Source organism: Rhinoderma darwinii, chromosome 12, assembly GCF_050947455.1.
Source record: "Rhinoderma darwinii isolate aRhiDar2 chromosome 12, aRhiDar2.hap1, whole genome shotgun sequence".
Lineage (NCBI taxonomy): Eukaryota > Metazoa > Chordata > Amphibia > Anura > Rhinodermatidae > Rhinoderma > Rhinoderma darwinii.
The window spans coordinates 57,425,996-57,570,174 of record NC_134698.1 but is presented as its reverse complement, the minus strand read 5'-3'; the positions used below and the strand labels follow the sequence as shown (position 1 = coordinate 57,570,174).

General features: G+C 43.2%; 4 protein-coding genes across 4 annotated transcripts; 3 read left to right on the top strand and 1 right to left on the bottom strand.

The window, feature by feature from the left end:
• Positions 1–3,209: 3,209 nt before the first annotated feature.
• SRSF5 (serine and arginine rich splicing factor 5) lies at positions 3,210–8,719 on the bottom strand. The gene is made up of 8 exons (XM_075844697.1): positions 8,622–8,719; positions 7,337–7,489; positions 5,650–5,720; positions 5,407–5,562; positions 5,244–5,310; positions 4,182–4,255; positions 3,970–4,080; positions 3,210–3,852 (listed from the first exon to the last, which is right to left on the bottom strand). The coding sequence occupies exons 2-8, from the start codon at positions 7,460–7,462 to the stop codon at positions 3,579–3,581; spliced, it is 879 nt and encodes a 292-aa protein (XP_075700812.1). The 5' UTR covers positions 7,463–7,489; positions 8,622–8,719; the 3' UTR covers positions 3,210–3,578.
• Positions 8,720–35,084: 26,365 nt separating this feature from the next.
• GPX2 (glutathione peroxidase 2) lies at positions 35,085–39,900 on the top strand. The gene is made up of 2 exons (XM_075844923.1): positions 35,085–35,461; positions 38,036–39,900. The coding sequence occupies exons 1-2, from the start codon at positions 35,240–35,242 to the stop codon at positions 38,384–38,386; spliced, it is 573 nt and encodes a 190-aa protein (XP_075701038.1). The 5' UTR covers positions 35,085–35,239; the 3' UTR covers positions 38,387–39,900.
• An 8,005-nt stretch (positions 39,901–47,905) lies between these two features.
• On the top strand, positions 47,906–53,767 carry CHURC1 (churchill domain containing 1). Its single transcript, XM_075843288.1, has 4 exons — positions 47,906–48,080; positions 48,907–49,042; positions 51,854–51,924; positions 53,571–53,767. The coding sequence occupies exons 1-4, from the start codon at positions 48,042–48,044 to the stop codon at positions 53,661–53,663; spliced, it is 339 nt and encodes a 112-aa protein (XP_075699403.1). The 5' UTR covers positions 47,906–48,041; the 3' UTR covers positions 53,664–53,767.
• A 6,078-nt stretch (positions 53,768–59,845) lies between these two features.
• LOC142664805 (spectrin beta chain, erythrocytic-like) lies at positions 59,846–137,526 on the top strand. The gene is made up of 36 exons (XM_075844142.1): positions 59,846–59,928; positions 81,950–82,138; positions 83,311–83,462; positions 84,819–84,992; positions 85,200–85,288; positions 87,159–87,239; positions 87,882–87,997; positions 89,728–89,840; positions 91,381–91,568; positions 92,313–92,430; positions 93,536–93,694; positions 95,691–95,993; positions 96,326–96,476; positions 97,776–98,646; positions 99,849–99,986; positions 101,075–101,831; positions 102,295–102,497; positions 103,135–103,225; positions 103,605–103,751; positions 104,055–104,318; positions 106,770–106,982; positions 108,399–108,488; positions 109,912–110,190; positions 115,086–115,216; positions 115,921–116,125; positions 117,675–118,049; positions 118,266–118,510; positions 121,792–121,930; positions 124,435–124,519; positions 125,047–125,243; positions 126,668–126,756; positions 128,293–128,362; positions 130,087–130,349; positions 132,323–132,496; positions 133,914–133,956; positions 134,726–137,526. Exons 2-36 carry the CDS (start codon positions 81,997–81,999, stop codon positions 134,885–134,887), a joined length of 7,017 nt encoding a protein of 2,338 aa, XP_075700257.1. The 5' UTR covers positions 59,846–59,928; positions 81,950–81,996; the 3' UTR covers positions 134,888–137,526.
• Positions 137,527–144,179: the final 6,653 nt, after the last annotated feature.

Here is a 144,179-nt window from a genome sequence, read left to right as displayed (position 1 = left end):
ATTAACATCTAGAATGCCAAAAGGTCTGCAATGCTGTAATTGCTGCAAATGGAGCATTCTTTGACGAAAGCAAAGTTTGAAGGAGAAAATTATTATTTGAAATAAAAATCATTATTTCTAGTCTTGGCTATATTTTCTACTCATTTTGCAACTCATTTGAAAAATATAAGTGTGAGTTTTCATGCAAAACACAAAATTGTCTGGGTGACCCCAAACTTTTGAACGGTAGTGTAATTGGAGCCGTTTTTCATTGACTCCATTGAAAAACAGCTCCAATTACGTCCGTAATTAACACCACAAAAAACGCGTGCACTTGCAAAACCGCCTGAAAACAGCTCCGTAATTAGACGTGTTTTACGTTTGCGTGTGAACGTACCCTTAGGGTTTGTGTCATCTTTATTCCTCCCCACCTGATAATGCTAACTACATTTCCCATGATGATTTTTGCCTTTGCAGTGGGGGTGGAGTCTCATAAACAGGACTCCGAGCAAGTTCAGTGAAGTGCATTAAGTGATACATCAGCGACAAAACTTCCTCACACTGCAGTCAGTGTATCTTTATCCCATCTCCTCTGCATTCTCGTAATCGATTTCTCAATGTCAGTCCTTATGCTCATGTGAATGTAGCCCATCAGATTCACGCGTGTGAAAAACACGTGTTAATCTGGTCTGTGTGCGTTGCATTATGCATCAGTATCCATTGCAAGTGGCATACGTTATTCAAGCTTTCGCAATGCATTTTTTTATTTATGCACAAATCACGCACCCATTGACTTCAATGGGCACATAACACACCAATATAGGACATGCAGCGAGTTTCGCGCAAGGAACTCTTGCTGCGTTAAAAACTCCTTCATGTGTGCATGGCCCCATTGAAATCAATGGGTCCGTGTGCTGCGCGTGCTTTCCATGCGCAGCAGACATTCACGCTCATCTGAATGAGCACTTACGAGCAGGAGACAGTGCTCAGCATTGAAATAAACTGGACTTCTGCAGACACAACTCAGATAGTAGACAGTGAGTCAGTGGAAGTTTAAAGGAACAGTGTTACCACAAAAAAAATTTAATGTTAAAGATGTTAGTGCTTTATTAAAAACGTTTGGATTAATTTGTGTGTTACTTTCTTATTTTTACACTTTTTCTTCCCTATGGGGGCTGCCATTTTTTTTTCCATTTCTGTATGTCGATTAACGACACATACAGACATGGAATACGGCAGCTCCAGTCCCATAGGGACTGCGAACGGGGCCCGTTCCATCCACTTCAATGTACGCCATCTGTGTGGGAACGGCGCATGCGCCGCTCCCACAGTCCAATCTGAAATGCGCGCCGTCCGGCGCCATTTTCCTGTGGACCGGAAGTCGCGGCCGGACAGTAAGATTACTACTTCCGGTCGCGGCTTCCGGACTTGTGCACTTGGACCAGCGGCAGCAGACGGAGCGGACAGGCCGGAGGGAGCCGCGGCGGCTGGAGCAGGTAAGGGAGGGGTGTGTGTGTGTGTTTACTACTGTATGTAAGCCTACTACACTGTGTGTTAGCTCAAAAAATGGCGACAGTGTAGGTTAGACCGTTCAATCCCCTCATTTATCCTGGCACTAGCCAGGATAAAGGAGGGGTGGATGCTGAGAGCTCACTAGAGAGAGGGCTTTTTACCCAATTTTGCAGCATAAAGCAATGTGGTTGCTTTACCACATGCAATGCTGCAATTTTGGGAATGGCTCCATCTAGTGACCAGCAATGGGAAATATTATAAATTAGAATCCAATTGATAATATTTCCTGACTCATGAAAAAAAAATTAGAACAATGTTTAATCACCTACACACTAAAAGTTTAACTAAAAAAAAAAAAAAACATGTTTTGCTGGCAACACATTCCCTTTAACTCTGCAGCTAATCATTGTATGGACTCACCTAACATTGCAGGTGCCTTTTATACCTGCCAAGTCAGCCAATGCAGCGTGTGCTGATCGAGACATCTTTGCTCCAGTCACAGAGCTATGGATGGGGACGAATGGTATGACTCTCATAACTCATCCACCTGCATCACATCTCAGTTTATACAGGGAGATGGCTGCCGAGAACTAAATTTTACTTTAAACCATACGACCAGCAGATGATCGAGTGTTTGCTCATTAGTCCGCTGATAAGCTGCCCTTTTTACACCGGGCAACGAGAGTTATATGAATGCTCTTCTGCATGATAACCACCCAGTGCAAGACCCCCTTCAGGGCCGAAATCTTTAGCAGCACTATATGCATGGAGACACAAACAATGAGGGGGGGGGGGGGGGGGTGTCCTCAGAGCTGCCAGGAGGGATTTGATTGGTGAGGATGCAATCCTGTAATCCACAGGAAGTCAACCATTAGAAACTGACCAGTCTACACAGAGCATGGTCTATTTTGGTGGTCAAGTTTAGATCACACGACATAGCTACCCATAATGAACAGGTAGCGCTTTTGATAGACCAATTTAAACATGGCAGCCTGTACCAATGATGTGACTGGTTGTCTCAGCCTAAATCATAGCTCTGCCCTTATGGAGATTAGCAAGCATTGAGAAAGGGGAGGGATGTAAGCAGCACCCCTCTGTATTCACTTACATATTATCATCACTACTGGACAGTCTATGCATCATATAAATAGTTGTGACTGGTCACAATTTTGACTTTTCATAGCGTACACAAGTCAGCTGCCTCAAACTAAGGGCTTATTCAGACAACTGTGTAATACGTCCGTGATTTTCACACGCGTCACACAGCCCTATGTTAGTCTATGGGGCCGTTCAGACTGTCAGCGATTTTCACACGTGTCCGCTGCGTAAAACTCACAACATGTCCTATCTTTGACCATTTTCCGCGCATCACGCACCCATTCAAGTCAAAACTATGAATGAAACCAGAAAAGCACCATGTGCTTTGGTTTACAAACAGTCATAGTGACGGCGGCTGTGCAAAAATCACGCAGCCACGCATGCTGACACACAGCTGTTATGGACCTTTTTTGCGCGCAAAACGCACACGCTCGTGTGAATCCAGCCTAAAACACATTTCTATGCAGCCTGAAATCAGAACAAACTTAAATCCATTTCATCCAGTCCTTCTAAGGTTGTGTTCAGATGTTGAGGTGCAGTCCTTGCTGTGTGGCAGTTTATGTACAAACTCCTTAGAACTTGATTTGCGAGCCATGATGCTTTTCATTGACACAAGGAAAGTCTTTAATAAAGTTTATTTCGACAGCATATTTCACAAATGAAACGTTTTAAAGGAAGCTGGTTGATGGGGGGGGGGGGGGGTAGGCAGGGCAGCTATATACAGCAATAAGCATGAGCCTTTCATGTCATGCCTAAATATATAGGAAAAAGATACATTTACACAAACTGTACAGTTTAGACAAGCAGGTCATGTTTATCAAAAAACAGGTTGAGAATCTACTGTGCAGTGGTCCACATTAGTAAAAAGTCAGCATTTCTATTGTCCTGCTTTTTCTCATTCAATACTTACCAAGAATTAGCAAGTATATACAATTCACAAAAATCATGGGGAGGGAATATATATATATAAAAAAAAAATAATTAAGTGTTCAGTTTCTGCTATCAACAGACCGAGATCTCGACCGAGACCTCTGACGATCAGCAGACGCTGGGGATTTAGATGGGCTTCTAGATGCGGCCATGGCTTTTTGGGATTTGTCTTGAACAGGAGATCTACTCACAGATCTGGATTTGCTACGGTTACTGCGGGGAGTGCGGCTACGGCTACGAGAGCGGCTGTAGGACTTCCTGCTCCTGGAGCGGGAACGGCTGCGAGATCGGGATGAACTTCTGCTGCGGGAACGGGACCTGCTTCTTGACCTGCTGATAAAGCAATTCAGGGTAAACCACTGACCGTGTAACCAGAACAATTTGTGCCTACATTTACTGTCAAGTTAAACTCCTTTTCTAACCATTATATAATAAAGATGGTCCACAAACCTGTGCCTTTTGTTTCCTTCAATCAGCTTTATTTTCCTTCCATTGATCTCTTTGCCAGACAGCTTCTCAATAGCATTTTTTAGGTCACTGTATGATGCAAACTCAACCACCCTGGAGAAAAGAATAGTTATTAACTAAATAGTCCACCACGCACCCCTGGCAATTCATATAAGCAGCCTCCACTCGAGGGCAGACAAAAAAAGCAAACTTACCCTTCATTTAGTTTTGGTCTATGTGCATCAGCAAATGTTACTTCACCAGCTTGTCTCATGAAGTCTTTCAAATCCTAATACAAGATTGATATTCATTAGCACAAGTACAGTAGACAATGAAACAAAAAAACACTGAAAAAGAATTTACAGTGTTAGACCAGAAGTAGACATTGTACTTTTACCACTCTTGGAGATTTAGAATAGCAAAAAAACTACAATAGGGCACAAAATAAGGGAAGTCTTCCAAAGTAAGAAAACTTGCTTTAAGTGGAAAAGTTGTTAAATTATAATATAAGGCAAACATTAATATTTAATAAAAGCCATTTATTTGGTGCCCATGATGTCATTAAAAATATAAGTTACTTTACCTTTAATAACATATCCCTAGGCTAGTCAACCAGCAAACTGCATAAAGCGACTGGAGGAACCGTCACGAGACAAGCCCGACTGGCTCTTCACACCCACTTGAGGGCTAACCAATTGATGGAAGCTTTTATATCGTACGACCCTCCCTATAAGAAGACTATGGACGATGGCCATCATTTTCTATTCTTGTGGTGTTACCATGGACTTTATTGCGACCAGGATTCCAACGACCACCTAATTGCGTATCTTTCAACTCTGCGACCACGACCTCCTATTCGGAATCTTTACAGGAAGAACATCTCTCAACTTAAGGACCAGATCACGTTAACTCTCAGGGGGTCGCGGCAACCTGGCACTTTTAAGGAAGTGCTCCGGTATGTCTAGACCAGCAACGGATCTAGGTGGCCAACAGGCACTGTAGGAGCTCACTGGCAAATTCAACCCGGCCCAACCAATAGTGACCAACACAGAGCGATAACCAACAGACGCTCCTCGTCACAAGGCCAACGAGACACAGATAGGCTGGCAAATAAAGGGTTTAATATTTGGTTAAAATTAGGTTTAACAAAAAGCAAACAAAAACACCCATATCCCAATTATAAAAAACAATTAAATGTTCAAGTGCCATAATGTGTACCCAAGAAAAGTACACTGGCAAACAATCTTATGTACCCCATATAAAATAAGTCAACAAACCTGCCAGCTGACGCGAGACGACAAGTTTTCTACAATTAGTCGATTTTCAGTTCTTATTGGTGGAGCACTGAAATGAGAAGCCATGTCTTACTATGTACACACATCTGTATGCAAGTGCATATTTGCTGGTTACCGTTTTGGACTACTAGTGAAAGCAACTTACCTTCTATCATTACGTGGACGCCGACTACTGAAGCGATCAGAGTATCGCCCCCTCCCCATTCCTCCTCCTCTGCCGCCACCACCACCACCTCCTCCACCGCCGCCACCCCCACCACCACCACCCCTGGAACGCAGACGGGCATGCTCAATAGTAACCCTGTTAAAGGATAAAGCAAAAGAACGTTTAGTACAATAATACCAGAGTTTAATCTTTTTTTAAACACAAAAATAAATAAAAGCATACCTCTCACTACACAGTTCCTTCCCATCAAGCTCATAGACGGCGTCATCTGCATCTCTGGGATCTTCAAACTCCTGCAATAAAGGGTATCGTTTAAGGCATATAATTAACAGGGTTATCACACAAATCATTTTCATACCAAAAGTCTAGAAATGAATGTAAATTTTGGCATACTAGCATATAAACACTTTTTTCATTTTTTTCCCTTTACGTGTCACCTCTGGTGCTGCTGCTAATCTGGGCTGCTGGGGTAGGGGCTTTGAGCAGAATCAACCTCCTTCCCACTGTGGCAGCGGACAATACTGGCCATTCTTACTTTAGCTGAGAAGGCTCCTACAGGGATACTGCCAACAACTGCTGAGGATCGGTTATCAAGCAGGGCAGAAAGCCATTTCTATTGGGGGCAATGAAGTGAACAGGATCTGTGCAGCATGACTAGGCATGTGGCCACCAAACCAATGAAAGGCAGTTTTTCTAAAAGTCTTTTTAGATTTAGATAAAATATTTTTTTTTAATGATCTATACAAGGATTATGACTTAATGGTGGGGACAGCCCTTATAGGTTCTAGAGATCCTATGTAAAAGATTTATCCATGATTTTAAAGTTGAAGGCCTACCCTTAGGCCATCAAATTAGATCCATGCTCACACTACTTCTGCAGCCTCTATTACGTGGGTTGCATTAGTATGCGCACACACCGTTGCATTCATAGCAGCTCCGCAAGGTATTGCAGCAGTGTCCCATTTACTTAAGTGGGACAACGCTGCAGTACCTTGCACAGCCGGTACAAATGTAAGGGTTTTCCAGGAGAAAACAGCCCCGTCATTTCAGCCGTAACGGCATGTGCAGGCGCTTGAACGCCGCGTCCATTACGGACGTAACTGGAGCTGGTTTTCCATGGAAAACGGCACCATTTACGTCTGAAGTGACATGACACTTCTTTGGTGCGGGCGTCCATTTACGCGCCGTCTTTTGACAGCGACACGTAAATATACACCTCGTGTGAACAGACAAACGTCAGCCCATTGCTTTCAATGGGCAGATGTTTGTCAACGCTTTCAAGCTGTAATTTCGGACGTAATTCGGGGGGTTAAAACGCCCGAATTACGTCCGTAAATAGGCCGTGTGAACATACCCCAACAGAGTGTGCAAATAAAAACGAAAATAAAACCCAAGTAAGGCTCTGTTCACATCTGCGTTGGGTTCCCGTTCTGACGTTTCCGTTAGGACGGAACCCTGAACAGATACCAGAGGTTTTGGTTTCCATCACCATTGGAATGGCATCGTGAGTAATTAACATGAAATAGACTATGCTATTGCTTCTGGCAAAACGGCTGATCCGGTGCACAACCGAGACAAACGGAAATCATGGGCACCGGATCAGTCACCATTGAAATCAATAGTGATTGAAGCCGAAACCTCTGGTTTCCGTTCGTGTCTGTTCAGGATTCCGTTCTGACGGAAACGTCAGAACGGGAACCCAACGCAGGTGTGAACAGAGCCTAAACAATGAATAGGCTGCAGCACTTACACGAGTATCACAGCTGTTCGGTGGGCCTGCTTAGTCAGATCCTCACCAATCTGATGTCAATGGCCTATCCTAAGAACACTTAAAGGGGTTATGGGAATTTTACAATTTAAGACCAAGAATAGCTTAAATTAAAAGTAAAAATTAATTATTTTTAATTACCACAAAGCCAAAGCCTCGTTTCAGGTCAATGTCTCTGATCCTCCCATATCCTTTGAAGAATCTTTCAACATCTTTCTCTCTGGCCGCTGGGTTCAGTCGCCCAATGAAGACTCTGCATCCACTCATGTTGATGGTAGATTACAAAAAAAAAACCTGGAGAACAGAAGTTTGATTATTAGCATTGTAGACCCCTGCATGTCTCCTTTTCAGCCACTAGATGGCAGTTGAGTAGCTTCAGAGCGGTGTGGAAACCACTCCCCAGCATCCATTTGTGCAAAATAAGCCAAGGCCCCATCCCATGCGTGACCATAGCGTTCATCCAAAATTACAGATTAGATTGCAGACCATTCCTTTTTATTGGCTACCTTTCCGATTATTTACAGATGTGTCCAGGTCTTAGAAATGATCCACAAAGTATAGAATATATCCTATTGGCCGCAACTGCAACTTGGACTCGGTCTATGGGCACTTCCACAATTGCAGATGGCTTCGGGTGTGCGGCCATGTTTGTGAAAAGTAAAACACGATGCCTAAATCTAAATACATTCTATAATTTCTCGGGTCCTATTTAACCAATTGTGATACTTAAATTCATAGAATGAATTTCCTGCACAGCAGGGGGGGGGGGCGCTGTATAAAAAAAAAAATAATAGCACTCCACATGGAAAACCAAAGCTTCCCAACTCATCACAGCCAAGGCTTCAGGTAGGAACCAGCGGTGGCCTCAGATATACAAGAACGCCCTCGTACGTCAAGAAATCCTATTCACATTGAATACAACATGATTCAATAGAATAAGCACTTAAACAATTGCTTGGCAGGAATAAGTGAAGGAATCTCCACAACGCTGAAGAAAAAAAAACGCTACAGAATAATAATAAATCTCAGGAGTCCATAGACGGACACAATACCGCAACTCACAACCATAGAGGACGCCTGTTAACCTTCACTACTAGCCGTCGAGCTTCACAAAAGCTGCAAGCTTTCCAAGATGGCGCCGACAGCCTGGCCAGGAGGCGGGGCCTCCCTACACATGGTTAACTAGCGCTAAATTCACCTTCTAGAAAGCAAGTAGAACAATTATATTACAACCAATAACCCTATGAAGGAAAACAAAGTTAAATGCCTGCGTCCTGCCTACTAGCAAAAACACACGGAGAAAAAAAAAAAAAAATTACTAACACGAAGCCCGTAACAAGAAAATAAAGCCCTAGAGACCAACAGCGTAAACAGAAACCCAACGCTTAATACAAAAGCACGTAAACCGCCGGCTCAATATACTAACCTAGACCTTCAACAGCACGCTCCCCGAATGACGCACCTCCAAATCTGCAGTGGAATAAAATGGAATGTGTGGGGGAGTGGTTATAAAAAGAGGCGTGGTTATAAAAAAGAGGCGTGGTTTACATCACGTGAACACACTTCTACGTGCAGTCCAATACACGGGCGAAAAAGAGCATAACGAAAACCCCCGCCCTGTCCGTTCTACTCTTCACAAAATGGTGGCGTCTGGGGGCGTGGTATACGAATGGAGCGAGCTGATTGGTTTAGAGCATGGGTGATGATTCTAACTACTGCAGTGGTTTATGTTTCGTAAAATGGAGGTCGTGAAAATCCTATGTCATACTGTATATTTCATTAAATCGATTAACGAATGGCCAAACTCACTCATATTTTATAACGTTCTGTATTAACATAAATCCTGTACAACGTATAAAACACACAATGAACAGTTCGGGCTGTCGGTTTGCAGGACGCTGCATGTTACGCTGGATTTACACGAGCGTGTGCGTTTTGCGCGCCCATAAAACGCAGCATTTTGCGCGGTTTGCAGATGCGTGTGTCATGCGTATATGCTGCGTTTCAGCGTTTTTAATGTGCAAACGGCATGCGTTTTTCCTGTGCTTTAAAAAAACGGAGGGAGGCGTTATGGAGAGCGCAGCCTACAAAAAGGCACCCCTGCCACACACCTGCTTGCTGTGTGCACACGTTATGACCCTTTTTTCACCTTGCTGAAAAATTGAGTTTGTTCACACACTTGACTGGCTTTTTGTCTTATAATCCACATTTATGCCGTCTACGGCGCTGGCCCGTGTGCTGCTAGCGTGGCTGATTTCTCGGAGATTTGGCGACCGGCATCCCATGCTACAGGAAGAACCGCGTAGAAGAGGGAGGATTTGGGTTCATCCTCTTGTGGCCCAACGCACCTCCAAAGGCCACTTTCATACCCTCTATGATGACCTCCGGCGTCACCCAGAGAAATTTCGATGCTTTTGCCGCATGTCTGTGGCCACATTTGATATGCTGCTTGCGCAGATTCGTACAGGAATCACCTACCAGGACACAAACATGCGGCGCTGCATTTCCCCAGAGGAGCGACTCCTTGTGAGGCCGGATTCACACGAGCGTGTGCGTTTTGCGTGCGCAAAAAACACGGCGTTTTGCGCGCACAAAAGGCACTTAACAGCTCCGTGTGTCATCACCATATGATGCGCGGCTGCGTGATTTTCGCGCAGCCGCCATCATTATGACACTGTATGTTTGTAAACAGAAAAGCATGTGGTGCTTTTCTGTTTTCAATCATACTTTTTACTGCTGTTGCGCAAATCACGCGCGTCCCACGGAAGTGCTTCTGTGTGCTGCGCATGATTTTCACGCACCCATTGACTTCAATGCGTCAGTGATGCGCGAAAAACGCAGAAATATAGGACCTGTCATGAGTTTTACGCAGCGGACTCACGCTGCGTGAAACTCACGGACTGTCTGCATGGCCCCATTGACTAACATAGGTCAGTGAAAGGCGCGTGAAAATCACGGACGTATATCACGTTCGTCTGAATAAGCCCTGACCTTGAGGTATGTGTGTTTTACAATTTGTGCTTACAGGATGCTTTGTGGGTTTCTTGTCCTACATAACACGTGTTCTTTGTTGTTTGTGCTTTTGCCGTCATGTAGACTTCTTGCCACAAGCAATAGTTACCATTCTTTACATTTTGACCACCATTTCCCGCATTGTGACATCCACCTGTGTCGTGCTGTGGCAGAGATTAAAGGGCACGGTGATGCCTCAGCCCACGCCACAACACTGGCTTAGTATTTCAGAAGACTTTTTTCTTTCCACCCAATTTCCGCATTTTATTGGTGCACTAGACGGGAAGCACATTCTTGTGAAGAAACCCCCCCCCCCCCACACTCTGGCTCCAGATACTACAACTACAAGCAGTATTTTTCTATCGTCTTGTTGGCCTTGGCGGACAGTTTGTTTTACCATAGTAGACATGGGGTCGTATGGAAGCTCGGCTGATGCCCACATATTTCGCTCTTCCAGAATGGGACAACGGCTTATGACTAATCAACTTGCTGTGCCTGAACCAACCATCCTCCCTGGCTCCAGCAACCCACCAATCCCATATGTAAGTAATGCGTTCATTTGCAAGAAGGGGCTTGGATGAGCGTAGGCGAATCTTCAATTACCACCTATGCAGAGCGCGAAGATGTGTCGAATGTGGCTTTGGCATCATGTCAAACAAGTGGAGGGTCTTTATGACAACAATGCAAATGTCGCCGCAGAATGTGACACGTGTCATCCAAGCGTGTGAAGTTCTGCATAACTTTAGCCGCATACATGATGCCAGTTTTGATGCAGAATATATCCAAACAAATGCAACCACCACCAACATTGTACCGCCAATTCCACTAGGGAGGGCACAAACATCTAGACTCCGATACGCAAAAGATTTGCCGAATATTTTGACAGCCCTGCTGGAGCTGTACCATGGCAGCACGATGCCATTTAAAGGGTGGTATAGTTATTAGTATTGTCTACAAAGGTCCTTAGTGACACGTGTTTTTTCTTTTAGGTTCGGAGATTGTAGTGTTAGGGACTCGCAATACATGAGGACCCTTGACGTGGGTTGCAAGTTTATATCTGTTTTGGTTTGGACTTACCATTTATCAGGCAAACAGGTAATTGGATCAGAATTACATTGGCTATACCAATGTTTTCTCACACAATCACAACTGTCCTTTGTGCATCAAATATGAAAGCACTTCACGGCCACATTTAAATCACTTTTGAATAAAGCCAAACCCCAACAGATGAACTAATACCTCAATGATGGCGTGCTACAATGTTTGGCCCTGGTAAACCGTGTGGAAATGTACAATAACAGCCCGATTGGCAAACATTGTGTAAAAGAGGAGTACAAAAGAATGCCCACACTCAATTGCAAATATAAAACCTGAGTTTATGTTCTGGCCACACAAATCCCCAAGTATGAACATATGTAAACAAGAATGGCAAATTTGCACCAACATGATGCTACAACAATAATAAGCAAACACTGAAGTTTAAAAAAGAAAAACACAACTTCCTTCAACACGCACTCCTACCAGTCCTGGTACTCATGAGGCGGGGATGTGTACGCGGACATTTCAGCACCACTATGCTGGCCACGGGCCTGCAGAGGATGTTCCTCAACAGCATAGTGGTGCTGATGCTGCGCCTGGTAGCCGTGACTTTGGAAAGGAGGCGGATATGTTTCGGCTGCTCTGCTGTAGGCCGGAAAATGTCGCTCACGGGCAGCCACAGGACCAGGCGAAAAGCGTGCAGGCAATTGCCTATACGGATGTTGCCGTGCGCTGGGGGTGGCCGGTTGGGATGGCCCAGGTACATTGTACCCCACAGAAGGGTCCGGTAATCCACGCCAATGCACTATTGCGTGGAAGCGCTGGCGTGGATTATTGGGAGGTGTGGCACTGTCGATCAGGGAGATAATTGCGGCCCGGAGGCGCGCCTGCCTATGGTCCAGTACCTTGCGAAGTAAGGGGGACAAGCTGCGGCAAAATAAGTCGTAGCAGTCCTCATCTGCGGCGCGCTGCAAGTATTCCAGGACCCTGCTGTCCACTTGGGCACCTGCGGAAGGCATGTGTCTGCGTCTGGCTGCTGCAGGATGTTGTCGAGGTTCGTCCGTTGTCACATGTGCTGGCTCGGACGCTAGTGGCGCAGATTCCTGAGGTGTCAGCTCCGGGGTTAGGGGCAGCAGGGGAGTGGCGTTAACTGGCGCTTGGGACACCTCATGGGCAGGTACCTCTTCTGAATCGTCTAGATTGTCGCTGGTTCTAGAATATAAATGTATAATGATTAGAAACTTTTCAACAAGGAACAAACAGGCTCTTTTGAGTACATGATATGTGAACACAGACATTTGTTCAAGCGACAGTAGGATTACTGACGCTCGCATCTCCATGAGATGCTGGGTGTACAGGTACCTCCTTTTTTTTTGAAGCACCATCTCCACTTCGGCCTCTGACGCCATACTCCCTGCGGAAATGATCACTGTTGCTCCTCCACTGGGTCTTCACATCATCTACTGTACAATGAACCCAAAAAAATATGGTGATTCATTATGTTACAGCACACACAGCTACACTTCAAACAATTTTAATTTCCTTACACAGAAATATACATTACACAAGGTGATGATGCAGCGACACAAACGAAACATTGGGCATTTTGGGAAATGTTACCACAGGGAAATACTATTGAATCTGGATGACATTACCTCTATAAAGACATGTACTAACCAATTCTACAATGGTCGCGTGTGGTGCTTTTAGCCCATTCGTGGCTGAAGAGCGACTGGGCTACGTGGTCCCATGCCAGTTCTTTGGCAGTTCGGTCGTGGTACGACTCCGCACCCGTGTCCCACAGCTCGGGCCTCTCCTGCACAAGGCAGAACAATTTCTCTACATCCATAGCTCTAGGCATGCCTGCAGTTCTCTGTGTGTAGCTGTGTATGTGCCAAAAAACAAGCGCCAATGCACTTCCTGGTTTGTGCTGGTTTGGACAAGTTTTCAAAGTCATTTACATACACTTAACAAGTGTTGCATGAAAAAGAGGTGCCTCCGTGTGGCATGCGTGATTTTCACGCACCCATTGACTTCAATGGGTGCGTGATGTGCGAAAAACGCACAAATATAAGCTGCGCAAAAATCACGGACAGTCTGCACGGCCCCATAGACTAACATAGGTCCATGCGAGGTGCGTGAAAATCACACGAGTTGCACGGACGTATATCACGTTCGTCTAAATAAGCCCTTAGGGTGATAACAAAGGAGTAGGGCCTCCCTGACGGCTTTCATATTGAAATGTCTGTTCAGTTGCTTGGACGACGCCCATCTGTCTGCACTTTCCTCAGTCTTTGTTCACATAAGGGTGGGGATCAAAACAATATTGCCAGTATCTGCTTCAGTGAATGCTGTGTGGTGAGGTGACTACAGGGTCTGCGATAACAATTACACCATGGAAATGTTCATTCAGAATTTATTGTAAAAAAAATAAAATTGCAGAATTTCATGACTGGCTTAAGTAGAGTCATGCAATATTTTACCTAATGAACCTGTTCACCCCCTTCTCTTTCCCATCTCCCAATAACGACACGTGACAACCGAGGTTGGATATGAAATGGCCACAGCAGCCGTTTATTTATTTACATTATTTAAATGCAATTTAATCCGAAACATTCGGATAACTCCACCTCTAATTCACATGACCCAACATGGGTCAGAATCAGAATTAACCATAAACATATTTTAATACTTTAACAGAGCAGGGGAAGTCCTTGAAGCCATTTTAAAACCGTATTTTTCTTTAAATTAGCCATCTGCAAACCACCACCAACTCTTTACCTCCAGCCGTAAACCAGCTCGGAGGCACCGCTCACCTCTGCAGATGGCTCCAACCACCAGAAGACCACTTCAAAGGGATAACACCCTATGAAGTCTTCAAATGATATACCTTTTTGGGGGACGCATACCCCCGATGCGACCCCCCCACCATTTTGTACTGACCAACCTCAAGGACTCCCCCCGCCAGCTGCCATGACATCCGAACCTGCTCCAAAGAAAATGAGAAACACAAGTTATGGAATTATACATCATAAATCAAATAACAAATTCATAGCCACCCCGATCCCCAAGCTAACCCCTAACTTTAGGGCGGGAGGGTGGGAGCTCAATTCTACCTGTTGTTCCTCCCGCTGCTTCCGGCTCAATGCCGAAAACAGCGGGAGGAACAGATAACTCCCCCCATCCCCTCCCCTATACGTCTCCTCCCTTTCCCCAACTACCTCTTCTCCTATTGGCTCTCTTCCCTCCTATGGCAGTCATGGAGGCTTCCCCTTAAGCCCTCCGCGCTGCCGTCCAGCCTCTTCTTGACTGGCTTAAGTAGAGTCATGCAATATTTTACCTAATGAACCTGTTCACCCCCTTCTCTTTCCCATCTCCCAATAACGACACGTGACAACTGAGGTTGGATATGAAATGGCCACAGCAGCCGTTTATTTATTTACATTATTTAAATGCAATTTAATCCGAAACATTCGGATAACTCCACCTCTAATTCACATAACCCAACATGGGTCAGAATCAGAATTAACCATAAACATATTTTAATACTTTAACAGAGCAGGGGAAGTCCTTGAAGCCATTTTAAAACTAAATTTTTCTTTAAATTAGCCATCTGCAAACCACCACCAACTCTTTACCTCCAGCCGTAAACCAGCTCGGAGGCACTGCTCACCTCTGCAGATGGCTCCAACCACCAGAAGACCACTTCAAAGGGATAACACCCTATGAAGTCTTCAAATGATATACCTTTTTGGGGGACGCATACCCCCGATGCGACCCCCCCACCATTTTATACTGACCAACCTCAAGGACTCCCCCCGCCACAGCGAAACAGGCCTTGACTACCTTAAGCCTGTGAGTTCCTCCAAACCACCACCGCCCTCTCAATTCCTTCTGCTAAGGCAAAGCTCCACAGATCAATTCCAACCTCGGTCAAATGCACCCCATCACTACGCCAATAGTTCCCAACCCCGGACACCAGATCCCTGTGACGAACACAAATGCCCCCATTCTTGGCAACGAATCGTGACACCGCCCGATTCACCTTAATGCGGGCCTTGTTGACCCTTTCTACCGACCTTGCCAGGCGCCAAGCCTTCCTCGGAACTATGTCCGACCAAACAATCATCAAGGACGGATGAGATGCCCACAAACACAGCAAGACATGCTTTATATCCCGCACTAGCTCACGAAAGGGGCGTACCCCTAGATCGTTCCCCCCAACATGTAACACCAAAACCTCCGGGACTCTATCCAGGCGAGCATATGTTTGAAACTCGGCCAATACCCGGCTCCATAACATACCTCGAAATCCCAACCAATGTAACACCGCATCCCGACGCGGAATGTGAAGCTGGCGGCCATCAAGACGCACATCCGCCCGCAGTGCCCCCCAGTGCACAAAAGCATGTCCTAACAGCCAGACTAAACATGGGCGATGATCTGAAAGAAAGGACAAGAAACTCACAGAAAATCATAAGAAACAACGAAACAACTCATAACAAATGAGGGCGCACGTAAGACCTAAACCTATTGGACTCCCAGCGGCCAATGCGACGCACGCCCTCGTCATCCAACCCCCAATGCCCAGCTTCCGTAGCCGCGCCAATTCTGAACGAGTGAGACGAGTAGCACACGTCCACCACACCAACCACAGCCAAGCATTTTTTGAATATTGCATCAAATTGATACTTAGACAAAAACGCGCCATTCTCATGACGGAGCAATGGCGCCTCCGGCACCTCGCCCAGCGGCCTGAACGCACCCATGCAAGCGACCGGACACATCGTCGATCCCGGGAGAGCAAACAACACTATCTGCTTACCTCGGCCCAACTGATCGGTCTTGGACCGCCGCACCAACAACTCGAGTCTATCCCGGTAAAGACCCACATCCGCCTGTCGCAACCCCCCAGCCTTAGCCTTACTAGGGGAGACCAACTCCCCAATTCGGAGCGCCCCAAAAAACGCAAGGGAAAAAGCCAACCTAAACAGCTCTACCTAAAAAGGTGACTTACAAACAGCCCCCAGCGCTGCGCCCAGTGAACCAAGGAGGGCAAAAGACACAGGTCGTCTCTGATCTGCTTCGGCCCTGCCTCTACGCAACCCTTTCAAAGCTGGCTTTACTAGGAAATGCTTGGATACATCCTGGAAACCCCATAATTTGAAACCGAACGACAAACCAAAAACGAAACAATTTACCTTAGCCAGCGAAAACGCCACCTCCCACGCATCACCCAGCCAATACAACAATGCTACCAACCTCTCTTGCTCCGTGCAGACGTTGCCCAATACTCTTACCCAATCCTCCCATTGCTGCCAACAAGCCGAATAAGCGTTCCAAGTCGCCCTAGCCAGCGACCGTTCAATCAACCCTTCCACGGGACCGAAACCAGCTCCCAGAGATGTTCCGGGCAAGCCAAGCCGGACGCATCCGCTCCCAGTGCCAATTGACGAAAACGATCCCACTGTGAGCGAGAAAGAGCATCAGCAATACAGTTGGACACCCCTGGCACATGCACCGCCACCACCCATGCGTTTAGCGACAAGCACAATAACACTAGATGACGCAGCAACTGAACCACCGGTGGAGATGATGCCGATAAGTTGTTAATTGCTAACACCACTCCCATGTTATCACAGTGGAAATGAACCTTTTTATCCCTGAGCCTGTCCCCCCAAACGGTTACTGCAACCACGATGGGAAACAGCTCGAACAGGGCCAGATTTCGCGTAAGCCCACTGATCACCCAGCTGTCCGGCCAGCTCCCCACACACCATTGACCCCCCGCATATGCGCCAAAACCCCGGACCCCGCCGTGTCAGTAAACAACTCCACGTCACTCATTTCTTGCACCGGGAACATCCACAACGATTTACCATTATACTGCCCGAGGAACTCGTCCCATACCTGCAGATCTGCCTTGTGTTCCACACCAAGCCTCACAAAATGATGGGAAGCCCTGATACCCGCCGTCGCTGCCGCCAAACGCCTACTAAAAATTCTACCCATTGGCATAAGCCTACAGGCAAAATTCAACTTCCCCAGCAGCGACTGGAGTTCGCGCAAAGTGATCTTTTTTAGTCGTCATGCCCGGCTCACCTCCTGCCTCAATGGTCGTAATTTATCCTCCGGCAGCCTGCACTCCATAGCGACCGAATCAATTGCGATCCCTAAAAAACAGATGGTGGAAACTGGGCCCTCAGTTTTACCCGGTGCCAACGGAATTCCGAAATCCGACGCAACCTTCTGCAAGCAATACAATAGGTTACCACAAACCGGAGAACAGCTAGGGCCGACACACAAAAAGTCATCCATATAATGTATCAATGAGTCCACCCCCGCTACACCCTTCGTCACCCATTCCACGAAGCTACTAAAAGCCTCAAAGTATGCGCACGAAAGGGAGCACCCCATTGGAAGACACCTATCGACGTAGAACCCCCCGTTCCAGAAGCAACCCAACAGCCGTTGGCTTTCCGGATGTACAGGCAGCAAACGAAAAGCCGCCTCAATGTCTGTCTTTGCCAACAACGCCCCTTGTCCCGCCCCTCGCACCAACGCCACCGCTTTATCAAATGACGTGTAGACCACCGAGCATAAATCGTGATCTATCCCCTCATTTACCGACGCTCCCCTGGGAAAGGACAAATGGTGAATCAAACGGAATTTATGGGGCTCCCGCTTCGGCACGATTCCCAAGGGGGATACAACCAAATTCACAACAGGCGGCTCGACAAAAGGACCGGCCATGCGCCCCAGCGAAACTTCCTTTAACAGTTTTTCAGAAACAACCGCCGAGTGCAAATAAGCCGACTTAAGGTTACGCCGCGTAACCGGGACCTCATACGGAGGAGGGGGAATAACAAAACCAAACGAAAACCCCTCAAAAATTAACTTGGCTGCAACCCTATCCGGATATTCAGTTAGATACGGTGCCATTCTTTCCACCCTCACCGGAGACCGACCCTTGGCCAGCGGAGGAGGACTGAGGACCTGACCGCTTCCCTTTCCGCATACATTTTGCAGCCCCATGAGAGGAGCCGTTACACTCCGAACAGACATGTTTAAATTTGCATGCGGCCCCGAACTTACACTGGCCATCATTGAACTGCCAGCAGAACCCAAGTTTTGAACCGGAACCCTGTCCGGACTGACCCGACTGACCTCCTTGGCCAACGCTCCCGGGAAAGGACTGCTTAATATCTTTTTGATCCCACCGAATCGCCGGTCGTACCGCTTTCCGCTGGCGAAATTGCTCATCATACCTCAACCACGCCTGCCCACCGTACGCTCTATACGCCTCCCCGATGGCATCGAAATAACAGAACAACGCCGAGCAGTTTTCCGGCGCCTTCTCTCCGATCACGCTCGCCAAAATAGCGAAAGCTTGCGACCAGTTCACGAACGTCTGCGGAATAAGCTTATACCGCCGGCGTTCCTCCTCTTTTTTACTCTCATCCCGCTTGCCTTTATCCAGATTGAACTTAGCAAGCGGCAGAAGAGAAAATATCTTCACGTATTCATCTTTCCAATTACGATCCCTCACCTCCTGCTTCAGATGAGCACCTAACGGACCTTCAAAACAGACATACACCTCCCCCCGCGCGCGATCATCCAGCCTAATTCTATCCCCATCCTTCTGCGCCTCAGTTTGAACCGACACTGCTACTGCTTCTCTTGACACCCCCGAAACATTACTACCCACGGATCGCGGAAGTACATCACAATGACCTTCCCATACCACCGCCGGGGACACCACAGGAACTACAGGGGCCGCTGCCCTATCTAAACGCCCAACTAACTCGCGCAAACAACCCACCAAATCCGATCAGCCATCGCGCCCGACAACGCCACTATCGACAGCCGCCACCTCCGCGCTTGCTAACCCACCCTCACAACCCGACATGAAAATTGCTGGATACGGTAACGTTGGAGTTACACACTCACCGGGCTGCCCAGGCGCTGTATTCCCGCCAGCCGGAAAATCCTGACCGCGCTGCGTCTCATCCAGCTCTCCATCTTCCAAATCCTCTCTTGGTGCCGCCTGGCGCTCACACCGATATCTACGACATGGGGACCATACCGAAGGGCTGGCCACCTGCCGCCCGACCGTAGGGATACAAACCTCCGACCGGACTTGTTGCCTCGACGTCGGCGTTGATCTTGTAGTCCTCCCCGCCGATCTCGAGGAAGCCTGCCCCCTGGCTGGCACATCCCCATGCGGAGCGGCCGTGCATTGGACACTGCATACAGCGGCTGAAGGCGGGGGTGTGATCGGGAGCCCGGCCTGCAACTCCCTGTTAGCCGCCAAGCCCCGTCGCGGCTGGGGATTCCTGCCAGGACGCAGGCCCTGGGAGGAGGCGCCCGTCCCAGCAACCTGGCCTGCAGCGTCCTTGGAAGGGCTCCCCCTGCGACGCCGGGCCCGCGGGGCCATGTCTGGGCTCAGACGCTCTGGTGGACGGGACCGCCGGGAGCGGCGGGGTGACCTGGCCTGAGCCACCGCTCCCAACGACGCCACCTGCTTTATTGTAGCAGGGGCCGCAGGGATCATCTCTCCCCCTGCTGCAGTGACACTAACGCCCGTGAAAAGGGTGGGGGAAGGGGGCGCCTCTATGCCGGCTGCCGACAAAGAGCGCGACGGGCCTGCCTGAGGGATCCGGGCTAGCACTGCCACTGTTTCCTCCAGCCAGCCCGGATCGTGAAACGCCGCTGCAGCCTGCAGCTGCTCGAACATTGCGGCCAGGGAAGCCATCCTAACACTGCCACGGGAGGTAAGAAAAATCTAACGGTGGGAGCTCAATTCTACCTTTTGTTCCTCCCGCTGCTTCCGGCTCAATGCCGAAAACAGCGGGAGGAACAGATAACTCCCCCCGTCCCCTCCCCTATACGTCTCCTCCCTTTCCCCAACTACCTCTTCTCCTATTGGCTCTCTTCCCTCCTATGGCAGTCAGGGAGGCTTCCCCTTAAAGGGAATGTGTTGCCAGAAAAACATGTTTGTTTTTTTTAAATTAAACATTTAGTGTGTGGGTGATTAAACATTGTTCAAATTTTTTTTATTTTTTTCACGAGTCAGGAAATATTATAAATTAATTCTAATTTATAATACTACCCATTTTTGGTCACTAGATGGAGCTATTCCCAAAATTGCAGCATTGCAACATTGGGTTAAAAGCCCTCGTTCTAGTGAGCTCTCAGCATCCCCCCCTCCTTTATCCTGGCTAGTGCCGGGATAAACGAGGGGTTTGAACGGTGTAACCTCCTACACTGTGTGTCGCCATTTTTTGAGCTAACACACAGTGTAGTAGGTTTACATACAGTAGTAAACACACACAAACACGAACATACATTGAAATCTCTTACCTGCTCCTGCCGCCGCGGCTCCCTCCGGCCCGTCCGCTCCGTTTGCTGCCGCTGGTCCAAGTGCACAAATCCGGAAGCCGCGACCGGAAGTAGTAATATAACTGTCCGGCCGCGACTTCCGGTCCACAGGAAAATGGCGCCGGACGGCGCCAATTTCGAATTGGACTGTGTGGGAGCGGCGCATGCGCAGTTCCCACACAGACGCCGTACACTGAAGTCAATGGGACGGGAGCCGTTCGCAGTCCCTATGGGACTGTGGCTGCCGTATTCCATGTCTGTATGTGTCGTTAATCGACACAGACAGAAATGGAACAAAAAATGGCAGCCCCCATAGGGAAGAAAAAGTTTAAAAATAAGAAAAAGTAAAACACAAATACACAAATGAATATAAACGTTTTTAATAAAGCACTAACATCTTTAACATATAAAAAAATAATTTGTGATGACACTGTTCCTTTAAGCCCTCCGCGCTGCCGTCCAGCCCCTTCTTGACTGGCTTAAAGAGGCTCTGTCACCAGATTTTGCAGCCCCTATCTGCTATTGCAGCAGATCGGCGCTGCAATGTAGATTACAGTAACGTTTTTATTTTTAAAAAACGAGCATTTTTAGCCAAGTTATGACCATTTTTGTAGTTATGCAAATGAGGCTTGCAAAAGTCCAAGTGGGTGTGTTTAAAAGTAAAAGTCCAAGTGGGTGTGTATTATGTACGTACATCGGGGCGTTTTTAATACTTTTACTAGCTGGGCGCTCTGATGAGAAGTATCATCCACTTCTCTTCACAACGCCCAGCTTCTGGCAGTGCAGACACAGCCGTGTTCTCGAGAGATCACGCTGTGACGTCACTCACAGGTCCTGCATCGTGTCAGACGAGCGAGGACACATCGGCACCAGAGGCTACAGATGATTCTGCAGCAGCATCGGCGTTTGCTGGTAAGTAGCTACATCGACTTACTGCCGATGCTGCTGCAGAATCAACTGAAGCCTCTGGTGCCGATGTGTCCGACACGATGCAGGACCTGTGAGTGACGTCACAGATCTGCACTGCCAGAAGCTGGGCGTTCTGAAGAGAAGTGGATGTTACTTCTCTTCAGAGCGCCCAGCTAGTAAAAGAAGTAAAAACGCCCCGATGTACGCACATAATACACGCCCAGTTGTACTTTTACTGTAAACACGCCCAGTTGTACTTTTGCAAGCCTCATTTGCATAAATACAAAAATGGTCATAACTTGGCCAAAAATGCTCGTTTTTTAAAAATAAAAACTTCTAATGGCCGACGGTCCGCAGCTTTCAGCTGCATTGCTGGGTCTCCTAAGTCACCCAACAATGCAGCACTAGCAGCCAGGGGCGTCACTAAGGGCTTAAAGGGAATGTGTTGCCAGAAAAACATGTTTTTTTTTAAAAAATTAAACATGTAGTGTGTGGGTGATTAAATTTTTTTTATTTTTTTCGCGAGTCAGGAAATATTATAAATTATTTCTAATTTATAATACTACCCATTTTTGGTCACTAGATGGAGCTAGTTCCCAAAATTGCAGCATTGCAACATTGGGTTAAACGCCCTCGCTCTAGTGAGCTCTCAGCATCCCCCCCTCCTTTATCCTGGCTAGTGCCGGGATAAACGAGGGGTTTGAAAGGTTTAACCTCCTACACTGTGTGTCGCCATTTTTTGAGGTAACCCACAGTGTAGTAGGTTTACATACAGTAGTAAACACACACAAACACTAACATACATTGAAATCTCTTACCTGCTCCTGCCGCCGCGGCTCCCTCCGGCCCGTCCGCTCCGTTTGCTGCCGCTGTTCCATGTGCACAAGTCCGGAAGCCGCGACCGGAAGTAGTAATATTACTGTCCGGCCGCGACTTCCGGTCCACAGGAAAATGGCGCCGGACGGCGCCAATTTCGAATAGGACTGTGTGGGAGCGGCGCATGCGCAGTTCCCACACAGACGCCGTACACGGCAGTCAATGGGACGGGAGCCGTTCGCAGTCCCTATGGGACTGTGGCTGCCGTATTCCATGTCTGTGTGTGTCGTTAATCGACACACACAGAAATGGAACAAAAAATGGCAGCCCCCATAGGGAAGAAAAAGTGTAAAAATAAGAAACAGTAAAACACAAACACACAAATGAATATAAACGTTTTTATTAAAGCACTAACATCTTTAACATATAAAAAAATTATTTGTGATGACACTGTTCCTTTAAAATGTCAGGGGAAATAGCCCCAATACATATGTGTCCGCCCAAATTTTTTTTATGTGTGTATGTATAGGAGACAGCATAGCATATCTATAGCACTACGACCCTATCAACTATGGATAGGATTAGATACAGTGGCTCAGCAGACAGTATCACACATGATTGGATTAGATATAGGGCTCAGCAGACAGTATCACACATGATAGGATTAGATATAGTGGCTTAGCAGACAGTATCACACATGATAGGATTAGATACAGTGGCTCAGCAGACAGTATCACACATGATAGGATTAGATACAGTGGCTCAGCAGAGAGTATCACACATGATAGGATTAGATACAGTGGCTCAGCAGACAGTATCACACATGATAGGATTAGATACAGTGGCTCAGCAGACAGTATCACACATGATAGGATTAGATACAGTGGCTCAGCAGACAGTATCACAAATGATAGGATTAGATACAGTGGCTCAGCAGACAGTATCACACATGATAGGATTAGATACAGTGGCTCATCAGACAGTATCACATATGATAGGATTAGATACAGTGGCTCAGCAGACAGTATCACAAATGATAGGATTAGATACAGTGGCTCAGCAGAGAATATCACACATGATAGGATTAGATACAGTGGCTCAGCAGACAGTATCACACATAGGATTAAGATACAGTGGCTCAGCAGACAGTATCGCATATGATAGGATTAGATACAGTGGCTCAGCAGACAGTATCACACATGATATGATTAGATGCAGTGGCTCAGCAGACAGTATTACAAATGATAGGATTAGATACAGTGGCTCAGCAGAGAGTATCACACATGATAGGATTAGATACAGTGGCTCAGCAGACAGTATCACACATGATAGGATTAGATACAGTGGCTCAGCAGACAGTATCACACATGATAGGATTAGATACAGTGGCTCAGCAGACAGTATCACACATGATAGGATTAGATACAGTGGCTCAGCAGACAGTATCACACATGATAGGATTAGATACAGTGGCTCAGCAGACAGTATCACACATGATTTGATTAGATATAGGGCTCAGCAGCAGCCTAGAATCACCAGGGTGGGAAGGGCCACTGTTTCTGGCCTGTCCCTGCCTGATAATACCAGCCTGCGGCCACCCCGGTGGCCAACCATCACTACAGATGGTCAGGTACTGAATCGTACCCGGCTCTTCCCAGTACCCCTGGTGGCGGTGGGTATCGGGGTAATAATGGGGGTTAGTGTTAGCCTCTGCACTGGCTAACACTAAGCCCCGCCTTAGCAATGGATGCTGTCAATCAGCCGGCGGCCATTACTAAGGCGGTAGTAATATAGTTTAAAAAAAAACACAAAGACATAGAAAAAATATTTTATTCAAATAAAACAAAACCCACACACAACCCTCATTAACCATTTTATTGATAATAAAAAAAGCCGTCATCGAAGTAGTCCTGGAATCCGACGTAATCCAACGACCGAACCTGTAAGAAAACACAGAAAAAACGATTAGTAACACATGTGTTAGGCTTAGATACAGGGCCCATGTGTGATACTGTCTGTGGGACCCTGTATCTAAGCCTACCACAAGGTAGGCTTAGATACAGGGTCCAGCAGACAGTAATCTTATACAGTATAAGTTTACTGTGTGCTGGGGCCCTGTATCTAAACCTACAGTGTGGTAGGCTTATATACAGAGCCCATCAGACAGGATCACACATGGGCCATGTATCTAAGCCTACCATGTGATTGGCTTAGATACAGGGCCCAGCAGACAGCATCACACAATCTGTGATCCTGTCTCATGGGCCCTCTAAGCCTGCTACATCGTAGGCTTAAAGGGGTTGTCCAGTGCCAAAACATTGATGGCCTATCCTCAGGATAGGCCATCAATAGCTGATGTGTAAGGGTCCGTCTCCCGGGAGCCGGCCAATCAGCTGTTTTGAAGGGGCCGCAGTACTCGCATGAGAGCTGCTTACCCTTCATTTCACTACTCGCTCACACTGTGAATCGCCGACACGGATTCACAGTGTCACCGGAATGAAAGGGAAGCAGCTCTCGGGCTGTGGCCCCTTCAAAACAGCTGATTGGCCGGCTCCTGGGAGTCGGACCCTGCCAATCAGCTTTAGCAGTCAGGGATACTAATCTTACCTTCCTCTTCAGCCGCGGCGGAAGTTCTGTCCTCTCGATGTTGTGCGCGGCGCATAGCGTTGTGCCGCCATGCGCTGCGCACAGCGCTGTGACATCAGGACCTCCGCTGCGATCCGGAACCAGGAAGGTAAGTACAGTCAGTTACTATAGTAACAGGGGCCCGCGGCCCGAGTTACTATAGTAACTTTTTATTGATGTGGTGCGGGGGGCCGTGGGCCCCCCTGGCTTCGGGGCCTGGTCGCAATTTCGACCGCTGCGACCCCTATAGCTACGCCACTGCCTCAACATTTACACCCCAACCAACATAAAATATAAAAGTCATACCTCCCAACCGTCCCGGATCCGGCGGGACAGTCCCGGTTTCTCACCGCTGTCCCACCGTCCAGGACGGTCTGCAAAATGTCCCGCTGGGCACTGCATCCAAACAGCTGATCGCTGCTGACTGCAGCAGCTATCAGAAGAAGGCAGGAGTCTTGCAGCGGTGTTCTCACTGGGATCGATGCCGGCCCGGGAGTGGACCAGTCCAGTCACCTGACCTGTCATCTGACCTCACCGGTCAGGAGACTGGACTGGTCCACTCCCGGGCCTGCATCGACACCAGTGAGAAGACTGCAAGACTCCTTCTTTCTTCTGACGGTGAGTGACGTCAAAGCAGAGCGGAGAGTGGGAGCGGTAGGGCCGGCTACCTCTACCACTCTCTCCGCTCTGGCGACATTGTGACACAAAGTATAAGGGGGTTGTGTTGTGCTACCTACTGGGAGGCTGTGTGTGGAGCTATCTACAGGGGGGCTTTGTGTGGCACGTCCGGAGAAATCCGCCACGTCCTGTGTCTTCTGCCACGTCCGGATGAATCCGCCAAGTCCTGTGTCATCTGCCACGTCCGGAGGAATCCGCCACGTCCTGTGTCATCTGCCACGTCCGGAGGAATCCGCCACGTCTAGCGCAACTTGTGGCTCCTGTGTCATCCGCCACGTTTGGCGCTATCTGCTGCACCCATCTCCATCTGTGCCAGAGTTGCGCCCACCGTCTGGACTATACAGGTACTCTTGTGCGGGACATTGTATTTCTGGGGTGTCCTGTTGTTTGGCCAGCTGCCTCCCCGCTACGACAGTACGGCCTAGTGGGTCCACTAACCCGCTTCGTGACAGTACGCTCAGGCCATGGACCCCGCTGGTCAACCTGAGACTTTGACGACACAAGCCATGCTGGCCGAGATGGAGGATCTCCAGTCATGACAAGACCAGCTCCTCCTGTCGGTGAACGCCATAGCCCATCGGTTGCTTGCCCCAACCACAGTCGTCACCGCACCCGTTCCTGCGGTTCCTCCTGCTACACTTCCTGTCTGTACCGGTACCAACCCCCTGTGTCTCTTGCCACTACCTCCACGCTATGACGGAGGTCCGAGCTCCTGCAGTGGATTTTTGAATCAGTGCCTGATCCATTTCAGACTACATGCCAGGTCCTTCTGTTCGGATGACGTCAGGATCGCCTTCATCATCTCTCTCCTTACTGGCAAAGCCCTGGCATGGGCTAATCCTCTGTGGGAACATCAGGGACCAGAGACCCGGGACTTGCAGTGCTTCTTACAGACCTTCCGCTCGATCTTTGAGGAACCTGGGAGAGTTTCTTCGGCTGCTGCATCCTTGCTGACCCTACACCAGGGAGACCTCTCCGTGGGCGAGTATGCCATCCAGTTCCGTATCCTGGCTGCTGAATTGACCTGGAACAACGAGGCTTTGGTGGCTACATTCTGGCAGGGACTGTCTTCAGGGATCAAGGACGAGCTGGCTGCTCGCGATCTGCCATCTACCCTGGACGATCTTATCCTACTCGCCTCCCGGGTTGACATGAGGACCGGGAACGTTCCCAAGAGGTTCTCCGGGAGAGTGAACTTCCAAGGCTGGATTCTGCTGTCCTGCAGTCATCTCACCAGAGGATCCGATGCAGAGTAATTATGTCAAATTGTCTACCCAGGAGAAGCAACGCAGACACACTTCTGGACTTTGTTTGTATTGCGGCCGTGGAGGCCATGTTGTGCGTCTGTGTCCCGAGAGGCCGGAGAGACCCCATTGCCTAGGATTGGTTGGAGAGACAACCCTAGGTGGAACGGAATCTAACAGAGCATTCGGTTCCAAATTGACTATTCCTGTGACCCTGGTGTCTGGCGACAGGACGCATCAAGTTTCTGCCCACCTTGACTCTGGCTCTGCTGCTAACTTCATCCAGAAAGAGCTAGTGAATCATCTTCAGTTGCCGACAGTTCCCCTGGAGACGTCTTTGGCTGTTGCCTCAGTAAATGGACTGCCTCTGCCTGATCCCATAATTTCTAAAACCAAGCCTTTGAAGCTCCAGTTTGGAGTCCTGCATTTTGAATTAATTTCTTTCCTTGTTTTGCCCAAGGCCATCAATCCTTTTCTGCTGGGCCTGCCTTGGCTTCGACTACATGCCCCAGTCCTGGACTGGACTGGAATTCTGGAGAGGTTCTCCAATGGGGCTCCAAGTGCCATGGTCGTTGTCTGTTGCAGATCCATCCTGTCAAGCCTCCTCTGCCTCAGTCGTTGGCGGGATTGCCTTCCTAATTTTCTCATTATGCAAATGTTTTCAGCAAAAGGGAGGCTGAGACTCTGCCTCCACATCGGACCTATGACTGCCCCATTGAACTGGTTCCTAATACCTCTCTCCCCCATGGACGGGTATATCCTCTCTCCTTGCCAGAGTCTCTATCCATGTTGGCCTATATCAAGGAGAATCTGGAGAGGGGTTTCATACGAAAGTCTTCCTCACCGGCCGGGGCTGGATTCTTCTTTGTTAAAAAGAAGGACGGATCCCTTCGTCCCTGCATTGACTACCGGGGCGTCAACCTGATCACAGTCAAGAACAAATACCCGTTGCCACTCATTTCTGAGCTGTTTGATCGCATACGAGGAGCCAACATTTTTTCTAAGCTAGACCTGCGGGGAGCTTACAATCTAGTCTGGATTCGCCGGGGTGATGAATGGAAGACGGCATTTAACACCCGGGACGGGCACTATGAATACCTAGTGATGCCCTTCGGACTGTGTAACGCTCCTGCAGTGTTCCAGGAGTTCGTTAACGATATCTTCCGAGATCTCCTCTATGTCTGTGTTGTTGTTTATCTCGATGATATTTTCATTTTCTCCCCAGATCCTACGACTCATCGGAGGCATGTCCGTCAGGTTCTACTACGATTGAGGGAGAATCATTTATACGCCAAGCTGGAGAAGTGCATCTTTGAGAGGAATTCTCTGCCCTTCCTGGGCTACATCATCTCGGATCAAGGCCTAAAGATGGATCCTGAGAAGTGAAAGCTGTCCTGGAGTGGCCACGTCCTCAAGGCTTAAGGGCCATACAGCAGTTCCTGGGATTCGCCAATTTCTACCGGCAGTTTATTCCTAACTTCTCTGACGGCTCCCATCTCGACCCTTACCAAGAAGGGTGTGAACGCCAAAGTGTGGACTCCAGAGGCAGAGTCCGCATTTATTAGCCTCAAGAGAGCCTTCACTTCAGCCTCGATCCTCCATCATCCTGACGTATCTCGGCAGTTCTCTCTGGAAGTGGACGCTTCCTCTGTTGGTGCAGGTGCACTTCTGTTCCAGAGGAGCTCCAAAGGAAAGGCAGTAGTTTGTGGCTACTACTCAAGACTGTTTTCTTCTGCTGAGCGCAATTACTCCATTGGAGATCGGGAGCTACTGGCCATCAAATTGGCCATGGAGGAGTGGAGACATCTTCTACAGGGTGCTGCTCACCCCATCCTGATCTTCACCGACCACAAGAACCTTACTTACCTTCAGTCTGCACAACGACTGAATCCCCGTCAAGCTAGGTGGTCGCTGTTTATCACCCGTTTCCAATTTCTTCTCCACTACCGTCCTGCGGACAAGAATGTGAGGGCCGATGCCCTGTCCAGATCGTTTGAGACGGAAGACACGGTGGAGTCCCTTCAGACTATAATAGACCCGTCCTGCATTGTCACTGCTAATCCTCTGCAGGTTAGAGACATCCCTCCTGGGAGGACTTTTGTTCGGTTGGCAGACAGAAGAAGAATTCTCAGCTGGGGACACAGTTCTAAACTGGCTGGGCACGCCTGATTGCTCGTCACTTCTGGTGGCCCACGCTACCTAAAGATGTTCTGGACTTTGTCTCTTCTTGCACGGTGTGTGCCTCTAACAAAGTGACTCACTCCAAGCCTGCCGGCTTGCTTCAACCTCTGCCTGTACCCAATGCCCCCTGGCAGCACATTGCGATGGACTTTGTCACAGACCTTCCCCCCTCAGCAGGATGCAACACTGTCTGGGTGGTGGTGGACCGGTTCTCTAAGATGGCTCATTTTATGCCGCTGACCGGCCTACCTTCTGCTCCTCGTCTGGCGAGTATCTTCATTCTACACATCTTTCGCTTGCATGGCTTGCCACTTCACATCGTGTCAGATCGGGGTGTTCAGTTTACCTCAAGGTTCTGGAGAGCCCTCTGTAAACTCCTGGATGTGAGTCTGGACTTTTCCTCAGCCCATCACCACCAGTCCAATGGGCAAGTTGAAAGGATCAACCAGATCATGGAGAATTATCTCCGCCACTTCATCTCTTCACAGCACGATAACTGGGTACAGCTTCTTCCATGGGCCGAGTTTTCTTACAACAACCACACAAGTGAGTCCACCACTTCCACTCCGTTTCACATCGTGTACAGTCAACATCCCAGAGTCCCTCTTCCTGTGTCGACTTCATCTCAGGTACCCGCTGCGGACTCTGCATATGGGGACTTCCTGCAAATCTGGCAACAGACCCGGTCCTCTATTTTGCTGGCGGTAGATCGCATGAAACTAAAGGCGGAGAAGAGAGCCACATCAGTATCTTCCGGGGACTAAAGTCTGGCTGTCCTCTCGGAACATTCGCTTGAGGGTGCCTTCATACAAGTTTGCTCCCAGGTTCCTTGGTCCTTCGAGATCCTGCAACAAATCAACCCTGTCTCCTATAAGCTGCGGCTGCCTCCTACCCTCAGGATCCCCAACTCCTTGCATGTGTCCCTCCTGAAACCAGTGGTCCTGAACCGCTACAGCAAGACTTCCAGTTCCACAGTTGCTCCCAGCGGTCCTTCTGATGTATTCGAGGTAAAAGAGATCCTGGACTGCAAAAGGGTAGGAGGAAGGACTTTCTATTTGGTGGACTGGAGAGGGTTTGGTCCAGAGGAGAGGTCCTGGGAGCCAGAAGAGAACCTCAGCGCTCCTGCTCTTATTAAAAAGTTCCTCTCTCGCTCTGGTCCCAAGAAGAGGGGGCGTAAGAGGGGGGATACTGTAGCGTCCATGGCTGCGGGCCGTCGGGTATACTCACCTCCCGACGCCCGCAGCCATGGATCTGTGAGCGCTGGTCCCCATCTCCTTCCTAGGAGATGCCAGCCCTCACTTCTGCTCCGTTCGCCTGTGTCCCGTAGGGTGCGCGTGCACGCTCGTGCCCGGCCTTAAAGTGCCAGCGGGCGCAAATAGGAGGAAGTCATCATCATCAACTGCCACGATTTCCTGGTTTATAAGAAGGCCCCTGGCCTTCTAATCCTTGCCTGAGCGTTGTTAGTTTTCCCAGTCTGCAAATGGTCCCTTAGTGTTTCCCGTTCCTGTTGTTACCCGTGCCTTGCTCCCCGTTCCTGTTTCCCGTGCTGTGCCTTAGTATCAAGTAGTTCCACGTCCTGTGTCATCTGCCACATCCGGAGGAATCCGCCACGTCCTGTGTCTTCTGCCACGTCCAGAGGAATCCGCCACGTCCTGTGTCTTCTGCCACGTCCGGAGGAATCCGCCACGTCCTGTGTCTTCTGCCACGTCCGGAGGAATCCGCCACGTCCTGTGTCATCTGCCACGTCCGGAGGAATCCACCACGTCTGGCGCAACTTGCGGCTCCTGTGTCTTCCGCCACGTTTGGCGCTATCTGCTGCACCCATCTCCATCTGTGCCAGAGTTGCGCCCACCGTCTGGACTATACAGGTACTCTTGTGCGGGACATTGTATTTCTGGGGTGTCCTGTTGTTTGGCCAGCTGCCTCCCCGCTACAGCGGTACGGCCTAGTGGGTCCACTAACCCGCTTCGTGACACATACCATGTGACCGCTGCAGCCAATCACATGGGACAAAACGTCATTCCAGGAGGCCGGCCTGCAGGACGACACAGGGACGCGTCGCCATGGCTACGTAAGTATCAAACTTTTTTTTTTCTACGTGCAGTTTTCCACAGCTGACTTTCCTGTAGGGACCGTCTTCTTGGAGTACCGCTGTATCGCTGTGGTGAAGGACCTGTGGCTGGAAGTGACAACACAGCATGATCTCGCGATTGAAGCTGAGATCACGCTGGGCTGTTAAGGGGTTGTCATTACACCGCCGAGAGAAAATAAAATGTAACCTCCTATTTGGATATTAGAGCCAAATTAGCATATATAAAAACGTATGTATAAAATAATAAATGTTTTTTTTAAACTAATCACACTAGTTATCAGCATCAAAGCGCCTATTAGATTATTTAGGAGATAGGGAATTAATAAAGTAGTGACAGATCCTCCTTAAAAAGCTGCATTTTGTGTTTACTTGTGTTGTCTTTGTATTGTATTAAAATTAGTTGGATGATCTGAAACATTTCAATGTGACAAATTAGCAAAAATAGAAGAAATTGTTTGAGAGGCAAAAACTTTTTCACAGCCCTATTCATAATGTCAACATTTTATTCCATTAGTACAGTGTGGCCCTCAGCAGTTAAAAAATGTGTACAGTATGAGCGAATCACAGAGTACTAACCATGAGTGTCTTAAGGCACTATTACACCGGCCGATTTTGGCGAGACAGCTCGCAGAACGGCGCTCGTCTGCCCTGTCACAAGGAGCTATGTATGGGGACCAGCAATCGTTACTCCGATCACTCGTCCCCATACATTATCATGTCGGCAGCAGGGGGATGTGCTGCCGACAAAGATAATTTACTTTTTTAAAACTATACGATCAGCAGAGGAACACGTGTTTGCTCGTTCATCTGCTGATCGCTGCCCTGTTTACACAGGGCAATTATCGGCAACGAGCGTTCTATGAATGATCGTTTGTCCGATAATTGCCCAGTGTAAAACCCCCTTTATAAGTAGCCCCTTTAGTTTTATCTTGCAGTCTTCATACAAACTTATAAAACCTCTATTTGCCTAGATAACTAATTCTGACTACTCCCCAGAGTCTACAATACGAGCGCGTATCTGTTCCAGGTATCACATTTAACAAAAAAAACAAAACAATGTGCTTCTGAGTGAATTAAACACAGTAACCGAGGAGTTTACTTATAAGCAAAGTTAAGAAACATAAAACCAGATTTTTACAACAAATATCCATAGAAAGGGAAATTAAAAATGAACAATATATCTCTAATTTATTATAATCTGTCAGGTACTGCTCTGTTTATTCTGTGAACATTTGACCTGAGATCTGACTATTATAATAATTGTGTACCATTGTTTACATGCAGAGACTTTTCATTGTGATGCAAACAATTCCATTAGAACATCAATTAGAGTTTGACAATGGGATTAGAGGCCATTCTTTCCTATGCTTACAAAATAAATGTTCACATGCAACAATAGAGCGTGTCTGACATCATCAATTTTTAACATCAGATTGATTTCCGTACCTATGACAGTGAAGATCATAGTGGAGTGAAGTAGTTGCTCGAAGCAGCCAATCAGAATCCATCCCTCATTTACCCAAGGCACTTGGGAAAATGAAAGCGGAAATCTGATTGGTTTCTATGTGCAACTACTCCACTTTTCCTTTGCACTACTTTTCATAAATCTCCCCCAACCTGCTAATTTTTTAACCTGGCTACCCAAGGGTAGCAAATGAAAACTATAGAAGAGTGGAGATATATGTGACCAGGTTCTGTGTGGGCTATAAACTGTGGTTGTAATTTAAATAAAGTTATGTGTGTTCATGATGATGGATTGAAGCAGAGCCACTATGTTTAGGTTAACGCCAGTTACACTATACTAATTAAGGTATTTTATAATAAGGGGGCCCCATAAATGTGGCAGATTATGCCCCCCAGGACAAAACAGCTTGGTTTTTGTTCCCCTCCATAACCCCTTTCATAACCCTTGGGCCATCTTCCACCCACAACCAGGGCTGAGCTATTTCTCTCCATAGCAGCTACATGGTCTCGGACAAAGTGGCAGGAACTCTAGGAAAGCTACTTTCAGCCAAATGGCAGGTACTCTGGTTCAGGGTGCCCTATAGTGGGAGCTCTAAGAACCCCACAGTGTAACTATTTAGGAGCATTTTATAGTTGACCTTGCTAGGTGCGCCTGTCTCCCATGAAAGAGGTGTCTTAAAGGGGTTGTTGCCTGTAAATGATATTTCGTCTTACGTGTCAAATTGATTGGGCTCTATAAGATAAGTCCCCTAAGTGCCTTATTGGAACTCATAATTCTACTTATTTGGATTATGTACTTTAGACCTATGTTTTTGTTGACAGTTTGATTTGTGATTATCCACCTTCCCTTTTTCCCTGTCACCCCTTGTCTCCCACCCCTCCTTTTAGCCCTTCCCTTCTTACCCTTCACATCTTTTTATTACCAGACGTGGTTAGAGGTACTAGGTGACCAGTTGGCGAAAATGTTGACTTAACTGTTGAACAACAAGTCTCCGTAAATGGTCTAATATGCTATTTGTTGCTGTTTTTCACCTAGATACTGGATAATGTCTATTTTATTTCCTTGTTACTCAAGTTATATAAAATTGTAAAAATCTTTAATGAAAACATTTTGGGGGAAAAAAAACGATAGGTCCCCCAACAATCCTAGGAACAATGCAATTGTCCCTTTCTTTTGAACTCATTGGGAGCTAGAAAAAAAAACCAGTGCTCTAATTAGGCTGTGTTCACACGAGCACATTACGTCCATAATGTCGAGCCGGGCTCCTAGCATCATAGTTATGTACGATGCTAGGAGTCCCTGCCTCGCTGCAGGACAACTGTCCCGTACTGAAAACATGATCACAGCATATAATAGGAGGGCTGTACAAACCCTGTCTCACTTTTAAAAAATTCCTATCTTTCTCCGTTATTTAGATATCGGTTTCGTTATATTCGGCGCCCGATATTTAAATAACCCCCTGAACTGTCAATGGGGCGTGTACTGGCAAGGGTGCGTGTAACATCGCTGTGACACTGTCCAATAAGCTACGGACAGTGTCACAGTAAGATCTAGAGAGAGAGCGTGTGCGCGCGCATGAGCAGCTCCACTACCAACACGAAACAGAAGAGGAGAAGAATGTGAATTCTTCTTCGTCTGTTCCGTGGCGGCAGGAGTATCTTCGGCAGCGGCAGCGGAGCTGTGTGCACATGCGTGCGGGCTCGCGCGCACCCTCTCACTCTCTCTTTAGCTCTCCGCAGTCAAGGACGACAAGTCTGTGTGATCCCTCGTGAGAGATGACACAGTCTTGTTGGAGCTAAAGAGTGAGAGCGTACGCGCATATGCTCGCACAGCTCCGAGCTGCGTGTGAGCGCGCACACGTTCTCTCTCCAGCTCTTGCTGTGACGCTGTCCGTAGCCCCCTTGCCGTGACGCTGTCCGTAGCCCCCCTTGCCAATTGCACGCCCCATTGAAAGTTCAGAGGGTAATTTAAATATAAGGCCAAATATAACGAAACCGATATCTAAATAACGGAGAAAGATAGGAAAAAAATGTAAAGTGCTCCGCAGCCCTCCTATTACATGCTGCATTCAGACAAATATTCACACATGCAGGTTTTGATTGGGCATTGTCCTGGGTTTTCATGCACTTCTTTTTAAGCCAAAACCAGTAGTGGATTCAAATGAGAGAAGTATGTTTGTCTTTTTCTCCCTTTATGATCCACACCTGCTTTTGAACTTCAAACACTGCATGAAAAATCTGATCAAGACCTGCACGTGTGAATACACCGTAACTGGTGTGGACTTGGAAATGCAATATTTCGAATGAAGTTTTTTTTTGTGGGGAAGTAGTCTGATGCAACATTATAATTCCATGTGCAAACCAGACATAACCTGCCAATTGAACACAAAACCACTAAGTCTTTGCATCTTTTATGAAGAGCCGTCATAGACCGAACAGATACAATGGCTTTATTTTACCAGCTAGCTGGCAGTATCAGTAACACTGGCATATCCATTTTCTGCAAAGTACACCTTACAGATACACATCAGTAACAACTGGTCACATGATCTTCAAATAAAAGGCCTCGGACCAGCCGTCCTTGCCAGACTGAATGTAGAAACCATGGCTTACATAGCTAAATCCTTCTACGACTTGCATGCTACAAACCTTGATGGGGAGAAGGTAGACTTCAATGTTTTTAGGGGAAGGGTGGTTTTAATAGAAAATGTTGCTTCCCTTTGAGATACCACCATCAGGGATTACACCCAGCTAAATGAGCTGCAGTGCAAGTATCCGCGTCGGCTTGTGGTGCTGGGATTTCCTTGTAATCAGTTTGGCTACCAAGTAAGTGACTCCATAAATGTGTTTCATGCTGTTACTTTATTCACCAGGCATTGTGCATACAGATACCGGAGCCTTATTACGCAGAACGTTCCCACTTGCAGTCATGGAAACCTGCGTAGGACCTGACAATGAGTATTTTGAATAATGGCTGCCTAACAAGAATCGCTTTAGAGAAATGCAATTATTTATGACCTAATGAATGATACATTTTTGTAAGGGTTATTTCAGATCGGCGATGCCGTATAAGCGTACAGGAAGTGCCGTTAATATTACCGATAGCTTATTATTGGCTAAGTCAATGACACAAGATGAATGCACAGGATCCCTAAAAACAGCGTTAGTGAGATATGAGCAGGGGGGCGTTGAGAGGTTTTGAATTTGTAGTGTCATGTAGGTAATGAAAAATAACCAGAAACAAGTTTGTTGGCTGTCAGTGAATGTGAGAGCAGTACAGACCTTAGGCCGTTTTACACGGGCCAATGATCGGGCGAACACGATTGTTGCCCTGTGTAAACAGATGACAAACAGCTGACATACTTTAGTTTCCCTGACTGATCAGATCTTTTATGTGGCCCAAAAAAATTCTCATTTGTCGGCCACACATCTCCCTATGTAAACAGGGAATGTGCTTTTGTTGAGATGCAAATGTATGGGGACGAATGATCGTATTGCTCCGTTTAAATAGAGCAGACGAGCGCCGATCCACATTATGTATTGTCGATCAGCACTCGTTTACTGGGCAGAGAATCTGCACGTATAAAAGGGCCCTAATTCTTATAGACAGACAGACAGACAGACAGACAGACAGATAGACAGATTAGATAGATAGATAGATAGATAGATAGATAGATGCCTTGTAAGGACGGAACGTATTTCGGCCGCAAGTCCCGGACCGAACACACTGCAGAGAGCCGGGCTCCTAGCATCATAGTTATGTACGATGCTAGGAGTCCCTGCCTCTACATGGAACTACTGTCCTGTACTGAAAACATGATTACAGTACGGGACAGTTGTCCTGCAGCGAGGCAGGGACTCCTAGCGTCGTACATAACTATGATGCTAGGAGCCCGGCTCCCTGCAGTGTGTTCAGTCCGGGACTTGCGGCCAAAATACGTTCCGTCCTTACAAGGCATCTTATAGATATACTAAAGTTAGGCCCTGTTCACATCAAGCTAAGCAAATAAAGATAGTATAGCACATCAGAGACTGGAGGCATGCCAAGCACAGTGACATATAATACTACTGCTTCAATCAAATGCTATTTTATATAATATAACCATGGAAATATAATTTCTATGGTTTTCCCCTTCTACCTACCTTAGAAATAGGAAATAAGTCATCTACTTTTACAATGAGTGAACAAGGACTAAACATATGTTTCTGTAAATAAGCCCTTAGGTATATTTTCCAGCTATTACTAGTCTAAAGCCCTATTACATTGGCCGATTTTGGCCAATGAAGCGAGCGACGATCAACGAGACATCGTTGATCTGCGCTCGTTTGCTCCTGTCACACGGAGTTATGGATGGGGACGAGCAGTCATTACTACGATCGCTCGTCCCCATACATTATCATCATATCGACAGTGCGTCTCCCTGTTTACACAGGGAGACGTGCTGCCGAAAACGATAATATTTTACTTTTTTAAAACGATACGATCAGGAGATGAACGAGCGTTTGCTCCGCTGCCCTGTTTACACAGGGCAATTATCAGCTATGAGCATTCTATGAACACTTGTGTGCCCGATAATCGCCCAGTGTAAAACCCCCTCTAGGCTACATTCACACCATGTTTGTGTTGTATGTTTGCCGTATGGACGAAACACGTCCATAACCTATAATGGGTCTGACGTATGCCAGACATATACTACACATCTATTATGAACAGAGGATAAGATAGCTATTAACCATTGTCAGACACCTATGTGTCCTTTTGCCGCACGTTTTCTAGCTTTATCTCTGAGTACCATTAAACATTATAGTACCTTCTATAGTAACAAAAAAATCACATGATATCCCTAGTTCTATAATGAAGTGCTATATGTCCATTGTTACATTCTGTAGAGATGTTATCTGCGGGAAACATTTGTCATTTATAAATGACGAATCCTCAAAATACTGATATGGCTCTGTTCACATCTGCGTCAGGGTTCCCTTCCGTTGGAACGGAGCCCTGACTGACACAAACTGAAAACAAAGGTTTCCGTTTCCATTACCATTGATTTCAATGGTGACGGATCCGGTGCCAATGGTTTTAGTTTGTCTCCGTTGTGCAAGGGTTCCATTGTTTTGACGGGATTAATAGCGTAGTCCACTACTGTATTCATCCCAGACAAAACGACGGAACCCTTGCACAACAGAGACAAACTGAAGTGATTGGCACCGGATCCGTCACCATCTAAATCAATGGTGATGGAAACGGAAAACTTTGGTTTTAGTTTGTGCCAGTCAGGGCTCCGTTCCGACGGAAAGCTCAGACGGAACGGAGCCCTGACGCAGATGTGACCAGAGCCTATCACGTGTACCATATATTATTTATGTTTTATCTATTTTTATTTTTTATTTATTTTTTAGGAAAACTGTAAAAATGAAGAGATTCTTAATTCCCTGAAATATGTTAGACCTGGTAATGGCTTTGAACCTGGTTTCACCTTGTTCCAAAAATGTGAGGTCAATGGAAAAGGCATTCATCCGGTCTTTGCTTACTTGAAGGACAAACTCCGTTCTCCAGATGATGAACCAGCTGGCCTGATCACTGACCCCCGATATATAGTATGGAGTCCTGTACATCGATCTGACCTGTCCTGGAACTTTGAAAAGTTTCTCATTGGCCCAGAAGGCGAACCTTTCAAACGCTATAGTAAAAGCTTCCTAACTATCAACATAGAACCTGATATCCAGAGACTCCTAAAGCTTGCCAAATAATGTCACACATAAAATATACCCATTGCCGTGTATTTCAGAAATTCACGTAGGAGTGAAATGCCGAAATTATCACATAAGGCCAGATTCACACAAACGAGTGCAAATTCAGGGCGTGAAAAACTGCAGTTTTTCATGTCCTATTTTTCTCCGGCCCCTTCACACGCTCCGTTGAAACAACGGCCGTGTGAACGACCCCATTCAAATACATGCGTCTATGTGACAGCCGTTGTTTTAACGGCCGTCACACGGACGTATACTACGGTCGTCTGAATTCGGCCTAAGGCATTATTTATTAAAGTGTATGTAGCTTTCACCTAAACTTTCCGGCATGGCATTTCCCTAGTATACTGCACTACCTATATTAGTGGCTAACAATACTGATAAGCATGGAAGATGTGGGATAGTGTACACATGAATGGTTTGTAAATGGATTCTGAGCTTCCTGAATAATTGGCTGTTAGGGGGTTCTCAGATTTTTGTTGTATTTGCTCCTAGCTTCACATAATGCATGTCCTATTTTGACTGATACTGGTCTATAGGTACAATGCAAAAACTGGAGTCCTGGCAGTCATCAGTGTTTTCTTTGACAGGTCCATTTTCCAGATGGTTTAGAAGCAATTCATTTCAAGGGTACGGTGCCGTACACAAGCACCATACAGCAGCCCATGGAGTACCTACAGCTTTGTAGTATAGAAACTTAGGGACTCTGTGTGCCACCATATAAGCTGCTGTGTAAATGCCGCCTAAAGCTGCATGTAGCCCAAGTGTGGTAAGGGCAACATGTTTTTTTGGGGTCTGATCCTTCCCTACTATGTATGATAATTAGGGCATGTTCACATCTGCATTAGAGGCTCCATTAGTGGCCTCTGTCACAGATCCTGCTGAATTGTTTCCAGTAGAATTATGGACACCATGACGGAAACCTGACAAAACCCATTAAAGTCAATGGGTTCCGTCGGTCGCCGATTGTGTCCGTTATGTAACGGAATCGGCTCTTCCGGTATTTTTCTTGTTCTGCTTCTCTGCTGGAGCAGAACATCGAAAACACAGACAGAGGTGTGAACAGGCCCTTATAAAAAGCTTTACAAACATAGTCAGAAATGCTCATCCTCTCCCTATTCATGGTCCGATTCCAGGCCCAATGTGAAATATCAGATTACATGATGCCAGCACAATGCCATGCACAAACAACTGACTCTACCAGAACGGATTATCAGTGAGCACCAGAGATGCAGCTGCTCATATACTTGCTGCTCATGAAGACGGGGATCGCTCTGTTTCCCTGTGCACAATAATATTGATCCTTTGCGTCAGACTACAGCACATCGGTATTGTACTGTACAGGCATCGAGTGGAAGATAAACTGGAGGGAACCTTAATTATAGATTATTATTTCTAAAATGCAACAAGTGTTCAGATGTTAGACTTGTACTAGATGACTGTATTCTTTTAAACACTGTGGAAGAGTGCAAGAGTATTGTATCAGGGCGGTATCTGAATACTATTGTGTTAAAACTGTAATAAAGATATACAATTTTATTTCCTTGTCTTCTGGTTGTTTCAATTGGCAATAAAGCACGCTGTTACGTCATAATGGAAATCTATGGGCCCATACTTCACCCTTGGGTGGGGGCCATACAGAATTATTTTTTCACATATTTATACGGAATGTTTTGTTACATTCTGTATTTCGGATACATTCAGCGCCATGCAGCCGCACATAAAGTACTGCAGGGACACGATCGGTTTCTTTTTGCATCATTTTAAGGTTAAAACAAATATCAGTGATGTCAGGGATAGCATATTCCTTGTACATTGTGAGACATTCGTACTGACATTACATGGAGGAGATGTATGTGTGCTGTTTATCTTTTTCCAAATTTAACACTTTTAGGTCACTTGATACATGACCCCATCCCCAATGTCCTTCACATTTACATACAACAGTTGTATAAACAAAGGCATCAGCAGCTACCCGGGATTTCCTTTTAAAAACCTCTGCCGATTTATCGTAGAGTCGTGTCTACACAAAACTGGATAGACCTGTTGTCAGATCTTTAAACATCCTGCTCTGTATACAAACATAACCTATTGTCAAGGGATTTCATTGGTGCAATATAGCAACAAGCAGAGAGTGGTCTTGAGGTTTCCTAATGAATAACCTACAAAACAGGTTTCTTCAATGGTTTTATACTGGGCAATTATCGGGCAAACAATTATTCATAGAACGGTCGTTGCCGATAATTGCCCTGTGTAAACAGGGCAGCGATCATCTGCTGATCGTATAGTTCTAAAAAAAGTTAAATATTATCGTTGTCGGCAGAGTAACGACCGCTCGTCCCCATCCATAGCTCCTTGTGACAGGAGCAGATGAGCGCCGATCAACGAGCTGTCTCGTTGATGGGCGCTCGTTGCACCTGCCAAAATCGGCCGGTGTAATAGGGCCTTTACGCACTGTAATGACGGGGTAGGGAGACAGACAGGTGAGCCCTAATCTACCCGCCACTCAGTCCCTGCCTACTTGCACGGCCCGTCCTAGGCGACGGCGAACAACTGGGCGACGGTCCCTACGCTCAATAAGTGCACGACAGACCAACAGACAAGGGTACACAGAAGCTAAGGGAAATGGGGCAGTTGCCCACGGCAACACCGTGAGCAACAAGAGTATTGAACAAGCCGAGTCAAACCAGGAGTGTACGAGGTACCAAACGCAGAGCAGGAGAGTAGTCAGTAAAGCCAGGTTCAATATGAAGCAGAGGACAATAGTACAAGCAGCAGCAGCAGAGCCAGGAAACAGGCAGAATCACAGGCAAAGGAGGAGCAGGAATTGAAGGTATAAATAGACAGTGGGCGGGAGCTAGCTCCGTCTGGCCAGGCTGTGATAGGCTCTCCCACTTCTCAGCCTCCCAGCCCGAGTGGTAGATGATCGAGTCACTCTATCAGACTTAGGGGAGATTCACACGAACGTTGCGTTTTTGCGCGCGCAAACAACGCAGCGTTTTGCGAGCGCAAAAACCATTTGACAGCTGCGTGTGTCATGCGTGTCTGATGCGCGGCTGCGTGATTTTCGCGCAGCCGGCATCATAGAGATGAGGCTTGTCAACGCCCGTCACTGTCCAAGGTGCTGAAAGAGCTAAATCTTTCAGCACCCTCGACAGTGAATGCCGAACACAACAGCGAAAAACCTGTAAAAAAAAAAGATAAAGTTCCTACTTACCGAGAACTTCCCGGCCGTTGCCTTGGTGACGCGTCCTTGGTGACGCGTCCTTGGTGACGCGCCTCTCTTGACATCGGGCCCCACCTCCCTGGATGACGCAGCAGTCCAAGTGACCGCTGCAGCCTGTGATTGGCTGCAGCCTGTGCTTGGCCTGTGATTGGCTGGAGCTGTCACTTGAACTGAAGTGTCATCCCGGGAGGTCGGACTGCAGGAAGGAGACAGGAGTAATCGGTAAATTAGAACTTCGTTTTTTTTTTACAGGTTAATGTATTTTGGGATCGCAAGTCACTGTCCATGGTGCTGAAACAGTTTAACTCTTTCAGCACCATGGACAGTGACTATCTCCTGACGTCGCGTACCGATAATTTTTTTGCCGGGATCGGCCAAAACGAGTTTGGCCGAACCCGGTGAAGTTCGGTTCGCTTGTCCGGCTTCGCTCATCGCAAAGACACTCCGTTTGGATGTTCGGAAACAGAAAAGCACGTGGTGCTTTTCGGTTTTCATTCATCCTTTTCACTGCTGTTGCGCGAATCACGCTCGTCCCACGGAAGTGCTTCCGTGTGGTGCGCGTGATTTTCACGCACCCATTGACTTCAATGGGTGCGTGATGCGCGAAATACGCAGAGTTATTGAACCTGTCGCGCTTTTTGCGCAGCAGACAAACGCTGCGCAAAAAGCACGGACTGTCTGTACTGCCCCATAGACTTGTATTGGTCCATGCGTGCCGCGTGAAAACCACGCGGCCCGCACGGACCGAATACACGCTCGTGTGAATCCCCCCTTAGGAGCAGGTGTAGACTGATTAACCACGGGCGTCGACACAAAAGCTGTGTCTGGCAGATCCTTTACACACACCATAAAGACAGACCCAGTGGCTTCTATGGGGCCATTAGATAGAGGGGGCCCATCTCTGCTACTGGGTAACAAGAACCCGTGCAGAAATCCCCTCTCCAGACAGCATTGTTGGCAAGAAAGTGCGTAGGAAATTGACCCAAGGGTCATGAAAAGGGTAAAACAAATAATAGGCTCTTCTATCCTGGGTGGCAAAACTATAAGGGGGTCCAATTTAGATTTTTGCTGCTATGGGTCTTTTCTTTTCTATGTACACCACTAAGTTAGTATCCAACTGACTAGCACATGCAATAACTAATTTATAATACGAATAAAAAAGGAAAAATTTTATCTTTCCGATCTCATAATTCCTACATCATAACTTTCGTACATCCAATGTAGCTCTGGAAACTCAGCTGACTATCCCAGTGAAAACAAAAGATTCTGTGTTTGTCCATAGTTATGGCTCAGAGGGACTTGTAAGTGGCGCTTGATAATGCATCTCGGGACTCATGGCCTGGGATAGGCTTCAGCTGCACCCTAGAATAGGGTGGTGGGAGAATCACCAAAACAATGCTGAAACTTTGGGGGTATATTTTGAAGCATATTTCATCACACGTTATGAATCAGTGGGGAAAAAATAGTGTTTGGGGTGGTCACAACTGTCCCCTGATGGCAGATGTTGGGGAAATGAAGATCGGGCATGTTAGATTTCAACATATGGATTCTTTGTACTGCCGGGAGATAAGCGGCTGTCAGACGTAACTGGTAGCAGTTTGTCTTCTCCTTATTGAAATGACATGAACGCTCAGCTAGGAAAAAGTTTAGTACCTCCTAGATACCACTGTAGGAAATGATTTCCGGAGATAATTTTCGTGTGCAGATGTATTCCAGGTAGTGTAACTAATGTTATGTAATTGTGGGATGGATGATAAATCACAAGGATTATTTACAGCTCTTATGTAATACTAAATCCCAAAAATACGAGCTCCATCATAACCGCACCCTCACAAATGCTGTAGTACTGTGATGATGAAACCCTGTCTGTGGTCATAGGGATAGTTAGCGGCTTTGCTGTAGATTTTTCCTTCAATAGGGAAAGCAGAGGCAATTTTTTTTTAGAAAAAACAGAGTATCTTAATTCTTTTTTTTTCATAGAAGCAGCTAGAGCATTTTTTTTTTTAATCAAAGATAAAAGTTCCCTTTTTCAAATTTTTTTATTGTTATTTTTTTTTGTGGAAAGTTTTACTTGTGGTTGTGTTGCAGCTCTGATCAATCCCACTACGCAAGGTGTGAACGTGGCCTAAAGCAAACCATACACATAAGCTATCGCCAGTGACTTCCTTATAAACATGTACGCTCTCGGATCAACCAAGCATGCATGTCTAAATGATAAGCTGCTATCAAACACTTCTGGCAACGCTTATCTCTCGGAGGAACAAAGGTTCAGCATGTTGCAACCCAACTTGCCCATCCTTGTTTCCAAAAGCACCACTATTAAAGAGGCTCTCTCACCAGATTATAAGTGCCCTATCTCCTACATAATGTGATTGGTGCTGTAATGTAGATAACAGCAGTGGTTTTTATTTTGAAAAACGATCATTTTTGAGCAAGTTATGAGCTAGTTTAGATTTATGCTAATGAGTTTCTCAGTGGACAACTGGGTGTGTTTTTACTTTTTACCAACTGGGCGTTGTGAAGAGGAGTGTATGACGCTGACTAATCAGTGACCAATCAGTGTCCTACACTTCTCATTGTTCCAGCCCAGCTTCTTTCACTGCACAATCACACTGTGCTGTGGATCATGCTGGGCTGGAACAATGAGAAGTGTATGACGCTGATTAGTCACTGATTGGTCAGCCTCATACACTTCCATTCACAACGCCCAGCTAGTAAACACGCCCAGATGTTACAAACACAATACACGACCAGTTGGAAATAAGAGAAAACACGCCAGTTGTCCATTAGAAAGGCTCATTTGCATAAATATAAAATAGCTCATAACTTGGCCAAAAATAATCGTTTTTCAAAAAAAACCAAAAAACTTTACTGTTATCTACATTGCAGCGCCGATCACATGCAATAGGAGATAGGGATTTGATAATCTGGTGACAGAGCCTCTTTAAGGCCTAAAATAGGCTGGTCACTAAGGGGTTAACCTGAGATTTCTGCTGATGCAGCAACATGTACACACACTGTATCTGTATAGACATGTGCAGTGTCACCTCTAACTGTAGAAGAAAATACAAGGGGCCACAAGGCACTCCTATAGGGTAAAACCTAGAGGACAGGTGTAGGGTAAAATAATGCTGGCCCTGGGTATATTTAAAGAGGATCTGTCACTAGTTTAGTAATGCCCTATCTCCCCGCTAATCTAATAGGCGATGTCACACTGATAATGCTAGCGAAAATTGTGCCCCAAAACGTTTATTTTAAAAGTTATGAGCTTTTTTTCTAAATTTGCAAATTAGACTTTACTTGACAAATGGGCGTCAACAGCAGCGATTCTCCTGAGGTGGAGCCTCCTCACAGCCTCTGACGCTGCCCTATCAGCATGAAGCTGCTTCACACAGTGTGAGAGACTGAGGCTGGAGGGAAGGAGGATCACTTTAAATAGCCATATGTCAGTCTGTGGACCACCTAGAACAGAGGTTATAGTGTCATATGAAAGATTAGATTCTAATCTTTCATAGGGCAGGATTACAGTTCTAGCTGTGAAACAACCAGGGGTATCACCAGTTGAAAACACAGTTGGGAATGGAAACTGTATACTATATGATAACCCTGTGTTACTGGGCAGGGAAGGGGGAGAAGCTGGATGACGTTTGGACAGCGTCATACAGAAAACATTACACCGCCCAGATTAAAAAGAAAGAGTCACCTCCTATTTGTCTATTAGAGCCACATTTGCATATTTAGAAAAATGCTCATGACTTTGCAAACAATAAATGTTTTTGAAAAAAAAATCACACTGTAGTTATCAGCATTATAGTTAGGAGATAGGGAATTAATAACCTACAGATCCTCTCACCTTAGTGAGTTGTGCCTGAACAGACACAACTCTGCTGTTAGCATAGGATGGCTGCTGCTCTTGTGGCAATGATCCAGTAAAACCGGTAATTCAATGCAGAAAGACGTAGAAAATTATCGCTCTTATTATAGCGCTGCCATCAGGGATTGGGAATTAACCAGGCAGTGTATGCAAAAGTGTTTATTCTGGAACACGTTGTCCTGGAATAAAGAAATACTTTTGCATTCACCGCCTGGTTAATTCCCAACCTTTGATGGCAGCGCTATAATAAGAGCGATCATTTTCTACGTCTTTCTGTGTACATTAGATGTATGCTGGCCGAACCCGCTGATTTCGGCAGAACTTGCCAACCATATAATGTGTATGGCGGTGTCCCGTCTCTCCCCCAACGGCAGATGTCGGGGGAGAGAAAGGTCGGGTATGTGGGATTTCAAGGAGATGGTTTGCAAGGAGATAAACCACTGCCTGAGGAGTCTGGCAGCAGCTTTACTTCTACTCCCTATTGAGAATGCATGCGCGCTCAGCAGAGCCGATCATGCATGTGTATGGGCGAGTCGGTAGGAATACGAACAATAGTTCGTCCGACAGCTATCTGAAATGTATGGCCAGCCTGATATTATAGTATACTATAAAATATATAAAGGGATGCTGAATATTTTATACATAAAGCTGTCAAAAAATAAGAAAAGATGTAACATTGTAGTGTATACCTTATTACGATATTGCATTGTTTTCCAATTCTGTGAATGCAGTTGGTTTAGTCTAAAGGGCCTTTTACACCAGCCGATAAGCGGCCGGTGCAGCGAGCACCGATCTACGAGACATCGTTGATCGGCGCTCGCTTGCTCCGGTCACACGGTGCTGTGGATGGGGACGAGCGGTCGTTACTCCGATCTCTCGTCCCCATCCATTATCATGTCGGCAGCGCGTCTCCCTGTTTACACCGGGAGATGTGCTGTCGACAACTATAATATTTTACTTTTTTAAAACGATACGACCGGCAGATGATGGAGCGTTTGCTCGTTCATCTGCTGATCGTTCCTGTTTACACAGGGCAATTATCGGCAACGAGCGTTCTATGAATGTCTGCCCGATGATCGTCCAGTGTAAACCCCCTTTAGGCGACCCTGCACCCCACAGTTATTGAAGAGTTGGATGAGTTCTCCACTCAGCTTTTTACAACTAATGATCTTAGCTTACTGAGTATGTTCTAAAATAATGTGGAGCGGCCTAACGCTACAATATATTGCTGACAGAGGATCCTGATAACGCTGGCATATGTTAGTCTATTACGGCATGTGTTTAATGGATACATTGGGAAATTTTCATGACGTATTCGTTACGCGGATGCTATTATAGCCTATAATGGCATCTGTTTAATGGATACATATGGAAAAGCTATTAGAAAACTCATGGATGCCTGTGACATATGCCATATATTGGCTTCCGTGACCCATAGGCTAATATGGTATCCATTTAACGGATATCGTTTTTTACAGGATACCATGGGATGTAATAGTGCAGTCTAGTACGCTATTCCATACTTCATTTTTTCAGTATACTGACGAATACCGGCCAAACGGAGGCCATAAGGACATTCTTTTGGCCTCTGTCTGACTAATGGACCCCTATGGAGATGTTTAGCCTGTATGTCAGGAGCTTTTCCAACAGAGATGCTAAACGTAGAGGGGAAACCTCGTGTGAACCCAGCCTTAGGCAGTGTTCACACGTGTATTTTACAAAAATTCTGCCGCACAAATCTGAGGCTGACACCGGATTCGCATGCGGGTTAGCCTTATTGTCATTGTATGGGGCTACACCGCATTTTTTTCCCATGTTAAATCTGCAGAAATGAGGAGTTTTTTTCGCTGCTTGTGAATGGTGTATAAAATACCTCATTTACTTGCACTAGTTGTGGAGTGTGGGCGCATATTTAGGCCCTGTTCACACTGACTTTTTTTTGCAGGCAGAAAAAATCTGCCTCAAAATTTCTTCAGGAAATTTGAGCCAGATTTTGATGTGCTTGCAATTTCTTCATGCTACTTTCGTGGCGTTTTTTGCCCGCGGCCGTGGGCAAAAAACGCAGCGAAAAACGCTTTCTCTGCCTCCAATTGATTTCAATGGGAGATCAGAGGCGTAAAAAAGAACATGCGGGAAAAAAAATGCCTCCGCCTCCCATTGAAATCAATGTGATGCGGTTTCAGACGTTTTCTGGCGCTCATTCCGATGCGGTTTCCACGTAAAAACTGAGTATTCATGCACACCATTGAATGTTTAGCATACTTTAATTTTCTTCCATACATTGCTGGCAGGGCATACATTGTTGAGACATGACTGAGCGCCTCATGTAATCTGTGGAAACAACATTCCTGTGGAACTCGCGTCTAGGAAAAACGCCCCCTTATGGTAATCTGTGAGAATGCAGCCGTCGCTCTGCCTCTTCCCTTCTCGCGAGACCTGCTGTCCCGGAACAAGCTTGTACTGTCTGTACGCTTCCTACGTAGAACTATTCCCTTCTGACAGGGATTTACGAAGTTTACGTTACGGAGAGCGTACCGGGCACCGTAGATTGCGCTATGTGTGGAGGTTGTGTGCAGCAGGAGTACCCGGACCGGGTGAGGAGAGCAGCACGGGATGTCTAGAGCTGGAGAGAGATCCGTACTGTCACGATAGGGGAAGTGATGGGTCTGAGCCCTAGTCGGTCAATTTGTTTCCTGCTTCTCTTTCACAGTTGGGTGATAACCAATTCGCCCTCTATCATGGGCGGTCACCCAGCTTTCCCATACTTCTGAATGTCGAATCTTCCAAGTTATGTCTCTATAAATCTCTGGCTCCTTTATAGCTGAATAGCCAGAACTGGGAAAGTTGGGTGGAATTTCCATTCAGAACTCTAGGAATTCCCTGTGACAACCCTTGTGGGTACTGAAATGGGGGCCATGATGGGTGTCGCCTAGAGTTTCCTGAAAATCATTGAACTAAAAAATGATTTGACAGCAGAGACCGATTCAAGGATTTATCTGTAGGAAATATAAAGATATCCCGATATAAATGAAAAGTTTGTAATCGTGACATGTACGTAACAATATGAGTTATAAAACGTTGGCGTAGCTATATGGGCTTGTCCACACATAACGGAATCGCTGCAGAAAATTTCTGCAGCGATTCCGTTGAAAGTCAAAGGCTTTCCGCTGCGTCAAAAACGCACAATGGTGCGTAGTGTTAAGTGTGCGCGTGCGCGGTAGAGCCGCTGTACAACGGAACTAGCTCTTCTGGTTATTTCCTTGCTCTACACCTCTGACGGTGCAGAACCACGGAATCACCAACGCAGGTGTGAACATGGCCTAATAACATATAAAGTCACATCATGAAATCCCACGTATATATTAACCCCTCTATAACCTTCACCCCGAGCCTGATACATGTCTGCATGTTTATTTTTAGGGTAACATGTGTTTGGAGACGGGATCCTTTCTGCTGAATTATGTAAGCTGTGTAAAGTGCAATACACGAGACTTTGTGCTCATCGCCAATAAAACAGCTGAGGAAGAGGATGGAGAAGAGATCATTACATACGATCGTAAGTCCTTTTAGGGTGTATTCGTACCTGCTGGTTTTGTCAAGTTTTTCCATCACGATTGGCACTGAAGGGGTTTTCCCATCTTAGATATTTATGACATATCCACGGGGTATGCCATAAATGTCTGATAGATGGGGGTCCTCTGCGCTGACTGGTGGGGAGGTAGAGAATGAATGAAGGGTAGCTGCGCATGGGCGCCCCTTTATTCTGCTCTATGGCAAGTATGGAAACAACCGATCCCGCCTACAATGCCAACTCTGGTGCAAAATAAAAAAAATAGCTGTACAGACGAGCAAGAGTGTGTCCCATAACAGATCATCTAAACCAGGGACCAAGTCACATCTCGGCCTCTAATTGTACAGTACAATGCTAGATGGGCAAAAAAGTGCTGTAGGGCATGTTCAGACGTGGCAGAATTTTTCCGCTGCAAATATTGGTGCAGATTTGGGGAAATTACGCTACGAATCTGCAGCAACATTTGCATATTTGACAGGTAATTCAGACGTTGCAGATATCACAGCGGACTTGCCACAGATTTCAGTTTTTGCATTGCAAAGGCTGAAATCCGCAGTGAAATTCCGCTTCTTCTCCACAACGTAATGTGCATTCTGCGGAGGGAAAATTCTGCACCGCAGCCTGATTTCCGCACAGTTATTTTCTGCAACGTCTGAACTAACGATCCTAAAAATGTATAGAAACAAATGTAAAAAACGGCTGCTGCAGAATTCCACCGCGGACTGTCCGCAGCGGAATTCAACAGCAATTGCGCCACATCTGAACCTGCTCTCACGGTATCAAAGTGCCTCTGTCTTCAGACAGTCCTGTTTAAAGGGCGTATATAATCAGAAAATGACCTATGGTTTAAATAATTTTTTTATGCTAAACATATTTGTTTAAAAATGTTTGTTTTTTTTTTAAATTTTCATGCCATTATCTATATTTTAACATAATCCTAAAATCTTGCAGTTTTCACTCTGGCCGCTGAGCCTCAATAGACTGACACTTCCTGTTCTGTAGAGATCACTCCTCAGCAATCATCTAATTATCATCAGAGGCAGGATTACAATGAATGGTGACACATGTGCAGTTGGGTCACATTATTATGACTCAATAAGGGGCTGGTAGGTTGTCTCCGGTATCTGGTGCCATGATGACTGCACTGCATCCCACATTTGTTGGAGGGGGGTGAAGGAGGAATTTCCATTTGTATCACCATTGATTTCAATGGTGACGGATCCAATGCCAATGGTTTCCGTTTGCCTCAGTTGTGCAAGGGTTCCGTCGGTTTGATGGAATCAATACCGTAGTCGACTGCGCTATTCATTCCGTCAAAAGGACGGAACACTTGCACAACTAAGACAAACACAAACCATTTGTACCGGATCCGTCACCATTGAAATCAATGGTGATGCAAAGGGAAACCAATGATTTCCGTTTGTTTCAGTCACGGTTCTGTTCTGACGGAAAGCTCAGATGAAACGCCTGAACGGAGCCCTGACGCAGATGTGAACGAAGCCTTAATGGAATTTTAAAAAAAAGTAACAAAAAAAATAAATAAATAAAAAAATGTCCCAAAACAAATCAGTCATTATTTTGAATAAATTATATTTTATTGCCTCTACATTACATAAAAACAAAATAACGACACATATTCGGTATTTACAAGATCGTAATAACCTGAACAATTAATTTAACAGGTAAAACGTGAATGGCATAAAAAATAAATTAAAAAACTATGCAGAGAATAGATTTTTCCTATATTCACGCCGTAAAAATAAATGATATAACTTAGGCACCCTGCACACAGCCGTAGACGTTATCGCGGTCTGTGATTAAGGCTACGGCCACGGACAGTCACCCGCATTATAAAGTATGGGAGCACGGTCCGTACAATAAAAAAAATAGGACAAAAGCTTTGTACGGCCTAGACACCTTCCCGTAAATATACAGGAAGGTGCCTGTGGGCCATAGAAAATAATGGAACCGTATTTTGGTCAATTACGGTCCATAATTGCGCACCAAAATTACGGTCATGTGCATGGGGCATTACGCAATAATTATTTTTCTACTCCCAAACTGGGTAAAGAAAAAAATACAATTTCTCCTGCATAAAACAAGGCCTCATACAGCCACGTCGATGAAACAATAAAAAAGTTATGGCTGATGAAAGGCAGAGAGGCAAAAACGGAAACATTTAGCTGGTTATTAAGGCCTTTCAGGCTCAATCATTAAGGGGTTAAAGGGGTTTTCTGGGACTTCGGCAGCAGGGCAGGGGAGGGCATAACATAGTAAACTAGCAGCTGCTCACCCCCGGAAGTGACACCCGCTCCAGTGCTGATACCCGGTTTGGCGCTGCTCTGGTTCAGGAAGTTCCTACAGCGGTCACATGCAGTTCATCGGTCACGTGATGCTGCAGCCAATCACTGGCCTCAGCAGTCACGTGCCGTTCATGGCAGCATCACCGCTGAGACCAGGATTTGGCTGCAACGACATGTGAGGGATAAACGGCCCATGACTGCTGCTGGAGCTTCGAGGACCGGAGCAGTGCAGAACGGGACCTCAGCGCTGGAGCTGGGAGCACTTTAGGGGGTGAGTATCTGCTAGTTTATTATGTTATGCCACCCCCTGCCCTGCTGCCGATTTTGAAAAGTCCCAGAAAACTCCTTTAAGGATTAAACATAAGGAATCTTGTGGAGTGCTAGCTCCAAATAAACAACACACGTAGGAGCCCCCCTGGCATAAACTAGATGGGCATCCTTGGGGTACTTTAGAGTGGAGTAAAATATTAGTAATATTGATTTTGTTTTGCAGATATGTGCAAAAATTGTCACCATGTGATTGCAAAGCATGAGTATACCTTCAGTGTGGTGGATGAATATCAGGTACAGAACCTACAATCTACAAGTGTGAACCTACAAGGGCGTATTTCTGTCTGTTAAGTTCCTTAGAGGATATTTTAGTAAAATCTTAGAATTATATTCCACTAAAAGCTGTGGCGTTCGCTCAAGTTTTAGGGCCATTAAAGGGGTTGTCTCACTAAGACAACTCCTTACCATATGCCCTAATAGGGCATTAAGATGTAGTACAGGGGTATTCTCTGCTTGGGATCCGGACCATCCATGTATCACATAGACGGCCAATTCTTTGATTGGCTGCCATTTAATGCTAAATTTTCCCTGCTGGCCAAAAGTTCCCCTGGCTATAACAGCTCATAGCGAGGGATTTCAGAAGCTTGACCTGCGGTGATTGCCAGTCTGACTTAAAGAGGTTCTGTCACCAGATTATAAGTGTCCTATCTCCTACATAATCTGATTGGCGCTGTAATGTAGATAACAGCAGTGGTTTTTATTTTGAAAAACGATCATTTTTTAGCAAGTTATGAGCTAGTTTAGATTTATGCTAATGAGTTTCTCAATGGACAACTGGGCGTGTTTTTACTTTTTACCAACTGCGCATTGTACAGAGGAGTGTATGACGCTGACCAATCAGTGACTAATCAGTGTCCTGCACTTCTCATTCTTCCGGCCCAGCATGATCCACAGCACAGTGTAATTGTGCAGTGAAAGAAGCTGGGCTGGAACAATGAGACGTGTATGAGGCTGATTAGTCACTGATTGGTCAGCCTCATACACTCCTCTGTACAATGCGCAGTTGGTAAAAAGTAAAAACACACCCAGTTGTCCATTGAGAAACTCATTAGCATAAATCTAAACTAGCTCATAACTTGCTAAAAAATGATCGTTTTTCAAAATAAAAACCACTATTGTTCTCTACATTACAGCGCCAATCACATTATGTAGGAGATAGAGCATTTATAATCTGGTGACAGAGCCTCTTTAACTTAAAGCAGCAATTTTCAGTGAGAGAACCCCTTTAAGCTATAGAGTAAAGAAAAATATCACGTGTGACCTTAAAGGGGTTGTCCGGGACATGTAAAACACAGGCTGCAGGCAGGGATTGGGCTAAAAAAACAAAGCAAACTCATCTAGTAAATTCCCACACCGTTCCAGCATCGGTGGTCTCCGCCGGTCTGTAAACTTCTACAGCAAGTGATCACGTCTCGTTTGATTTCAGCCAATCACTGGCCTTAGTAGTGATGCTGACCAGAACGGCGCCTCATCCCTGAGGCCATGTGATTGGCTGTTGCAGAAAGGGTCGGCATCACTTCCTGTAAAGCTAAACAGACAGGCGGAGACCACTGGAACAGCAGCGCTGGAGCGGCGGGGGATTTAGTAGGTGAGTATACCTTGTTTTCCGGTTTTAGCCCATACCCTGACCGCAGCCCTTGTTTTACATGTCCCACTGATCTCGGGAATCCACAGTGTTTTCTTGCAGGCCGCTCCTGCATCCTGCTGGTACAGTCATGTAATGACCCTTTGAGGACCCTGTATATGAAGTCACTTACTGCACAAGTACATTCTGTGGCTGATGATCACAGATGTCACCTGTGCAATAGTAAAGATGAGGTGATGAAAATAAATGTACTGATGGGCCAAGCTACCACGATATTGCCTCTGCTTTGTTTCAGGAATACACCATGCTCTGCATGCTGTGTGGGAGAGCAGAAGACTCTGTTAGCGTTCTGCCCGATGACCCGCGACAGATGGCTCCACTCTTCTAGAGATCATTTATCAGCAGAGTTTTATACTGGTTTACTACATGTTAAGTGTTTTTCTCCTGATAGTATTACATATCATTAAAATAAAAGTGAATTATACTCAGTGAGACTGTGCCCTGCTATATTATGTTATGAATGTTTATTGTGGAACAATGCACTGCTTAGTATACTGTACATAGTCTACTGTATACTATAGTTGTACTGTATAATGTACAACTTCAGGATTTTATAAATATTGCTAAAAAAAGCAGATTTTTTTTTGCCGAAATTTTTGGCAACTGGAAATCTGTTCCATTCATCTGAATGGAACTTGCAGAAATGCATGACCGGCTGCAGAAACAACCCCATTCACATGAATAGAACTGGTTTTTAGTTGCAGAAAACCAGTTCCGCCGTTTGCATAATATGGTTCAAAGATTCAACCCCATTTAGCTCTGGCAGGTGGTGTGGGAGATCTCCATGGCCAAGGGATGAATCGTCTCATAGCCTTCAGAAAGTGAACGAGTAAACCTTTTCGAAAAGATAATTAAGAACCCGGAAATATAAATACTCGGGCGAGTTAGTGATTGAGGAGTTACATAAAGAATTGATAAGAAGAATGATGTGTGTGTGGGATGTTGCTATACTTGCCAACTCTCTCAAAATATCCGGGAGACTTCTGGAACAGCAGGCAAACTCATGGGTGGCCAACGTCATCGCAACAAACTCAAGTCTCCCATTCCTGCAAACCACTCCCAGGCGCCCTTGTTGACAGCGTAGCGGCCTGTCCTATATAAATGTGCAAAGCATAACTGATGGGGCGCCCTTCGCTCAAACTTTTTAGAATGTCCCTCAAAGGCTATGTAGACCATTGAATGCAATTTTTTTTTTTTTTTTTTTGAAATTTTTTTTAACAATACATCGTATCAGTATGTTTGGTACAACCTTGTATTGTAATTACCTTTTATTAAAAATAATTTTTACTTTATCAGATTCAGGTGCTTTATATCCTGTATACAGAGCAGCTGTATCTAGCGCTGAAACCTGTATCCGTCAGGTCAGCGAGACTGACTAATTCAGTGTCAGCGAGAGACGCAGGATCGAGCTATTACGGATCCCATCTAAGTTCATAACTTAGATGTGATCGATAGCAAGACCCGCTGACACGGAACCCGTTAGTCCCTCTCACCTGACGGATTCAGGTCTCAGCGCAAGATACAGCTGCTCTGTATACAGGATACAAAGCAGCTGAATCTCAAAAAGTAAAAATAATTTTTAATAAAAAGTCATTACGAAGTTGCGCCAAACACACTGATACCCATTTTTATTTAAAAAAAAATGTTTTCAAAGGTGTACATAGGCTTTAAGTCTCTTCTCAAAGTTAGGAAGTATGGGTTTTGCGAAACCCTATTCACATGCGATTATTTTGTGTTATTTTATTTCTTAATATGGATAAAACGTATTAGCCTACATTAACTAATAAATGTGTATTTTATGCCAGTCCAAGTGGAGAAGGCAGCTAGTGAGAAATTTGCACAAACTTTTATGAAAAGGCACATGCCTCATAATAAATTTGGCACATTTTCAACTTTCTAACAGTCAAAATAAAGGGGAGAAGGGGAGGAATCCTCCAGCTCACCTGACATACTGATAGGTGTCGCTGTCAGCGCCCGGATCCTTCGTGTCGGCACACGATGCGGAAATAGAGGTAGCAAGAAAGTTGAATCCAGCGCTTTAAATGGAGATAAAATGGAACGGTTTTCCAAGTTTAATGGTTTTCTTTAAAAAGTCCAATGGAGTGTAGTCCTGGTGTGTGAACAATGGGGGAATGTAATCCTTTTAAGCCTACGCGTTTCGGACTGCTCCGACGTCCTTAGACTTGGCTGTAGTGTGGGAAAATAATGTTTATATTCCTGCTATAAGCAGACGGACATTTGTTCCATTTCTACTTACTCCAGTCAATAAATTTGATCTAAACTACCTCTCCTGGAAGAGCACACTCACTTTTCTCATCACAAAAATTGAAAACATTTTCTAAAAAATTGCAAGTTTTTAAAAAGACACATTTTATGCACTATGTTCCTCAGCACTCGGCAACCCCACTCTGTAACTTTACGTGGTCTCCACTTCGTGGCTGAGTTGCCGTAGTTCCTAAACGCTTCCACTTTGCAATAATACCACTCATAGTTGATCGTGGAATATCTAGGTGGGAAGAAAGATGTGTGTCCTAACTTTGAGGTCCAGCATAACCCCCATTCCTCGGAGAGATACCGATTAGCGCAAATATTTAATTTTTTTACATGCTCTACCTAAGCCTGAGAACCTGTGGAGACCCACCGCATTTGAAAAAAATATATTGTTACACTCCCCTGACTGGTGGATACCCTTCATATCTGGTGGACAAGCCCGATAGTTACTAATTTGTGGCAGCAGGTGTTACGACTTATTAATAATGTTGTTTTACAATGACACATCCCCCTGATCCCCTCGGTAATGCTCCTTGAGCAGAACCCTCCTGGTGTCCTATATAAGACCTGTAGGCTAATTCAATATATCCTTTTAGTCACTAGAATTCATATAGCGGCCAAGTAGAGGAGTCCTACTCTATCCCCCCAGATTATTGTGAATAGGGTTAACCTTATGCTTTTTGAAAAACATCAAGGCTATACTTCTTCCCCTGCTGTACGGGATATGCTGGCTGTAATGACAGGGATAGGGAAAGAGACAAGTGAGCCCTAATCTACCCGCCACTCAGTCCCTGCCTACTTGCAACGACCCGCCCTAGGCGACGGGGTACAACTGGGCGACGGTCCCTACACTCAGTAAGTGCACGACAGACAACCAGACAAGGAAACACAGAACAAAGGGAAATGGGGCAGTTGCCCAGGGAAACACCGTGAGCAACAAGAGTAGTAAACGAGCCGAGTCAAACCAGGAGAGTACGAGGTACCAAACGCAGATGAGAAGAGTAGTCAGTAAGCCAGGGTCAATACGAAGCAGGGACAAGTAGTTCAAGAAGCTGCAGCAGGGCCAGGAAACCAACAGAGAAGAATCACAAGCAAGGAGGAACAGGAAAGGCAGGTATAAATAGACAGAGGGCGGGAGATAGCTCCGTCTGGCCAGGCTGCGATAGGCTCTCCCACTCCTAAGCCTGCCATCCTGAGTGGTGGAAGATGGAGTCAGTCTCACAGACATAGAAGCAGGTGCAGACTGATTACCTATGGGCGTGGATACAGAAGCTGTGCCTGGCAGATCCTTAACACTGGCCTTATCTTTTTGAAGATGTGTACCTCCCGTGTCCACGCCCACCTGACAATACACATTCTTTTGGTTTATTTTATTCTTGTTTGTTCATTTTCTTGTGTTTTCTGTTATATATTTGCTTGGTATATTTCCGTATACGCTTTCTTCTTTGTTTTGATTTGTATAATATTACATCCTTTCTATGTATATTCCGACTCTGCGTGGGTTATGTCTTGAATAACCTTTTATGTTTCATATGCTCACAAGAAATGGAATGTATACTTTTTTGCCATTCTGTTTTAATAAAAAACTTTTGAAACAAAGAGGTGTGTCCTAATACTTTTGTCCATATCCTCTTAACGACTGCCCACTGTATTTTGACAGCGGGCAGTGCAGGTTCCCTGCGATGTCTTTTGGCGTTGCTGTAAAAAAGGCTTTTGATCGACCTAGTGAGCGCGCATTCTCTAAGCAGGAGCTGTAACTAACAGCTCCTGAACTTAGAGCAGCCAAGTGAATACAGCTAGGATTGGAAAAAACTCAGACCCCAGCTTTTTAACCCTCTGATCACTGCGGTCTGTGACCGCGGTATGTTTAAAGGTGACTCCTCTCTTCTATTGACGCGATTTGAAACTTGGGGAACTCTCTGCAGTCAACCTTGGGGACCTAGAAAGGACCCCAGGGCGGTCTGTTTCGTATGCCTGGTGTTAGGGAACACTATGTACTGCCCAAACAGAAGCCTGTGTCATAGTGACACAGTGTATTGTAATAGTATACAGGAGTCTGCTAACACATTACAAGTAAAAGATAAAATTATAAATATAGTTCTCTTCATGAGGTTAAAAAAATGTTAGCACAAAAATAAAGTCCAAAAAAGTAATTATTTTGCATTAAATAAATTTTATTGTCCATACATTACATAAAAACAAAAAACCTACACATATTAGTTATCTACACGACTGTGATAACCTGAAGAAATAATTTAACAGGCTATTTAGCGTGAAACATGAAGGATAAAAAAAGATAATGCCGAAAATCGCTTTTTCCTATAGTCATGCCGGTACAAAAAAAATAAAATATATATATATATATGTTACTTTGATCATCATTTAACAATGTAATCAATACTGATCTCACTGTTACCAGGTCGGACCCCCATTTTTCCAAAGCAATTGGAACTGCGGTGACAGGATACTCACTATTACATGCATCGAGGTCCAAAACACTACAAGAAATTGGCAATATTGTTTAGGCAACGGCACCTATAAAACTGCACAATGAGAAAGGAGCCTCTAGAGGGCACTATAGCTACACTGCAAACATCACAGTTATTTAACGTATAGAACATTGTGATAAGGAGCTTGTTTAGCTGACTGCATGTACAAATACAAAATGTTGGGATTTTGTTTTCTTTTAGGGTACATGTAACTTTATACATAACTTGTCAGTGGCAGCCTCTAGAGCTGAGGGTTAGATTCCTAAACGACACCAAAAGGTCCCCATTCTCTTTATGAAAGGGGGCAGTGTGAGGAAAATCTTACTAATATTACATTTCTTTGGTGGTATTTTAGTAATCACTTTTCTCGTGTCTTGACTTCCCCTCTTCTGCAGGACCGTGTCTTCTTGTGTTTGTCTTTTAGTTACAAATCAAGCAACTTTCCAGTTTATGTTCTCTTCCATGTGCATCCCTGTCTGCTTTTCCGCTCCCTTTTAATTCTTATTACAATAACCGAGGTCCAGTTTTGGTGCCGTCAGTTGGAGACAGTAAGTAACACTCCACCTATGGGGGGTAGACAACCTTAGATGTTTACTTTTGGAAAAATTTATTTAACATGTTGCCGTTTCCCCTTCATACTCGAGTAAATGGCACTAGAAGTGTCTGTAACCTGGGGTCCTACAATATAGTGATACGGGGGTCCTGCACCTTCCTCCTCCTCCACATGGCACCGTCAGCTCTTACATGGAACAGTGTTACGAATTCTGTCACCTGGGTGTCCCCATTTTTCTGTGTTTTTATATTAGGTAGACATCCCTCTATAAGGCCTGATGCAGACGGCCGTGCCCGTAATCACGGCCCGCGATTGTGGGTACGGCTGGCCGCCGACGCCCGTGGGCTGCATTTTCGGACCAACCTCAGATACAAAGTATGGGAGCACGGCCCGTAAAATACGAAAAGTAGGACATGCTCCATAATTCCCGGCACGGTTCTACGGCACGGACACCTATACGTAACCCTACAGATCTTTGTCCGCGGCCAATAGAACCGAGTGGGTCTATAATTACGGCCAGCAATTACGGAGATTTTTTACGGTTGTTTTTCCTCGGGGTCTTAGACACTGCAGTTTGCTTGCCCTTTGCCCTAGTGGTTGCTAACAGGGAAAAATAGACTGTTCAATAACATATATTTAAATGCCCTGCACCTTCAGTGTAACCTGATGAAGTATGAAAGTCCCTACTTTTGCCTCTTTTTCTCAGTATATAGAAGTTTAGTGTCAATTTTTATACTTGAAGAAAAAATATCCGATTTAAAAATCCATCATTAAGTGAAAACCGTTGACCTGTCTTCTTTTGTTAAGTTGTTAAATTTTTTATTTAATGATTTATCTGTTTTTGGATAAGCTGGTGTAAACTAATATAGTCTTTGCAGCTACCACAGGAGTTGTCACCTAGGTTTCTTTTTTTGCAGGTAGGGGGTGCTCTTTGATGGTGCCCCAATAAATGGACTCCGAATATTATGGGAATTTGCTTACACATCTTGTATGTGATCGGTCAGTGATGTGTCCTGCCAGTGGAGTGACTGACAGCGTGTTCATGGTATTCCACAGCTGACCGCGCGCTTCCCTTATAGAGAGTATCTCAGCACAGGAATGTCCCTGCTCACTTACTGATAATCTTATTTTGGAACATGGGGTGTGTCTTGTGTCTGCATGTACAGTGCTCTGTACTAGTGACCTTTTTTCAGCTGTCCTTTCTCCTTTGTCCCCAAGTTTGACTTCCATTGTGGTGGTGACATTGGATCCAATGTAAGGGTTGAGCTGCAGGAAACAAGGTAAAGCCAGATTTCTTATTCTTTACGCTCTTGCCGTTCTCTATGGCGTCATTTAATATGTGTTACAGGTAAAAGTGTTCAGTTTGTGGCTGGGAGCTGTACATTTTATTCTCCTTGTTTAACCTCAAACCGTAATATGGACTATGCACTTCTTTTGGTCTGTAGGTTTATCAAGATTAATGAGAAAGGAAAAAGACAAAATGTCTACATTCCATACAATTTCTCATTGTTTATATGTTCTATTAAGATCCATTTTATATGATATATTGGGAATTTAAAACTGGTCGCTCAAGCTAAGTTATTACAGCTCTGTAAAACCTCCAAGTTGTATGAAGCTGTAAGACTGCACCCATAGAAGTCTACGGGGCCCCACTGCTGCCTCCTGCCTCCATTTGTCTTCCGATTCTGTATTACGAAGGTATTCTCCACTTTAGGTGTATCGCTGTTCGGGCAGAATACACATATAATACAGTGCGGTATGAAGGCACAGTACGGCGACACAGAGTGCCTACAGCTTTATAGTACATAGCCGTAGTCATGTGAATGAGGCCTTAATCCGATCATTTTCATAAAATATATATTAATAATATATTAAGAAATAAATGAATAATAAATATGGTGGCAACGTAGAATTTTTATACTGGCAAAATGTAATTGGTACCAACTTTTTATATATAATACTACTGCTACTCTTATCATTATAGCTATTATTTTACTTTTTCAACTCGTAGCTGAATACAGTTATTTGATAGTCGGTTCTTATTTTGTCCTATGTCTATTTCTATTTTTTTTCCTTCATTTGTAAACTGGGTTCAATGACTTTAGTATTAGCATTCACTGAATCTAACACAAACAGTGAGGTAACTTTATACTCTTCTAACAATATAGCCCCTGTGTAGAGATGAGCAATGTGTGGTATTTTTTGTTCTATAGATGCCCAACCATACAACTGACTTCATATACAAACCGATCAATGTATGTGACCTTTATTAAGAGGTGTAAAAACACAAACTGCTCATGAATAGATTACAATGTTACGTATGTAAACCCTTATCTATCTTCTGACACGTCGGTAGATGGTGTTGATGGGGGTCTGTGATCTGAGTCCCCATTGATCACTAGACTGCATTGCTCTACTGAATTGTGCCCTTTTGGCTCAACTTAAAGATCTACATGTCTTCTTGTTATGGTGCAATTTATGGTACTGTAATGTGCATGGGCATTACAGTCCCATTTATCTTAATGTAGGTGCCATAAACCTAAGATGTATCCTAGAGACATGTCCCAAGAACGGCCTGGACCCCCCCCCCCCCAACAATCACTATAAAGAAGGGGCCCCCTAACATACCCTTTACGGCCCCACGCAAGTCTATGCATCTTCAATGAGAGGGGTACGTGGATGCCTTAATAATTCACAAACCCTACTTATGGTAACTTATAAAATGGAAATTTTTTTTCATATAAAACTGGTGACACACTTAATACTAAATAATGATAGAAAGTTACAATACAGAGTCAGTACTAGTTATAATGTAGAACAATCACAACTTTTTGGTTAAAATACTATTATGAGCATGTGTTAAAGGGTAACTAAATATTCAACAAACTTCTGACATGTCATAGTGACATGTCAGAAGTTTTGATTGGTGGGGGTCCGAGCACTGAGACCCCCACCAATCGCTAAAATGAAGCAGCAGAAGCACTCGTGTGTTCGCTCAGCCGCTTCCTTTTTGTTCAGCTTTTTCGGAAATCAATGTATCAGAGTATGGGCTCAATAGAAAGTCCGGAAAAAGCCAGGAACTTCGTTTTAGCGATTGGTGGGGGTCTCAATACTTGGACCCCCACAAATGAAAACTTCTGACATGTCATATGGACACAGCAGCTACTCTTTATGGCCATTTTCTTTACCTAAGTGATTGGAAAGTATTCATTGCGTTATTGCTCTAATTATATCATTATACATGATTTGACACGGAGGCTTCGGTATATAAGGTAGAAGACAGCATAAAGGCATGGAGCATTTATCATGTGTCATTATGTATATTCTGCTGCAGAAATGTTACCCTATGACATCACATTGTCAGAGAAGGGGTGTCTGGTCACTACATACAAGCGCACTTATTCTGTTGTCTCTATTACGTTGTGAAGATTTACCCTATAGTATAGAAAGGCAGCAGCCAATGTGCTAGACTCCAAGGTTCAAACTCAATGGCATCAGTTATGTGCAACAATTTCGCCCTCTTGTTTATGAACTAAGTTTACACGATAAACATGTCCATAGTGTTTCATTTACAGCTGTATATCTTTTTTTTAAAGGATGAAATAGGGTATTAGACTATTCCATCATAGTAGGCTATAACATCCTGAAAATGGTATCCGTTTTTGTCTTGCATGGGAGCTTACGTGTGATGGATGCCACTGTTAGGCATCCATCGCACGTATACAGTACTGTGCAAAATGTTTAGGCAGTTGTGGAAAAATGATGCAAAGTAAGAATGCTTTCAAAAATAGACGTGTTAGGCCCCATGCACACGAACATATTTTTGCGGCCGCAATTCACCCACAAATTTGTGACTGAATTGCGGCCCCATTCATTTCAATGGGCCCATGCACACGACCGTGGTTTCCACGGTCCATGCATTGCCCGGGAGCCTGGACCGCAAAAAGATAGAACATGTCTTATTACGGCCGTAGTTTGCGGTCCAGGCTCATTGAAACGAATGCACACGGCCATGTGCACGGCCCGCGATTTGCTGGCGGCCCACAGGTGACACTCCGCGGCCGTCCGAACCACAAATCACAGCCGTGCAACACACTACTGTTGTGTGCATGAGGCCTTAGTAGTTTGTTTTTATCAATTACCAAAATGCACAGTGAATGAACAGAAGATAAATCTAAATCAAATCAATATTTGGTGTGACCACCCCTTGCCTCAACAGCATCAATTTTAGGTACGCTTGCACACAGGTTTTGAAGGAACTCGACAGGGAGGTTGTTCCAAACATCTTGGTAAACTAACCACAGATCTGTAGATATGTAATCCCAGACAGACTTGATAATATTGAGATCAGGGCTCTGTGGGGACCATATAATTACTTACAGGACTCCTTGTTCTTCTTTACGCTGAAGATTGTTCTTAATGACATTGGCTGTATGTTTGGGGTCGTTGTGCTGCAGAATACATTTGGAGCCAATCAGATGCCTCCCTGATGTTATTTCATGATGGATAAGTATCTGCCTGTATTTCTAGGCATTGACGACACCATTAATCCTTGGCCTTGTTTCCACGTTGAAGGTATTGCTTTTTGGCCGTATATCTTCCATGAAGAACACTTTTGGCCAGACTTCTCCGAACAGTAGATGGGTGTACCTGGGTCCCACTAGTTTTTGCCAATTCTGAGCTGATGTCACTGCTGGACATCTTCCGATTTCAAAGGGAATGTCTTTGATGTGCTGCACTAAGTTTCCTTGGCCAACCACTGCGTCTATGGTCCTCAACATTGCCCATTTCTTTGTGCTTCTTTAAAAGAGCTTATACAGCACATCTTAAAAACCCAAGTCTGCTTTGAAATTTTTGCCTGGGATAGACCTTGCTGATGCAGTATAGCTACCTTGTGTCTGGTTGCTGTGCTCAGTCTTGCCATGGTGGACCTGTGACATGAAACTGTTTTCCACAACCTCACCTTTGTAGCAGAGTTTGGTTGCTCCTCACCCAGCTGTTTCTGTTACAGTTAATGACTGTGTTTCAACCTACATATGTAAATGATGATCATTATCACCTGTTTGGAATAATTGGTTAATCATACACCTGACTATAATTCTACAAAATCCATGACTTTGTGGAAGTGTACTTATAAGAATTGATGCTGTTATGAACGCAAAGGGTGGTCACACCAAATATTGATTTGATATAGATTTCTCTTCTGTTCATTCACTTTGTATTTTGTTAATTGATTAAAAAAAACTGCCTAAAACTTTTGCACAGTACTGTACATTATGGACAGTTGTGTCACTGGAGCTTCTTCAACAGTCGCACTGTCCGGAGCTGACCAGGAGCTTCCCCAGGACCGGAGTCCCCAAGCAGAGTGATTCTTGATGCTTCCTTTGCCTGGGGACCCCGGCACTGGGGAAGCTCCTGACATCACTCTCTATATATGGACAGGGAGAAAAAGGCAAAAAAACCCCGGCGCCACTTGGTGTGGATCAAAGAAGGTGGAGGTGAGAAAAAGGAAGATAATAAATGCTCACCGTGAGGTTAGGAGAGTTGAATTTGAAGTGGTCCACAAGATAGCTGCTGCCAGATCCGGGCCGGTTACCGAGGTGACCGCTTGGGTATGCTGAATGTGCGGAGGAAAAATAAGGATCTGTATTGGCGCTGCTGAGTGGTGAAGATAGGATAAATCCAGAAGTCGGGTAAAGTAAAATTATTGGTATTTATTGCTATGCAACGCGTTTCAACGCCGAACTGGCGTTTTCGTCAGGCATCTGACGAAAACGCCAGTTCGGCGTTGAAACGCGTTGCATAGCAATAAATACCAATAATTTTACTTTACCCGACTTCTGGATTTATCCTATCTTCACCACTCAGCAGCGCCAATACAGATCCTTATTTTTCCTCCGCACATTCAGTATATATGGACAGCATCATCAGAAGCTTCCGCAGGACCAGAGTCTTCGGCACGGTATCCATACAGTGGGATACTTTGCAACCTCTGAAGAAAGGCCAAAATCCCATGTGTAGAGTTTGATTGCTCACTAAAAGTATTAAAGGGGTTATCCTGGGACTTTAATACTTATGGCCTATCCTTACATCAACATTTAATTGGTGGGGTCTGACTCCCGGCACCTCCGCCGATCAGTTGAATGAAGGGACCCCTTAATTTTTTTTCGCCAGCACAGTAACTGAGCTGCTGTACCTGCCAAATTAACAACAGTATGTGCGGCACTGTTCCTGGGTAAACAATGAAGGGGATGTTACGCTTGCTGGATCGCTGTGGCCCCTTCATTCAGCCCATCAACATGGTTGAGGTGAGTCGGATTCCCACCAATCAAATATTGATGAGCTATCCTAAGGATTAAGTTATTCCACAAGGAGTTTGACAAGGACCAAATCAGTTTGACATACCTTGCAATAGATTTCATTGAATGATGCTTAGTAAAAACATTACCCTATTTATTTGTGTTTACACCATAGTAGCAGGGTCACGAACCATACATAAATTTACAGACAGTCCGTAGAAATAGGGAATGGGAGTCTTGGCTAGTATCTGTAATAAAAATAGATGCTTCTGTGATTTTTGTAATTTCTTTTAACCTGGAGGAACTTGTGCAGCTTGTTGTGATTGTAATTCTCATAATTTTACAGTTCGTAGTAAATGCTTCTCAGGTATCTATACTATAGGCATTTATTGCTAATAATCTTTATCATTAATTTTTGGTGTTCTAATTTGTCTCTAAAACTTTTATCTATAATTTTGGCCAAGTTGTCCAGAAAAATGACAAATAATGAGGTTGGCAACTCTGCGTACAACCAGCTGAGCCCAGCCTTGGAGGATCACATTGTCTTGAAGAAGTTCTAACTATGAAAGTTTGTCATATGCGTGCTGTGAAATGTGGTCCCTCAACGAATATGTCAGAGTCTGTGGCTGCACAAGCGTCTTATGTTTCTCTGTACACTGTTTCTCTGTCCAGGCTCCATGGATCTGCTGCGTGCATTGAAGTCTATGTACATTGTTGGTGTGTGTTTCTGATACATGGTCCTGTGTCTCCGCTCAGGACCATGTTTCACAGCATTTTAGTTAGGCCGCGTTCACACGTAATGTATTTGTTGCAAATTACCAGTGGAGATATCTCATTAAAAATCAGTAACAGAATATAGTACAGCGCATATTATTGTGGTTTTATCCCATACCGACACTGCCCAAAAATATATGCTAAATTAGAGTTCAAAGGGTGAAATCTGCATGCAATTGATTTTGGTTGCATGAGCATGACCTTAGTGGGACACTATTTCCAGGGTGTCCCGATGTAACGTAAATAAATCTTTAAGGGGTTTTCCAGCCTCCATTTTTCAGCCATTCACTGGATAGGTGGGGGTCTGACTGCTGTATCCATCTGCCCCATAGACTGAATGGAGTGGCATCGCACATGCTCAGCCTCCACTCAATTCAAACTCCTCTAAGTTGCCGTCTTGCGAGTGCGGGATCCGGGGGGCAGGGTCCTCTGTTCTGGCGACTGTGGGGGGGGGGGGGCGATATTTCACCTATCCAGTGAAAGCTGGAATACCCTTTTAATGAAAGGTTATTCATACTTCTAATATACTTTTTGTTTGAGTTCTATTTTCAAGATCTCTGCTTTCTATCAGTGAATGAGAACATTCTTATTTTTATAAATCATGGTAGGCATCTCAAATCAGCTATCTGTTCCCAGGAATAATCCAACTCTTCATAAAGGAGTTGTTTGTGCTGAAGCTATACTTATTGTTGGGCCAGGTCAGTTCCGTTATACTAACATATCATTAATATAAGAGGATAAAGCTTTGGAAAAAGTTATCATTTATGAACAAAGGTCTAGAAGGGTCCAGTGAGTTGTTCAGATGTCCTGTACTATAAGCATTTCCTTATGATTGGTGGAAGAGCTGAGGTTTTGTGGAATTAAGTTGTTTTTTTCGGAGCAGCTTTTTATTGTGGTCGAGAGTCAAGATTAGAACAACTGCCAAAATCCACTACGCGCCTTTTTTTTATTTTGTAAGTAGTCTCCTAAAGGGCGTAAGGGCTAATACTAGTAGCTTGCTGATAAGCCAGAACTGCAAGAACTGTTGTCAGGTGATAAAGCTGTTTGTAGGATCATAGCATAAGTTTCAAGATGCAGAGGAAGCGTTTTGAAGTCAACCATTTTATTACACATTGTGAAGTGTGACATTTGTTTCATATCATTAAAGGTTTGGGGCTCGGGGGTTGTTCGACTCCTTCTGTAACTCTCATAGACTGCAATGGAGAGAGCAGCGTGCCAGCCACATTCACATATTAATAAAGGGGTTGTCCATTTTCTGGGCTGTTTTTTATACTGATGACTTATCCACAGGATAGGTCATCAGTATATGATCGGTGGTTGTCTGGCACCCGAACCCTGCACCGATCAGCTGTTACGGCTGCCTCCGAGGGCCGGAAGTTATGCAGTGGTCAATGCCTGAAGCAGAAGGCCCTGTACATTGTATAGCGGCGGTGATGGGTTACTGTAGTTCTGCTATTCACTTGAATAGGAGCAGAGCAGCAGCACGATCGCTATATAGTGTACGGAGCTATCTGCTTCCAGCACCCACCACTGCATAACTTCCAGCGCCCGGAGGCAGCTGTAACAGATGATCGGTGCGGGGTCCAGGTGCCAGACCCCCACCGATCATATACTGATGACCTATCCTGTGGATAGTATAAAAAACAGCCCCGAACCTGGACAACCCCTTTATTAATATGTGAATGTGGCTTGCACGCAGCTCCCTCGACTGAAGTCTATGAGAGTTACAGAAAGCGTCGAGCAAGCAGCCACCTCTCCATTGATTTCAATGAGAAAAGCTGCTGCTGATGTCTACTTTGAATCAGCAAACAGTAATCATAGGACTTCCATTCTCCCGATAGGTAAGCGTCCCAGAGGTGGATATGCCATAAGAGGCTCAGTCATTTCTATAGGTAGCCATAGCTGTGAAGATAATTCTGCCGATCTAACCACAATTTAGGGGTCAGATCGATACTATTCACTTCTGTGATTACAAACATATTATTTTCGGCATATGGAAAAATGTATTTGGTTATTCTTTTTTTTTAAATTTACTCTTCAGTTCCCAATTTAGAACTGCAATAGTTTGAAATATCAAATAATTAAAAAATATTTTTGTTTTTGCAAAGATCAAATGAACTCTGGATAAATATCAGATTGTTTATCTGATTGCATCATTGTCCACCCTGGGATGTTTTAAGTGAAATATTCTGCTTATCTAAAAGATATATAGGTTACAGAACCATTTTGTTCCGTCTGTCTGCAATTCATTCTGGTGTTACACAGTTTTTACGCGACACCCTCGGCAGTTTTTACATGAACCCCTTTCCAGATTGGAGAAAGCCTGATCAGGCTGATCGCTGGCTGTGGGTCTGGCTTTAGGAACCCCCAGGGATCAACTGTTATGGCTGGGGAAAGCTGCGGCCAGCCACACACATTTGCCCTGTAGCTACCGTAGTATTTTATGCCGATCGTTTAAATGAATGACTAGCTGGGTCCGCCAGAGTGAGATCTGATCTCTGTTTGTGGCTAATAGCGCCTGTGTCTGTTGTTAGATTCAGAGAAGCCACAATTTGACTTTTTACATCTTCTCTTCCCTGTTATTGGAGCCCTCCTGCTTGTACAGAGGTTGGTTTTAAGCATAAGACTATCAATTCAATATTATACATTTGCCAAATTTGGGATTGGAGGTATAAAGAAAAGTTTTATATATATCGTTCTCTTGGATCTTATCCTAGTTTTGGCACAAAAGACCCCACATACTTCGACTCTGTCCACACTAATGTCATGGTTCCGTTCCATCAGGTTGCTGATGCCCTTTATGAGCAAAATAATGTAGTCTGCTGCACCATTGTACCAATTAGACTTCAGTAATATCTGTTGAAATTTGCAGCTAAATTCACTGTCCTTTATCATAAGTTAGGGAGGAGATATAATAAAAAGAAAAGAAAAGTCCCAACTCGAATGTCTAAGCAATCTACAAGTTTAGATGATTTGTAGAAAACTGTAACTGTGTCATAATGCCTGCGTTGGTGGATTCACGTGTTCTCTAGAATGCATGACGCAGCATCACAAGGGTGGGGAAAGCCCTCTCTGGGTGTAGGCGCTTCGTACTGATAACGCCATAAAAAAAAAGGTTCTTGTACATGTTACTGTTTTCTTAAACTACCAGTGATAGCCGACTCATGGAATATTGTATGTAGTATGGATGAGATCGTTTGCATATTTTATTAATCTAATAATAATTTATGCTGGGCCAAAATGGATGACAATCATCTACATAATTAGTTTTTACCAATATTAGAAACAATGTTTTTATACTATGTTAATGCAAGGGATTTGGAGCTCAGTATCAGAAAAAAAGGAACTCTAAACGCTATATAGATATAGTATGAAATTAATCTGCCCAGAAAGTCTGGACTAAAAACGTCATGGTGTTAAATGTGAACGTTAAATTTAAAGGTGAGCTCCACTCTAGACACATTTCTTACTACAATACGGTGGAAATGTTTGATGAGAAAGAAGTTAGTAATAAAGATTGAGGTGGCAATTTTTCACCCTAAAAAAACCCGTAACAAATATAAGTCGTTTCTTAGAGGGTGGAATTAAAATTTTGACGAAATTAGTCTACGGCTTTACTCCATGGATTCCTGGAAACATTACACATGGCAATTATCGCACTGTCCAAATGCGGTAGGTCATGTGACATTGCACGTTATCACGTTAGGGTTAACCCATGGAGTTCCATAGAAATTGTATGTTCTCATGATCTCACGATTTTGCGATTGTAAAATTTCTGACATTGTTGGACACTATATCACAGAGAAGTCCAGGCCTAGATTGGTTTTACATTTGCTGCTGTGCAACTACAGACTCCCCAAAAAGCCTTTTGTGTGAACGTGAATGTGAGGATGGGGCTACATGACAGCTGATTTACATGACCTTGATGCATGTGCCTATAGGCTCTGAAGAACGTTTAAGCTGGCCATACACACAAGACAAATGTGGCCAAAATCGGCAATTTTGACTATTTCAGCCGACTATTGTTTTAAAATTATATGCCCAGTGCCAAAAAAGTGATGCGTAATCTTATTTTTTTTTGTCTGTAGTTTGCTGAAAATAGGTGTGTACATTATGATCGCCAAATTATTCACCACTGCTTCCGTTTGCGTTTGTTTCCGTTCTGTAAAGTTTCAATTTTTGTTTTTTTTCACGGAAACAATAGTGCTGTCGACTGCGCTATTGTTTCTGTGAAAAAAAACCCTGAAAACTTTACAGAACGGAAACAGACTGAAACGGAGGCATTACCATTGAAATTAATGGTAATGTAAACGGAAGCGATAGTTTCCGTTCGGCTTTCCTTTCAACGGTTCCTCTGCTGATGTAAGACCAATACTGCCTGTATACTTCTGTTTATGGCATGTTTACATGTTCCCCTTTTTTCAAAAATCTTTCCAAAAACTTGCAACAAAACTATAAAAAACAAGACAAAACAAAATCTCTGTCTATATAAACATACATTTAGGATCCACCTCTGTTTTTGGCTAAAAAACGCATGCAAAACTGCGCAAATTATATATAGAAAATATTGGTGAAACTCTAACGTTACCCTTAAAATGATGCAGTTCGTTGTTCAGCTATAGTAGGCGTTTGGTCAATCTTGTTGTGTCAGGGTCCTCATAAAGAGGTATATAAGGTTTCATTCAGTGGCGCACATAGAAGAGATGGGTCCCTATAGCAAAAATCAAAATGGGCTCCACTTTATGATGCCAGGTTTTGCCACCCAGGACAGAAGGGCATAGTGTTTGTTTCACCCTCTGTGCCCAATCCATGAGCCAATTCCTCCTTGTTTGCTAAAATGGTAAAATTTCCTATAGACAGAAGAGTCCTGCACAGGTTCTTACCACCAATAGCAATGGTGGTGGGACCGACCAGAGCTGTGCCCCCTCTATCCGAGGGCACCATAGCAGCTGCATTGTCTGCCTCTGTGATATCTAACGTTTACGCAATAGGTACATTCTAGTAAAATATTGTAATTAGTATTTTATTTACTGTGATTAACATGACAGAATTATACATACAAATATACAACATTAGGCCATAACATTAACCCCTTAGTGACCACTAATACGCCTTTTTACGTCGGTCACTAATGGGCTTTAGGCTAGGCTGACGCCTTTTCACGTCAGCCTAGTCTAAGTCCTGCACGGGTCTCCCGTGCAGGCAGGAGCCGGGGCTCTGCTGTCTGATGACAGCTGAGCTCCTGCTCCAACGCCCGCGATCGAAGTTTACTTCGATCGCGGCCGTTTAACCCGTTAAATGCCGCCGTCAATAGCGACCGCGGCATTTAACTTTGTTTACAGAGGGAGTGCGCTCCCTCTGTCACCCATCGGCGGCCCGCGAATGAAATCGCGGGTCTCCGATGGGGTGTCATGGCAGCCGGGGGACTGATAAAAGCCCCCAGGTCTGCCCTGGACATATGCCTGTTAGGACGCGCCGGAGGCACGTCCTAACAGATTGCCTGTCAGATTTACACTGACAGGCAATAATGCTCTGGTATACGAAGTATACCAAAGCATTATAGCAGCGATCGGAACATCGCACAGTAAAGTCCCCTAGTGCGACTAGTAAAATAAGTCATCAAAGTGAAATAAAGATTATTAATAAAAAGTACAGTAAAAAAATAAATCAAACCATTTTTTTCCATAAAAAGTGGTTTTATTTAGTAAAAGTGTAAAAAAAAAAAAAGTACACATATGTGGTATCGCCGCGACCGTAATGACTCCATTAATAAAGTTAATATGTAATTTAAACCGCAAAGTGAACACCGTAAAAAAAAAACGCAAAAAACTATGGCGAAATTGCAATTTTTTTCCATTGCCCCCCAAAAAAGTCATAATAAAAATGAATCAATAAGTCCCATGCACCCCAAAACAGTACCATTCAAAACTACGTCTTGTCCCGCAGAAAACCAGCCCAAAAAATCACTACATTGATGGAAAAATAAAAAAATTACGGCTCTTGGAAAGCGACGAATCAAAAACAAATAATTTTAGTTCAAAAGTGTTTTTATTGTGCAAAAGTCGTAAAACATAAAAAAACCTCCACATATGTGCTATCGCCGTAATCGTAGCGACTCATAGAATAAAGGTAACATGTTATTTACGTCGCATAGTGAACGGCGTCAATTTAAAAACGCATAGAACAATGGCGGAATTTCAGGTTTTTTTTATAATCCCCCCCCAAAAAGGTTAATAAAAGTTAATATAAAAATTATATGTACCCAAAAATGGTGCTATTAAAAAGTACAACTAATCCCACAAAAAACAAGTCCTCATACAGCTATGTAGACGAAAAAATAAAAAAGTTATAGCTCTTTGAATGCGACTATAGAAAAACGAATAAAATAGCTTGGTCATTAAGGCCTAAAATGGGCTGGTCACTAAGGGGTTAAAACCACTGATAGGTTAAATGCATAAAATTGATCATCTCGTTACAATGGCACCTGTCATGGGGTGGGATATATTAGGCAGCAAGTCAACAGTCAGTTCTTGAAGTTGATGAGTTGGAAGCAGGAAAAACTGTCAAGCGATTTTGACATGGGACAAATTGTGAGAGGTTGACAACTGGGTCAGAACATCTCTAAAACGGCAGGTCTTGACAGGTGTTCCTGGTATGCAACCTACCAAAAATAGTCCAAGAAACCGGTGAACCGACTACAGGGTCGTGGGTGCTGAAGGCTCATTGATGCACATGGGGAGCGAAGGCTGGCATGTCTGGTCCGATCACACAAAAGAGCTACAGTAGCACTTGTTCTAAAAAAAAATAAAAAAAAGGGCAGGTCAGTGTGATGCTCTGGGCAATGTTCTGCTGGGAAACCTTGTGTCTCGGCATTCATGTAGATGTTAGTTGACACGTACCGCCTACCTAAACATTGTTGCAGACCAAGTACAACTCTTCGTGCCAACAGTATTCCCTAATGGCAGTGCCCACTTTCAGCAGGATAATACCCTGTCACACTGCAAAACTTTTTCAGTAATGGTTTGAGGAACATGACAAAGAGTTCAAGATGTTGATTTGGCCTCCAAATTCTCCAGATCTCAATTGGATATAACATCTGTGGATATAGCATCTGTGGGAGGTGCTGGAAAAACAAGTCTGATACATGGAGACCCCACCTCACAACTTACAGGACTTAGGGCATGACCAGACGTGGCGGAATCGCTCTGGAATTCCGCTGCGTACAGTCCGCAGCGGAAATCCGCAGCGTACACGTTTCTCCATTGCCTTCCACAGCTTTTTAGTAGTGTTCGTTTACACGTTGCGGACAATTCCGCTGCGGAGCATAGGCTGCGGTGCGGAATTTGGTGTCCGCAGCATACACTGACTGTTGCGGACGTGTAGCGGACTTGTTGCGGACTCATTGCGGAATTTCTCCATTGACTTCAATGGAGAGTCAAAATTCCGCAATGAAGTTCGCAGATGTTATGTGTGCTGCGGAGCGTATTGGTTTTACTAACATGACATTTCTTCATTCTGGCTGGACCTATGTATTTCTAGGTCTACGGCCAGACTGAGGAAGTCAATGGGGCTCCCGTAATTACGGGTGACTACGTGTGTGCACCCGTAATTACGGGAGCGTTGCTAGGCGACGTCAGTAAATAGTCACTGTCCAGGGTGCTGGAAGAGTTAAACGATCGGCAGTAACTGTTTCAGCCACCATGGACAGTGACTTCCGATCACAATATACATCAACCTTTAAAAAAAATAGAAGTTCATACTTACCGAGAACTCCCTGCTTCTTCCTCCAGTCCGGCCTCTCAGGATGACGTTTCAGTCCAGGTGACGGCTGCAGCCAATCACAGGCTGCAGCGGTCACATGGACTGTCGCGTCATGCAGGGAGGTCGGGCTGGATGGCAAAAGAGGGACGCATCACCAAGACAACGGCCGGGTATGAATTTCTTTTTACTTTTACTAGGGAAAGGGCTGTCCCTTCTCTCTATCCTGCACTGATAGAGAGAAGGGAAGCCCTCTTCCCCTCAAGACGCAACGGCTAGTCCACATCAATTTAATGCCCATTTTAGGCAGATTCTGTGCGGCATTGATGCAGACAGTGTATGCAGAACTCCGCCACGTCTGGGCATACCCTTAGAGGATCTGCTGCTAATGTCTTGGTGCCTGATCCCATAGGACACCTTCATAGGTTTTGTGGAGCCCATGCCTCGAAGGGTCAGAACTGTTTAGGCAGCACGAGGGAAACCTACACAATATTAGGCAGGTGTTTTTTGTTATGGCTGAATAGTGTATGTATATATATCTATATCTATCTATATATATATATATATATATATTTAGAATTATATATATATTTATATATATATTTATTTAGTATATCTCATACAAGACTATAGATCATTATAAATATATTTGCTGCTACAAAAAAAGCTGACGCTTTATTCAGATGACCGGGTGTCAAATCGGTCGTGAAAAACGGTCTATTGAGGGATCGAGGAAAACGGACAAAAATAGAACATGTCCTATTTTTTCCTGGGCCGTTCACACGAGCCGTTGAATAAAACGGCCGTGTGAATAGCCCCATAGACATACATTGATTTCAATGCAGCCGTGTGACGGCTGTTAAAAAAAACATCCGACACACACTGAGTTTCCCTGTCGTCTGAATAGTGACTAAATAATGACTAAAGTAACACTTTCCTTGGTCCTGGGTGCACAACTATTTTGGATTGAACTGTCCTTCACTGACACTTCCTGGTAGTCAAGGAATTTGGCAGCTGTTGCGGAGATCATTTCAGCGGGGCTATTTAAAGCAACACTTTATTTTTGAGAGATAAACATCTTGCTGTTTCGTGATATCTTCTTAGTATTCAGTGTAACACCCTGGGAAACCTGTGATCTTAACCTGTTATCATGGCCGCTTCTACTCCAGTATACTCATCACTCCCTTCGACATCCCACTTGTTTCCTGTGTCCTGGCCGACGAACTACTCTTCTCCCGGTCTTCCCTACCCGCGGCCCTCCACGCTTCTGATGCTCTCCTCTTGGCGCCACTGTTCCTGCTAGTGAGCCTTTGCGTTGACTCTCCCCTTCTTATAGAACCAGCTCGAGCCCATTAACTCAGCTTATTATTTCAGTGCCTTAGCAATTAGGTTCCATATTTTATCTTGTTAGAACTGGTCTACCGTCCGTTCCACTAGATTGTCTGTTGCCGACTTGGCTTGCCTTTGCCTTGTCAGCCGCCTGTCCTACTCTTTGGGTAATGACCTGGGGATTCTAGCGACCAAGTCCACATGTTCGTATGGAGGTCAAAGGGTGAATCAATCCCTTAGACTCTACTCCCTAGATTAGCTCCAGGCCAAATCCGTTGGCAATACAGCGGGTCCACACCAACGTCTGTTGGCCTTGTGACACTAATGATTGTTTGACATTTTACACGTGAGCAAATGTAATTTTTCTAAACATTTTTAACCAGAAGGCAGATAGTTTTAAGGAATGCTTGTGTTTCATTGTGTCTTTTATGTATGCATTGTATAACAAAAGCCCTTTATGGGCCCATACCAAAAAATTGTGACATACATCATTGCATGCCGTATTACGGTAGTAGGACAATAGATGAGGACATGGTTCCTCACAAAAAATGGACTCCAAAGTAAATCATCTCAACATTCACTGATTTGATGGTGAGCTTGTACTTCTACACAGCCTCCAATATAAGCTTATAGAGCTGCAGTGTAAAGCATGAGGGAGAGATAGAGCAGCAGCCTGAGCCACGGATGAGACAGGAGGTGTGTTATGGACTATCTCAAGTGTATTCTGCAAAATAAGCATGAAAGCAGGACCTTACTATGTGTATCAAACACATCTTAAAATAACAAATTTCAACAACACCTACGTAATCATTGGAGAATAATGCCATAAAAACAAATTCTGGTTTGGAAAAATGAGTAGGAAGAAGTGACTGAAGACTTTTTAAGTGACACCCCATGTCCCCATTCATTCTATTAAAAGACTTATAAGAAAATATGAGTCAATCAGGTTGTATGTCAGTCATTTCATTTTCATATCACTGTTCGTAAGTCTGTTCAGCTGTTCTCCTGCTCGCCTACTTGTAGCTGGTGTTATCAAGCGATGGCAGGGTGTTAAGAAGTCATCGTAGTGTTATCAGACAGCAGTGTCTCACCCTAACCTCATTCTTAGAACTGACGAACGTATAAGGATGGACGGTTGGAAAAATATCCAAATCTACGGTCGTGTTCATGGGGCCTTAGCCTGTGGATACATTACACAGGGCTGATCTGTGGGTTATACCATTCTAGTGTGACAGGGGCCTCATGCACTATAAGAAATGTATGTGAGCAGAATTTATAATACGTGTATACTAGAAAACTGTATGATTTTTTATTCTGAAAAAACTTAAAAAAGTAAATATAAACTGGAAAACAACATTAAATTCTTGAATTATATTTTCTTACAATTCTGCATTGTTTAATTCCTCTGTTATTCCTCCTGGGAATGTATGAAAATATTGACAAACTGGTAGTTACCATTTCCCCCTTGTATAGGTTGTGTCCCTACACAGCCTACCATCGCGGATTAGACAGTTTCGGACTATGTAGGGACACGTCTTATTAATAAAGTAAATGAAAGCACCTACAGTACTTTATTCATACAATGATCTTTATAAATTAACTCCACTTCATGACAACCCTGGGTGCTAGACCCTTTGATAAGTCATTTCTGCAGTGGAGGGGTGATGTCCCCAATTTGACAGAGGAGGACTGGCGGGAGGTGGAATCCTCTTTTTTTGATTCGGTGGTAAGTGCACGGGACTTTCTCATACAATCTCGGCTTTTGTATAGGATCTATTATATGCTGGTTAGGCTTAAGAGGATGGGGACATTGGCTTCGGATAGTTGTTTTCGCTGCCAGTCGGAGGTCGGTACCTATCTACATTGTGTGTGGTTATGTCCCAGAGTTGCCCCCTTTTGGTCGGAGGTAGTGGAATTTCTTCATACCCATTATGAGTTACCGCGACTTCTTAACCCTCAGATGTGCCTCTTGGGCATTATGGATGAAGTTACACAAAACCACTATGATAAGATATTCTTTCGCATTGTTCTCTTTGAAGATTGTAATTATGGCTTGGAAGAAAACTGAAAATCCGAGTTTACTACACTGGCAGCAACTAGTGAATAAATATATACCTATGTATAAAATGGTATACCTGAGCAGAAAATGTCCAGATGAATTTGGGAAAATTTGGTCCAGATGGTTGCAGACTCTAGAAACTGCGGTTTAGTGGTCGCTTGAGATTGTCGGAGCTGTGGGGGGGGGGGGGGGGGTTAGAGCACAAGGATGACCGCGAGTGAATGTTAGTTTGATTCAGTCAGGCTTTCGGAGATGATAATTTTGCATATCCTGTCAATGTCATACAATGCATTTGCTCTGGGTTCACATTTCTATACGGTACTAATGCCTTTCTGACTGTCTTTGTTCTGTATTGATTGTTTATTGGTACGTGTTTTGTACAACAAAAGTTTTGAAAATAAGGCCTTTTTTAAAAAAAAATAATAATAAATTAGCTCCACTTTTGGGACTACGTGAGACCTAAGAATACAGGTTACTTTTTTACATCAGGTTTCAAATATTCTTACAAGACGATCTGATAATAAATAAATGAATTATTAACTTTAAATGAAAAGTTGTTACCCCCAGTAGTACTAATATATCTAATACAACCAATATAGACCTGGGCATTGATGGCATTTTTTACCCCCTTGAAGTGGGCCATGCATGTATATGTAGGTACAGATTTCATCACTTTCCAATATTAGAAAGCAATGACTACGTAAATACACCCTGAGGAAGAGGTCCCTTACAGGAAAGATTGTGAAACCTTATGTTACGACTGTGAGTGTGAAAGCTACTCTCATGTTTACCATTAGTCACTAGACTAGAGATGATATATACAAATCAATGTGTCCATTATTGGGAATAAGGTCTAGATGTGGGTGTAAAGGGGTAACAATATGGACATTGAGGAGGCAGAGACGTCTCTACAATGTTTTCATACAGCATATCCAAGAGGAAGACTGCTAACATAGGAGTCCATGTTACATGGGGTCGGATTATGGAGTAAAATATTCTGCATAACATACACAGTGAACTGATTCTTAGGGCTGTATTTACCATATAAGCAGGACGGGCACGTGTCTATAGGGTACAGAAGGGTTGTTCTGCCCATGTAGCCCTGTTAGCGCATGTGAATGTGATAGAGATGGTCCCCTTCTTTGCATTAAACAAATAGCCTATTGATTTTAATGGCCGTGTTGTAATGCTTCATTTCTCCTGCAGGGAGGACACTTGCTGTAGCCAACCAAACCGGACAACCCGGTAAAGAATCAAAAGTAAACATCTAATGGTTTAGACCTCCTTCACACACAGAATGTTTCTAGCAATTTAAACTGGATCAATAAGCGCTTCTAAAAATGCCAGTGTTATTAAAATGTAACATGTATTTTTTTTTTATGTTTTTAGCTGCGATTTTGGTGGCGTTTTATATTTAATATAATTTTGTACATGCATTTATTTATCCTGTTTTTGAAGTCCTATAGAGAAGCCTATGGAAAAACGTCGGAAAAATTCCCAGAACCAATGGTGGAACTACCGCTATAGCAGACGTGGCGGCTGCTACGGGGATTGAGGCTTTTGAAGACCATTTATGTGCCAGGCCAGGTATCATCGGGCATCTGTGGCCCAAGCCCCGGATTTTTGACCCGGTTCCCTGGCGACTGCCACATTCAATTGTATCTACGTCCTCAGAACACAGATACAATTGAATACTATGTCGGAGCAGGTAACTATCTGCTCCCTGCTCAGCCATTCACTAGGCTACAGGCCACGTTAGGCCCGTGGCCTATAAAACGCAGGGACACAATCCCTGCGCAGGCCGTTGCAATGACGTCACTGGATCGTGCTGGCCTACGCAAGATCCCGTCTCTGTGTTTCATAGGCTGCAGGACTAAGAAGGCTTTTCTGCTCCGTTCGTCGTGAGAACAGGGCTAGGTGAGTATAAGTTTTAGGGGGCTGTATCTGCAAGGGATGTGGGTGGCATTATCTACAGGGGGGCTGTTTGTGGCACTATCTAAAAGGTGGTTGTGGCACTATCTACAGGGGGCTGTGTGTAGCACTGTCTACAGGGGGTGTGTGGCATTATCTACAGGGGGATGTGCGTGGCCCGATCTACAAGTGGGTGTGTGGCACTATCTACAAGGGTGTTGTGGCCAGGAGCATTGCTAGGGTCTTAAAAGACCAGAGGCACAAGCCCCAAGACATACGCCCTCCTTCAAATATTTATAGATAGATGATAGATAGATAGATAGATAGATAGATAGATAGATAGATAGATAGATAGCGAAGACAACTTTGATAACACATAATAAGCTGACAAAAACAATGGCTCGGCAGTAAACTGTCCCTGTATATTACACTGATGAATTAAAATTATTTCTTTGGTGCCTGAAACATGTATTCATAGTAGACCTGCCCCCAAATAATTTGCCCTGTCATAAAAACAAATCTATGTAAGATAGTAGGCCTCTAAGTAATACGGTCACACAGTTACCATGTAAAACCACTATAGAAGGGCCAAATAATACAGCCACAAATTGACCACATATTACCACCACATGGTGACAATAAAACCACCATACGGTTACTGAATAAGACACACTATACAAAGACCAATATTACCACCACATAGTGACTGAATAATACCTTCACATTATGACCACATAATACCACTACATAGTGAATGAATAATACTCCCATACTATTACTGAATAATACTGCCACACGATAACCACATAGTGACTGAATAATACCCCCATATTGTTACTGAATAAAAAACACTATACAAAGACCAATATTACCACCATATAGTGACAATATAGTGGTAGATGCCAGTTATACACAGGAGCTCTGCAGACCATATAAGTGATTACAGCACATCTATATCCAGTGACTCACAGATGATGTCTTCTCTGATTAGAGTCGTTGACTTTCCCTTTTTTTCTCCATCCGGCCCCGACCACTGTGACGACTTATTCCAGCTACAACTCCGCTATCTCTGTAGAATTTGACACACAGACATATTGGTTTCTCGCTTTTTCAGCATGCTCCCCACCTATACCCCATCCTCTAGACAAACTCATAATCCACAGTGCCCCATATGGTAATAATGATCCCTCAGTGCTCGAAACATTAAAAGTGACCCCTCAGTACCCGTGCCCACTTTGTGCCCCCACGCAGTAATAATGTATATAGCGACACAGCATCCCCTGTATATAGTGGCACACACAGTCCCCCTTGTAGAAAGCGCCACCCACAGCCCCTTCTTGTACATAGCGCAACACACCGCATCCCTTGTAGATAGTACCACACAGCCCCCCCTTGTAGATAGTACCACACAGCCCCCTCCTTATAGATAGTACCACACAGCCCACCCCCTGTATAGTGCCACACAGCTCCCCCTAGTATATAGTTCCACACCACCCTAGTAGATAATGCCACACATCCCCCCTTGTAGATAGTGCCACATAGCCCTCCCCTGTATAGTTCCACACAGACCCCCCTAGTAGACACACCCCATTGTATATTGCAACAAGATGGTGCCACACCCCCCTGTATAGTGCCACACAGTCCTCCCCATGTATTGTGGCCCACAGCCCTCCCCCTGTATAGTGCCACACAACCCTCCCCCCTGTATAATGCCACACAGCCCCTCCTAGTAGATAGTGCCATAAAGCCCCCCCTGTCGATAGTGCAACACAGCCTCCCCTTAGTAGGTAGCGCCACACAGCCACCCCCCCTGTTTTAGATACAGAGCCCCGCTCCGCCCCCCCCAAAAATAAATAATTAAATTGTACTTACCTGACCCCGTTCCTGCCACGGACGTAGCACTCCACCGCCTCTAGACGGGACCCTTGCGTAGGCCAGTGTGATGCAGTGACGTCATCACGCCGGCATACGCAGGGACTCCGTCTTAGCGTCTTATAGGCTGCAGATGACATAGCGTGCTCTGCGGTCCAGGCTCATAGAAAATAATGGACGCAGCCATGTGCACGGCCCGCGATTTACGGGTGGCTCGCGGTTGACACTCCGCGGCTGGCCGACTTGAAAATCACGGCCGTGCACATGGCTAAGGTTGTGTGCATGAAGCCTTAGTATCTCCTGTGTCTGCAGTTTCTCCTGTGTCGACATAAAATAGTCAGAAAAGGTGAATGTTATGCTGCGGATAGAAATACCTGCGCACAAAACCACGTGTGAGGGTCTGCTGATGGCGATACTCAACGTGCCCTTTCTTCTATTGATGCTGAGGGATTGTGCCAACCCTTTTACCAAATGAATATGGCTGTAAAGGACTGTGTATAACTTGCCTAAAGCGCCATAGGGGCAGATACATAGCTTACATCTATAGGTGCCTTAAGGCAAGTTGTACACAATCCATTATAGCCATATTCAGTCTATGGACTACAGAAAGTGACTGCAGACATTTCTGTCATAAGCAACTGTCATATATCATGTGTGGATCTACTCGCATCTTGGAAATAAGATCATACTCCAACAGATAATTGTTTGTGTAACCACTGCGCTTTACTGTGAGACGACTCAACAGTGTAAGAGATAAGAGATACACTCTATAAGCAGCGAATAGTGGGGTCTTTTCTGCCTTGAGCAGCTCTGAAGTTTATTATTTTTGTCTACGGAAAAAGCATGAGAATGGCTTTGTAAAGCATCATTGCTCTCCCTGTCTAAAGGAGCTTTTACACGAGAAGATTTAGTCCGGTAACGAGTTCCGATTGACGATAACAGCATGTCAATGGGCGATCGCTTGCTCCATTTAAACCTAGTAATGATCGGACTGTATGGGGACGAACGATCGTTACCAAACATTTTGAATTTTGTTAGCATCACATCCCCGGTCTACATGGGGAGATGTGCTGCCATTTTTTTGGGCCACATAAAAGATTTGATTGGCCAACATGTTTGTCAGCAGATCGCTGCCCTGTTTACACAAGGCAAGGATTGGGAACAAGGCAGCAACAGCTTCTGAGGATTGTCCTGTCACTATATAGATGAAATGTATTGCTCTTGCTTTATCTGAGTTGTTGAGGTTATCATCAATTGTGATGTACAAATGTCTTCACTTATCTGTTACTTATTTTACAGGAATGAACAATTGATATTGGAAAGTAGCCAAACACCAGAACAAGAAAATGCAGACTACCGATTTTGACAACGTGGAAATTGAGCAGCAATACTCGGTGAACTCCCGCTGGGAGGCAACAGAAGATGACCTGGACAATGATAACAGTTCTGCTCGCATGTTTGAAAGATCAAGAATTAAAGCCCTTGCAGGTAACATTGTAAGCGCCCCCTACATGAAAATATTAGAGAAGTGCATTTCCCTGATATAGTGTTACTATCCTAATTGCTCCCTTTAGTAATGGGAGTCAAAGTTGCCTGGGCTACGAGAAGACATCTTTATTATAGAGCTGTAACTTTCATGGCGCTGTGCCCATTTTTCTGAATGTTTTTTCAGGATTTGCAGCCATGTTCTACTGCTATTGTCAGGGGAAAGGTTGATCTCTACTGGCCTTAAATCATTACCAGGATCATTTCAATATGAATCAAGAAATATATAATGGACTCCTACTGTAAATTATATAGATATTAAAAGACACCAAAGAGTTCCCTGACCATATAAAAGCATGTGTTTTTATACAGATCATGGAGCTCTGAGGTGACTTTTATTATTGTTAATAATTTATAATAGGGGGTACAATATTTCTTATATTACACACCTTAGCTGCTGAAAAACCGAAGGATGAGCAGCAGCTTAAGAGTTTCTGCACTTTCAGCAAACTTTTGATATGTCATAGAGACATATTAAAAGTTTTGATCTGTGGGGTCCGGGTGCTGAGGCCCCGACCGACGCTGAAATGAAGGTGCAGAGGCGCTCAGCTGAGCACCCTGTGCTTTCGGCTGTGATTGGCACCTTTTGTTAGGCTGAAGTCGTCTATGTGAGCTGTCTTCAGCCTATCAGGGAGCGCGGATCACAGCTGGAGATGCAGGGAGCTCTGCTGAGTGCTACTGTTCCTTCGTTTGGTCATCCCTGGGGGTCTCGACACCCAGACCCCCACCAATCCAAACTTTTTATTTGTCTCTTTGAACAAAGGTTTGCAGAAAGTGCAGATACTCTTTTAGGTAAATTATTGGTAAAAGAAAATAACCACTTTCTGTTTCAAAATGAGGTTCTGCAGGAGCTGAGGTGTGTGTTACAGTGCCATTTACAGCATTCAATCCTAATACAGTTCTAGCCGTAGTGTGCTTTTATGCCGTTCCGGGCACAGCGTCCCTTCAAAAGCCACATTGCACCGCAGTGCCAAACAACAATGCTCTCTGCCAGGAGAGCTGAGCATTGCCTGTGTAGCACCACTTTTCTATATATAATGCAACAATTCCATTGACTTGTATTATTTTTAAATATTGCCCGAATTGAAATTTAGTTTGCATGTCGTGTATTTCAGATGAACGTGAAGTCGTGCAAAAGAAGACATTTACAAAATGGGTGAACTCACATCTGGCACTTGTGAGCTGTCGTATTTCTGACCTCTATTTGGACCTAAGAGATGGAAGGATGCTGATAAAACTCCTAGAGGTGCTTTCAGGGGAGCAACTGGTAAGTATTCCAGACTCATGAAGCTCCTGGGCCTCAATTCACCAAAGTGGCGCTGTATATGCGCCCATCATTGTCTACAGAATCTGTAAAATATATAGCATTGAATGAATTATTTATATAGTAAGATAGCTCTATATACTATGAGTACATGATTTTGTTATACTAATTCTTCACCACCATTAAACAGAGACACAGTTCTCCCACGTGGAGTGCTGTCTCGGCCCTCCCTACTATAATTACTCTGTAGTCCTTTTTGTTTGTCAGTCTAGGTCATCTGAAATTGAGCCGAAGCCACTAGTTTAGCCACTGGAGCAGAACAATACAGAATTTGTACCTCCTTAATCAGGCACCCATAGTAAACTATGGGGCCATACTGTACGTCTGTATACCCCCGATTTCATACGATGCATACAATTTCATATGGTGGTGTGCTCCATTGGATACTGTATTACTGACACGATACAGCAGCACACGGGGTGCAGAGCTGCAGGAACTCTGTGTTCCCCCTTACCGACACCTAGGACAGGGCTCTGCCGTGTGCATGAAGCCTTATTGTACATTATTCACTCACTTTCCAACCACTTGTGACATTTTGGTAACGCTAGGGAAAAGTTTTTAACCCATTGAAGTATTGTTTAATGGTAGACATTTGTCTCCCATAATGCTCCTTCTGTTAGGTGGTAATATCCACTAAAGTGAGTAATATTGTATATTTATAAGACAAGACGATAAAATGTAATGACGATAACTAGATTCTCTAGGGTTGCCCACAAACTTTTACTTAAAAGGTTCCCTGTTTCAAATCTGTCCTCTTTTTTGGTCTTGCCTTATGCTTTCATATACTTTGGCTATTTTTTTCTGTACCTATCCCATTTGCCAGTTTGTTAGGGCCTGTTCACATCAGTGTCCGGGTTCCATTCATCTGTTCCGTTCAACATTTCCATCAGAGGGACAGATGAACGGAAAGCTGAACGGAAACTATCGCTTCCGTTTGTATTACCATTGATTTCAATGGTAATGCTTCCTTTTCAGTTTGCTTCCGTTCCGTAAATGTTCAGTTTTTTTTTTTTACAGAAACAATAGTTCTGTCGACTGCGCTATTGTTTCCGTGAAAAAAACAAAAACTTTACGGAACGGTAACAGTACCTGCCTCAAGACCCAGATCCTCACCCTGGGTTATCCAAACACAGAGTTTTGACAAAATAAAATTACTGGAAATTCCCTTTGCGCCTCACGTTAGACAGGAACATTTGAATAATGTCAATTTTTTCAGTAGTAAAATGAAACAGTTTTTCTAATACTGTATAATAATACGTGTATTGAAGGTTGTGGTTTCTTTGTTGTTATTTTTTTCAGCCAAGACGGACTAAAGGAAGGATGAGAATCCACTGCTTAGAAAATGTAGACAAGGCCCTTCATTTTCTCAGAGAACAGAAAGTCCATCTTGAAAATATTGGTCCCCATGACATTGTCAATGGTAATCATAGATTAATACTTGGACTCATCTGGACCATTATATTACGATTCCAGGTATGTATTATTTGACTACATTTCTGCAATCATCATTACAGGTAGCACTGAAAATGTCAAATGTCAAAATTAATATTTGCATCATTTGACTGCTCCATTAATTACATGTCAAGATATGATCTGACACCAAACCATCTGGCACAGTATTTGTTTAAGTCCTGAAGATAGAAGTAACCTATACAATGTCTTTGGTTTCTATTAATGTAGATGCAAGACATCCTTGTGGAGACAAAAGGCAGTGAGACTCGATCTGCTAAAGACGCTTTACTGCTCTGGTGCCAAATGAAGACAGCTGGGTGAGTATGAATATGGAGTATATGTCATATATACAGTAATACTTAAATATTTATTCAATAGTAATATATATGATAGGCAATCACATGACAGCTACCTTTGGGAGCGAGCCATGGAAAACGAATCTATTTCATATAAGAATATAAAAAGATTCTACACTAATAGAACATGGGGCTCATACAGTGCTCACAATATATAAAATGTGTTACAATTTTGCTGTATAGTGTCTTTCAATGACTTAGAGCGAGGAGAAGTCAATGCCGGTGTATATATTTTATAGAAATCAATATAAACAGCTCCGTACTTTGAGTGGTGAGCATGGACATGGCTTCTATCTGCCACAGTCAATGTAAACTGCTCTCAATGTTAGCACAATTTCTATTTCTACATCTGTCCACCCGATTTAACCCCATGTTCTATTAGTGCAAAACCCTTATATGGGGTCATGTCCACCTAATGTATGTTTAATGTGCGATGAATAGTAATGTGTAGATTCTTAGGTCAGGAGATACATTTTAGCTGCTATATATACAGTACAATGAATGACCACTTTATTAGGGACACTCATTTAGTAGCGCGTTGGGCCTCCTTTGGCTTACAGAACCACAGTAATTTGTCTTGGCATAGATTCCACTAGATGTTGAAGTAGCTATGCAGGAATATTGTACCATGTGGACAGGATAGCTTCTCGCAGTTACCGTTAAAGTGTCCTTTAGCCATAGGGTAAACCGCTGCTATTTAGGTGTGAACTTGGTCTGCCAAAATGCTTAGGTAAGCCTTACTTTTCAAGCATCCACCCACAGGTATCACAGGACCCATGATGGGCCAAGAAAACATTTGCCACAGTTACTCCACCTCTGCCAGCCTAAACTGTTTACAGCTGACAGGAAGGGTTAATCGATTCATTCTGCTTGTGCCAAATTCTGACCCCCCCATCGGCATGGTGCAACAGAAATCTGGATTCATCTGACCAGGCAATGATTTCCCACTGCTCAGTGATCCAATTTTTGCTCTCTTTTGCCCACTGGATCCTTGTCTTTCTGTTTTCCTTAGACAGAAATGGCACTTGAACTGGTTGTCTGCAGTTATAGATCATCCGTGCTAACAAACGACGAGTTGTGCGTTCAGACACGTTAATTGGAGCACCAGCGTTGTATTCAGCTGAAATTTTCTTGCCTGTTTACCGACTGATTGTCGTAACGACTCTTGACATCCTCCTTTGACCTCATTCATCGTAAGTTGTTGATGTCCACAGGATCCCCTTTGTTGGATTTGTTTTCTCAATCACACCATTCTCGGGTTTATTCTTGATACCGTTGCACCAGAAAACCCCACAAGGTTGGCAGTTTTCTAAATACTCGCCCCGGCTATTCTAGCACAGAAGACCATGTCTCGTTTGAAGTCAGATCGTTCGATTTTCCCATTCTAATGTGGAATCACAACCAAACTGATCCACGGAAAACTTGTTTGCTTCATTTTATGCTGCACTCCGGGGTCCCGTGTCTAATTTTCATACTGAGAAGCTCCAATAGTAAAAGGGCAGGTGTCTGTAATAAAGTGGTCATTCAGTCTGTCTATATATATTCTCTGTTCTGCCTAGTGAACAGATAATACCCAGATCAATATATACTTGAAGTTTCCTCATTTAGAAAAGGGTGAGAAGAAAAAAATCGAAAACAAGTTAGAGGTTGAACCTCTTTCAAAATCAGGAATAATTTAAATTAATAAGTTCTTTTTGATTCCAAATAATTGAGATTTTTAGAAAGCTAACACGTTTTTTCTACTAGTCCAAGGGTAAGAAAAAGAGGAAAGCAAATATACGGACTGTTTAACTGGATGATGGATGTTACTGATAAAATATGTTTATTATAGATATACAAACGTCAATGTCACCAACTTTACATCCAGCTGGAAGGATGGATTGGCTTTCAATGCCCTCATCCACAAACACAGGTAAGATAATGATGTGAGATGTACCCCTTGTTTCTTGTAGAATTTACAGTATATATTGAGGTAGGAAGATGTCTCTAGATTGGGGATAAAGAGATGGCCCAGGGGTTTAAAGGGGTTGTCTCATTAAGCCCTTCTCTATAGATAGCCGCTCCCTCTTGTCATATGTTTCTCCTCCAGTGGACAAGCATGTAATACATAGATGGGCTTGGTTCACCAATCTTTGTGTGTGGCCCCAAGTGGGGGACCCCATCTATGATGTACATATGCCCGAATAAGGGCATATGGACAGGGGTTGTCTAGAGCCCCTATAATGTGGATGAACTATTACTAAGCAAGTTGAGGGGTATCCAGCTGCAGGTTTGCTGTGTGGTCCCCGTGATTACTAGATATGTCCTTGGGCATATGATGTCTCTCCTTAACAGTAACATGACATGCTTGTTATTTGGAACTATCTTTCCTGGACATTTATGAGCAGAATACCAGTACGCTATAAAAAGTGGTATGCATTGTATATGCCAAGATTTTCCATGTTTTCTTAGTTCCCTAGGTTATCAAAAAGTATAAGACAGGTTCAGGGAGAAACAGTTCAACTGCTGCCCTGAACATTGTGATACACTAACAACTAAGATGCTTTCCTATTAGGCCTGATCTGATCAACTTTGAAAAACTGAAGAAATCAAATACAAAGTATAACTTGGAAAATGCATTTAGCGTGGCTGATAGACGACTCGGTATAACACAACTCCTAGATCCGGAGGGTAAGTTACATTTAAGTTCTTCCTGTGAAGGAATATGTATCTACTTGGAGTATGCACTGTTCTATATGTTACGCAAAGTTTCACTTTGCCTTAATTAACTCTTTAGTCCAATGTAAAGAATTGTGTCACAATGTTATTCATTGTATTAAGAATAATCTACCTGCCAACAGTCTAAAGGTGGGGGCTGGGTTTAGATGACATAGGGCTAAATCCTGCTTGTACCCTCTTTCTCGGCTCTAATGTTTGCAGCTATAAGAATGAAATAATGAATTATTTTATTGCATTTTTATATCAAAATATTTTTTGCATAAAATAATAACATTATTTTTTGAAGACTAAGAGTTATTGATGTTATGGGCAGGACTGCTGCCCAACCTTTGGTGCTCTATGTCATAGCCCATTCAATAACCACATGTGTATAGATCGTTTTGATGATTTTTTTTGTGTTTTTTAGAGAAAATGTTGTGTTTCTGCACTCAATGAATGCAGCTTTACATGGCCAAATATATCATGGTTGGTAATACATTGCCGACCATACACTGCCAATGCGCCAACAGGAGTGGGTAGGGTCATCCAATATTTCCTTTGTTTATGTGAAAAGGGAAGGACCAGGTCACTGCGAGATCTAACCGTGTGTGGCCAGCTTCAAACATAGAAGATAATTGTTTGTTACTAAAAAAAACTTTGGGTGGTCACTATATGTCTTAGGCCCTGTTCACACAGAGTTTTTTTGACGTGGAAACCGCGCCGCAAAACTCCTCAAAAACCGCCCGAAAATGCCTCCCATTGATTTCAATGGGAGTTGGACGAGTTTTTTTACCGCGAGTAAAAAAAACGCGTCGCGGTAAAAAGAAGCGTCATGACCCATCTTGAGGAGGTTTCCACCTCCAAAACCTCATTTCAATCAGTCAGAAAGAGGAAAAAAATGCCTCGACGAGTGTTTTGACGAGTTTTTGTCAAACCACTGTGCAAAAACCGTCTGGAGCAGTTTTTGCAGGAGGAATTTTTCTCCTGCAAAAAACTCTGTGTGAACACAGCCTTATAGGGCAGCCAGGAACAGATCCAAAAGACAGCAGAACTATAAAGGAAGTCTTTATTGTCCTATATTTGAGATCTACCACCCTCCACCGCACCTTAATAAATGTATGGAGCCACCTCTCCACAACCACAGTGTGTGAACATGGCTTACAATAGAAGAACAATATTTATACCTCTCCGAATTGTTACCTGGGGTAGTAGTTGCTGTCAAACATTAAAGCAGTCAATGGCATCATACAATATTATGCAGCTTAAGTGTGTGCTATGTGGGGGCTGGCTGGTGCCAATGAACCCATTGTAGAGTTTACTAAGGAAGTACCCTACTACTGTTGTAACATGAATAGCTACTATATGGCATTTAATCCATCATACCACCCTGAGGGATCCAGCTAAACATTCCTCGGCTAATTAGGATTATTTTACAAGAGTCTTTATTTTCTCCAATCCAAGGATTCTTTACGTGTGCCAACCATTGTCCCAAAGCCATATCCTTTAAGTACATCCTTTTCTTCATAAAATAAATGATGGCTTAATGCCAATAAGCATTTCTTGGGATACCAATTCAGCCTCATTCTCCTACCCTTACCCTACCACTATCCTTGCACCTCTACATAAAAAACAAATATTGTTTCTTATGTAACATTTTTGTGTTTTGTATGTTACACAAATTATCTTAAACTTTTTTGTTGCAGATGTCTATACTGAAAATCCAGATGAGAAATCCATTATAACATATGTGGTGGCCTATTATCATTATTTCTCTAAAATGAAGGTTTTGGCTGTGGAAGGGAAACGAATTGGCAAGGTAAGACTTAAGAGAGACATTTATGTCATTTAAGAGGTACTAAAATCTATATTCTAGGATAGGGTATTCTGTAGAGTTTGTTTTGATTATTAGTATTAGGAGTTTGGTAGTTTCAAACGATGCTTCATTCTACATTTATTGCATCTTAAACATCAGTGTTTTTGACTGATGCCACCGTTTTACTGTTGTGTTCAAAAGTGGTACTGCAAGTAACCAAAGTAACCCTAAACTGCAGTAAGATTTGTAGGATGGAGCAGTGGCGGACACAGACAGATGGGGGCCCCTGTGCAAGAACAGTATATGGACCCCTTACGTCTCTCTAGCAGTCCATTAGTAATTGTTAGCCATAAAAAGCCAGACAGAAGAAGGTTGCTATAAGGTGACAGTGGACCCCTAACCTACTGGGCCCCTGTGCAATTGTATGTCCGCCCCTGGGATGAAGATAAGATGCTTTAAAGCTGGGCAAAAAAAGAGATCTTCCCTTTACAATTATGTATGGATATACCAAATTATGACTGAGCACACTTTAGTCACATTTTATTTTTATTCCTAATTTTATACATAAAGTTCATAAATATTTGTATTATTTGATGGAAATGGAGGTAGTAACTGAATAAATAAAATGGTATATTAATCTGGTCCACATTATGTAGCTTATACATAGTTGGTAGAACCTAACATATTCATAGCTGTCATTATTTTATTTTGAGTGTATTCTGCCAATAGAACTGCTACTGTCTCTTCATTACATCACTCCATTAAAGAGATGATCTCGTCAGAAACAACCTCTTGTGGTATGAGGCCCCTGGGGCGATAAACTAATCACCCCAGGTCTAGCTCTGTGGCCATCCAATCTTTTCCATTGTAGTGGCCACTACAGGGAAAATGTAGTACTACATAGTGGTCATTCAGATGAATGGCTGTCTTTTTTTTTTATACAAGGACGGCTCGTGCCCACCAGAACAGGAACTGCTCGTTCATAGAGGGTGTCCCAAGCGGGGGACCTTCCTCTATGATGTCTATATGCCCCAATAGGGCATATGGACAAGGGTTGTCTTCATGTTTTTCGAAGTTTCTCATTGAATAAATGTAGCCACGGCAGCAGCTCAATCGTACTCACTGCCTATGCTGATCATGTCTTAGGGGATCCAAATATAGTGATGAAGCCTCAGGATTTCTTCTTATTACAGAATTTGTAAATGTCATCTCATGCAAAATTCCATTTTGATATGTTCCTCTCAAGCAGTCACAATCTGGATCAGTCACAATCTGGATCAGCTTTATCCACATCACAGATATTTTATTCTGTTTAAATCAGCTGTACTCAAACTTTGAGGCAGGTCTTACTATTGAGGTGCCAAATGCCCTTCTCTAGGGCACTGACAGCAGTACACTGCTGCCCAGCGACTGGCAGTCAGATTATTAGCTGAGAAAAAGGTCCCCAGGGATGACAATAAATTTGTTTTTCTGTAAAATCTTGGCATATACTCACTACGTTCTCTGCATAGACTCCGTAATGATATGCATGTTTCTCCTTTAGGTTCTGGATAATGTTATGGAAACAGACAAGATGATAGATGAATATGAAAGACTTACTTCAGATCTACTGACATGGATTGAACAAACCATCATCGCTCTTACAAACTGGAAGTTTGCGAATTCTTTGCTGGGTGTTCAACAACAGCTACAGTCATTCAGTGCATACAGAACCGTAGAGAAACCTCCAAAGTAAGTTCACTGCTAGACAAGGTTACTAGATGTCACGAAGGGTGGGTGGACCCACTGGGCCGTACCGCCTTAACGGTATGGCAGCTGGCCAACAGGACACAGGCCAAAGTCTATAGTTCATATAGGTGTACCTGTGTTAGCTTCAGACAGTAGCAAGACAGGCTTGGATGGGACTAGGCAGCAGGCAGGCACCAGGTGTGGTGAAGCATCACAGGCGAGGTACTCAGCGCAGCACGACTCCAACTCAATACGGCACTTGGACCAGGATAACATGGGATACAGGTTAAAGGTAGCAGGAACGGGGAACACAGGGAACTGGAGACACTTAGGAGACCATTTGCAGAGACAAACTTAGGTAACGACAACAACGCTCAGACAATGCAGGGAGGGGCAGAGCCCTTCTTATAGTCCAGGGTATCTGGGAGCAATCAGCTCAATCTCACACGTGTGTGCTCTGGCTCCTTAAGGCTGGACTGAGCTTGCGAGCGCACCCTAGTGGTCACTGCAGAACAGAACGGTCGCATGTGCAGACATCTCTGGAGAGAATGGCGTCGACAGGATGGGAGGAGTTCGTGGTCAGCGACCACGGACGTTACACTAGATCTGTAACTGGACTGTGGGAAGGGTCAAATATCACCCAACATTTCACTACAGTGAACTGGGTGATGGAACTGGGTGTTTTTTTTGCCTAGTTTATACTGATGGCAAATAAAAGTAACATAAAACTGACAATTTAATTCACAGATTTAAAGAAAAAGGTGAACTAGAAGTTCGACTGTTCACTATACAATCCAGAATGAGAGAGAATAATCAGAAGGTGTATATACCTCCGGATGGCCAGCTTGTGTCCGACATCAATAGGGTGAGACAATATGTGATGAAAACAGAAATGGAAGAAATGAATTATATTTTGTCTATCTGCTTTTTTGGCTGTATTCATGTGATTTTTACAATCTATAGTGGCAATATTTAAACTATTCCCATTAATTATACAGTACACAGAAGTATTTTTACACAACAGATGAGAGAATTGATCCATCTGATTAGACAAAAACCCCAATCTGCCAGTTAGCCCATAGAATACAATGGGTGAATACATTTTGCCATGTATTTTGCTACAATTATTTATCTAATTCAAATCACAAATACAAATCAATTTACCCAATACTGTATATCCTAATGGTGAGTGGATGGCACATCTATTAGCAAATCCGTGTAATTTAACGGTATTGTCCAGAGTAAGGCCCCATGCACACGACCGTAAAAACTCCCGTAAATTACGGCCCATAATTACGGGCCCATAGACTTCTATTGGCCACGGGTACCTCCCCGTTTGCTTACGGGAAGGTGCCCGTGCCGTTGAAAAAGATAGAACATGTCCTATTTCAGGCCGTAATTAAGGCACGGGCAGCCCATAGAAGTCTATGGGGCTCCCGTAATTACGGGTGACTACGTGTGTGCACCCGTAATTACGCGAGCGTTGCTAGGCGACGTCAGTAAATAGTCATTGTCCAGGGAGCTGAAAGAGTATAAGGTTGTGCATTTTTCAGAGACAGTGCCATTCTTGTCCATGGGCTGTGTCTGGTATTCATTTGAATGGTAAATAGCTGCAATACAAAATACAGCCCATGGACAAGAGTGGCGCTGTTTCTGAAATAAAAAAAAAGCTAATCTTAATCCTGAACGATCCCTTTAAATTGGGCATATGAATTCACTTATCTTTTTTACACAGTATACAATAAGTCTGTGTTAGATTGTTCTTACAAATATTGTTCTGTCCCCTTATCCACCACTATATCTTTCCATGATGCCTTGTGGTGGTGCGCCACGTCTAAGCTTCTCATAGCATAGTCTTCTGCATGTCTAGGAAAAATTACGAGACCTCTTTTCTCAAATAATAATATAAACTATGATATGACCCATCTGGAAAGTTTTCAGCTGTCACAGTTTTACACTCTGAAATACAGGCATGGGGTCGACTTGAAAAGGCAGAACATGAACGTGAGACAGCACTAAGGAATGAGCTGATTAGACAGGAGAAGCTGGAACAGTTGGCCAAACGTTTAGATCGCAAAGCAGCAATGAGAGAAGCGTGGGTGGCTGAAAATCAGCATCTCATTTCTCAGGTATACAACTTTATTCAAGAAGAGACATTTTATATATTTATACAGCTACTGGTCTGAACAGTTTATATTACAGCTTTTACATGATACCATGATATTACGGGCAAGCATTCATAGTTTTAGTCCTATTGTGTATATATTATACAAATTGAAAATTTTTCAAATTTAACTGACCACTAATTGTGGTACATTTTTGTTATATACTCCATGTTCAAATTTGGTTCGCAGATTTGGATCTGGATCTTTAAAGAGGCTCTGTCACCACATTATAAGTGCCCTGTCTCCTACATAATCTGATCGGCGCTGTAATGTAGATAACAACAGTGGTTTTTATTTTGAAAAACAATCAATTTTGAGCAAGTTATGCACAATTTTAGATTTATGCTAATTAGTTTCTTAATAGACAACTGGGCGTTTTTTTACCTTTTTACCAACTGGGTGTTGTACAGAGGAGTGTATGACGCTGACCAATCAGTGACCAATCAGCGTCATACACTTCTCTACATTAATTTTTAGCAGTACTCGCAGCACAGCATGATCTCGTGAGATCACACTGTGCTGTCACTTACTCACACCTCCAGCCAGGCTGCAATGTCAATTCACACTCCCGACACTTCGGTAAAGTTTCTATGGGACTTACTCACACAGCACAGCGTGATCTCGCCATGTTATCAAACAAGAGTGTGAAGAATGGAAATTAAATGGGGGCAAACAAGCACAAGACAAGACAAACATTTTTAATGCTCAGTTTGAAGAGACCTATTTGTAAAACCTACAAAGCACTTACACATTGTACCATATACGGCATCAAGGGTCATATACAAATCAAGAAAATTCAGTTCCTTACAGCCTATCTACGCCTTTGGAAGGAATTTTTTAAATTATTTTTATTAAATCAATGTGTTAATGTGTTTTTAAGCAATTTTCTAATTCAAACTTTTATTAAAAAATGGTTTCACTTTTTACGATACAGCTGCTATGTAGAAGCTGTATCGTTCTCTCTCAGACGAATTCGTCAGTGCAGCTGAACTGATGGTTCAGTTGAGATCAGGTCCTGCATGTCTCTGACACACAGGATCCTGCTAAAACCGATCACATTGAAGTTCTGAAATTAGATGGGATCGATATTAGCTGTATCCTGTGTCTCAGAGACCCACAGGACCCGCTCTTAGTCATGCTGTCAGTTCAGCTGAACTGACGGATTCAGCTGAGAGAGAACGACAAAGCCTCTATGTATACAGGATACATAGAAAGTATATCGTAAAAAATATATATATTTTTAAATAAAAGTTCATTTGAAAATTTCTTAAAAACACACAACACATTGATTTAACAGAAAACAAATTCTTCCAAAGGTGTACATAGCCTTTAATGCTTCTTTATGTGCCTTTTGATGCATAAATTACCGATGAAATTCGGACTTTGGAAGGCTTGGAAATTCCCAGGAGGCATAACATGAACCATCCTATGAATATGCATTTGGATACTCATTGGATTCAGATCTTAACATCATTTTTATTTGAAAAATGCCCATACTTTTCTATTACTAAATGTACTGAGCAAAAATTTCCCTGCTACATTCTTAATCTCCCAAAAGATTGACCAAGCTTTGATTTCTACCTTAATCTTGGTCCCTAAGTTGATACCTTATATCATAAGATTAGTTTTGCACCTTTGCTCTTCCTTCATATAGAATTATTTTAGTATTAAAATAATAATTTGATATGATGATTCCAGATGTCAACAAAGCTAATGGCATACAGCCATGTAATGATGATCTTCCTCCATAACAGTAGAGATCCATTAAAGTAGGCAAAGATTTACCGATAATGCAGCCAATCTATTTGCGTGGTTGGAATGATTATCAGTGAATGTTGCATTATCACTACAATCATTGAACAACATGCAGTCAAAAATGTTATCGTGGTATTTTTTCTGCTTTACTGCATCATTGCAAGATACTTATAGGTTTTTACTGCCATCTTGTTGTTTACCACAGGATAATTTTGGTTGTGATTTGCCTTCGGTGGAAGCAGCCAAGAAAAAGCATGAAGCTATTGAGACAGACATCTTTGCTTACGAAGGGCGAATTCAGGCAATAGTCAATGTAGCCAAAGAACTGGAGAATGAGAATTATCATGACATAAAGAGGATTAATGCCAGAAAGGACAACATTGTACGCCTCTGGCAATATCTCCTTGAGCGCCTACATGACAGGCGACAAAGACTCAACATGAATCTTGAGCTTCAATGTCTTTTCGAAGACATGCTACATACTGTTACTTGGATGGATGAAATGAAGGTAAGAGATAGTACATTACTTTCAATAGAAAGGATTGGGTTTAAACCAAATATGAAGGCCCTCTTTGACATTTCGTTTTCTTTCAGTAACCATTAAAGGGAATCCCCACCTTTTAACACCATGTCGATTTTGGGTCCAACATTCATGTCCTGATTTGTGGATTATTTAGATTAAAAAAAAAAAAAAAATGTTGTTCTAGGGTGGACATTCACTTCAGGCCTACCATAGCAGTAATGTTCAATTGGCCAGAACATTTATTTCACATGCTTCTTTACATGTGTGGTTAGCTTTACACAATGCCAATATTTATATTGAATACTTTCATCTTTTAGATTGGGCTTTTATCACCAGACTTTGGTAAACACCTGAATGAAGTGGAATATTTGCTTCAAAAACATGTATTAACTGAAGCTGACATAGCAGCACAGGAGGTAAAAGCGAAGTCTTACAAAACAGCTATGCAGAAGTTTGTCACTGGAGAAGGTAGGTGAAAAGCTCTCCCTATCTCAATCAATGTAGTAACATTAGCGGAGAACAAGACTTATTAAATCTCAAGAAGCAGCCAGGGTGTTTATCTGACAGAAACAAAAAAAATGGAAGAAGTAGCCATGGTGTGTATATGGTGGACACCCAACCAGAAGAAGCAGCGAGGGTGTCTATATAGTGGACATCCAACCAGAAAAAGTTGCCTGTGTGTGTATATGGTGGACAGCCAACCAGAAGAAGCATCTAGGGTGTGTATATGGTGGACATCCAATCAGAAGAAGCAGCCAGGGTGGGTACATGGTGGACACCCAACCAGAAAAAGTTGCCTGTGTGTGTATATGGTGGACAGCCAACCAGAAGAAGCATCTAGGGTGTGTATATGGTGGACATCCAATCAGAAGAAGCAGCCAGGGTGGGTACATGGTGGACACCCAACCAGAAAAAGCTGCCAGGGTGTGTATATGGTGGACACCCAATCAGAAGAAGCAGCCAGGGGGGGTACATGGTGGAAACCCAATCATAAGAAGCAGCCAGGGTGTTTTTATATATCTTCCATATAAACACTCTAGCTGCTTCTTGTGATTGGGTGTCCACTATATACACACACCCTGGCTGCCTCTTCTGGTTGGGTGTCCACCATATACACACCCAGCTGCCTCTTCTGGTTGGGTGTCCACCATATACACACCCTGGCAGCTTTTTATGGTTGGATGTCCACCATATAAACACCCTGGCTGCTTCTGCTGGTTGGGTGTCCACCATGTACACACCCTGGTGACTTCTTCGAGTTTTTTTTGTCTACCAGATAAACACCCTGGCTATATATAGTATTAGTAAATCACTTATAAAAACCCTTGATTTCCTAAAACGTGTAATGTTTTTAGCACTATGTGTGCATCCACTGCACATACTTCTGAATCACAATTCTGGGGGCTTAACACTGCTATGGCCTACTCAATGCACCCAGTATTTTGGAGTGTCAAGGAAAGAACAGTGACACTTATTCATCGAGAATCCGGAGATAGGCAGGGATTCCCTCCCACTGCACTGTCTGCCTGAGCTATTTTGCAAACTATGTGGCAAGAGCTGCCGAATGGATGAATTCAGTATAGATATCTGCCCCAATATAAAGATGTTTTATAGCCCCTAACTCATTCAAATAGCTTTACAATTAAAAACAACTTGGTATAGTCCCAGTCTATTCTGAAATTGGAGAATAAAGTAAAACAAAGTCAACCCAATTGCTTTTTAAATACCATAGCACTGATATTAACCCAATACCGTTGTATATTCTAGGGTACAAGCCGTGTGATCCACAGCTGATAGAAGACAGAGTTCACCATCTAGAATTGTGCTATCAAGATCTTGTTGCAATGGCAGCACATCGGAAGGATCAACTTCTGCAGTGTAGACATATGTGGAAGTTCTTTGGGCACATGGATGAGCTAGAAAGATGGATAAAGGAGAAAGAACAAATTTATACTTCTATGGACTTTGGAAAAGATCTCACCACCATTTCCATTCTACAAAGAAAACATAAGACTTTTGAAGATGAACTCAAAGGCCTTGAATCTAATATACAAGTTGTCATCAAAGATGGAGAGAATTTAATTGCTAACAAGCATCCCGCCACGCCTAATATCCAAAAACGGATCGACAATGTTGAAGAAGAGTGGGCACAACTGAAAGATTTAGCAGCTTTCCGCCTCAAAGTGTTACAAGACACTGAAAACTTTTTCCAGTTTCAGGTTGATGCTGATGATCTGGCTGCAAGACTGCAGGATTCATACCGCATCATGCAAACAGATGACATTGGTCATGATGAATATTCCACCAATGTGCTAGTAAAGAAACATAAAGATCTTCTAGACAACATCATGTTGAACAGGAAAGTTTTGGAAGGTCTTAGCCAGCAAGTTCAAACCTTTCCGGAGGAATACAAAACGTCCCCTGAGATAGACAGTCGACTTCAAAAACTGAAGGCTCTCTACTCTGATCTGGCATCTCTCGCTGACCTGCGTTCCCAAAATCTTCAAGATACTCTGGCATATTACACACTTCTTGGAGAAATAGATTCATGTGATATGTGGATGAATGAGAAGGAGAAGTGGCTGGGAAAAATGGTGATTCCAAAATCGCTGGAGGACATGGGGGTTGTTCAGCATAGGTAATGATTTAGCAAAACTATTTTTTCTTTAGGGCCATTTACATGTGCCAATTATCGGTGAAACGAGCATTCACAGGGCAACAATCAGCCGATGAACAGGCAAACGCTTGTTTATCGGCTGGTTGTATCGTTTATGATATACATGATAGAAATGTATGGGGAGGAGCAATCAGAGTACCGAGCACTCGACCCCATACTAGCTCCTTGTGAGAGGAGCAAATGAGCGCCGATCAACGAATGTCTCGTTGATCGGTGTTTGTTTACTCGTTTACACGATCGTTTACATTTACATGTCGGCCTGTGTAAGAGGACCCTTCAAGATAAAACTGTACAAGAGATTAAAACTTGTTGATTGGTAGATTTGTTATATATTTTAGGCTAAATAGGCTTAAAAACTTTTGGTCGGAGAGATTTGAAAGTTAAGTTGTTGTATTGTGGCATGTAATTGTAAGGTGGTTAAAGTTTAGGCTTTGTTCACATCTGCGCTAGGGCTCCGTCTGAGCTTTTCATCGGAACGGAGCCCTAACAGACACAAACGGAAATCATAGGTTTCCGTTTCCATCACCATTGATTTCAATGGTGACGGATACGGTGCCAATGGTTTCCGTTTGTCTCCGTTGTTCAAGGGTTCCGTCGTTTTGACAAAGTCAATAGTGTAGTCGACCTTTGATTTCCGTTTGTGTCAGTCAGGGTCCTGTTCCGACAGAAAGCTCAGACGGAACGGGACCCTGGCGCAGATGTGAACGAAGCCTTAAGCATCTATGTTATCTTTGCTCAAAATCTCTAAAACAGATAAGGTAATAGAGCAACACCTTTTTTTGCATGTCTTTTTTTTAGGTCAACAATTTTGTGATGATTAATTTCTTAATATATCTTTATACCTGTCGGAGCTCCAAATCTTCTGCATAGACATACTGTAGATTTTAAACATGACATTTTGGCTGCCTACAGCTGCAACTAGGGGGAGCTTGCTGCATACTGTTCTATTATGGAGTTTAATGTATAAACAGTATGCAGTAGGCTCCCTCTAATGGCAGCTGCAGGCAGACAGAATGTTATATTATTTCTATGGGCTGCTTGGGAGAATCTAGACTCACTGCAATTTTTTCCTTTTGGGTGCAGATCAGTGAGTTACTAATTGTATTATTGGAAGTATCTGTACAGCTAAACAACAGATTTGATAATTGATGTCACTTTTCTAGATTTAATACTCTGAATCAGGAAATGAAAGCAATGGCTTCCCAAATTGAAAATGTCAATAAAGCTTCTGACGCTCTCTTTGAAAGTGGACATCCCAACAGAATGCAAGTGAAGCAAGACCAGGAGAACATGAATAACAGGTGATATAAGATTATTTTTCATATTTTATTTATGTATATATTTATCTCCAATTGCTTATATAGCACCAACATCTTCTACATCTCTGTATACAGATTGTAATTTTTCACATTGGTCTCCAATTGGGCACTCAATGTAATTTCCCTATCCCAGGTACACAAGCTAGGGCCAGTTCCATAGGATGTCAAATTACCTATTAGAATGTATTTGGGGGGCATGAAACCAACACAGGTGTGTGCCTTTAGGGGGCAGAGGCTGAGAGGCAGTTTTTTTTTTACCTTTTATCCCTTCCTGCACTGCAAATTTACAGCTCTGGCTCAGTCGTTAAACCCATTAGATGCTGTGGTCAATGGAGACCTCTGCATCTAAATAGTTAGAAGCTCCCTGTGTCACCTTAATGGTGCCCACGCAACGTAATTGCGGAGTGCCGATGAGTTGCCATGGCAGCCAGAAGCCTATTGAGGGCCCCCAGATCTGCCATGTATGAGGGCTTATTAGGCACTGTTTACACTGTCAGTGTAAAACAGAAGTTTTACAGTGTATTACAGAAGCGATTAGAGGATGGCATGTTCAAGTTCCATAGTGGGGACTAAAAAAAAATGACTAAAGAAAATTGTAAAAATAAATTAAATAAACCGTTAAAAAAATAAAAATCCAAATTAAAAAAACAACCCTTTTTTCTCTATATGAAATGTTTTATTATAGCAGAACTGCTGTTTTTGTTAAAAAAATAAATAAAAATGAATCTATACGTTTTAAATACCCCAAAATGCTACCATAAAATGGTACGCCATAATCATTCTGACCCATAGACTAACTCTAAGATGTTATTTATGCTACATGGTGAACAGCGTAAATGTAAAAAAATATTTAAAAAGTCGGGAATTGCTGCTTTTTTTCCTTTTCTCCCCAAAAGTTAAAGTTGTTCAATAAGTTATGTAATCCAAAAGGATGCAATTAATAAATACAACTCATAGTACAGAAAACAAGCCCTAATTCGGCTACGTTCAAGGTGTACATTAGTTTAAGGTGCCAGGGGCTGTTCCTGAAGTATAAATACATATCATTTTTATATTTCTGTATCATGCAGATGGAATGAGTTTCAAAGAATGGTGGCAAATAAGAGAGTAGCTGTTGATTTTGCTCTTGGCCTCCACAACTATGGCTTGGAGTGTGAAGAAACCAAGAACTGGATATTGGAGAAGATCAGGGTGGTTGACTCCATCCAGGATCTTGGGGACGATCTTGCTGCGGTCATGTCAGTTCAGAGGAAGCTATATGGTATTGAGAAAGATCTTGAATCTATTGAAACTAAACTCATAATTTTACAAGAAGAGGCAAAACAACTGTCAAATGACAATCCTGACCACGCTCAAGATATTTATGACAAACTGATTGGTATCAATAATGTATGGCAGGACTTACAGACGTCACTGCAGAATCAAGAAGACTTGCTTGGGGAAAGCAGCAAGCTGCAGAAACTCTTGGTTGACTTATTTGATTTTGAGACATGGCTCTATAGAGCACAACAGTCAACAGCTTCAGAAGACACGCCAACTTCCCTGGCAGAAGCAGAACAACTATACCATAACCACCTTGCACTTAAAGATGACATGGAACATCATGAACCTGATTTCCATGATGTTGTGGACATAGGCAGCAAAGTAACAAGTGGTCAAACTGACCCTCAGTACCAGCAGCTTGAGCAAAGGGTAACAAATTTAGAGGTTGGATGGAATGACCTGCACAAAATGTGGAACAATAGGGAATATTTCCTTTCTCAGTGCCTGGAATTCCAGAAGTTCTTGAAAGATGTGAAGCAATCTGAAGCCATTTTAAGCAATCAGGTATTTTTTTTTATTAAAAACTTGGCTTCTCCAAACCCTGGCGATTAGTTGTCATCACTGGGGGAAGTAAAGTCTGGTCCCACATTTTACCTGCTGCCCGGGGAATGGAGCTTTACATGGCAGCCGATCAAATGAATGGCCGTCCACGTAATGTATGGATGTGGCTTATCCACCAGAAGGTTAGTAGCTCTGACAGATACTCATAGAAGGGGTTCCCGACTAGGGGACTCCCTTCTATGACATCCATCTGCACATATAGGGCATATAGACAGGGGTTGTCTTCATTAGATAATCCTTACAGTACAATCTATTCCTTGTAGTTGGAATAGATTGTGTTGTTATAATGTTACCGAGATGCCCAGAGCATGACGTACGAGAAAGATTAGTAAGATTCAACTTTTGGGTCATTTAATGATTATTGAGTTTATAATATTATAATTATTTTTTTTTTTTCATTTCCAAGGAATACACCCTTGCTCATACTGAGCTACCAAATACTTTTCAAGGGTCACAAAACAGGTTAAAGAAACATGAAGACCTTTTGACCACCATGGAAAATAACGAAGAAAAGATTATTGGAACAATAAATATTGCAGAGAAATTGGAAGAAAATAAGAACATTTTTGCTGATAAAGCTATTGAAAAAGCAGGCTTATTGCATGATAGGTATAGTTGGAAATCATGGTTTAGACTCATTTTGTAAGGAGTCCCATTTCATTGCTTCCATTAGGGAATAAGAATATAAAAGAGAGAAGGCAACTACAGTTTCTATAGGGATATAGATCTAATGAGTCAGACTTGGGCTCCTCCGGTGGGCCCAGGCACAGGGAAAGAATAGGCTCGACTATACACAGGGGCAGGAACATCTGCAATAAACTAATAAAGCACAGAGGATACACTAAATTAGAAGTATGTCAGACTAGATGGGGGGAGGACATGGAAAAGGCACATAAGGATATATAAACGGATGTTTGTAAAATACTGGAGGAGGGAAGAACTGGAGGCTCGGGTGAAAATTATAGTTGCAATGCGACATCAATTATCCTCTATGGGGGGAAAAGTCATAAGCAGTCATGCAGCTATCTCATTTTACCCATAGGGAATAATCTTTACACGATTTGCTATTGACTCTTAGTGGCTGTTACTTAAAGAGTCTTTCTTACTGTGGTAAGACTGATAATTTTAAGTACATTTAATATAAAGATGCCATATAAAAATGTAATAAATGTACACATTTGTCAGTATAGCAAAGTGTTTGAAGAATAAACTATGACGATTGATCAGATGCATTGTATTCATTCAGGTATGCGGTGAATGTGGATAAGGCAGAACAGGTCTCAACTCTATTGAAGGATCATGTTGATCTTCAGGATTTTGTGGAAAACTGTGATGAGGTAAACTTTTCTTTGACTTTTTTTTTTTTTTCAATCAATGTCCGTACCAACTGATATATTTAGGCATTGATTTTGTGGTCAGGTATTGTCTATATTTACTGCAGTGGGGAAGGTAATTTATTAGTATTTTATAATGTCATGACAATGTTGTAACATGCATGGGCTCAAAAACTCCAGACCTGGTGTTGATCTCTCGAAATTGAAGGGGTCTTAGTCAAATAGAGGGGAAAATATGGTCTGAGGATGACCTTATGGCCAATGTATACAACAAAGCCACATATTATTAAGAGGAAATTACCAAAAGGCCAGGAAGAAATATCATGTATGTAACAATATCAATATTTTATGTATATTTACCTATTATCATTTATTTTTTCAGTTTGCCTTGTGGATAAGTGAAAAAATGCTGACTGCTCAGGATACATCATATGAGGAAGCTCGCAATCTGCACAGCAAATGGTTAAAACACCAATCTTTTAAGGCTGAAATTGATTCTAACAAAGACAGACTGCAGAAGATTGACAGGGTAAATTCTTAAGTGTTCCCCCAACCAAAAACGAAAGCTTGGATGTGCTCTTGACTCCTTATTTGCAGTAATTCTATGTAATCTTTCTCAAGTAATATCAACCGTATGTGCTGCAGACTTCTCGTGCCGCCAGGTTCAGGCACAGGAAGTAGCTGTCTGTCATCTATCACTGTCAGCCATGTTAGCTGTTCATTTCCTGTACATGGTCACCCAGAGGGTCCATCTCCTCCCTCTCTAAGGTCTCCATGGCAGTCAGTCACAGTATGAGAACACTTATAACATTTGTGTCTTCAATTTCTTTAGAAAGGGCAACTGTTGGCAGAGGAAAAACCACAATTTGCTCCAACAATCTCTGAGAAGCTCTGTACTTTACATGACCAGTGGGATGAGCTGGAGTCAACCACACTGAAGAAGGAGCAGACTCTGTTTGATGCCCATCATGCGGAGCTGTATGAACAAAGGTTTACAGACATAGTTACATGGATACATGACATAGAGATGCAGGTGGTATCGGGTGACTATGGAAAAGACTTGACAAGTGTCATTATTCTTCTCAACAAACACAAGGTAAGGGCTCAGCTTTATACTGAACATAGATAAGGCTCACAAGTAATTAAATGGCTATTGAACCTAAGTTTTTATTTATCTTAAAGAATCATTATCGGTAATGATCCACAATCCTTAAATGTGTTGTCCCATCAGAGAAAACGCCTATTAGATTGCAGCCCTGAGACAATCAGCTGATCACCTATCGTCCTTCTCCCTGCACCCCTGGCAAACAGCTGAGGGGGAAGCCTCAGCCAGCCAGGCCATGTAGTATTTCAGATGAATGGCTGTCCTATATATACAGTGAAGGAAATAAGTATTTGATCCCTTGCTGATTTTGTAAGTTTGCCCACTGTCAAAGACATGAACAGTCTAGAATTTTTAGGCTAGGTTAATTTTACCAGTGAGAGATAGATTATATAAAAAAAATAAAAATAAATCACATTGTCAAAATTATATATATTTATTTGCATTGTGCACAGAGAAATAAGTATTTGATCCCTTTGGCAAACAAGACTTAATACTTGGTGGCAAAACCCTTGTTGGCAAGCACAGCAGTCAGATGTTTTTTGTAGTGGATGATGAGGTTTGCACACATGTTAGATGGAATTTTGGCCCACTCCTCTTTGCAGATCATCTGTAAATCATTAAGATTTCGAGGCTGTCGCTTGGCAACTCGGATCTTCAGCTCCCTCCATAAGTTTTCGATGGGATTAAGGTCTGGAGACTGGCTAGGCCACTCCATGACCTTAATGTGCTTCTTTTTGAGCCACTCCTTTGTTGCCTTGGCTGTATGTTTCGGGTCATTGTCATGCTGGAAGACCCAGCCACAAGCCATTTTTAATGTCCTGGTGGAGGGAAGGAGGTTGTCACTCAGGATTTGACGGTACATGGCTCCATCCATTCTCCCATTGATGCGGTGAAGTAGTCCTGTGCCCTTAGCAGAGAAACACCCCCAAAACATAATGTTTCCACCTCCATGCTTGACAGTGGGGACGGTGTTCTTTGGGTCATAGGCAGCATTTCTCTTCCTCCAAACACGGCGAGTTGAGTTAATGCCAAAGAGCTCAATTTTAGTCTCATCTGACCACAGCACCTTCTCCCAATCACTCTCAGAATCATCCAGATGTTCATTTGCAAACTTCAGACGGGCCTGTACATGTGCCTTCTTGAGCAGGGGGACCTTGCGGGCACTGCAGGATTTTAATCCATTACGGCGTAATGTGTTACCAATGGTTTTCTTGGTGACTGTGGTCCCAGCTGCCTTGAGATCATTAACAAGTTCCCCCCGTGTAGTTTTCGGCTCAGCTCTCACCTTCCTCAGGATCAAGGATACCCCACGAGGTGAGATTTTGCATGGAGCCCCAGATCGATGTCGATTGACAGTCATTTTGTATGTCTTCCATTTTCTTACTATTGCACCAACAGTTGTCTCCTTCTCACCCAGCGTCTTACTTATGGTTTTGTAGCCCATTCCAGCCTTGTGCAGGTCTATGATCTTGTCCCTGACATCCTTAGAAAGCTCTTTGGTCTTGCCCATGTTGTAGAGGTTAGAGTCAGACTGATTCATTGAGTCTGTGGACAGGAGTCTTTTATACAGGTGACCATGTAAGAGCTGTCTATAATGCAGGCACCAAGTTGATTTGGAGCGTGTAACTGGTCTGGAGGAGGCTGAACTCTTAATGGTTGGTAGGGGATCAAATACTTATTTCTCTGTGCACAATGCAAATAAATATATATCATTTTGACTATGTGATTTTTTTAATTTTTTTTTATATAATCTATCTCTCACTGGTAAAATTAACCTAGCCTAAAAATTCTAGACTGTTCATGTCTTTGACAGTGGGCAAACTTACAAAATCAGCAAGGGATCAAATACTTATTTCCTTCACTGTATAAGGACGGCTCAAGTCCGCCAGAATGGGAGCCGGTTGCTAAGAGCAGCTCAGCTCTCCATTCTGGCTCATAGAGGGGGGTGCCCGAGCGGGGCACCCCCTCTATGATGTCCTTATGCCCTAATAAGACATATGGACAGGGGTTTTCTTCATGAGACAACCCCTTTCAACATAGTGGTTGTCCTGATCCAAGTGTCTTACATTTTAGTCCATCAAAGTTCTTTCTCAAAAGATCTGGTGGCATAGCATGCTGAAAATAAGTGTGTAAGGCAACTCCCTTCAAATGTCACATAAGGGTGAATGTGTGATTTGCACGTGATTCATAAGCAGCTTTTGTCACATGTGAAAGCATCTTTTTAAATAACTATACAGTCCAGACTGAGTTGAATAATAAAATTGCATGCAACAGTCACATGATGTAGCACAATATCGGAGTCGCATGCTATAAACTGGGGACAGCAAGTCATCATCGGTGAGGCGCCTTCCTGGATATGACTAGTTATATTGTTTCTGGAAAGCATCTTACAAGATCACTGTTGATCCTTGAAATTTTCCTTTTTTTATGGTATATCCACAGAGAATGGAAGATCAAATTGACCAGAAAACAACAGAAATAAATGAAGTACTTCAAGATGTATTATCACTTACAGAAGACAAGGGCCTTGGTGAAAAGGAACAAAACATGAAAGAACGTTTTCTACAGCTTCAAGGGCCAATGCAAGAAAGAAAGAGAAGACTACAATCTTCAAAGCAGGTTCACCAGCTGCACCGGGACCTGGCAGATGAAATTGTAAGTGCTCAGACTGGTTAATGTTCGGTTATATATGGTATAATACAAAATTATTAGACACATAAACTGATGACACAAAATATGTATTAATGAAATGGGAACAATAAGTACTCACTCTTTAATATATATCGAGTGTAGATGTCAGGGACCACAGCTGCAGGGACTGTACTTTTTGTTTACACCCAGCATTTCCATGTAGCAGTGATCCCCGAGATATGTTTTTGGGAACTGAATTACTAAATAACATATAATACAAAGTGTGAGCATGTCATGTCCTTGTTTCAATATACTTTATACATACAAAACTAGAGAACTTACAGGGGTTTTCTCATCTCAGACATTTATGACACATCCACATCCAAGTGGAGAATGAATAGAGAGGTGGCCGCGGCTCTCTCCACCAAATTTTATGGGAGTTATGGAAACAGCTCAGCACGTTGTTCTCCATATAGGTGTGGGTCTCATGCACCTATCAGACATTTATGGCATATCCTATGGATATGCCATTAATATCTTGAGTTGGGAATACCTCTTACCATTCTTCAGGGACAGAGAACAATGAAGGTAAACAACAGGACATTTGATCTAATACAAGGCTTCCATCCTATATCAATGGCTAATTTTACAAAGTTTTTCACCTTATACCATTTTTATACTAAACTACACTGACATAGGTTTCTATGGTACCAGTCTGTGGTTGGGCATGGCACTGTGTCAAAGAGGCTGAAAAGGCCCTGTGCTCTACCTAGAGCTGCGGCCCTTTCATTCTAGGCATCGGTGATCAGCCCCTTACCAATCAGACATTATTGGCATATCCTATCGATAGTCCCAGAAGACAGATCCCCACCAATCAGAATTAATGGTATATCCTATCAATATACCTTCAATGTCTGTGGTGGTAAAGTCCATCAATGTTCTGCATTACTTGGCCTCCCAGACCGGGATTCATTCTTGACTTAGGCCCCATGCACACGACCGTGCCTGTAATCACAGTCCATGATTACGGGCATGGCTGGCTGCTGACGGCATGCAAATAGTATAAAGTACGGGCGCACAGTCCGTAAAAAGCAAAAAATAGGACATGTCCTATCTTTTGCGGAGCCTTTCTACAGCACGGACACCTTCCCGTAAATATACGGGAAGGTGTCCGTTGGCCATAGAAATGAATGTGTCTGTAATTACGGACAAAATCTACGGTCATGTGCAACCATGGCAATGTTTGGACTCTACAGTGGTCTATTAGGTTAGAAGATTTTTTGATTTTCTCTTTTTTGTCCTTCTTCTCACATAGTCCCCCACTCTCCTTATCCCCAGGGCTCTCCTTTTAGATGTAGTTACCCTAATCGCCAGTCTTTGCATGTCACATCTTATGGTCTTTCTATAGTATTTTCAAACTGACACTTGATCTATTTGCAGCTCTGGGTTGAAGAAAGAATGCCACTTGCAGAGTCGAAAAATTATGGCGACAATCTTCAAATGGTGCAGATGCTTCTGAAAAAGAATCAGGTAATGATGTCTAAGAGTAGACTTTATTCATTGAATAAAACATTGTTATTGGGATTGGTTGGATTCTAAGGTCCTGTAAAAATGATGTACACAGGCTAATTTTAGTTGAATCTGAGTATACATGCCACAGAGGCAGGCCAGGCATCTGCTATGGGCCCATGGAAAAGGGGGCTCCAGCTCAGCCTGGCCACTTCCTGGTTCTCAGTGGGTGATGAAAATTTAAAGGGATATTTCAGCCTACAGCATTTTTCACATATCCACTTGAGACGTGATGAATACTAGATCGTTGGGTCTAACCGCTCAGTCCCACCATACCCCACAGCCACAAGACTGCAGCTAGAAGGAGCTTGAATGGAGTAGAAGCCGGCATGTGCGATGCCGCTCCATTCAAAGTTTATGGGCTTGCGGCTGGGGAAAATTAGAGACCTGGAGTCCCCCGTTTTGGTGATTGGTGGGGATCCCAGCAGTTGGACCCACACCAATATAGCATTTACTACCTATCCAGTGAATAGGTGAAAAATGCTGTTGGCCGGAATACCCCTTTAAAGGGTTTGTCTCACAAAGATCACCCCTTTTTAAAATGAAGCCTGTGCCACCTTGTTCTTTATGGTCTTACACATTTGAACAAATAAGACTCAACTAACAGAGTACTGAAACATACTTTCAATACTGCTAAAACTGCAGGGGGATATTGTAGGTTTATTTCCGCTCATTCATATATGTGGGATATGTCCACAAGGACCTTTGTCCATATCACATCCATATTGATAATTTTAGCCAAAATCCCTGAGGTTGGGAAAACTGTTTAACAGATAAGCAAAGACGGCTTACTTCAATGTAATGTATTTGAAAGATAATCGAAAATAAGTTTGAATAACATTTGTCCCATTCTTATAATGAATAGTTGTACGAGATTTGAAAAGGAGATATGCGTTTCTCTAGAAACAGCGCCACATTTGTCATTGGCTGTGTATGGTATTGCAGCTTAAAACCTACAATATCAGACATAGCTCATGGACAAGAGTGGGGCTGTGTCTGGAGAAAAGCAGAAGCTTCTTTAAAATATCATACAAACCTTTAAATACTACCCATTTAATCGTCATTTATCATCTATCCACATGGTCGACTGGACTCAATCCATGAGTAGAACGGGGGTCCCGAGCCCCCTGTTCCTTCTCACTGCACGACCACAGTGAGGAGGAGTTTGAATGCAGTGGCAGTCGAGTATGCGCTCTGCTCCTCTATTCAAAGTCTATGGCACTGATGGAGACAGCAGATTACAGCTATTTAATGCCTGTGCACATTTTATGATATCAAATTTGATGCTAAAATTAAATTAATTGGTTTTCATTTTTTACATAAAATTCTGCTGTGTTTGGACTGTTAACATGTTCCAATTTAATCTTTTTCATGTTTATTTCAGACTTTGCAGAAGGAAATACTAGGTCATGGTCCAAGAGTTGATGATGTTATTAGAAGAGCAGAGGCAATGGAAGGTGAACCTGATGTTAGCCCTGAACCCATCAAAAAGCAGAGCCAATCACTGCAAGATCAATGGGATCGATTGCAGACAGCAACAATAAATAGGCATAAAGCTCTGAACCAGGCAAATGAGGCCCAGCTGTATTATATGGATGCCAATGAAGCAGAGGCATGGATTGATGAACAGCAGCTTTATTTGATGGGTGATGAAAAGCCAAAGGTACGTTTCTCATATTCACCAGCTGTTGTGAATGCCCCCATAGAACCCTACACAGCCACTGACCGGGGATTCCTTTTCAGGAAGAGCCCCTCACATCACTGTCCATATATGGATAGTGACGTCAGGGGCTCCTCTAGGAGCAGAATCCCTGGCAATGTTCTGGCCGGAGATTTCACTCCAGGAGGAGCCTCTGACGTCACTGTCCATATATGGACAGTAAAGAGAGTGTGAGCAGCACAGCAGAACAAAAGAAGCCTCCAGGGCCGAGATGGGTACAGACTTCCAGGGATCTGACTTTTAAAACCCACAATGTCCACACAAGAAGTAGAAAAGAGAGGCAGCACTCCAAACAGATGTTGTCAGAAAAGTGGATTTATTCTCCCATCAGTGCAGTAAACAGTGCAACGTTTCAGCTGCTCAATGCAGCCTTTATCAAGCATATATGGACAGTGACGTCAAGGGCTTTTCCAAGAATCTTGGCCCAGACTCCATAGTTGAATGCTGAAGCAGGGAGCTGACGTTTCCCTGCTTCAGCATTGGATTCAACTGTATCTGCGTCCCGAGGACACACATACAGTTGAAACCGGAACAAGCCAATGGCTGCCCGGAACAGCAGGACACCGCCCGGAATCCGGGACTGTCCTGCTGAATTTGGAACTGTTGGGAGGTTTGCGTACATCAACTACACAGCTGGAGGAGTACTGCATAATATATAGTAGGTATAAACCACAGCCCATGATCCTGCTCTCAGCGAATCAGCATCACTGCCCTTCTGATTTGCAGGGAATCCTGCACATTGTGCCCTCTGCCTGACTGATTGAGCGAGTAGACTGAAGCGTGGTGCAGCCACCAAATCAGTGGTTTGGAGGACTGCTTAGGGGCTTTCCTAACATCCACTGTTTTAACCCTCTCAGCACTTCTTTCAGGTGGCAATATTTAAAATTAATGTATTTCTCATAAAGCAGAATCATTGCATTCATAGTGATAATGTAAAAAATCTCGATTTTATTTGTATTTCTCAAATCACAAGGTGTAACAAAATTAAATTTGGGAAATTATTTTTTTTTGCTGAGCTTATATTTTTGTAAATGATGTAACCTTGATACTAGTGATCACAGTTAAGAAGGAGACATGTACGTCTTATGCCTCAATAGTCTTATATGTTCTAAGTGGTTTCGATTAACTACATTCCCAATGTATCAGGCCTCATATTTTATCATCTTCTAATGCACTTGAAGATGCACTGAAATTTAAGCAAATGTAGTAAATGTATAGTATATGTGTAGTAAATGTATACAGTGAAGGAAATAAGTATTTGATCCCTTGCTGATTTTGTAAGTTTGCCCACTGTCAAAGACATGAACAGTCTAGAATTTTTAGGCTAGGTTAATTTTACCAGTGAGAGATAGATTATATTAAAAAAAAAAAAGAAAATCACATAGTCAAAATGATATATATTTATTTGCATTGTGCACAGAGAAATAAGTATTTGATCCCCTACCAACCATTAAGAGTTCAGCCTCCTCCAGACCAGTTACAAGCTCCAAATCAACTTGGTGCCTGCATTAAAGACAGCGGTCTTAAATGGTCACCTGTATAAAAGACTCCTGTCCACAGACTCAATTAATCAGTCTGACTCTAACCTCTACAACATGGGCAAGACCAAAGAGCTTTCTAAGGATGTCAGGGACAACATCATAGACCTGCACAAGGCTGGAATGGGCTACAAAACCATAAGTAAGACGCTGGGTGAGAAGGAGACAACTGTTGGTGCAATAGTAAGAAAATGGAAGACATACAAAATGACTGTCAATCGACATCGATCTGGGGCTCCATGCAAAATCTCACCTCGTGGGGTATCCTTGATCCTGAGGAAGGTGAGAGCTCAGCCGAAAACTACACGGGGGGAACTTGTTAATGATCTCAAGGCAGCTGGGACCACAGTCACCAAGAAACCCATTGGTAACACATTACGCCGTAATTGATTAAAATCCTGCAGTGCCCGCAAGGTCCCCCTGCTCAAGAAGGCACATGTACAGGCTTGTCTGAAGCTTGCAAATGAACATCTGGATGATTCTGAGAGTGATTGGGAGAAGGTGCTGTGGTCAGATGAGACTAAAATTGAGCTCTTTGGCATTAACTCAACTCGCCGTGTTTGGAGGAAGAGAAATGCTGCCTATGACCCAAAGAACACCGTCCCCACTGTCAAGCATGGAGGTGGAAACATTATGTTTTTGGGGTGTTTCTCTGCTAAGGGCACAGGACTACTTCACCGCATCAATGGGAGAATGGATGGAGCCATGTACCGTCAAATCCTGAGTGACCACCTCCTTCCCTCCACCAGGACATTAAAAATGGCTCGTGGCTGGGTCTTCCAGCACGACAATGACCCGAAACATACAGCCAAGGCAACAAAGGAGTGGCTCAAAAAGAAGCACATTAAGGTCATGGAGTGGCCTAGCCAGTCTCCAGACCTTAATCCCATCGAAAACGTATGGAGGGAGCTGAAGATCCGAGTTGCCAAGCGACAGCCTCAATCGTAATGATTTACAGATGATCTGCAAAGAGGAGTGGGCCAAAATTCCATCTAACATGTATGCAAACCTCATCATCAACTACAAAAAACGTCTGACTGCTGTGCTTGCCAACAAGGGTTTTGCCACCAAGTATTAAGTCTTGTTTGCCAAAGGGATCAAATACTTATTTCTCGTGGCAAAATGCAAATAAATATATATAATTTTGAAAATGTGATTTTCATTCTTTTTTTTTTTTATATAATCTATCTCTCACTGGTAAAATTAACCTAGCCTAAAAATTCTAGACTGTTGATGTCTTTGACAGTGGGAAAACGTACAAAATCAGCAAGGGATCAAATACTTATTTCCTTCACTGTAGTATATGTGTGTGTAGTAAATGTATAGTATATGTGTATGTAGTAAATGTATAATATATGTGTGTAGTAAATGTATAATATATGTGTGTGTAGTAAATGTATAGTATGTGTATGTGTAGTAAATGTATAGTATAATATATGTACGTGTAGTAAATATTCAGCATAGTATGGGTATGTGTAGTAAATGTATAGGTCATCCTATACTATGCATGTGTAGTTAATGAATGCTGTAATATATGTATGTGCAGTTAATAAATATATTGTAATGATGGGGTAAGGAGACAGACAGGTGAGCCCTAATCTACTCGCCACTGAGTCCCTGCCTACTTGCACGACCCGTCCTAGGCGACGGCGTACAACTGGGCGACGGTCCCTACGCTCAATACGTGCACGAGAGACAAACAGACAAGGGTACACAAAAGCTACGGGAAATGGTTCAGTTGCCCACGGCAACACCGTGAGCAACAAGAGTAGTGATCGAGCCGAGTCAAACCAGGAGTGTACGAGGTACCAAACGCAGAGCAGGAGAGTAGTCAGTAAAGCCAGGGTCAATTAGAAGCAGAGGTCAATAGTACTAGCAAGAACAGCGGAGTCAGGAAACCAGACAGAATCACAGGCAAGGAAGTGCAGGAAATGAAGGTATAAATAGACAGAGGGAGGGAGCTAGCTCCGTCTGGCCAGGCTGTGATAGGTTCTCCCACTCCTCAGCCTATCTGCCTGAGTGGTAGCAGATGGAGTCACTCTATCAGACCTAGGAGCAGATGCAGACTGATTGATCACGGGCGTCGACACAGAAGCTGTGTCAGGCAGATCCTTAACATATATAGTATATGTACGTGTAGTAATTGTATAGTATAATAAATGTACGCATAGTACATGTATAGTGTATGTGAGGTTAATGTATAGTATATGTATTAAATGGAGCAATGTTACTTGTGTTTTAGCCAATACCCAGTACAGACATAAATTTCTCATATAGATCACTATCCATGTAATGGTCAGTTCACACTTTTTGGTCAGTTTTTTGGTGCTGATTTTGACACGGAAACTGCATTGGAATCAGCGTAAAAAAAAACGGACCAAATTTGAATGAGAGCCAGAGGTGTTTTATTTTCCCAGTCAGCTTTTGTTCACTTCCAGAAAAAAATGCGCCATATACTTTCTTCCATCGGTTTCCGCCTCTGACCTCCTATTGAAGTCAATGGAAGGCATAAAAAAACCTGCGGCGCTCGTTTCTGTGTGTTTTTTTTAATGTGTTTTGCCTGCAGTCCTTGCATTAGATTCAACACAGCAAAAAACGCACGGGGAAAAAAAAGCGTTAAAACAACGCTGGCAGCTCAAAATCTCTCTTGAAACTCCTGAAGGGACATTGAGGCAGATTTTTTTGCCTGCAAAACTCAGTGTAGTGTAAACTACCCCTTAGGGTATGTTCACACAGGATGGATACAATGCATAAAAACACACCGTGTATCCATGCTGGCAACTGCAGGAAACTCCGGCAAAAAAACAGCACCAAATTGTGGTGCAGTTTTTCGTCCGAAATCCTGCAGTGAAAAAAAAGAAAGGGATACTTACCATGGAGACGCGTCCCTCCGATGTCCTGGCTTGGACGAAGAAATACAGAATTCTGTAAGTATAAGGTTTTTTTTATTGTAAATTGCGTCTTTTTGGCGGCGGAATCGCTGCAATTCCGCTGCAAAAAATGCAACATCTGCTATTTGTTGCAGGTTTTACCTCCCCATTGAATTGAATGGGGAAAACCCATAACAAATAAGCAGCGATTACGCAAATACAATTGACTTGCTGTGGATTAAAAAAACGCACTGCAGGTCAATCTCTGAGCGGTTTACGCAGCGTGTGGATGAGATTTGTTCAAAATCTCATCCACTTTGCTGCTTCTGTATTATGCTGCGGATTTTCCACAACAAAATCCGTTGTGGAAAATCCGCATTATTTACGCTACCCTAACTGCGATCATCACAATGTTTTTCTGTTTCAACAGGATGAAGAAAGTGTAATTCTAATGTTGAAGAAACACCTGAATTTGCAGCATGGAGTGGAGCAATATGGAAAAAATATTAAAGATTTGGCAGAGCAATCTCAGAAACTTCTGTCATTAGAACATCCTGATGGGTAGGTACAGACAACTACTGGTACAATAAGACACACTGGACAATCATGTGTGGAGGTCGAGAACCACACTTTTTTTTGGGCGGGGGGCAAGGGCATGAAGAGGTTATTTGAAATTGCACTTTGTTGTCCATTGACTTCAATTTACTGAATTTTATTGCTTTTTCAAGCATATGCCCAAAAGGTCATGACGAAGGGACATTGTCTTCCTGTTCCAAAAAATTATTTAGAAAGAGAAGGTTCTAGGGATACTTGCAAATTGACTTCAAAACATAGAAAATGTCATTTAAAGAATTTTGTGTTTTAATCAAGGATAAAATAAGAAAATTTAATTGGCTGTTATTAAAATGTTTTTGTTTATTTTGTTTGTTTTGTTTAATTAAAAACCTTTTAAAAGACTAAATAAAGGGTTTGCTGATATCTTCGTCAGATGCCCTGTAAGGAATTAGTAGTTTCTGCCTGCCGAAATTGTGCAGCATGCAGCTCTATTTTGTCCAGCAAAACGATGGACACATGACGGAAATCTGTCGAAACCCATTACAGTCGGGCGCGATTGGTGTCCGTCATGCGACAGATTCGGCACTTCAGTTTTTCTCATTTTTTCTGTTCCTATGGCTGAACAGACGAACGTAAAACCTAGCGAAGATGCGAACAGAGCCTAAGAAACATGACCAAGACTTATAAATAATACCTATTTCTAATCGTAGTGAACAGATAATAAGACACCAGGACAATCTGGAAAAGCAGTACACCGCACTAAGGGACAGGGCAGATGAGCGGAGACAGAATCTGGACAACCATTATCACATGTTTCAGCTGAGGCGTGAAGTAGAAGATTTGGAGCAGTGGATTGCAGAGAGGGACATTAAAGCCTCGTCCCAAGAGATGGGTCAAGATTTAGATCATGTGACTGTAAGTATCCTTTTACATCTGTCCTATGCAGGGCCCCGTTAAAGAGAAACAAAAGCAGGGATATTGTGCATCACAAAATATTGTGCCTGTCCTTTCGCTTTTGTATGGGAGAAGGTAATGATCGGGTAATAATTTTCTAAATTCGACACAATATGACGTTCTTTTGATCATCGTAAATGCACAATTTCTCATCTTACTTGGCTTGATTCACATAGTAATTGTTGGATGTGGCCAAAAAAAAATCAAGTTCTGAATGTTCAGGTCAATTTATGTAAGTCATTGGTCACCAATGTCTCCATGTATATATGTTTAGAGCATAAAAAGCGAGGTCTTGTGAGGACCAGCCACTGGTTATTGAGCACTAAATGGGTATGGTTAGAAAGATATGACATACACCTACTGAATAAACCAAAAAGGAATAAAAGTGTTATGAAAAAGTTTCCAGATGTCTTTTGTTACTACATATTTATCACAAGGGAACCTGAGCAAACAAGTAACATGGTTATGAACGAAGTTCACTATATGTAGACCTTTGGGCAATAGAGTCACAGTGGACCCCTTGTCTACCCCACGCTCAACTTTGCAAGTATAGATCATGCTTAAACAGATCGCTATGGGCCCTCTGAGCCCAGTGGGCCATGACTTCTGCCCAGGTTTGCCTGGGGCTGACGCCGGCCATGTATTTTACCCATGTGAAAAAGTAGTAAGTGGTTAAACCCCCCAATTGAAACCAAACACTAGCTATACTTTAATATCAGTCTTTCACTTCACTGATGAACAATTTTAGGCCAGGAAATGCAAAGATTGCGCATTATATACATTAGTAGGCTTTCAAGCAAAAACTTCTTTTAGTTTTACATTATGCCACAGTTTTTTTGTGGAGTTCAAATCATGACTTTGACTAAGCCAATCCTATACATTTTGTTGGTCTTCAGCCATTCAGATATTTGGATCACTGTCTTTCTGTATAACCTAATTACACCTCACCTTTAGCTCACAGATAGATGTCAGGACAAGTATAGACATTAATGGTGTATAGCTAGAATATGCCATTAATATCCAACAGGCAGTGACCCCTCATGAACGCTAGAACGAAGTGGCAGCAGTGCTAGGACAACACCTCTGGAGGCCACAGGAGATGAAGTGGGGCACCACCGCTCTAGCGCTGCTACCTCTTTGTTCTAGCGATCGGCTGGGGTCACAACGGTCAGATTCCAATGGATCAGATGTTGATGACATATCCCTGGTACATGCCAATAATGTCTGTCCTGAGACAACCTCGCTAGTACAATACAGAATTTCTGGTTCCTTCAGTAATGTTATGTTGTCCAGATGCGGAGGCAATAAAATGCCCGCACATTATTACACCACCACCATCAAGCTTGATTGTTGGTATGATGTCTTGTATGGCTTCATACATGATGGGACCTGTGTCGTTCTGGTTTTGAGTGGTAAGGTTTCATTTCAACTTTTTAATTGTAATGAATCCTGGTGGATTTCAAACATTAGGTCACCTTTCATTATTCCTTGTTGTAATGATTTTCTCTAGATACTTCGAGACAAATTTCGCGACTTTGCAAAAGAGACAGGAGCAATTGGGCAGGAACGTATGGACAATGTGAACATTTTAATCGAGGAACTGATTGATGCTGGTCATTCTGAAGCTGTAACCATTGCAGAATGGAAGGACAACCTGAATGAGAGTTGGGCAGATCTACTGGAACTGATTGACACCCGTGTCCAGCTTTTGTCTGCATTTTATGATCTACACAAATACTTCTTTGATGGTACAGATATCCTGAGCATGATCGAGGAGAAGCACAAGGAGTTACCGGAAGAGCTGGGAGGAGATGTACATACTGCCGAGACATTGCACAGAGTACACACAGATTTTGAAAGGAGTATTCATTTTATTGGCTCACAGGTACATATATCACTTATAATTCTTCCTCACCAGCCTTTGAATACATAATCGGTCAAGTAAGTTTTCTATTTCAAGGGCATCACCTTTATCAACTTGATATGTAATTATTCATTAGGGATTCAATTGAGAGATACTATTTTATGCAAAGTCTACAGATAAGTGATCAGTTATAACATAATATCTTTTAAAGATGGATGGTGATTTTTTTTATTATAGGTCCAGGGTTTCCAAGAGACAGCAACCCGACTATATGCGGCCTACGCAGGCGATCAAGCCATGGAGATACAGGAAAAGGATAGGGAGGTGACAGAGGCCTGGAAAGCCCTCCTGGATGCTTGTGAGGGGCGCCGTACAGAACTGAGTAGCGTAGCTGAGAAATTCCATTTCTTCAGCATGGTTCGCAATTTAATGCTCTGGATGGAAAATGTTATCAGACAGATTGAAACCCAGGAGAAGCCAAGGTACATGACGTTGAGTAAGGTTGATGTAAAAAATAGGAGATGGGTTGGATCCAGCGCTTGGGTAGAGGTAAAATGGAAGAGATTTCCAAGTTTAATGAAATAATGTTAAAAGGTCCATTGTAGTATGGTCCTGGTGTGTGGGTAATAAGAGGATGATCCTGCAGAAGCCTACGCGTTTCGGACGGTGTCCACGTCCTTAGTCTAGTCTACAGCCAAGACTAAGGACGTGGACACCGTCCGAAACGCGTAGGCTTCTGCAGGATCATCCTCTTATTACCCACACACCAGGACCATACTACAATGGACCTTTTAACATTATTTCATTAAACTTGGAAATCTCTTCCATTTTACCTCTACCCAAGCGCTGGATCCAACCCATCTCCTATTTTTTGCTTCTGCTACGTGTACCGACACGAAAAGGACCCGGGCGCAGACAGCGACACACACACTGTGTCAGGTGAGCTGGAGGATTCCTCCCCCCCCCCTTTTTTTTCTACTACTAAGGTTGATGTAATTCAGAACATATTTCAGATGCCAGCAAAGAGGCTTTGTTCACACTGGCATCATGGTTTCCATTTTTAAAGGAGCCATATTGCAATTTGCCTAACCCAGTGTATTGCTGCCTTAAAAACACTAAAATAGATGAGCTACTCGATACGGACAGCGTACTTCCCGAGTTCTGCAGGAAATAACCCCTTGGTGCCACAGCTATTTTGAAATTTTTTTTTTTTCCTCTCTGCCTTCTAAAAGCCATAACATTTTCTTTTTTGTGTCAACATAGTATAAGTGCTTGTTTTTTGCGGGACGAGTTGTAGTTTTTAATGATACCATTTACTGCACCATATATTGGGAAACTGCAAAAAAAAATAATCTTTGTACAGTGGAATGGGAAAAAAACGATGACACCTCCATTGTTTATTGGATTTCTTTTTTACGGCATTCACCATGCGGTAAAAATGATATGTTAACTTTATTCTGGTATTCGGGTAAATATGATTAGAATGATACCAAATTTATATATTTTTTATGATGTACTACTTCTACAAAGAAGTAGAAAAAAAAATATTTGTTTTGTCTCGTCATATTCTGAGACCAAAACTTTTTTTATTTTTCCATCGATTGAATGGTCTGAGGGCATGTTTTTTGCGGGATGAGCTATAGTTTTTATTGGTACCAACAAAATTGGTATTGTGGGATAAATGACGCTATATTATAATAGTTCGTACTTACGGATGTGGCGATGCCGTTAAATTTATCATTCAAAAATGTTCCCTACTTCAGGAAGAAAATGGAAAAAGGGAGGTATATATATATATATATATATATATATATATATATATATATATACAGTATATATATATTTATTTATTCAATTTTTTTCCCTAGTGGACTTGAACAAGCGATCATTTGATTGCTGCTATAATACTCTGCAATACATATGTATTGCAGTGTATTGTGCTTTTACCGGCCTCCTACAGTTACTTCACGGGGGCGACGGGACAATGACCAGACATCGCCTCCAGCTGTCTCCTGGCTGGAGGCGATGTCTGGTCATTCTCCCGACGATCTGGTGAAGGAACTGTAGGAGCAAGTGATGGCACAGCTTGATCTTGCGAGATCACGCTGTGCTGTGACCAAAGATGGACATGAATGAAGAGAAGTGTATGATGCTGATTGGTCAGCGTCATACACTTTTCTTTACAACGTCCACTTGGTTAAAGTAAAAAAAAACGCCCAGTTGGGCTTTTACCAAAAATTTTCATCAATGTTAAAATGCTCCTAACATTGGCCCTAATAAACTTTTTTTTAAAGAAAAACAACACAGTAGTTATCAGCATTAAAGTGTTTATTAGATTAGTTAGGAGATAGGGAAGTATGAAACTGGTGACAGAGCCTCTTTAAGCTCTAGACTGGACCTGGGTAGGGCTGAGGATGTGGTGTATCTAGACTTTTGAAGGGCAATTCATGTTGTGCCGCTTAAAAGGTCGGTGACCTTGTAGAGGGCGCACAGAGAAAAATAACAATATTCGTAGATGATCGGATCTGTAAGATAATCAACACAGATGTGGATAATATAATACTCCAGGGGGATTTGGGGAAGCTAGAGGTTTCGTAAAACACTGGGTAAAACGGTCACTGAAAGGGACTTGTAGATATTGGTGGACAGTAAACTTAACTTTAGCAACCAATGCCAGGCAGCTGCTGCCAAGGCAAATAAAACCATGAGATGCATCAAAAGAGGCATAGATGCACATACGCATGTTTTTGCCTCTTTACAAATCACTAGTCAGACCACACATTGAATATTGTGTACAAATTTGGAAACATGTAAAGAAGAAGGACATAGCTGAATTGGAGGAGGGCAACCAAGGTAATTAAGGGAATGGGTGGATTGCAGTACCAAGAAGACGATTTGACCATCATCATAGAGCAGTGACACTATGGAACTCTTTGGCGCTTGATGCTGTGATGGTTGGATGCTTTTCTTGAGTGTAATAATATTACAAGTTATATGTACTAGATTTCTGGAGATGGGTCGTTGATCGAGGGATTTATTCTGATTTCGCAGACGGGAATGAATTTTTCCACCTAATTGGCATTTGGCAGCTCTCTCATGGGGGTTTTCTCTCTCATAGGGGTTTTCTCTCTCATAGGGGTTTTGCCTTCCTATGGTCCTGATGGACCCGTATCTTTTTTCAACCCTATTAATTATGTAACTATGATAGATATGATGGAGCTGTTATTATCCATTTGTTAAGAATGCTAACAAATCCAGATGCATCTCATTGACTTGGACTAGATAGAATTGCAGCAAAAAAGGTTTCTCAGGCTGCATTCCTGTTCCCATGTAAAACTGAAGAAAGAGGTACAGGTTATGGCTCAGCCATGGTTAATTTAAAGACCTTAATTAGTCCATTTTTTGTCTAAGTGGGCCTCGGGCTGTCACCAGGCAGACCTTATAATGTCTTAAAGTTTCTTAAAATATCCAGTAGCAGATAGGGCTTTCTGTGACCACTCTCAAATATATTTTGTAGTCTCAGAAAGTGGCTTCTTGAGCATTTTTTCCTTTCTGGTTAAATATCATCTTTGCTCAACAATCATAATTATACAAAGCTGTTGTCACAAGTTACTTTTTAATACTATTCCAGATAGAAATCACTGCAGGCTTCAGTCTCGTGAATGGTTTACCCCATAACATGGCTGCCCCCCATGCGTGTTATTAACAGGTGCATTGAACTGTTGCCAAAAAATGTGTTTATGTGCTATTTTTTGATTCACAGAGATGTGTCGTCTGTTGAGTTCCTAATAAAATACCACCGGGAACTGATGGCTGAAATTGAAGCCAGAAACGCGACTTATGGCAGCTGTGTTGAGCTAGGTAAAACTCTTCTAGCTCGTAATCATCCGGCTTCAGAAGAGGTAAAGAACTAAGTGTCTAGCAAAATATTATATACTGTATGAGCCTATATATATAGTGAAACACCTACAAAAAAAACACCCGCCTATCAAGACAATATTTTCTGTGACAGATTTTCAGATCTATCATATCCTGGCCCTCTTCTTTGAGAGGACCACCCAACTAAAATACTTTTTTTTAACGCAATTTTGGGTGGTCATCTCAAAGAGGCTCCACTAAAAATGTTACTGCAGTTATGAACTTAGATGTGATTGGTAAGGGTATGTTCACATGGCATATTTTTAGACATTTTTTGGGGCATAAACTCCTCGAAAAACAGCTGATAATATGGAAGCTGAACGCCTCCAGACATCTGCAGATTGATTTCAATGGGAAAAACGGCGTTATGTTCCGATGGAGAGTTTTTTCAAACCGCCGCATAAAAAAACTGTCACTTCTTGAGCCATTTTTGACGCAATGAAAAACGGCTCCTAAAATGGCTCCAAAATAACTGCATCAATAAACGTTTAATGCTTTAAAAACTACTTGAAAACAGCTCCGTATTTTACAGCCGTTTTTACTTTAGCGTGTGAACATAGCCTAACCGTTCGATCTGACCCACTGACACTGAACCCGTCAGTGCCGCTGACCTGATGGATACAGGTTTCAGTGCAAGATACAGCTGCTATAGGATACAAAGCAGCTGCATCTGAAAAAGTAAAAATTATTTTTAATAAAAAGTAATTAGAAAGTTGCACCAAACACACTGCTATACATTTTAATTTATTTTTTCAAACGTGTACATAGGCTTTATAGAGCACAAGAATATCTGTACTCGGTAGATGCAAGAAACAGAGAATAAGATTTTTAATATATGTAGCCACTGGATGAATCAATGGGAGCTTAGTGCCACTTATCATGGAGAAATGCCCCGGGAGGATACACGCACAATAGAGTAGACAATGTTCCCTTCCACTGTCTTCCTCATCTGATCTGTTGCTTCCACACCTAAAATGATTAAATGATTTGCTAATTGTATAGCACTCTTATATGGGCACTGTAAGGCTGTATTATATAGGCACTGTATGGCAGTATTATATGGGCATTGTATGGAAGTATTATGTGGGCACTGTATGGCAGTATTATAAGGGCATTGTAAGGCAGTATTATATAGGCACTGTATGGCAGTATTATATAGGCACTGTATGGCAGTATTATATGGGCATTGTATGGCAGTATTATGTGGGCACGGTATGGCAGTATTATATGGGCATTGTATGGCAGTATTATGTGGGCACTGTATGGCAGTATTATATGGGCATTGTATGGAAGTATTATATAGGCACTGTATAGCAGTATTATGTGGGCACTGTATGGCAGTATTATATAGGCACAGCATGGCAATATTATATGGGCACGTTATGACAGTATTATATGGGCACTGTATGGCAGTATTATATAGGCACTGTAAGGCAGTATTATATGGGCACTGTATGGCGGTATTATATGGGCACAGTATGGCAGTATTATATGGGCATTATATGGCAGTATTATGTGGGTACTGTATGGCAGTATTATATGGGCACTGTATGGCAGTATTATATAGGCACTGTATGGCAGTATTATATGGGCACTGTATGGCAGTATTATGTGGGCACTGTATGGCAGTATTATATGGGCACTGTATGGCAGTATTATATGGGCATGGTATGGCAGTATTATATGGGCACTGTATGGCAGTATTATATGGGCACTGTATGGCAGTATTATATAGGCACTGTATGGCAGTATTATATGGGCACTGTATGGCAGTATTATGTGGGCACTGTATGGCAGTATTATATGTGCACTGTATGGCAGTATTATATGGGCACGGTATGGCAGTATTATATGGGCACAGTATGGCAGTATTGAATGGGCAATGTATGGCAGTATTATATAGGCACTGTATGGCAGTATTATATAGGCATTGCATGCAGTACTATGTGGGCATGGCATTTGGCATTGTAAGATGAGATGGAGGGGGTTATCCCTGTACCTCATAATAATTTGCATGAAAAATGTAGTAACTTTATAAATATTATAATACTTACAGTATCTTCTACCGATCCTGTATTATAGTCCAGAGCTACATTTACAGTTCTGGAGCCTGCAGATTTGTGAGTTCTGCTCTGGAATGTAATTCAGGTTATAACTTGCAAAGGAAAAGTTTGCATTATGTAGTGAAACTGTATTATATTTGATATGTTTCCTCTCTATTCTGTCTATTTAGTGATGAATATTGTTTTTATAAAGCAAGTAAGAAACAATTAGTCAAACATTATTAGTTTATATATGTCTTTATGTGACTTTTCAGCATTCTATCTGTTGTATTTCTTCCCTCTTTTTTCAGGGTACGTATACCAGACACCATTACTTATTGCTAACCGGCTTTTTTTATTATATTTTTTATAATTATCATATTCTAGACATACAATTCATATGATGCGCATGTATTCCCCTCTGATATTATCCATTTCTTTAACAGATAAAGGAGAAGCTTGCAGAACTCGCTGTTAGAAGGACAGAGATGATGGAGAAATGGGACAAGAGATGGGACTGGCTCAGTGTTTGTGAGTAAACACATATTGCCACCTAGTGGCGAGATGGAAAATCTTCACGCAACAGAAATTCTCTTCAACGTTCTCTATTTAAACATAGTTTCCAACTTCCAAAAATTAGTTTTTAGTTGTATACAAGTCCTGCCCTCAAATACTGTCAACTCTTTAATAATGACAGCAGGAGCTCCCCCATTAACATAATCAGAGTGCCCCCATAACATACTTTGCCGGCTGCAAAGAAGTTACAAGTGAGTTCATGCCAAAAGTAGTGCACTGTGAACCAAGCCTGACGTATAGCCGAGCCGCAACCTCACATCTATTTTATACACTGCGCCCTATTCATTTATTCACTCCTAGTCTGGATACCTTCATCATACAAGATTTCCAACATTGCTTCACCTGAATTGTGCCCAAATGTTACATCGTGTTTGATTGGATAGAATAGAATAGAATAGGGTTACCCTAATATACTGCTGTACGGGTTGTAATTATTAATAATAATAATAATAAAAATAATATTTTCGTGTTGTTTCCTTTAGTATTGGAAGTTTGTCAGTTTGCTAGAGACGCCTCTATGGCAGAAGCCTGGTTAATAGCAAAGGAACCTTACTTGTTAACGACGCATGTTGGAAACAGTGTTGATGATGTGGAGAAGTTGTTAAAAAAGCACGAGGCCTTTGAGAAGTCCACAGCAACATGGGAAGAAAGATTTGCAGCGCTGGAAAGGTTGACTACGGTACGTCTGTAACATGATACGCTGAAACCCTGCGCCACATACTTGTGGCGCAGTCTCTGGATCCCTTTGAATAAATGGAAGTGGTAACTAAGGTCAGATCAAGCTCCACACAGATAGCCGAGGTCTTCAGCTGTCCAACTTTTAGCAAAGCTCCAGAATATGTAGATACTTAAAAATATATATATATATATAGACTCGTGATCTGAGTGTTATTACAAAACAGTTGACATTTACGGATTTAAGGATTATAACCACTAGCGTTTCTTGGTTATTTCCACTTCTGCATATGGAACTTCTCACAGGTCTATTTTAAAGGGTTATTCTTGTTTCAGCAAATAGATGTTATTATTTATATAATGAGAAGTTATAAAATGTTCTAATATACTTTCTGAATCAATTCCTCACAGCTTTTAAGATCTCTGCTTGCTGTCATTCAATAGGAACCTCCATTGTTTACTTCCAGTGGATAAAAATCTGTCCTGGTCATGTGATGGACACACAGGTGCAGGACTCGTTACAGTACAGTTATCAAAGCTATGTATTCATCACATGACCAGGACAGGTAATTGGGAGTAGACAATGAAGGTTTCTATTGAATGACTGCAAGCGGAGATCTTGAAAACCCTGAGGAATGAATACAGAAAGTTTGTAGGAAAACGAATAACATCTATTTGCTGAAACTGGAAAACTGCTTTAACCTCTTAACGGCATGGCACGTGCATGTAAGTGGCTGTCGTTAAGGGGAAGTATGGAGCGGGCTCACGAGCTGAGCTCGCTCCATACTCAGCGGGTGTTGGCTGTGTAATACAGCCGACACCTCACTGCAACCGGCACAATCAAAGATCATTTTGATTCTGCCCGTTTAACCCCTTAGATGCTGTGGTCAATCGCAACCGCGGCATCTAAGGAGTTAGAGACTGGGGGGCGTCCCCCTCTGACGTGCCAATGGCGATGCATTTGCAGGCTGCCATGGTCGTCACGGCAGCCTGGGGGCCTAATGAAGGCCCTCAGGTCTGTCTTCTTTGTACTCCTATGGAGCCCCCAAAAAATGGCGCAATCGCTGTTTTTTTTGCATTTTACCAGTACATTATGCGGTACATTAAATGGTGCCTTGAAACTTGTCCCGCAAAGAGCAAACCCTCATGCAGCTATGTCGACGAAAAAATAATGAAGTTATGGAAGGTGGGGAAGAAAATGCGAAAATGAAAATATGCTGTGTCAGTAAGGGGTTAAACAACATTTCTTACTGACCTAAAAACATGAATCTCCAAGTTTTCCTCTTGTGCAAAGTATTTTTTATTGTGTATTCAGTCATTTTTAGAGTTACATAAATCCGAGGTGCTGGTTGTCAGACACTATGAAGCTCGTTGTCCCTGCTTTTCACAGTCCCTGAAAAGCCAAATTTTTATGTTTTTCCTTTTCAGTTGGAATTGCTGGAAATACGTAAAGCCATGATGCAACAAATGGCTCTGGCAGCTGATGCTGAAACAAGAGAGGTCCAGGCCGAGATTCAGTAAGACGGAAATATTATTACGATCCTGTGTAACAGTGGCGACAATGACAATGCAGCGCTATCGCGGAGATCAGCACAGACAGTCTGGGGCAGGGGCTGTAATAAAAAGAACTGTGCCAATCCATTTGAATGGTTTTATTCACGCTTCCTTTTTTTATACGCACGTTTTTTAATGTGCATGCTGGTTTTTTCAATGCGCAGATCTGTATTGGTACCGTTGTTAGGGCAAAGAAGTCAATTGGTTGATTTTAAAAACGCTTATTCGATTTTTGCCGGTCTGTATTCTGGTTTTACATTCGTATTTCAGCAACATTACAAAAAACGGAACAAATACGGATGTAAAAGAGACAACTTCTAACAAAATATGGGACAAAAATGGATACAATACGGAAACAAAAACGGAACAAAATGTAAAAAAACAGACAACGTATTCCGCATCCACATCCCATTCATATTTTCATACGAAGGTGTGAAGGAGGCGTAAAGGGAACCTGTCTGTCATTGGGACGATCCCATTTACTTTAGGCCATCACATGCCCTAATGATGCTGTTCCATTATGAACAATTCTATATTCAATACAGCCACGCAAAGTGCAGATCATCGGCCAGTAAACAACATGCCACATATGCCACTTATCTCTCTGAGCTCACTCTGTAGCAACCGGAGGAGCCCTGTTTCTGAAGCTTGACATAAACAATAGACGTTTTTAGTCCAGTTCACCATAAAAATGCATTGTTGCTTTGCTGATTATGTCAAGTATCGGCACAGATCCTTCCCCCTATCCAGTCATGTGCTGCCTTTCCGCACACATTTTCCATTGACAGTTTAGGAATTTCTCATATTGGGTCCTTTAAATTGCAACAGGGGAAATATATAGTAAGCTAAAGGTTCCCCGATCACTGGGGGTTTCTGATAGTAGCCGATCACTGGGGGTTTCTGATAGTAGCCGATCACTGGGGGTTTCTGATAGTAGCCGATCACTGTGGGTTTCTGATAGTAGCCAATCACTGGGGGTTTCTGATAGTAGCCGATCACTGTGGGTTTCTGATAGTAGCCGATCACTGGGGGTTTCTGATAGTAGCCGATCACTGTGGGTTTCTGATAGTAGCCGATCACTGGGGGTTTCTGATAGTAGCCGATCACTGGGGGTTTCTGATAGTAGCTGATCATTCGGGGTTTCTGATAGTAGCCGATCACTGTGAGTTTCTGATAATAGTCGATCACTGGGGGTTTCTGATAAAAGCCGATCACTGGGGGTTTATGATAGTAGCCGATCACTGTCTGTTTCTGATAGTAGCCGATCACTGGGGGTTTTTGATAGTAGCCGATCACTGGGGGTTTCTGATAGTAGCCGATCACTGTGGGTTTTCTGAAGCTGGACCTGCAACTATAAGATGATGGCCTGGCCAGATTCAATGTTAATGGATAGATCATTGAATGCAGATGAAAAGATTTACAATTCCTATATTATTCTTAGTAGCTAAAATGACCTACGATGGAGGAAATAAACCCATTTGACATGTTTGTGTTCCCAGTGTTCAACCAAAAGAAGATAAAGAATATTTAGAACCAACTTCTTACCAGACATCTGAGGAATCAGAAGAGGTGAGAAACTGAGACAGACTGTTCTTCCTTCACGCTAAGCTCAGGCTCATATGTTACGAGTTTGCTGATAAAGTCCTGATGGATCTAGCAGTGATTGCTGGGTGTACATGAGCTTTTTTCATTGCCATAGTACCTGAAATGAATCTGACTTGCTTACAGTTTGTGCTGGTGCGGGTTCTGCAGAGCAAATCTTCAGCAAGTGACAGTACAAGTACAATACAAATGGATGGGATTTTCAAAACCCCATCTACATGTAGCAGATTTTAAGATCCGCATCATGCACAGTCCGTTGTCGAAAAGCAGAAGAGTTTCACTGCGGATTTCAGCCTTTTTCAGGCTTATCCTACATCAAATCTGCTGTGAAATCCACCACGTCTGGATGCATCCTCACATATGCAGATTTCGAAGCAGATTTGTTTGTAGCAAATCCGCAGCAGAAATACATGCCCCTAAAGTGAATGTTCTGCCTGACTTAAAGGCTATGTACACCTTTGAAACAGTATATATATATATAAATAAATGTCAATCCGTGTCGGGTTCAGTGTCAGCGGGTCCTGCGTGATCAAGATATTTCCGATCACATCTATGTTCGTAACTTAGATGTGATTGATTACAGGTGAATCCTACGCGTCAGAGACACTGAGGACCCGCTGACACTGAACCTGTCAGTTCCGCTGACCTGACGGATACAGGTTTCAGCGCTAGATACAGCTGCTCTGTATACAAAATACAAAGCAGCTATATATCAAAAAGTAAAAATAATTTTTAATAAAATGTATTTAGAAAGTTGCACAAAACACACTGCTAGACGTATTTATTAAAAAAAATATATATATTTCAAAAGTGTTCATAGCCTTAATTCTTTAATAGCTTCTAATTTCAATTTCTACAATTGAGATTATCGCTCAGCTTTCTTCGGAGGCTGAGCCAACAGGAGAAGTAGTATCACAGTTCTTTCATACACTGTTGCCACTTGAGTCTAGTGATCATACATTGGTGGCATATCCTAGCAATTTGCCCGCAATGACTATATTTTTTGCCCGCAATGACTTTTGCTCTCTTTTGGATTCACTTTTGGCTTTGACTCAGAAAAATTTGTCAAAAACTGCATGTGTGATACTAACATAAGGCGGGTTTCACGCATGTAGTTTTTGATGCAGTTTGAGGTGTCCTTTTTGATGCAGGTTTTTTGGCGTAAAGGGGTTTTCTCATAATGCTCATTTATCACCTATCCACAGGATAGGTAATAAATGTCTGATTGGTGGAGGTCTGACTGTTGAGAGCCCCACCGATCCCAAGAACGGGGGTCCCGGAGTGCCCTATGTGAATGGAGCAACACTGCGCATGCTCGGCCACCGCTCCATTCACTCTCTATGGTGCTGTTTCGGTCAGCGCCAGAGACTTTGAATGGAGCACGTCCGATCTGTGCTCCATTCAACGTCTCCTGGCAGCGGGCTTGTGACTGGAGGGAACAGGGGGACATAGGACCCCATTCTGGCAATCGGTAGGGGACCCAGCTGATCTAACAGTTATCACCTATCCAGTGGATAGCTGATAACTTCTTGTGACCGGAATACCCCTTTAAGCCATTGACACAATGGTCTTATAAAAAATTCTTTATTTTCATGTAGTCACTTTCCCCAATCCTGTCTGCAAGATTTAATGATTCTGCAATGATCAGATGACATTTTATGACGTGTTTGTTTCATGTTGTAATGTTATAGGTAATAAGAGTAAAGGAACCCGAATTGCCTAGCAAACAGGATATTATAGAAGAGACACAAGCAACAGTGGAAGAGTGGAATATCACAAAAGATGAGCAAGAGACCGAACAGGCAGATTACAGTGTATTACACCCAACTGTGATTATAACAGAAGATATTTCCACTCTTCCAGCAAGTCTGTCTAGTTCTGACAGTGTTCAGATGCAAGGATACTTACTCCGGAAACACGACCTGGAAGGACCACTCAAGAAAAAACAGAACAGGTCGAAAACTATATCATAATATGGCCAAAATGACAGTATAAGTACAAAATCTTCAATGGCTGCTATGTATTTATGGCTGGTTGAGGTCTTTATAGATATAATTTGTTATTACGTCCATCTTTATGTTGCTCAGGCAGCTTTAGATGGTTCATCCTCGATGTAATACAATTCTATTGACCAGGTTTCAGCAACCTGTAACACCACAGCCGGCATGTGGGGCATGGTTTGCTGGCACACTTTCCTCTCCCGGTGTCCAGCGTGTTGTGTGCTTGGTGACGCTGAGCATAGGGAGAGAGAGCAGAGCTTCATTATGCGCTTGCGGAGCAGATCACCAGAAGAGAGTGCAGTGCTTCATTTTGTTTGTCGCTGCTGAACACTTGGCAAGCACACAATGTTGCACGGCTCTCTCTCCTGGTGTTCTGCGTCACTAAGCGCATAATGTAGCGCTGCTCTTTCCTGGTGAGCAGTGCCGCAAGGACAAAGTTCAGTAACCGCTCTGTAAAAACAAAGGTCAGCAAAAGTTGACAGCTCTCTCTTATGTGCACCCACCCAAGCTGGTGTTCAGTAGCCGCTGTCTCGCCTTTGTGCACCCCCAAATATGGTGTTCAGTAGTCACGGTCTCCCCTATGTGCATCCCCAAAGTTGGTGTTCAGTAGCCACGATCTCTCCTATGTGCAATGTGCACCCCGACGTTGGTGTTCAGTTCCCCCTAACTGGTGTTCAGTAACCGTGGTGTCTCCTATGTGCACCCCCAAGCCGGTTTTTAGTAGCCGCGGTCTCTCCTGTTCTCCCTAGCTGGTGTTCAGTGGTCGCTCTCCCTCCTGTGTGCAGTTCTCCCTAGCTGGTGTTTAGTAGTTGCTCTCTCCTGTGTGCAGTGCCCCCATGCTGGTGTTCAGTGCTATATATACTATAGAATATACAAACAGGTGCTGCCACATACAGGACACTGAGAGGTTGTTCAAAACCATCATCTACCTCATTCTGACAAATAACTGGTTGTCATCACTTTCTGAGGTGGAAGGTCCATATTCCATGCATTTTCTGTTGGTGGTTACTGTGGAATTGCCAAATTGGTACTAGGGTTTGTGGTACCTCTTGTACCTAAATGTCACATACAGCATGTCTTACCAGGTCTTGGAGGAGATCCACTGCTTACTGCAGCCTTTCCTCTTCTCTGTATTTTGAAGCTGAAGTACTAGCTCAGCATCACTTTTGTTTCCTGCAGCTTCACCTGTGTGAGATCTCACAGGCCAGGATCACACACACAGTTTTGATGCAGTTTTTGTCTCCTTTTTTTGTGTCCACTTCTGTGTTTGGACAAAAACTGTCACAAAAATGGAAAAACGCATTTGTTATTACCACAATTTGCAGCGGTTTTGTAGTTAGCATGGAAATTTAACTGAAGTGGCTGGCATAGAGCCTTCACCTTAGCCCCTTTCGAACACCATTGAGATGAATTGGAACGCTGTTTGCGAGCCAGACCCTCTCGTCCAACATCGGTGTCTGACCTCACATATTCTCTTTTGGCTGAATGGGCAAGAATTCCCACAGACACACTCCAAAATCTTGTGGAAAGCCCCCAGAAGAGTGGAGGCTGTTATAGCCTCAAAAAGGGGGATCAACTCCATATTAATGCTCAAGGTTTTGGAGTGGGATGTCCAACAAGCTCATATAGGTGTGATGGTCGGGCGTCTACATACTTTGGGCGAGATTATGTATCTATAACACTATGTTTCAATATCTGGCATCCATGTGGGCCATTGATAAGAAGTAATTTGGCCCACTAGTTGTAGTTGTACATATAGTAGGAAGCCCTGTACAGAGAATCACAATAGGGTCCACATCTTGTACTCTTTCACTGCTCCCCTTCTAGAACAGGAGCGCTTCGTGACCATTTCTACTTTACTTGTCTGAAATCATAAAAGTAAAACTAACAAATTGGTAAGTGTTGACGGGATATTTCTTTTATGCAGGTCCTGGAACAATGTCTTCTGTATCCTAAAGGACAATGACTTATTTTTCTACAAGGACGTCAAGAGTTTTGCTCTTCATGAAACTTTACAAGGTGAAGAGTCACTTTTCCTGGGCAGCGCATCATGTGAAGCAGTGGCGGACTATAAGAAGAAAAAGCATGTTTTCAGGCTCAGGTGAGTAAGTAAATGAGATACTGGTATAATACGGTGGAAAATGAATTACTCGTCATGATCTTTCATCACAGCTTCATATAAATAAAAAACAACCATTATATATAAGGCTGAAAAATATGGGTGACAAAAATGATGGCCACCAAGACAGAGGTGTAGCTAAGCAGTGTCCATGGCAAATATTCAGTTCTCACGGCTCCTGCACGACTGCCCGTCTTCTAGCTCTGCCAGATTCTCACTAAGTTATACCTAGCACCCGGGACGCCATTACATCTCTCACTATATTGTCATTTCCAGACTCCTGAATGGCAAATCTGCCTACTTATGTGGCAAGACATTTTATTTTTCTGTATCAGTCAATACTCTTACCATTTAGGATCAAAAATAAAGCCGGGTGACCACCACTATATACTATAAGGCCACTATATGCCACTTGGCTATGTTCACACTGCGTTTATGGTTTCTATTTGACATATAGGCTGGCAAAAGCTCCCCGACATACACATTAAACAGAGGCTGTGACAACATCAGTCTCCTATAGGTCAATGATAGCATACATTTAAAGTACACTTCATGAGAGCTTTCATGATGTATATGTTAAACGGATGCCATTATAGCCTATGGGTGAAGGATTCCACTATTAGGCATCCGTCACCATAGGTTATTATGACATTTGTTTTACATATACGTTATAAAAAGCTATTGAAAAGTTAATGTCATATACATTAAACGGAAGCCTGTGATATATGTCTACACTATTCGATCCAGGTAAACAAAAAGTATACTGACGTATACCAGCCCAACGGAGGGTGAATGGGGACTTGCGTAAACGCTAAACGTATACGCTGGGAGCTTAATGGGCGTATATGTTAAGAGTGCACTGCAATCGCTGTGTCAATAATAATTTCATTTTCACTCTATTCAAGTTAGGTCGGTTCTACATATATCCGGTTGAGGGAAACTGAGGCCAGAACTGATCCCATGCTTTCCTATGGGAGCAGTTCTGGCATCAGTTGCATCCGTTTTAACGCCTTCGCCAGCCAAAAAAAACCCAAACGTTTCATGAAGGGTTTTTCTGTCCAGCTATAGTCCGACTACGGACGCTGAACCAATGCACAAAATTTTATCAGTTGTATCTGGCTCAGGCTAGAAACAACTGGCCGGACACAACTGATATATGTGAACCCAGCCTTACATACATGCCAAGGATTGAATAATAATACTGTGACATTTAATAAAAAGCATTTTGGCAAAGTATCTGGAAGTTGTGGCAGAGTTTACATGTTGAAAACGAATGTAAATCCTACTAGGTAAATTATATGTCTATATTCACATTGTTTCATACATTGCTTTCACTTTTATGTAAGATTGTGAACATACAGATTAACAAGTGAATTAATAAGGTACTTTTATTTTCCAGGCTGAGTGATGGCAACGAGTGGCTCTTCCAAGGAAAAGATGAGGTATGTAAAATACATTTAAAGTGTATCTTTCATGATAAAACCGTGCACACCACAGACTATTCTCCTCTACAAGCCTTGTTCTCAGGCACCACTCAGTCCACAATACAGGTTTGTAATGTGGACCCAATATGGCGTTCGCGTGCCACCATTCCTCATGTCCAAGATTGGGTTCAATTTAATAAAAAATGTAAAGTTTAGAAAATCTACAAATACAATCAATTATTAAATATCGCTCATTGTTAAGGTAGCCACCCAACTATTCTCCATGCCAACACTCTTGTGTACATTCCCGTGTTCCCTGAATTGGTGGCCGGCCATGCATCGTTCACTGTGTCCCGTTCTGCTTGACAAATGCTGTATCTGTATTATGTGGCACATACTGCCAATGTGCAATAGGTACATGCTATGGCCGGGTGACATCTTACATAGAGAAATAGCGATCGGCCCCGGTCATGTATGGCATGCATAGAGAGTGGTAAAGCTGCAACAGATGCATCGGGTCATGTGAGGGGGAGTTTCAAGCCCGCCCACGAACCCAGTAATATTGGCGCGATCCATGGGTAGCGTGAGCTAGAAAAAAGGCTGAAAAAGTGTGAGTTTGTAAAAAATGAATATGAAGACAGCATTTAATAACAATAACTTGACTATGTATGGTGTGTGGCCCAGAGGTTAGGTCATGATACAAACCCTTTGACATATTCGTACTGAACGGTTACGGATAAACATTTGCTACATTTCATTTTTACTATTACATTTCTGCATATTTTAGGCTGAAAGACAAACCTGGATTGACATTCTCAGAACATCAATTGCGAAGACGTCTGATCAAAACCCAAAGTCTAAAAGTCTGCCTCTCCCTTCCACATCTGCCTCCGAGGTCAAACCAGAGAAAAAGGAAAAAAGATTCAGTCTCTTCCCATCCAAAAAATAGTATTTAAAAAAACCAAGTCAAGTGCGGAAAGTACTGTCTCATTTCTGACTATAAGAAAACCGTCTGAGCACTACAGTTCCTGGGAAGGGGTCAGCTCATACCCTCACCTCTGATCACCTAAAATCCCACCACCATCAGTTGCGTTTCTGCTCATCATCTACATACAGTAGAAGCTGCCATTGTTTGGCTCAAACCAATATATTACCAGTTGACTAGAAGCCACAACATTAGTGTCACTAATTTCAAGTAAATTGGTGGATTGGAAGTCCAGAACGTGGCATCCAACACAGTGTGTGACATGTGTCCGCCATGTCCAATGGTGGAGAGTATAGAAGAGCGCCAATATCAATACAGGGATTTAAACAATTGGTCCTACTTTTATTACTTTACAAGAATATATATATTTTTTTCAGATTTTCTGCAGTATTAAAATGGCTTATTTCAGTATGCATGTCTCGCAGAAGCTTTGCTGCCATGTTATATTTTTGGTCATGACATTTTGCCACCAAAATGAATGTTATTTAATTGGGCCGGCAGGTGGAGCCCTTATGTGGTGTAGTAAAATATTGCATTTCTGCTGTATCCTGTAGCCACCTACCTTCAGTCTTTTGCTGTCTAGTTTAGTTTTTAAAGCTGAACATACTTGCAGTTATCCTTAAGCAGTCTGTCACCATGCCCTTATGCATAGTTGACTATATTGGATCTGCTCATTTAATCCATCGGAAAATATTGTCCTGACATTATCTTCATCATCATCAATAAGCGCTCAAGTCAATAGTAGACATATTCCGATTACGCATGCAAACAACCAATCAATCGTGACCAGATCCTTTGTATTTATTAGAAGTTATCATAGTTGACTAAGTTATTACATGATATGATTGTTTCTAAATAAATCTCCATATTGTATAATCCACATTGATTGAAGCCTAGTAACCCCTAAATATACAAGTCATTTAAAGCCTAACTCCTCTAAAACCTAAAGATTAAGCTATGATCATCAGCTCTTCAATGTCAGGACCCTGTCACACAACTCCACATATCTCAGCTTCCTTTGTGTAATATGAAGTGGGGAGGGATAGTGAGATTGGATATAACTGCAGTATCACCTGAATCTTAATGGGGTTGTCCGGGCACGGGCAGTTTATCATACTGATGACCTCTACACAGGATAGGTCATTAGTATATGATCGTGGGGCTCCGACACCCAGACCCCGCATTGATCAGCTGTTCCAGCTGCTTCCAGGCAACATATGTTCCTGCTGGAAGCAGATGGCTATTCTAGTGACTAGGAGCAGAGTTGCAGTACTGCAGCATGGCCACTATGCAATGTACGGAGCCAACTGCTTCCGACACTGGCCACTGCAAAAAATCTGGTGCCTGGAGGCAGCCAGAACAGGTGATCGGTGCGGGGTTCAGGTGTTGGACCCCCACTAATATACTGATGACCTGTCCGGAGGAGAGATCATCAGTATGAAAACCGCCGCCTGTCTGTAAAACCCTTCTAAGGTTTTGACTGGACTTAGGCTTTAAACATAAGGATCCCCCTGATTTATTTGTAGACGGCTCAGAATTACTTGACTTGTGTGTCATGACCAGACTGTACAACGTTACCTGACGTTATTTCTGCATTTTGCTCTTTAAAGGGGTATTTCCAGAATTGACAATTATCGCCTATCCACTGGATAAGCGATAATTGTCTGAACACTGGGGACCCTAGCAATCACGTGAACGGGTGCATTGAATGGAGCGGCACTAGAGTATGTGCACTGACGCTTCATTCAACGTCTATGGGAATGACGGACAGAGGCGAGTACAGAGCTTGCCTATTTCCGTCAGTCCCATAGACATTGAATGGAGCGGCGGGCGCATGCTTGACCGCCACTCCATTCAAGTTCCTCCTCACTGCGGGTAGTGCAGTATGGAAGAACCGGGGTTTGGAGCCCCTGTTCTCACAATCGATGGGGCCCGCAGCGATCAGACAATTATCACCTATCCTGTGAATCGGTGATTATTGTCAACTCTGGGAATACAATTTAAACTCTTTTCTAGTTACAGCTATATTACAGAATAATAAAGCATGCAATGGATATGTTATAATAACTGAAGTTGATTAAAGAATAGTAGTGCTTGATCTGATCTGACACTCTCATCTGTCTCCATTCCTACCTTACACTTGGCCAAGTCCTTACCGTGGGAATTCATAGACTATGGTGTAGATAATTCATGCATTCTTACTTGCAGCACTATTGCCTGTACAGTATATGTGCCTATGTTTTTAGGGTTCCATTATAAAGCCTGCAGCTTATATATACATTTGCAGTGTTGTTACCTTGTTTCTACTACTGATCTCAAAGTGGTGCTAATGATGTCAAAGTCAAAAAGTGAGTTCACACAAAGCGGCCACAGTACTGCCACGAATCGCACCAACATGCAGTTTTCAGCTCAGTGGCCGCTACATGTAGTCTCCCCTAAAGGGATTTATATGTTCAGGTGGAAAAAGAAAATTGTTGTTTTTTCCACATTTTTTAGTTTGTTTATTAAAAATTGCAAATCACAAATAAAGTTTGGAAGAAGAAAGATAAAGAAATGTGTATGTGATGTTATTATTTCAATGATGACTGCACTTTCTACATTGCCAGAGTGCCACTATTTGTGTTAGTAGTTAAGAGAGATGCACCACCTTATTAAAAAATATAAAAAATACAGCTTATCATCAGCATCTGTATTTTTTATTTAAATTCTTCCTATAATGTGTAAAAAAACTGCAGTTATATATTTTCCCTCCATTTAAGTCAATCGAAAAGACCACATAGCTATGTGCTGCAAAGTGTGAATGTAGCTCTAGATATATCTAAGCTAAGTATATAGCATCAAAGAGGTTTAATTGTGTCAGGAACAGCGCCACTCTTGTCCATGGACTGTCTATGGTATGAATACCAGACATCAACAAGAGTGACGATGTATATGGAAAAAAAATAGACCTTGTTTTATCATTTTACACATCCCCTTTAAGGAGATATATAAAACCTTGTGCTAATAACCAAAAAAGTAAAATGAATAAATAAGTAGACCTATTCTACTGCCTAATATAATGCTCATCATGTTGTGTATGGTGGAGCTATTGAGTTTTTTCAATGTCTATGTCATGATGTGTGGGTGTGTGGGCCCACTGTGCCGCACCGCCGTAGCGGGATAGCAGCTGGCCAAACAACAGTGTACCAAGTCCATATATATATGTATATATATATATATATATATATATATATATATACACAGAAACAAACAAGGATCCAGCAGCACCGGTTAAAGAATGTGGGTGCAGGCCCCAGGGAGCAGACCAAAACTCTCAATATCAACAGCGATCAAAAAAGTAGGCAGCACACCATCGGATTTAGTGAAAAAGAGGGCTCTAGTGGATAGAGCGGAAACGTCGCACTTAGGGTTAATAAAGTACCCTCTTTTTCACTAAATCCGATGGTGTGCTGCCTACTTTTTTGATCGCTATATATATATATATATATATATATATATATATATATATATATATATATATATATATATATAAAAGTAGAGATCTTGCAGCACTCAAAGTGGTGAAAATAAAGTGGTTTATTCAGCCAACAAACAGCGACGTTTCTGTCCAACAATAGGACCTTATGCTTGATAAAGTTCCTATTGTTGGACAGAAACGTCGCTGTTTGTTGGCTGAATAAACCACTTTATTTTCACCACTTTGAGTGCTGCACGATCTCTACTTTTATATACTACCTAGTCCTTGGATCTGGATGGCTTGCTTGGCACCTGTGCATCTTCTCTAGTGAGTGCTGCTGTTTTCTTTTGTTGCTATATATATATATATATGAGTACAAGAACAAGGGTACCTGTGATAGTCTAGACAGTAGTAACGGCTAGGCACAGACGGGACCTTGGCAGCAGGTGATGCAAAACGTGGCGGAGGACACCAGACGTGGTGTAACACAGCAGACATAATAGAGAGCACAACGCGAATCCACACTAAAGATGGCACAGGAACAAATACAACACAGGATATGGATAGTAGGGCACGGGAACAGGATACGACTACGGGACCATTTGCAAGACTAACAGAGGAATACAAACAACGCTCAGGCAAGGAGTAAAAGGGCAGAGCTAATTACTGATGATTTACATGTGCGCACACTGGCTCTTTGAGACTGGGCGCGAGCGTGCGCGCGCGTCCCCACCGGGACACAGAGTGGAGTGGAAGTGAGCGCTGGCGTCTCCTGGGGACCAGCGCTCACAAGTCCATGGCTGCGGCCGTCGAGGGGTGAGTAATACAGACGGTCCGCAGCCGTGGATGTAACAGTCTAGACCAGGGGTCTCAAACTCGGCAGGGTAAGTGGGCCGCATATAGAAAAAATGGGAAGTTGACGGGCCGCATTACTTTCAAATTTGATACAACACAAAATTATTGTTAATAAATTACTTATTTGAACTACTATAACACTATATTACTATAATAATAATAATACTACATTACTATAAAATTAATACTACATTACTATAATAATACCGCTAGGTTTAAAATTTGAGATATTTCTCCACGTGCTTATTTCAACAATCCAGTTTTCCAGTTTAAGTGTCCGGCGGCTCAGTTGGCAGCGTTTGGCAGACACACATGTCAAGATTGGGCAGCCCCTTTTTAGATAGTGCCACAGTGCCCTCTGTAGATGCTGTCGCAGTGCCCTCTGTATATGCTGTCGCAGTGCCCTCTGTAGATGCTGCCGCAGATTCCTCTGTAGATGCTGCCGCAGTGCCCTCTGTGGATGCTGCCGCAGTGCCCTCTGTGGATGCTGCCCCAGTGCCCTCTGTGGATGCTGCCGCAGTGCCCTCTGTGGATGCTGCCGCAGTGCCCTTTGTGGATGCTGCCGCTGTGCCCTCTGTGGATGCTGCCGCTGTGCCCTCTGTGGATGCTGCCGCAGTGCCCTATGTTGATGCTGCCACAGTGCCCTCTGTAGATGCTGCCGCAGTGCCCTCTGTAGATGCTGCCCCAGAGTCTTCTGTAGATGCTGCCGCAGAGTCTTCTGTAGATGTTGCCGCAGAGTCCTCTGTAGATGCTGCCGCAGTGTCCTCTGTAGATGCTGCCGCAGTGCCCTCTGTAGATGCTGCCACAGTGCCCTTTGTAGATGCTGCCACAGTGCCCTCCGTAGATGCTGCCACAGTGACCTCCGTAGATGCTGCCACAGTGCCCTCCGCAGATGCTGCCACAGTGATGTCAGGGGCTTGCCCAGAGCTGGAGTCCCGGAGCAGAGCCGCTTCTAGCACTCTGCCTGGGAGTCCAGCTCTGCTCCTGACATCACTGTCCATATATGGACAGAGATGTCAGGGGCAACCCCAGAGCTGGAGTCCCGGGCAGAGTGCTAGTAGGCTCTTCCTGGGACTCCAGCTGTGGTCCTGACATTACTGGGACTCCTGCTCTAGGGAATTCCACAGAGTCCCGGAGCAGAGCCTGTACTAGCACTCTGCTCGGGACTCCGCTGTGGGGAAGACCCTGACACACTGTCCATATATGGACAGCGATGTCAGGGAATTCCACAGAGTCCCGAAGCAGAGCCTGTACTAGCGCTCTGCCCGGGACTCCGCACTGGGGAAAACCCTGACACACTGTCCATATATGGACAGCGATGTCAGGGAATTCCACAGAGTCCCGGAGCAGAGCCTGTACTAGCGATCTGCTCGGGACTCCGCTCTGGGGAAGACCCTCACACACTGTCCATATATGGACAGCGATGTCAGGGAATTCCACAGAGTCCCGGAGCAGAGCGGATACTAGCACTCTGCACGGGACTCCGCTCTGGGGAAGACCCTGACACACTGTCCATATATGGACAGCGATGTCAGGGAATTCCACAGAGTCCCGGAGCAGAGCCTGTACTAGCGCTCTGCTCGGGACTCCGCTCTGGGGAAGACCCTGACACACTGTCCATATATGGACAGCGATGTCAGGGAATTCCACAGAGTCCCGGAGCACAGCCGATACTAGCGCTCTGCACGGGACTCTGGCTCTGGGGAAGCCCCAGACATCGCTGTTCATATGTGGACAGCGATGTCAGGGAATTCCAGAGTCTAGTGGCTCTGTGTCCCGCGGGCTGCGTGCTTGAGACCCCTGGTCTAGACTGACAACGTGATCCTTCTCTTCGAGCTTGCCACCACTCCTGTGCTGTGGCACATAGAAAGTCCATTGATGGCCAGATGTCTGACCAACTCAGTGCATAAACTATTTTTACCAGTAAACTATTTTTTAATAAAAAGTAAAAAAGACAATCACACCCTAGACCTGTACATGGGGTATATAAACAGAAGGAGATCAAGGAGCTAGATAGCCAAGTATAGTAAAATTAAATACCTTTTATTAACACATAAATACACATAAAATGTTAAAAAAATTACAAAAGGACAAAAGGACTCTGTAGTTCCAAAACAGCACAACAGGGGAGACTCCCAGAAGTAATCCAGGGCAAGGTAAACAAACAATCTAGGTACAAAGTATGAGACAAGGGCACAGTGTCTAATGGTACGGATAAATAATTATATCCTAATACAAGTGCAACCTTCACATACAAAGAACAGGGTGAAGAATGGAGATGAATCACCTGAAAAAGGAGGTCCACAGACTGAAAAATCAGCCCCCACCCCTCTATTCAAAAAGTCGTCTTACCCATAGTGAGTGGACTGGGAGAGTCGATCAAGTGTGCTATTTAACCCCAACGTACGTTTCGCGGTCTGCTTCCTCAAGGGGTGTGACGTATCAGAAAATGAGACAGCATTATATATAGTGGGCGACAGGTGTGCTTCACCGATTCAATTCCCACCTTCCAAGGAACAGCGGCGTGCATCCCCTGCCGAAAACCGGAAGTGAGGCATGCCCCACCTCCAGCCCCTGGCACCGTAGCGCACGCCCGGAATCCCCGACGCGTACAGGGATCCTGAGCATACGCAGTGCGCCAAGGGGGGCGGGAGCGAGGCAAAGCCACACAGCGGAGTCGTACAGGAGATGCGTGCACCTCATTGGAAGGTGGAGAGAAGAGAAAAGAAGCAATGTACTGCCAGAGAAAAGAAAAGAAAAGAAAGTGACATGTATAAAAAGTGTGAATCGGAGCCATCCTAGTGGAACGATGAATCGATAAAAATAGGTAATGAGGATGTGATACCGAAGATAGAAAAATAAGTGGTTAACAATTGGAAAAATGCATATTGGGGCTCAAAATAGTGGCACTAACATTTAAGTGTAGTAAAGGTTATGCATAGAAAACCCTAAACATTCGTCGTGGTTATAAAACAAAATTGGATTAAGACTGAGGGCACAGAGAAACACGGTCTGTGTCCGCAGATATAAGGGAGACACTAAGTCTCTTGTTAAGATGAGTGATGAAAAATGGCTAAAAAAGGAGAAGTGCAGGGATAAAATCACATAAGCCAACATGTGTATATATAGTGCAGACATTATAGTAGCGTAATTAATGCATAGATATACAGTATTAGTTATCAAAATGACATGGAACGAACTGTCAGCCAAATATAACGGTAGGCACAATGTCACTGATCAAAAAAATAAGTATTAACAATACAAAAGAACAGCAAAGAAAAATACAAAACTATTGCTGTCTCAAACACATATATTGTGGTCAGTACATAAACAGGATGTATGCAGAGGAACATATATATGTATTTTTAATATTACAGTATTTTCTTCTTTTTTCTTGATAGTAGAATCCAATGATAAATTTCAAGGTCTCGTCAAAGACAAATGCTGTCACAGAGTTAATGTATCAAATGCCTATGTAGCAAAGTTAAGACACAACAGTTAAAAGAAAGTTACATTAAAAGCAAATGGTGGTAAGGAAATTTATAGAAAAGGGGCGAAATTTAATTGTTCATTAAGCCCACTAGGGATCATAGTTCCCAGTTTCACGATCCACATACACTCTTTTTGAGCCAATACCTTCCTCAGATCACCCCCTCTGATGCCACAGTGTATGCGGTCAATTCCGCGAATCATGAGAGACTTGGGATTACAGCCGTGGTATTGTTTGAAATGTCTAGGCAATGTTTTAAGTTGTCTATAGTCGCTTATTGCCTTAGCTCCGATGATATCGCGTACGTGTTCTCTGATGCGTATCCGCAACTGTCTGGATGTTAGACCTATATAAATTTTAGGACACCCACAAAGTGCGTAATAGACTACGTGTGTAGTGCTGCAAGAGATGTAATCTCTAATTTTGAATGTTCTCATACCATCTGCATTCGAAATTGCCCAACCGGGATAGCTTTAACGGTTGACCGTGTGTGGAAAGACGTAGCATGCAGCAGTGAGTTTACTGATGTGGATTTCCGGAAGACATCAGTCTGGAGGAAACCATCACCATCAGCAAAAATCCCTATATCAAGAAAATCTATCTGTTGTCTATGGGATTTGTAAGTTAATTTGATGTTGTAAGAGTTTAAATTTAACTGCTGCATGAATTCTGCCAAGCTACATTCCGACCCCTGCCAGATAAATAGGATGTCATCAATATATCGAAACCAGCACTGTACATGTTCAGCGGCCCGGGCGCCATCCCCATGGAAAACCTGCCTCTCCCAAACATGTACACGGGGTATGTATACCATCTGGGAATGTAGGTTAAAACCAATATCGTTTTCATTTTGGTTTTGGGGTTGTCCCCAGAATTTGGGCAGGAGCGTTTTGGGCAGGAGGGATATATCACTGGATAAATAGCCGTATTTTACATCCCCTGTCCGTTTTTTATAAACCCATGTTCAATGTTGCTGGATTTTATCCCTAACCCTTGTATAACCCTCTTTTGTCGCGCACTGTGTAGCAGTAACAGATGTTTGCATTTGATTTCTGATATTATAACATAAAAAATAAAACTGTATCAGTATTACACAAAGCCACAGTAGGGATACAATCCTATTAAGTCCGCACAGACAATACAGTAAAGCTGGACATACATATGGAAGCACAGAGTGAGCTCTGTCCTTTTGTCTATGGGTGACATCCGATTAAAGTGGAGTATTTAAGAGAAGAGCGCTGTCACCAGCCTCCCCTTGCCCTTCTAAGCAGTGATTGATGGCGGCCATATAAAGATACACGGCAGGTGGTCAGTCATTGGTGTGAGGGGTAGGGAGATTCGGGTAAACGCTTTCCTCAGAATACAGTGGTCTCATAACTACGAGTCAACTGTATTCTTTATTAGGCTTTATTAACCAAACAGAAAAATATATATTTTTGTGTTGTTTGGGGTAA

Coding starts and splice junctions, on each gene's coding strand:
- CHURC1 (XM_075843288.1), top strand. CDS start 48,042: ATGTGTGGAGGTTGTGTGCAGCAGGAGTACCCGGACCGG. Junction 49,043..51,853: donor AGAGATCATTACATACGATC/GTAAGTCCTTTT, acceptor TTTGTTTTGCAG/ATATGTGCAAAAATTGTCAC. Junction 51,925..53,570: donor GTGTGGTGGATGAATATCAG/GTACAGAACCTA, acceptor GCTTTGTTTCAG/GAATACACCATGCTCTGCAT.
- SRSF5 (XM_075844697.1), bottom strand. CDS start 7,462: ATGAGTGGATGCAGAGTCTTCATTGGGCGACTGAACCCAGCGGCCAGA. Junction 4,256..5,243: donor CGTCTCGCGTCAGCTGGCAG/GTTTGTTGACTT, acceptor ATCTTGTATTAG/GATTTGAAAGACTTCATGAG. Junction 4,081..4,181: donor AGACCAAAACTAAATGAAGG/GTAAGTTTGCTT, acceptor TCTTTTCTCCAG/GGTGGTTGAGTTTGCATCAT.
- LOC142664805 (XM_075844142.1), top strand. CDS start 81,997: ATGCAGACTACCGATTTTGACAACGTGGAAATTGAGCAGCAATACTCG. Junction 96,477..97,775: donor GAAGTTTGTCACTGGAGAAG/GTAGGTGAAAAG, acceptor TGTATATTCTAG/GGTACAAGCCGTGTGATCCA. Junction 101,832..102,294: donor AAGCCATTTTAAGCAATCAG/GTATTTTTTTTT, acceptor TTCATTTCCAAG/GAATACACCCTTGCTCATAC.